The sequence below is a fragment of the Delphinus delphis genome, chromosome 15 (genome assembly GCF_949987515.2).
Source record: "Delphinus delphis chromosome 15, mDelDel1.2, whole genome shotgun sequence".
Taxonomy (NCBI): domain Eukaryota; kingdom Metazoa; phylum Chordata; class Mammalia; order Artiodactyla; family Delphinidae; genus Delphinus; species Delphinus delphis.
The window spans coordinates 43,501,165-43,645,045 of NC_082697.1; the positions used below are offsets into that span (position 1 = coordinate 43,501,165).

At 50.9% G+C, this 143,881-nt stretch overlaps 1 protein-coding gene across 5 annotated transcripts; it reads right to left on the bottom strand.

The window, feature by feature from the left end:
• Positions 1 to 3,074: 3,074 nt before the first annotated feature.
• SYNDIG1 (synapse differentiation inducing 1) lies at positions 3,075 to 120,434 on the bottom strand. Of its 5 annotated transcripts, XR_009522210.1 has the most exons (5): positions 120,011 to 120,432; positions 59,606 to 60,160; positions 36,939 to 37,076; positions 4,036 to 4,308; positions 3,075 to 3,947 (listed from the first exon to the last, which is right to left on the bottom strand). XR_009522210.1 is itself a non-coding variant. In XM_060032920.1 (4 exons), the coding sequence occupies exons 2-4, from the start codon at positions 60,080 to 60,082 to the stop codon at positions 4,150 to 4,152; spliced, it is 774 nt and encodes a 257-aa protein (XP_059888903.1). In that variant the 5' UTR covers positions 60,083 to 60,160; positions 120,011 to 120,432; the 3' UTR covers positions 3,075 to 4,149. The 5 variants fall into 5 exon arrangements, 4 of the variants coding, with proteins under 4 accessions (XP_059888903.1, XP_059888904.1, XP_059888905.1 ...); XM_060032920.1 differs by having other exon boundaries at positions 3,075 to 4,308; XM_060032921.1 differs by lacking the exon at positions 120,011 to 120,432 and adding an exon at positions 119,541 to 119,767 and having other exon boundaries at positions 3,075 to 4,308.
• Between the last annotated feature and the right edge of the window lie 23,447 nt (positions 120,435 to 143,881).

Consider the following 143,881-nt stretch of genomic DNA (forward strand, 5'->3'; position numbering starts at 1 on the left):
CGTGTGGGACAGCTGTACGTGCCCTTGTCATTGACCCTGGAGCCTGTTCCAAGGCTGCAGTGGGCCCCACCTGTCATTCCCGCAGCACCTTAAACGCCCTGTCCATCCTCACCCACGTGGAGCTCTGACCCCTTTCCGTGGGTCAGGGAGATGACAAATTCATGCTTGTCTGGCGGGGAGCCAGCCGTCCGCAGGCCCCGGCTGTCTGCGGGTTTGGCGTCCACCCTTGGTTTGCTACCAGGAACAGAATCTTCAGGTGAGATTCCAGCGGGTGAGGTCCCGCCCCCTGTCCCCCTCCGGGCAGCTCAGCTCATCCTGAAGACCAGCGAGGGGCTTTCAAGAGGTCAAGGGGGCGACATCACAGCCACAGCCTCACACTACTTCCGGCTCCACCCGACGCTCCCAAGGTCATTGACAGCAGAGCACAGACGTGAGCCTGGCCTCTAGCTGGTTAGAGACGGGACAGGTGTGTTTCCGAGAGGTCAGGTCAGCTCAGGATCTGAATCTACACTTAACTCTTTATCGGCAAATTGGGTCAACAGATGTCAACACCCGTGGCAACAAAGGCAGGTGGACTTTGAGGGGACGACACAAAATTGTCCTCAGGGCTGGAGCTGAAGCCAATCCACAGGGGCCCCTGGGAGGCCCTAAAAAGCCTCAGGGGCCCTGGAAAGGCAGCTCAGTGCCATGACCACTGGGCATTCGTGTCCGGAAGTGTTAGCAGCTGTTGGCCTACGGGAAGGCAGCTCATGGATGATTTTAAACCCGGATGCTGCCCTGAATGAGAGGTGGCCTCCAGCATCCGGAGAGGCACAGGGTGAGTGGCAGGGGTGAGGGACACCCTGCCCTGGCTTTTGGTGTCAGTGGGACCCCGTTCCCAGGCAGCTGTGCGGCCCCACTGTCTGTGGCATCTCTGGCAGCCGCTGATGGCACAGTGACCGAGGGATGTGGCCTCCCCGACAGGGTTCTCCTCGGGACCCGGGGTAGTTCCCTGGGGAGAGCTGGAATAGATGGGCAAGCGGGGACACCTGGTGGGGGGCGACACCCGGTGGAGCAGGATGCCCATGGAAGCAGGGGCAGAGAGGGCCCTCGGGGCGGCAGGAGCCCGGCAGCCTGTGGCGTCTGCAAGGATGTGGGCGGACCTCTGCTGTGCAGAGGAACCAGACACCCACCTTTGCCAAGATGACACTTCCATGGAGGTTGCCTCAGGCCCCCTCCCCACTCGCCCCACCACCCACTGGCAAAGACTGGCTGCGAACATAAACCAAAGTCCTCTCGGGTCCCTAAGAGTCCTGACCCACTAACGTCTGGGCGCAGATGTGATTCCTCACTGTTTTGGTAAACCACGGCTGAGGCCGCGTGCCGTAAGAGGGGGTGACGGGTTAGGGTCTGACCATCTGGGTGGCAGCTGACTTTGCTGTTTCCGGGGAGCGTGACTTTGGAGAAATTACAGGCACTGGGTCCCCGCTGTAGAAAGTGTTTTGACGAGAATGCAACGAGCTGGTGCGGAGCGGACACTGTGTCTGCGGTTCTGCCAGGCACCCTGTGGCCTGGGGGGTGGGTGCTGGGCGGGGCCTGTCATCACTCTCCAGACACTTAGTTGGTGCCGGGCGAGTTACCTGCTCTCACCCTCAGCTCTGACTCCCACCTGCCAGGGCTCTCGGGACTTTGTGGGGAAACTGGGCCCAGGGCCTGGGGCAGGGCCTGCCTAGGTGGTGCTTCGTCTGGGGCAGCTGCAGTGACAGTGGGACAACGTAGCCCTAGGGGGGCGCACGGTGGCCCCCAAACACTTCGAAGATGCCGTGTGGCCAGCGGCCGCCCACAGAGGCACCTCCCCGATGAGGCCGAGCTGGTGGCGGTGCTGGGCCGCGCTGTGTACACCTGTCAAGTGAGCTGCGGGGCCACACGCAGCCGGTCAGTTGTCCTCGGACAGGCTGGACCCCGCCCCCTGCACACTCATGGCCACAAGGCACCGTGTGTGGTTGTGGTGCGGGTCCTGGGGAGGCCTGGAGGAACCGAGAGGATATGGGGAGGGCTAAACATTTTAAACGGAGGCCAGGGGGAGACGGGAAGCGGGTCCAGGAGCCCAGAGGGGCTGGCGTAGAGCCCTTGATGGTGGCGGAGGAGATGGGGAGAGGACATAATCAAATTCAAAGATACGCAACTTTGGGCACCTCTTGAACTAAAAATGGACAATTTAGGACACATACAAAGACCATTTCACACAATGGCTCACGATGAATAAACCCAAGAGATTGGGCTGAATAGACAGGAGGGCACAAACCAGCCAGTGGACGTACCCTCAGGGCCTGAGTGACCGTGACCGCCCATCTCTGCATGCCCGCGGCCAGGCCTGGCCTCCCCCCCTTCCCCTACCGGCTGTCCAAGGAGGCGGCCTAACCATCACCCTCCCCTAGAGATGAGGTCCAGAGAAGTGCACCCACCTGCCCAGGATCAGACAGCTAAAAATCCCAGATTGGTTTGGTTCCAAATCAGCCCTCTATCACCAGGTTCCTCTGACTCATCCCGGGATGTCTGGGCATCTTCCCTGTGTCCTTAGAGCGTGTTTTTGGTGCATCCGTAGATGCAAGTGCCTGATGGACCTCGGATTTGACCCAGGAAAGCAGTGCTAATGATTTTCAGAATATTAAGTGTTTAAGGTCGAGGAGAAGAGAGGCAAGTGAGGGGATCAAACCTGAGTCCTTATTCCAGGACAGTGGTTCTTAATTTCTGCTGCACTTTGTAATCACCAGGCTGCACCTCTGCTCAACCACATAAGACTTCTGGGGCTGGGACCCAGGCAGCAGGGATGTTATAGGTGCTGTGGGTGGAACCACTGCCCTGGAGAGACGGCCTCTGTGTCCACTGAGGGTATCGGTATAATAATATTTACTAATGTGTTCGAGTGGGAACGTCAGCAGCTGGGAATGCTGTGATTCTCATCTCAGGACCCCCTGCCACTGCTCCAGCAGCTGAGCCCTGGCGGCTCTGCAGCTACTTCAACAACAAGGAAAAGGTATTAGTGAAACCCAAGGGTTGATATTAATCAGAAAGAAAAGCCTTAAGCAAAAAGGTAAAAGGTAACTTTTGTTCAACAATGAACACTCGTGAAACAGCAATGAAATGGTATTAAAATGTCTGTGATTACGTATTTCTCAGCATTCATCTGATAACTAAAGCAGCATGAAGCAATAGTTGCACTTAAAAAAAATGACAAGAAAATAGCTATTCATTTAGTTGACAGAGAAGGTTCGTGTCCTCTGTAAGATCACTAGTGTCACTGTCATCACCAAGGTGAATGTCAGCGCAGGCGGGTAGAAGCATCCCCCTGCGCTCGTCCTTACACTGAGGGGGCGTCTTGGCTCCTTGGCCTGGAGTTCCTGGAGAAAACCTGGGTCCTTCTGGGAGGAGTCTGGGGAGGGGCCGGCCTGCCCTGGGCCCCAGGTCAGCGAGGCCCCGGGATTGCATATTGCCGCGTGGTGGCTGCGGAGTATGGACACGTTCCAGAGGAGGCCTGACGTTCCTAGGCTGGGGACAGCGTGGAGGGAGTGACACTCTGGGCCTGGGAACGACTCTGGCTCTGCATTCTCAGGGCTGGACCCCTCTGGAGAGCCGTGACAGCTGGGGGTCCTGCCAGCAGCTGCTCTGTCTCTCTTGCCGCCCAGCCCGTGGCCTTCCTGCAGGGAAGGCACGTGGCCTGGGGGGCAGTGCCAGAGGAGTCAGGTGGGGCCACAGACAGAAGAGCACATGTCCCCTGCCCCCTGCCTGTTGCACCATATTCCATAAAAATAAACACGTGTTCCTGTTCGTCTATTGCTAATGTTATGGCATTCCAGGCACTGGCACCAGCGTTAATCCACCAGAATCCATCCAGAGGCAGCCGCGAGGATCGGGATCTATGGAGCTTCCATTTAGCAGTGCCCATCAGTCCCATGCTCTGCACAGTGCTGTGAAAACGATATGAAAGGGTGAAAACAAAAGGAATCCATGGGCAGAAGGTCCCAGGGCTTTATGGCGTCGTTGGCGATGACTTACACTGTACAGCATCACGCAGGTGTGTCTGCCTGTGTGTCCACCCTTGCCAGGCCCGCTCCTCTGCACCCGCACACAACTGGCCCAGGCTCTTCATGCGCATGCGCCCGGGGAGGCTCATAGGTGGTTGCTCTTGGAGAGGTAGGCGATGAGGGCCACGGCCACGCCCACGTAGATGCCGGTCCCGATGGTGATGGAGAGCACGGCCAGGAAGAGGGCCCGCCGGGAGCTGGTGCTGGCCTGGTGAAAGTCCCCCTTGGCCACGGCTTTGTTCGTCTGCAGCGGGAGGAGGGAGAGGAAAAAGGGGGCCAGGATGAGCAAGGGGAACCGAGAGGGGACTCACGGAGGGGGAGTTGTGCAGGGAAGGCGGGGGGCTGTCGCTCACCACTGCTCCCCCCTGCCCTGCAAGGCAGTCAAAGCTTAAGGGAAAGAAAGCGAAGCCCCGGGGATACCCAGGCCGGCAGTTGTCAGCCGAGCACCAGCCACGGGAGTCCCGGGTCTCAGGCACCAGGACGCGAGGGCGGGGACGTCACAGCTCAGCGGCCCCCTTCTGCCCGGTAAAGATACGTGAACAGTTTTCTAAAGTGTGTTCACACTTACCTCCTCTGGTCCTTACAGTGTACGGCGGTGTGGGGAAGGAAACGGTAGTGCTCGTTACCCGGAGAGGAGCCCGGGGCGTAAGAGCCTTCAGTGGACTGCGGGTACTGAGATTCCGCCCCTCAGCCGGTGGCGCGGGAATCTGCGTGCCCGATGCCCCCTCCCTGCCATGGCGGGGCCGGAAAATTCATCCACCAGTGAAATAACTCGAGGTGAGACCAGCGCCTCTATTTCTGGTCACCCGATTGCACAGTGAGGTGTTAGTTTAGTAAGATTCATGTTGCCTCGGGGTCATGAGGCAGCTGGGAACATGGAGGTTTCGGGTGTTGTGTCTGATATGGCGTGTTTTTTTTTTTTTTTTTTTTCAGTACTCGGGCCTCTCACTGCTGCGGCCTCTCCCATTGTGGAGCACAGGCTCCGGACACACAGGCCCAGCGGCCATGGCTCACGGGCTCAGCCGCTCCACGGCATGTGGGATCTTCCCGGACCGGGGCACGAACACGTGTCCCCTGCATCGGCAGGCGGGCTCTCAACCACTGCGCCACCAGGGAAGCCCTGATTTGGCGTCTTGTGCTGGACTCCACCTCCACCACTGCCAGCCCCCTCCTCCTTGTCCCCTCGACAAGGGAGGCCCCGGGCTGTGGGGACCATCATGTGATCCAGCTGTGACATCACGTCTGATGCCCCCTGAGTGATGGCAGATGAGGGTGGAGGCCAGCAGGGCAGGTGCCCCCGGAGCGTCATGGGGCGCTGAGGAGGGCTGACCCCCGGCAGGGCGGGGTCCTCCTCGTCAGGGCAAAGGCAGAGCCCACTCCCCGTGTGGGATGTCCTGACCCCCTCAGGACCCATCTCCAGAAACCGACTCTCACCGGATCCCATTTCCATGCGTGTTGAGTGTATTTCTACTTTTGCGGGCAGGATGGGAGATGGCATCCTGTTCACTCAGACACCGAGGTCCCAGACTCAGAGGTCACTAGGAGATGACTTTCCGTCCTCCGCAGCTCTGCCCCCGACCTGATGAGACGTCAGGTGGAGAAGGGCCTCCGGTCTGCTCGTGTCCTTTTATTTTTTCCTCTAACTTCTGTTTCTTCAGGGCCAGTTTTATGTCCTCGTCCCCAACTTTTGGGCTTGGAAGTGAGCCTGGGGGTTCCCTGTGGACGATCTTTGATGAAGCGGATTGAAGAGAACATGAGCACGAAGCTCCCAGGACAACAGTAACTACGTCTCAGCTGAGTTCACCCCAAACTCTCCAGGCCCCTCCCTGCTGGCCCCCGGCTTCTGTCAGGGTGGGCCCCCCAGCCCCAGCCCAGCCGGGGCTCTGCTGCAGGAGCCACAGACAGACAGACAGACACACCGGGAGGCCGGGCCGGGCATTCGCACCCCGCGGGGAGCTCCCAACTCCAAGGGCTGCCCGTCTCATCTGGGTCCATGCACGGCTGGAAGCCCCGGTGAGCTGCTTATAATGCCTGCATCGGCTGGGCTCCCCGAGGGCCGCCCTGGGACGGCCTGACCCGCGGGTGTGGGACCGAATCCGGGCGCTCCGTCCTCTCTCCTGACGGGTGGGCTCACTGTCCTCTGCTGACCTACATCATCCCCAGCCGGGCAGCTTAAATCAAGAACAAGCCTCTAACGTCTCCCAGGTTCCGGGGTTAGGGGTTTGGGAGCCCCTCGGTGGGTGACTCTGCCTGGGCCTGGAGGGGCCTGGGCTGCAGTCTCTTGACGTCCTGGCTGCGTTGTGGGCTGAGGCAGGAGCTCACAGCGTCCCCCTACTGGGACCCACCCGCTCCTTCCTTGCGGCCCCGCAGCCCTCGGGTCCACCTAGGGTGCCCTCCCAGACGGCGGCCTGGCCTCACGGTCTCTGGGGACCAGCTCCTGGGGCCCCTGCACAGAAGTGGGGCTGTGGCTGGGGCTTGGCTGACGTTTGCACAGCTGAAAGGAAACTCTTGTGAAGAAGGACGCACACACAGGCGACACAGTGGGTGGCCCCTCCTTCCAGGAAGAGCAGAATCCCAGGGGGTGCAGCCTCGGGGCAGTGACAGATGGGGGTCCCGCTGAAGCTCATCCTGAGGGAGTCCCCACGGGCAGCTTTCTGTCCGTGTGGCCTCTGTGACCCCAGAGGCCGACCCCAGGGCTGCCACATTGGGCAGAGGGAGGGGCACGGCGTGTGTCACCGGACAGCCCCTCGGGCCCTGTCTGCAAATGGCCGTCCCACTCCCCCCAGGCTGGGAACGTCCCTGCAGCTGGTTTTCCTTCCCTGCCCTTTTGGCCAGAGATCACCAAGTGAAGTTCATTCCTTTCTTTTCTGAGGTCTTTTGCTCAGAAAACAGAAAGTGCAGGTGACTGGCCTGGTTCTGAGCAGCATCTTCTGTGCGCCAGGGGCTCAGAGGGACCCAGAGAGTGTGCTGTCCACCCTCATGGACGCTGCTTGGAGTATACGTCACAGGCGAGGGAGAGAGTCTTAACTCAGGTCGAAGAGAGCTGGAGGTCAGAGTCAGGGAGTGCCTGGGCCCCCGAGACACCGCTCGCTGGGCACTGGGTGTAGCCACCGCCCTGACCTGGGGAAACGTCCCCCAACCTACCCAGGACGTGCTGAGCTCACGCATAGCCCACTGGGATATTCCACATTCAAACACGTACTCTGGTTCTTTAGGTGAATAACTACCCTCACTCACCTGGTTTTAAAACTATGTAGAAAACCCAACTTAAAATTCAAGAGCAGAAGTAGAATATCGGCGCTAAAACTCATGGAAACACTGACTCCCTCCCTTGCATGAAGTGTTATTTAAATGGAGGAAATAAAAATCATAGAAACAGAGAACGCACAGCTGGGACCAATGTGCTTAGGCCAGAATTGACCATCAGAGCCGTGATCCAGATACAGCGTGAGGTCCGTCCCAGGTGCTGCCCCCGTCAGCCTCTGAGGCTGGGACGGCTCTAGGTCAAGCACCCACGCGGAGGAACCGGCCATCAGAAGTCGGGAAGGTCCTCAGACACATTGCAAGCTCGTTTTGTGCAGGTTTCTAGGGTGAGAAATGACCCGTTTGCAGGGGAACGAAGTCAAATTCGCATCCTCGGCTGCCCTTATCCTCTGACACTTCCTCCCTCTGTGGTGATTGGGAGCGTTTAGGGGCTGGTTTCATAGCAGGCTCGTCTCCTGGTCTGACAGGTGCCAGGCCCCCTTTCTTCTGGTGCTTCTGGTGCGTCCAGTCTGGCCCCGACCTGCAGCCATCCTCACCCCCTTCCCAGTGCACGCCGCCTCCCTCCCACCTGAGGCCCGGCTCACCTGAGAGGTTTGTCTGGCCCTCGGCTCAGGGGGCCCAGGTCCTTACTCCTCCCTCAGCCCTTTCCTTCCTTCCTTCCTTTGCTCACTTGCAACAGCTAGAGGTTTGACATCGCGACAGGCAACGGCCCAGGATGGCGACGGGGCTGCACAGCCGCGTTTGCCAATTTCCAAAACGAGAACGGAACCGAAGTAGAGGTTCTGAAGCCCTCCATCCCCCCGCCCCCTGAGGGGACAAGGGGCCGGGTGTGTGGAGGCAGGGAGGGGATCTGAGGGACCAGAATGCGAGTCCGGGTTCTCTCCATGAGGGGCATAGGCGCCGCCTCCCCCTTCAGTCCCACTGAGAGCAGCTCCGATGGGACACTGGGCGTCTGTCTTGATGTGTGTCCCCTGCATGGAGGGCAGGAGACCCTTCCCGCCTGGACGACCCAGAAGGTAGGGGTGGGCTGGGCAGCAGCGTCGGGGGGGAGCCGGGGTCAGCGCTCTCTGGGGGGACGGGCCAGCTCTCCCGTCGGTCAGGGGAGGAGTGGGTACTTCCTGGGGCAGACGCAGGCTGCCCGGGCTATCTTAGACCGTGTCCGACAGAGCCCAATGGAGGGGCAAGCAGACCCCCGAGGAAAATTCCAAACTCTAGTCGAGGATGCAGAGTGTGCGAGTGTGTGTGTGGGGTCTGCAGAGAACCCGCCAAATGCCTGGATGGGGAAGAGAGCTGCACACCCTTTGCAGGTGTGAGGCCCCCATGATGATGTGAGTGGGTGAGACTTTTCTACCCCCATCTGTCTCCACTCGCCATGCCTCGCCCCAAAGTGGCAGACCCCATGGTGGCAGCCTGGGGGTGGGGAGAGACCACACCCCTCCTTCCCAGGAACGGCTCAGGCATACCCCACCCGGTACATTGTAAAAGAACAGTGCTATCTGCCACCCAAGAATGGCTCCAAGGGAAGAGAGACCCAGTGGAAATCCACACTCTCATCTGGTCCTGCTGAGAGTGTGAATTCCTGTCACTACTTGGGAAACGCAACACTGCTTACAGCTGGCCATATAGACACACACACGATACAAGTGTTCCACTCCCGGCAAATACTCAACAGAAACGATGCATTTGTGCGCCAAGGGCACCTCCAAGCATGTCCGTAGCCATACCGACCATCAGAGCCCCGGCCTGGAAGTCATCCCAACATCCAACCACAGTAAAAGGATAAGTGACAATGGTACCCAATATGGTAATGAAATAAATCTCAGGAACATGACGTTGAACAGAAGAAGGCAGACACAGGAGTCTATTGCGTAGAGTACAAAACAGGCCAAAGTCATCCACACTGTTGGCAAAGGAGCCAGATTGGTGGTGTCCTTGGGGAGGGTCAGTAACCGGAAGAAAACACAGTCAAAACAATTTACTTTTACACCCTGAGATGATTTTAGAAATGATTCTACCAAGAGTTAAATGAACAAATAGGAACCATCTATAAAGAATAGAGAAACCCATTTCGTGAAACTAGTAAAATCTTGATATCAGAACCAGAGAAGGAAAGTAAGAGAAAAGGAAAGGAAGATGCTGATTCCCTACAGACGGATGCAGGTGAGATTCAGTGAGCGAGAGCCGGCTTCCTCTCCACGCTGCTCTCTGCCTCTGCATTTGCTGGGCCTTTTATGACCGTCCTTCACACCATTTTCACCCCTACCTCATCTATTATATGTCCACGGGGCTGTCCCTGCCCCCTGAGGGAGGGGAGGCCCCCGGGACTCCCGAGTCTTCATCCCAGGCTCACCACGGAGCATTGCAACGGCAGGTTCGCGGGCTCCGCGCAGGACCACTCAGTGAACTGATGAGCCAGCGGCCTTTCCTTCCAGCTCTCGAGGGCGACATGCTTTGGTCAGAAACACCCCCACGTCCAGGAAGCCCTCGGCTGGTAATCGCGGGTCTTACGCAGAGTCTACGAGCTGATTAGGAGGAGACGCATCAGGCGTAGCCGAGAAGGAAGCGTTTACAACCACGGCTCCTTGCTGGGGTGGCTGTGCCAGGCACCCCCAAGGACCTGGAGGCCAGTTTGGGCAGCACGTGGTGCCTGCATGATGGAGGGGAGGGGTCCACAGTCCTCGGGGGTCCAGGAAGGAGGAGAGAGAGCAGCCAGGAGGGCGGCCGGGGGCTGCCGGGCAGGGGAGCGCTTCCACGATGGAGGCAGCTAATCTGTGCCGCCCCGCGTGGTGGCCACGAGCCGCCTATGGCTACTTAGCACTTGGGATGTGGTGAGTGTGACTGTGAGTTTTAATATCATTTAATTTTAATTAATATAAACATAAATAGCCAAATGTTGGGGGCCACCACGGTGGGCAGCACAGACCCACCGGGCAGAGAGTCCCACGGGGAGCGGTGTGGTGGGCGGGATGAACCCAAAGGAGGTGGAAACCCTGCAGGGCGGTTCAGGCATCAGTGCTGGGGGGCGGGGGTTTCCCCGCGCTCGGGAAACTGCTCCACACACGCCTGCCTCTGTGCCTTTAACTGTGAATGTATTTTGGTAGCTCAGTGTCAGGTGGAGATGAAGGAGGTTGGGGTGACCCTGTGAGAAGGCAATGCCCATGAAATCTGCAGAGGAAGGGGGGCCTTTGGACCCGGGGTGTGGAGTGGGCGTCCTGGTCTGGGGTCCACTGGCATCCCTCGCAGATGGAACCTATCAGGGGCTGATGCTGGGCCCCAGGCCTCCGTGACGTGTGGCAAGGTCCTGCGCTCCATCCCTGCTGGGGGACACCTCCCCCGAACCCCGGGAGACGATGCTCCCAGGGTCTGGTCCTGGACTGAGTTTACCACAAGCTTTTGTCAAAGTCCTCATTTCCTTTGGCTGTAAAATACACACTGTTGTTTGAGTTTCAGGAAAAACATGACTTTCTCTGCAATATATCTCTCCTTTGTTTTCCTTTTTTGTTTTTTTTAGCCGCATGGCTTGTAGGATCTTAACTCCCCGACTAGAAATCGAACCTGGGCCCTGGCAGCGAAAGCGCTGAATCCTAACTACTGGACGGCCACGGAATTCCCCTTGCTTTGTTTTCCTTACGGTCGCTTATTTTAGGGGCAGGAATCGCTAAGGTTGGAGGAGTCCACATCCACATCTTCCACAGACACGTGGTCCCACTCCGGTCGAGGAGCTGGGTCCCGGCACAGCCGGGATGGCCTCGGCGCCAGACCCCCGCCTCTGAGGCGTGTGACAGACACCCTCTCTCCCCCACAACCATCTCTCTGGAAATTTATAGCACTCTGGGTATTTTATGGCTCATTTTTCCTCCTGCACCAATATCTGTCGGGCTGGATTACATTTCTCTGCATCATTGCAAAGCTTATTTCCCTTATTTATGACTGTCTACCGCTTGCTGTGTGCTGGCGGGTACCCGGGGCTGCGCTGGAGGAGGGGGCCACGTGGCGGTTTAGCAGTTTCCATGGGGAGGAGGGAAAGCCTCTCAGGCCAGGGCTCACTCAGACCCACATGCACGCTGCTTTCCTTACGTGCTTTCGTTCCAGGAGCATTTTTATGACCTCCCCTCCCCCTTTTAAAGCAACCCTTCTATTTTAAGCCATGAAAAAAAAATAAATCTTGTGAGTTAGGTCTGAATGGCAGACAGATCAGTTATGAAACAAACGTACCCCCTGTGCTTGGGTAGAACCGGATGGGACCACAGGCTCCCCTGGGTGCTAGCACCAGGCCCCTTCACCTGGCCTTGGCCTGGGTCACTGCGGGGGCGGGGAGTTACCCATGATGGTGTCCGAGGGCCCCTGTCATCAAGGTCATTTTGTAGGAAACACAACAAAAAACATCAGTACGAGCAACGGCCCCTGTGCCGTCCTGTGCAGAAGCCTGAGTGACCTTGTTTCCATCCTCCAGCTGAGGTTAGAGGAGCCCCAGGACCCGCGGTTCCTGAGAGGCCCCGCCCAGTGCTTCACTTCCCACAGCTCAGGCCTCCCCCCTATGCTGGCCATGGGGCTCTGCTGGAGAGAAGCCTGCCTTGGTTTCCCCCTGTGACTAATCAGTATGAACTCATGTCTAGCTTCATACGGGCACAGATGGATAATACAAAAATAATTATACAGATGGAAATATTTCTCTCTATAAAGATGTAGACACATGTATTTCTACATATAGAACCAATAACATGCGAGTACACACATGTGTATTTCCTATTTCCTAGCTCTGTTACTGAGCAAACCCAGAATCAATGACACCCCAGTAGCAACAAGCACACCCAGTGCCCAGATAGTGGTTTCTAAAACCGCTTTCCAATAAAAGGGGTCAGAACTCCATGGGGAAGCGGCTGATTTTAGGACTCAGGCAGGTAATACACAAGATGAGCCCGGGACAGCATCTTATAGTACAAAAAAGGAAAAATACTCCAAGATCAAAAGGATGCGGGCACGTCAGGGGGACGCAGGAAATGCTCCCTATAGCCAAAGTGACAAAATAAATAATGTAGTATTGGATTATAAGCCAAAGTGTAAAATAAACATCCAAGGGTCCATACTGATATAAATAAATGATTGGCTGAATCAGTTCACCGGGGAGAATAGACAAATCTCCCATATAGACAAGTTTCAAATAATCTATGTAGGTCCTCCAGCCTCAGGGAAGTAAAGCACCCTTTGAGGGTGGGCTGCGCAGTGACTTCCTAGGACAGAGGACGGAATGGACGGCGGGAGGAAGAGTGACCTTGACGTGAAGAGACCCGACAGACACAACCACAGCCAGCATCCGCAGTGACAGGTTATGTTGATGGGACGCAGCACTGACCTTCACCTCCATGCTCCTCCTCCACAAACCCATAACCCCGGTCTAAGCAGGAGGAAAGCATCAGACAAGTCCCGATAGAGGGACATCCCACACCGTACCCCACCAGGTCTCCTCACAGATGTCAAAGTCATCAGAAACAGGGGACGCCTAAGACGTGTCACAGCCCAGAGGATCCCGAGGAGGCCTGACCGCCAGGTGCTGCGTGGATCCTGGCTGGGACCCAGGGGGGAGAAAGAGGGCATCAGACAACCGCTAAGGCGATCTGGACAGAGCACTTAGAGTACAATGGTGCAGCAACACTGGCCTTTACCTGGGGGACAGACGAGCCCCATGTGAGATGTTGATGGGGGTTTGTGGGTGACTGGGCTCAGGGAAGCCGCCAGCTCTGCACCCCTTTTCTCCATTTTCTGCAGAGCTAAATTGGTCTGAGATAAGCTGTTTATTTAAAAGGCAGGGTGTGGATGGGGCAGGTGAGAGGCCTGTCTGGTGCGGGGGCACGTTCCTGGGCTCCGTCCCTGAGAGCCGGGGTGGGGGGGGGGCGAGGCGGGGGGAGGGGCCGGCACACCTGCTCAAACCAGCACTGACAGGGAACTCGCTCAGCCCTTTTGCGGTACGTGGGCCTCTCACTGTTGTGGCCTCTCCCGTTGCGGAGCACAGGCTCGGGACGCGCAGGCTCAGCGACCATGGCTCACGGGCCCAGCCGCTCCGCGGCATGTGGGATCTTCCTGGACCAGGGCACGAACCCGTGTCTCCTGCATCGGCAGGCGGACTCTCAACCACTGCGCCACCAGGGAAGCCCTACTCGCTATTTCTGTGTCCGATTTTACTTTCCTCCCTAAAGCAGAGTTATAACACCTGTCTAGTGGGTGTTGTGACAATGTCAGCACAGGACACCCTGACCTACTGCTCCACGTCGAGCTCCATGCCAACAACTCACTTGCCTGGCCTTACTTCCTCCTTCCTGACACCACAGAGAATGACTGCTGTTAATACTGGTTTCCATAAACGTACCCTTAATATAACAATGTGTTAGGAAGATGTTCAAACACACAGAAAAGGTAAAAGAATCTGCAGTGAGCATATCAACCCCATCAGTTCACTATTAGCATTTTGTTTATGTTATTAGGTTCATCTATCCAGCTCTCTATCCATCCATCAACCCATCTTTTTTCTTTTGGATGCGTGTCAGGGTAAGTTGCAGACACTCCCTGCTAAGCACGTCTGCATATGACTCCATTGATGGAGAATGAGAGATGGGGAATTCAGGTTCGGTGTCAAGTGACAGAGCACCTGCCTCCTGGATCCTAACAGGTGCTCACGAACGGAAACTATTTCCATCATTTCATTCTTTACGCAAAAGTCCTGCTTCCTTTCTGGAAACAAATAAGGAGGAGATTAAAGATTTTAAAACCCAGGAGAGGAAAAATCAGACCTTTCTCTTTAAATACCCCTTGGGGACGAGAAAAATTTTTAGGAACAAAAATGAATGTTTGGGCCCTTGGGATCCAACAGTGGACGCAGGCTGGCCGATGTCTGCCCCATGTGTGTGGCCGCTTTCACCATGTGTTTGACACCTCCGGCACATGTGTGGTGGCTGTTCTGTGCCAGCGGAAACCTGTCAGGTGCTGGGTCGGTGCCTCTACGGAATCTGGGGGCCCCCCATGTTCCCTGCAGAAGAGCCCCCATGACTGGGCTTTGTCTTGTGCACAACAAGCTTCCTCAGATTGTTACATTACGGGTGACGTGATGGTCCTTTTATTTTCCTGCCAGTCCATGGCACAGAAAACCAATCACACAGCAAACAAAACACCCTTGTTTTAAAAAGTCTTCCCGTGACAGGGCCACTAGATAATCATGAATTATATTGCTCCAATGAAATTAAGAAAAGCTTGTTTCTTAAGAAGCAAAGACTAGCAAAGATTTAAATAAAAAATGAAAAAAATTCAGTGTTCCCTAGTAGACTGGAAATTTGGGAGAAAATCTGAATGCTTTAAAAGATGAATAATTAAATAACCATGTTATATCCCTATGGTGAGACATTAGGTCACCACAAACATCACTAATTACATGACAAGTACTCATGATATTGGTTACAAAAAGGCATGTTTTAAACCCTAATCTTGCCTATACAGGGAATAATGCACACAGAAAGGACTGGACGGAACAGACCAAAGTCTTAAACGTAAATGCTGAGTTTCCCCCTGTTGCTTCATAGTTTAATTCGCTGTCCAGAATTTCAGTGCCGGTAAACAGAAAAAAACCTGTTGATCCCACAGGTGTCATTTCCCATCGGGCTGATGCCTCGGTTTACCCTTCCCAGTGTGTGCAGCCTGTGGAGTCAGTGTTGGTCGTGGGGAGGAAGCCCCAGGGCAGTGACACCCAAGCTCCCCTCAGCACAGCAGGTGCTGGGACCCCCTGAGCCTGATGCCTGGGGCCTGGGTCTGGGGGGGGAATCTCTCTACCCCAGACTTGCTCTCAGGCCTGATCTGCAGCCCCTGATGGCTGATAAACCCACACGGTCGCTGAGCTTGGGGCTGGAGGCCACCGGCCGGGGCCTGGTCCGGGCTCCGTTGGAGATGAGGCTCTGGCTGGCTGCCTGCCAGCCCCTCCTAAACTTGTCCCGGCCTCGCGGCCATGGCGCCTGCACAGAGACGCCGTCTGTGCTGCTCCACGTTCAGACGTGGGTTGCTGTGCTGTCCTTCCCGCGTGGCCTGGGTCGGCCTGGCGTGGGGACCCCGCCTGCTCCACCTCTGCTTCTTGGGCCCTGGAGCCCCTGGAGGGAGCAGGCATAGAACCAGGGCAGGTGGCCCTCCGGCTGGGTTCAGAGCTTCTCAGTGCCAAGCTTGAGAATGCGGCCTTTGATCTTCAACATTTCTGGGCTGCCCTGAGCATCTCTCATAAAAAACCCAGTGTGTTCGCTCAGTGGACTTGGGAAAGGAAGGGTCGTACACCCCAGGGGAGCCTTTCACGTCAGACCGGTTCTGGCTTCACACTTAAGCCACCGTTTATCAGCTGCCCCCGTCCCACAGTTCCCTTGGTTAGTCTGTTGGTTGGTTTGTTCCGGCAGCAATCGCACCTGCAGATATTCATGCAGTGGAGAATTTAGAAAACATACACTTCTGTTTTTACCTTCCACCATATTGCTGCTCTTAACGTATTTGCACGTTTGTCAGTCATTGCGCTTCCTTTAAAAAATCCACTTTTGCACCTGCAGCAGCAGGTGAGGGCCACCGGCAGGCTCCCAAGGCCTTGAGGGCAGAGTCCTTGGCCGTGGGCGGCAGGGCAGTTCTGCAGCTCCGCCCTAATCTCTGATCTCTGTTCCCTTTTAGGGCCTGTCTTCCCAAGGCGGCTCAGGAGGGTGTGTCTCTCTCAAGCGCTTTGACAAACCTTGGCAATTGGCTCCCACCTCCCAGGCATGGGAGGGAAGCAAGGGCAGGTTCTGCCTCTGGCTGAGGTACTTAGGGTTGGGAACAAGGGGATGCCAGGGGTGGCGTCAGGAGCCAGGCAGGTGGCAGTGGCGTAGGGGCTGCCGGTCGGGCGGCAGAGCCCGGTGGGGGGCAACCACTGGTGGACCCACAGACGGTGAAGAGTCAAGATGCCTCGTTTGCACGTAGGGCTGTGACATCTGCCCAGACCTGAGAGGAAATGTATGCTGGGTCTGGAGGTGAACTCGACCAGGGGGAGACAGCTTCCAGGCCTGCCTATTCACCGAATTTTTATAATGGCAAGGAACTTGCTGCCGGCCACCAAGCACATCACGTTCACATTAACTGCGACCCATCCTTTGCTCCTGAGTTCCTGGAGGGGATGAGGACCAGAGCAGAACACGAAGAACCACCGGAAATGATGGGGAAGAGTATTCTGAGCTGCGGAAGGCGATGGCAACTTTATTGACCAAGAAGAAACTAAGAAACTTCACAGGAGCCACGGTGTATGTTCCAGGGCCTTCTAACATGCTATGGCTTCTGACACATTTATTCCAGAAGTGAGGAGACAGTTGTGAGGCCCCGTCTGCCAAAGCCCGGGCGTCTCTCCCACACCCTCATCCTCTTGGCTACAGGAGACCTGTTTCCTTGTGAAGGCACAGCTGTTTGCTGCCCTCCTTCCCCCAAACACTCACAAAATATTCAAAAGAAAGGGCAGCGTCCTGCTGCCCTTCCCAGCTCACCTCACCAGCGGCCGAACTACCCTCTTGTTGCCTGGACTCCTTACAAAGCACGAGAGACGGAACCCGAGTCCCCGGGACGGTTCTGATAAAATCTCACTGAGATGACGCTGCTAGTGGTCTGCACACTGTCACTGTGTGATAATGTCATTAAGTTAGGTGCTCCGTCCAGGCAGCAGGGGCTCCACTTGACTGGAAAGGTTTAAAACGAACTGATTTCCAGTGATCTCCTCACTGCCCACCCCTCCCCACCCAGGCTGGCAGCGCCACCCAGCACACATTTGGAAAATGAAGGGCTCTTCTGGTCTGGTCTGAGCGCACAGGATAAGACCACAGGGATGTGTTGGGTGGTCAGGGTCCTGGTTGGTGAAACTTCTAGAAATCTAAGCTCTTATCAGAACGTTGGGTCCTGGGTTTCAGAAACCGTCAACACCGCAAGCCGCCATCAAAGACAGGCGACGGTGGGGTACAGGTTAGTGTCATTACAACCCTTCCAAGTCCCTGAAAGCGACGCTGACCTCTCCGGACAGGGTTCTGCGTGCTGTCTACCGGGGGAGGCGCCGGAGACACCAGGAAGCACCAGGGCTTTTCATGCCATTTCGCAACTTGCTCCTTTGCAGGTGGGACCCCCAACGTCCAGATACCCCAGAAGACCTTACACCGTGAGTGGTGCTCTGAGGTCCGTCCAGCGTACTCCTAACCAACTCACCGTATTCCTCCTCGTCTGTGAGGCTAAAACATCTCCTTTCTTTGGAAATGACTGTTTTGGTAAATTCTTTCGAGACCAAGGAATGTTGCAGTCGAGGCTGATAGTCCTGGGGGCCGGTGAACGATGCTGCTGCTTTCTGGATGAGACCAGGAGGCCACGTCTGCAGGCGCGGGGACCCCCTGCTGGACCTCTGCCCTCACGGCCCGCACCCCCGGGGAGATTTCAGCTCCAGACCCGCCGCGGCTTAACTTCTCCACCTCACGGCTCAGCTGTGGGCCGATGCCAGGTCATGGTTTCAACCTGACCTGGGCCCACTGCCCAGAAATTCTGAGTCTGTTCTCCGATTTCCCCAAATGTCGATTTAAAGCCACCCCCCCATATCTTCCTGGGTTTCCAGCCTTCCTTGACTTCACAGACAGAGGCTCTCCAGGCTGGCCTTTAGGGGCATATTTAATTCCCAGCATCACCCTGTGGATGACACGGGGCACGGGTCCGTGACGTCCCCGGTAAACCTTTCTCCCTTCACATCGGCAGCCACGCTAGTTACTCTTCTACCTTAATCTACCGACGCTTCTTGCTGCCCTCTTATCTCTGTAGTTATTCTCTGTCGCTCTTTATGGCTTTTCCCTTGAATTCTGTTTGTCTGGTGTTAATATCACTGCAACTGGTTGCTTCAGAACCACTTACCCTTCTGGCCAGGAGATTCCACAACTCAGGGGTTCTAGAAGCAATGGGAGAGAGATGGCGCTCGCAGTGTGGGTGGCCCAAAGAGTATGAAGGGAACTGGTTCTGAAGGGTCAGCACAGGGGCTTCCAGGAACCGACATCTCAGGGGCATGGGCGCCGCTGCAGCTACAGAGTGGGTTCTGCCAACCTTGAAACCGAGGGGCTCAGGCTGCCCCAACCAAGCTGACCCGGCTGGTAAAGCAGCTTCCATCCACAGAAGCCCTGAGATCAACCCTGGCTGTTTCCGGCTTTCCTGGTTGTTCCATTTTGGGGCTGTGACCAAGGATGCTGCTGTGAACAACCTCTGTGGCCACGTGGGTGCATTTCTCTTGGGCAGATGTCTAGGTGCAAAATAGGGAGAAGGATGTTTACATTTATAAGAAAGTATCACAGCATTTTCCACTCCCAACGGTGGGGGAGGGTCCCAGCCCGTGGGCCCAGTGATTCCAACATGAACCGGGTGCTCTGTGTGCCAGTGATTTTCATCTGTGTTCCCCTGAAGATGAACGATCAGAAGCCCATCTCCTGGGCTCCCTGGTCCTTCGTGCACCTTCCTTTGTGCATGAACGACAAAGGTTTCTGTTTCATTATTGATTTGTTGTCATTCTTTATAGGGTCTCCATGTCACTGTTTTTATAGAGGGGTACCCACCAGCAGGTGAATAAAATGGGGGGTGGAGACGTGGGGCGTCCAGGCAGCTGTCCCTGGAGCACTGGGCTGGGGATCAGCTTCAGATGAGGGCCAGGGCCACACAGGGGTGCGTCAGGCAGAACAAGGGCGGGTGAGGGGCTGGGTGCCTCCCCGCGGGCACAGCAAGCTTGGCCACGGCTGGTCATCCCCTTTCTGACGGATTCTACTGGTCTCTCTGCACGCACACCATTGTCCTCCTTTGCTTGGAGGTAGAACACCTAAAACCTCTGAAACCCCAGGCTCTGGATGCCAGCGCCCAGAGGAAAGCATTGTGCAGTTACAAGGCACGGACACCCTACCAGGTCCATGCACTTCCATGTGCCCTTTGTGCACTGACTACGACCTTTACGTGGATGGCTTCTGTTCCCTCTGCTATAAATCGATGGGCCTTGAGGGGGTGACCCCCATTGATGGCCCCCCACCAACACACAGGCCAGGAGGAAGAGCCACACGGGGCTCCGAGTGGAAGATGCTCCACTCCACCCAGACTCCAGGTTCATGGCCCGTGTTCGCTTCAGAAGAGCCCTGGCTGCCCCGGAAAGCTTCCCACATGCCCTGGCAGCCGGGGCTAATTCCTCTCTTCCTTCCTTCCAAGGGATTTTTATGTAGGAAGGGGGCTGAGCAGCTAAGGACGGCCTGGGAGCTGGAACAGGCAAGCTGTACCCACGACTTGCCCGTTTCAGCTGTTCTTACTCGGTTCCCTGGTTCCCAGCGGGGACCACTCCCCTCTCACTCGCGGGTGTAAGTACAAACCAACAAAAATGGTTTCACGTCCACATTGTACACCCACAACATGAATAAAAGATCTAAAGATATGCCACAGCCTAGAGCACCATTCTTCCATTTTTTATCACTACCTCTGCTTTCAGGCCCCGAGGTTCTCTGTGCCCAGTGACGTGAAAACACTTTATCTTTTGTGAGCCTTTATACTGTCTACAGGGGGTTCCTGCTTCCGGGGTGGGGCTGGAGTCCTGAGGGGCCCCTTCCTTAGGATTCCTTCACCTCGGCCTCAAACACAGGCTCACAAAGGTCCCTTCCACTTTGAGAGCAAAGCATCTTGCTGTTGAGGATCTAAGGTTTTCCATTTCTAAGCCTGAAGATGAAAACCAGTGTCAGCTCCAGGCACTGGGACTGGGGAGATGTCATGCTTTTAGCTGTTGGAACATCCACCAAGAGAAAGGCTTCATAAGAGCAGGGAACACCATTTTGCTCAAAGGATGTCAGAAGGTGGAGACACCTGAGCGTCCTGGCCCCGCGCAGACCCTACCCCGATTACAGAAAGATGCTTACGAGGGGGTCCAGGCAACAAGAGCTGCTCAAGGTCTCCAGGTGATGCCAACATGCAGCCAAGGAGAGAACCGTCGATGGCACAGAGAGATGGCAATTCCGGGGGAGCCAATGCTCCTTGCTTTCAAGGAACTGGTCCATTTCATCTGGGTTATTGAGTTCACGGGCACAGAGCTCTTCACACTTGTTGAATTCTCTTATTCTTCTCTTAATATCCAGGGCATCAGTAGAGATGACCCTTTCTTTCCTGGTATAGGTAATCTCATTCTCTCTCTACTGGTTAGCCTGGCTAGAGGTTTATTAGTTTTATTGACTTTTCAAGTTTTGTTGGTTTTTCGTCTTTTCAAATCTTTTCAAATAGCTGGCTTTTGATTTTGTTGATTTTCTCTACTGTTTTCCTATTTTCAGCATCAGTTGATTTCTTCTCTAATTTTAACTATTCCCTTCATTCTTTTTGTTTTAATTTATTCTTGTTTCTCTAGTTTCTTAAGGTGGCTGGTTAGGTTCCATCAAATGCATGTATCTTTTTCTAACAGATTTATTTGATGCTACAATTTTCCCTCTAAGCACCACTTTAACTACATCCCACAAATTTTGATGTTTTATTTTCATGTTTAGTTCAGAATATTTTTAAATTTCCTGTGAGACATTTTTGACCCATGGGTTATTGAGAAGTACATTTTTAAAGTGCCCAAAATTTGGGAAATCCCCAGCTACGTTTCTGTTACTGACTTCTATTTTAATTCTTGTGTGGTCTAGAATGTACTTTGTATTTTTTCTTTAAAATTTTTAAGGATTGTTTTTTTGGCCCAGAATACAGCCTATCCTGGTGAACGCCCCCTGTGCTCTTCAGAAGAAATGTGTATTCTGCAGTGTTGGCTGATTAACAGTGTTGTTCAGGTCATCTATATCTTTACTGATTTTCTGTCTGCTTGATCTATCAAGTACTGACAGAGGTGGCTGAAGTCTCCAACTGTAACTGTTATCTATTTCTTCTCTTAATTCTGTAGTCTTGCCTCATATCTCGACTCTGGGGTTAGTGCATTCACTTTACGCTTACGATTGTTATTTGTTCTTGGAGAGTTAACCCCTTTATCATTATGCAACACACCTCTTTATCCCCGATAATATGCCTTGTTCTGAGGTCGGCTTTGCATGAAATTCACATAAGATACTCCAGTTTTATCTTGATTTGTGTTAGCATAGTATATCTTTTTTCATATCTTTACTTTTAATATTTACTTTCAATCTGTCTGGGCTTTATATACAGGTTTCTTTAAATGTAGACAGTATATAGTTTATAAGTAGACAACGTATAGTGGGGTCTCATTGTTTTAAAAATCAATCTGACAATCTCTGTTTTAGCTGGTGTGTTCAGACCACTGACATATAAATGATTATTAATATAATCAGATTAATATTTACCATCTTTGTATATTGTTGCATTTGTTTCTATTTTCTTTTCAGCCTTCTCTGTTTTTTTTCTTTTTAAAATGTGGACCATTTTTAGGGTCTTTATTGAATTTGTTACAATATTTCTTCTGTTTTATGTTTTGGTTTTTTGGCCGCGAGGCATGTGGGATCTTAGATCCCTGACCAGGGATGGAACCCACACCCCCTGAATTGGAAGGCAAAGTCTCAACCACTGGACCACCAGGGAAGTCCCCGTCTTCTCTGGTTTTAATCGAGCATTTTATGTGATTCCATTTTATCTCCTCTATTGCCTTATCATTTATACTTCTATTTAAAATATATATCTCAGTTGCTAAGCCTACTTTCAAATAGCACCATATTGTCTCAAGTGTAGTGCCGGTACTTTATGATGGAATATTCCCAAATCCTCCCTCTCATCTCTTCAACACTGTTGTCACTTTTCACTTTTACTTATTCCCTAATCGCCCAGTGCACTGTTACTATTCGTGCTTTAAACAGACAGCGATCTTTTAGAGAATAAGAAAAATAAAAGATTACATCTCATTTTTATTTATTCATTTTTTGCTGCTCTTCTTTTTTATCAATGTAGGTCCAGTTTTCTGACCCATATCGTTCTCCTGCTGCCTGAAGAACTTTAATATTTTTCTAGACCTCAGGGGTGCTGGCAGTGAATTCCCCCAGTTGTTCGTTTGAGATTGTTTTTATTTATCCTTGACTCTTTCAGGATATTGTCCCTGGATATACACACAGGTTGGCAGGTTTTTGTTTATTTGTTTTATTCTTTCAACACTTTCAAGATTGAATTGAACTGCATTCTTAGTTGTGTGGTTTCTGATGAGAAGTTGGCCACAGTTTTTATCCTTGTTTCTCTGTAGGTAAGGTGTTTTATTCTCCTTGGGGAATCTTCAAAAGTTTCTTTTTGTTTCCTACAGTTTAAGTATAATACATCTAGGGTCTTTTTGTTTTTGTTGAATTCTGCTTGATGGTCTCTCTGCTTCTTGGAACATGTGTAATACTCTGCAGTATTATTTCTTAAAATATTTCTTCTTCTTTTGGTATTCCAATTACACATGTTACACCATTTCCTATGGTCTTGCAGTCCACAGTTTTTGGATGTTGTGTTCTTTTTTTTTTTCTTCACTGTTTTCAATGTGTGTTTCAGTTTGGGTAATTTCTTTTGGGCCATCTTCAAGTTCACTGATGCTTTTCTCAGCTGTGTCAAGTCTACCAACAAAATAGTCTTCATTTCTGTTACTGTTTTTTACTTCTAGCATTTCTTTTACAGTTTTTATCTCTCTGCTGACATTACCCAGATGTTCATGCATGTGGTCTACCTTTTCCTTTAGAGCTTTTAACATATTGGACACGGTTGTTTTAAATCCTCTGTTTGATAATTCCAACATCTGAGTCATAATCAAGTTTGGTTCTAATGATTGCTTTGTCTCTTCAGACTTTTCTTGACTTCTAGCATGCCTTGCAATAAAGACATCTTTATAGAGCAGTAGATATTAAAGTAAATAGGCCTTTAGTGTGAGAATTTATGTTAAGCTGGCAAGAAGTGAAGCGTGTTTGATGTTTGTTGTAGCTTTAGGTACCTCTTCGAATGTCTTTATTTTTGTCTTTCCTCTTGGCTTTGGGGCTTTCCTGTGTACTGCCTCAAACAGAGTATACACCTCATGCCCCCCAGCTCACATCCATTGTTATCATACTGGAAGCTTATACTCACATGGTGGAAGGGTATGGGGGAGGGGAAGCTCTGTGACCCTCTAAGTCTTGTAACTGGAGTGCACAGTGGGCCAGGGGTGCACTCCACAAAGAGGGATGAACTCCACGGTCTTTCCATCTCTCCTCCAGAGTAGGGTTGCTCCCCACCCCCCACCCTGCCCCCATCAAAAGCCTGCCAGAGACCACCCTGCAGCACTTTGCTTTTAGGATAACAAACGAGATGCATGTTGGAGATTAACAAATGCTTTAAGGCGGGTCTCTTTTGTTGAGGTAGTTTCTGTTCCTCTCCTGTACACACACATACTGTAAGGCTGTAGATATTTGAAGAAATATGTTAACTTAGCTTATTTTAAAAATCACTTAGAATATTTAATGCTGTCACTTAGCCTTACCAGCACAATGCTGTTTGCTTTGCTAACGGAAGATTCACAAGACTCTCAGCCCTTCTGTCTTCACTAGGCAACATCTTCATCATCATTGTCATGTGTGCCAGTGTGCATTTGATAAGTATAATAGCTTTGGAGTAAAAATGCCCTTTGCTTTTTACTATAATCATGTCATGACCTCATAAACTATTAGAAGGCATTTTAGGTCTCAGAAATTTTGTTCATTTGATATTTTCTTTCTGAATATAGTATTTAGGAAAGAAAGTTGTTCTCTCATTATTCATTTTCTGATGGACCTAATAATATAAACATGTTATGTGTATACTTTTCTTTCATCCCTGTAAATGTAGCTGTGGCAGATTATATCTTCCCTGAAACGGCTGCTGCAGTGTTTTCCATCCCTCATATTCTTCTAGATCCTTGACCTCTATGTTCCTTCCCACGAGTCTGGGTAGAACTTTACCAAGGCCTCGGCCAACAGGGTCTGGTGGAGGTGATGCTGCATGGCTTCAGAGGTTGGGTCATAACAAGGTCTCATGATCTGCTCTGGTATTTTTGGGACACTTGCTTTGGGAGCCCAGCCACCATGCTGTGAGGAAGCGCAAATTAGCCCATGTGAAGGGACCACGTGGGAAGGCCAGGTACTGGGTGCCCCTGTGCTCACTCTGGGTAAAGTCCGAGCCAACACCCAGCATCAATTACCAGACATGGGTGTGAAGACGCTGCAGATGTTCCAGGCTCGAGTGACCCCAGACCTTGAGGAGCAGAGACAGGCCTTCCCCATGGCGCCTCCCGGATCCCAACCCAAGAAACCATGAGCACAATGAAAAGGTCATTTCATGCCACGAGGTTCAGGGCAGTTTTCTTTGCAGGAATAACTGGATCAGCACCCAAAATAAAACGCAGAGGTTTATCAGAAAGCCAGGAGCAGGTGTGGTGTGCAAAACACTCATTGCAGAAGCAGGAGGAAGTGCGGGGAGATTGTGAGAGTTTGCTCCCCAAGGCAGCAGGGTTCACCCCTTCCATGAAAGTCTGAGGGCATTTCTCTGGGGAGGCTGGGGTTTGTACCTCTTATTTCTTGGTATACTTTTAATGAGTCCACTTAGACACGGGGCCTGAGTTTCCTCATGTGCAGACCTTGACGGTGCTCCTTGGTCCCTGCAGGGTCTGAAGGCAGAAGGCTCGGGTTCACTCCTTCTCTACCTCAGTGTTGCTCAACTGGAAAATCTACCCTCTGTGAAGTTAGACAAGAAAGTGAGGCTGGGTCACATCGCGTGCAATTTGGGATAAGGTGTGTTCTAGTCACTGTCTAGGAGACAATCCTTCTATCCCTGGAGATTTGTAGTCTGATAAGCTAATGAAAGTATTGTAGTCAGTAAGGGCTATACTATTATACAGTGACACCACTATATCTATCTGACTTACAAACATTAAAAATAAGTACAAGGTATGGGTAAGGTCCTTAAATTGTGTGTGTGTGCACGCACATGCATGGCCCGTTTATGCCGCGTAAAGACCAGCTCCCATGAGATCGTCTGTGGATGGGAACACACGGAGGGTAGACAGAGAAGGGGAGGGGAGAGCTGTCTTGGGCCCACACACCTTCTCTCTGGTCTTCCTTTTGTGTGTGTCTGTCCCTTTGGAAGCCTCAATATTCTTGCCACCTTCTTCTCCATTGTAAGAAACAAGCAAAATCTCTAGGAGAAAAGTGCCTTTCTGGCCGGGCAGTTAGAAACAACAGACTCATCTGAACTTTGCTCTTCCGTATTTCCCACCCCTTCCAGACAATTCCTTTTGGTGGGTCCCACCTTCGGGTCAGGTACAAGCAGGCCAACCTCTGTCTTATTTCTCTCATCACCTCCTAGAAGTGTAATATGTAGTTTTATTTGCCGAGTATATCTCAATAAACCTGGAAAAAATGATAAACTCAAGACCACAGCCTCCCTCTAGACCCTCTGGCAGTTCTAAGTAACAGGGGGCTTCAGACAAGGGCCCTGGGCCGGGGTATGACCTGCACTCCCAGCTACATCCCAAGATCTCAGTCTCCTCCTCCAAGAATCTAGGACTTTGCAGAGGCCATAACTGGAGGAAAGAAGTGTGTCTGTTTCCTCCGTGTCCTCTGATAATTTTCTTTGCTGTTGTTTCTGGAAGATGGCCCAGTCACTTGGCTATAGGGGACTGAGAGCTGACATGCAAAGGGGGAAAAAAAGAGCGAAGGAGGAGGGGAAGGACCATGAGGGAAAGAAGAGACTCTTTCACGAAGAAGAAAGGTCACTGCAGCTACTTTCAGCGTGTAAAATATTCCCTTAGCTTTATTGTGTGGAGGACGTTAGCATATGCACAGCGGGAAGGAACATTTTAATACAGAGCATCTTTTTCCAGCTTCAAAGATGAGAGTAAAATATAAAGGTAATGAAACTGCTGTTGGGATGATGTCTTTTTCTCCTTGGGGCTTTGTGGGTTGGCAGAGAAACGGGCTAGTAGGAGCATAATTTGTGGGTCAGAAATGACCCCCGAAAGAGAAGGAGACAGGCTGAGCCCTTGGTGCGAGTGAGTCCAGCATTCTGACCTGCAGAGACACTGCAGGACCACCTTTCCATCCCCACTCCAGGACCACCCCTCTGGCTCCCCCAGGATCAGCCCTTTGGTTCCCCTGAGTTAAACAGTTTTCCCCTGGCGCTGGTGGCCACGCTCACAAACAGGAGAAATGCTGAATTTCAGTGAGAAGTTGGTGAAAATCATGATGAACCCGTTTCCCACCAAGCCCGTGGATGTCCCGGACGGCCTGCCTGCCCTCGTGGGGTCTAGGCAATCCCCCCAGAGGAGGGGGGCAGGGAGGGCAAGACAATCCAGGTGTCCGAGCTCCCTGGGCTGAAAGGACGTCCAGGACTCTGGGGACAGGAGGAGACGGGGGTGAAGGTGGGTGGAAGTGGGTGCCTATCTCAGGAACGGCATGTGGGGGTGACTGTGTCCTGTATCGCCGCCCAGCCGCCCAGGAGGGGAGACCCTGGAGGGGAGGAGTCAGCTCTGCGGGTCCACGAGCAGGACGTGCGGGCTCATTGGGGTTCCTGGTGCTCTGTCCTCACGGAGGTGTCCTCCCAGCTCTGTCCCTTGGAGTTAGGGGGTTGAGGTGTGGCCGATTGAACAGATGTTAAAACATCATCGAGGAAGTTGCCTCCCCTACTTAAGATACTAACGTCGTTCAGAATTTGATAACTGCGTACAGCTCATTGGCTGATTTCGACTATACGCTTTCGTTTATTAAAGGAGGCCACTGAAAGAACTCCTCTGAAAATAAACCACTAACTTCTAGGGGACAGAAGACCTTGGGAGCAATACTGCGGCAACATCTGAGGATCCGTGCTCTCAGGTATTGTTACCTTCTGTTCATTGCTTTCCCCGACATGCCCGTTGGGTTACATTAATCTCAGTGTAATAAAGAACTCTATTCTGAGCATTTAAATGGGTGAAGCAGGACTCCTCCTTGACAGCAGCTTGTCAGTTAGGACTTTAACCGTGGGTCTGTCTTATTTATTCCCTGACCACCTCCAAGAAGGACCGAGGAGGGCTGACTGTTTCCCGAAGGCCAGAAACCCTTCCTCGTCCCATTTCCTCGTTGCTTCCCGAGGTCTCAGTGGACTTGTTGCCCTGACCACCACAGAATCTCAGCCTAGGAACTTGGATGAGTCCCTCTCACAGTGCCTCTTTCCAGCCAAGAAGAGCGGGCGGTTTGGGGAAGAGCTGTCTTGGCCAGGCCTCTGGTTCCTGGACCTGCTCCCCCGTCTCTGTCTTTATGCCAACCAAGCAGACAGAGTGTGTTTACTAAACTCTTGTTCAGGCCACGCACCACGAACACCACATCCTGGAGATGCAGCCGGACTGCAGCGCCCCCGTGGCCAACGCGCTCCATCCACAGACCACCGTGAGCTGAAACCCTTCAGGCAAGCTTTCTGACCATGACAAACGATTATTATAATCCTCTGCTGGGAGCTGAGGGGGAAGAGCTCTGAGTTTAGATATATTTAGACATATAGCTCAAGCTGATTCTGCTTTAAGCCTGTCCCCTGGCTTTTGAATTCTGTTAAGTTACTGGGAAATAAAGTTAATCATCTTGCAGGTTAGTGCAGGCTGCGTCAAGGACACTTTTATGTCCTGCTGCCCAGGCCGTTCTTCGGTTTTACAGCTCGCCGGGAGCCTGCGTCGGGCCCGGGGCGTCCCATCTCCTCTCGCACCTGTGGGGAGACCAGGGCAGCAGGTGGGCCCCGGCAGGGAGTCACGATCTTCCCGATCGGATGGCGGGGTGTTTGGGGCCACATCTGATTCTGTCCTGGTGCCAAAGGGCAAAGTCCTCTCTCCTGAGTAAAGACAGCACACCCACATCCCCAAGCCCCTAGCTGGAGTCAGATGGCTTCTGTCTGCTGGGGAAGGGCCGCCCTCTGGGGAAATGAACTCAGTTACTCAGGGCCTCCCTGGTCACAGGTGGTGACAAGGAGTACCAAAGACTTTTCAGAAAGAATTGGCCTTTCTCAGGACAGGCTCTTAGGCCAAGAATGGAGGTGCCCAGAACACCCTGAGCATCTCCAGGTCCAGGCCCAGGAGCAGATTCCAGACACTCCTCCAGGAACCGTGCCTGAGAGCTGGCCCAGGACAGAAGCAGCCCTTTGACCACGGAGCTGAGCCGCCAGCTCCTGCTGCAGCTGCAGCCGCAGGACAGACACACTTCCGAGAGGCAAAGCTGCAGAGGGTGCTTCCCTGCACCCTGGGCTCCGGCCTCCAGGGATGCCACCGGACAGCTTCGGGAAGAGTGGCCCCATGTACTGAGGTGACCTGCAACCCTCGGGGCTCCGGCCTCCTTCAGACTCCAGAGAGTCAGCCGAACTCTGTGCCCCACCCCCCATCCAACATTCATGCATAATAAATCAAACCTCACTGTGATCAGTCCTTGCAAGACACCCCGCCAATTACCTGAAAATCAGCCTGAGAGCCAGCGCGATCAGCTGTACCCTCTGTGGGCAGAGCGTGACTCAGGATCCCAGGTCTGACCAGCACTTGCCCCCTGTGCGATGGGACAGGCACAAACGCACTCCCAGCGCCCCTGATGGGCAAGGCCCAGGGATCCTTACGTGGACACAGATGGCTCTGGATGAAGATTTGTTCACTTACAAGCTCCATTCTGGTTTTCAAACCCTGCATGTCATTTCCAGAGGAAAGCAAGGCACTTGTTACACCTCTGAGGGCCAGGCAAAATGATGCAAAATCATCTCAGGAATGCAGAGAATCATCTTAGAATTGAGCTCTAGGGGCAGGGTCTCAAGATGGACTTACCACATCTCCACTGTGTTTAGATTCCCGGGAGGACCACAAAGCACTGCCAGTCTGTTCTTGGTACTTTCTGGGCCTGTGAACCATCCTGGACACCTTGGAAGCTCTTGTGGCTCTCGACGACCAAGAAGGGACCCCCAGAGACCCAGTCTGGTGGTGGTGGGCAGTGTGGGCCTGGGATGGGGGCGGTGGTCTTGGAGGGAGGCAGGAGTGGCAGGAGGCTGGGGTGATGGCAGAATGGGGGTAATGGGGAAGCTCTGGGGTTCAGGCTGGCTTTGAAACCTCCACTCAGTTTGGATGAAGCAGGCAGTGCTGGGGCCTTGAGGGGTGATGCTGTCCACGTGGGACTGAGATGGGCCCAAGTGGACCCAAACTGTGGCACTTCCTGGAGAACCATGGATGGGCCGGGATGGGGGATGGGGGATGGGAAGGGTCCAGGGCCAAATTCACCACCTGCGTGTTGCTCTCTCCCGGCGCAGGGCCAGTTCTAAAGGATACTTTCCGCCTCCACGTCTTGCTGTTTCCTGCATCCCCTAAGCAATCTGCGTCGTGTCATCTAAGAACTCGCTGCTTCATCATTTATCTTTGAATTACTTTGGAGGCAGCCGGCTCCACAGCTCTCCCCAACCAGCTCACGCTGAGTACGTGGGGCTCCTTCGACCCTGCCCTCGTGTGTGTGTGAACATCACCGCAACGCAAAGCTCAGACCAAAGTAAACACGCGCTGCAGGTGTGTTTCAAGGACTCCTTCCTATTTATATGTACCAATCATTTAAATAAAACCGAAGGTTAGAAATGAAGAATGCCCCGTCTAAAAGGAGAGAAGGGAAATAAGAATGAGAAGCTTTACACACAGGTAAGAGACTGCAGGTCTCAGTACATGCTGTGCTCGAGGTAATTTTCCAGCTCTAAATTCAGTATCTTCTAGGCTCTATGTCTGGGATTCACGCAACCCTCAAGTGCCAGAAAATGCCGAAGCTCATCAAGGAAGCAAGAAAAGAGGGGCCCTCCTGAGAGCAGCCCACCCAGAGTCTTGAGCCAGGGTCCCGTCCTCTTGCTGCACCAGTTTTTACAGCCAAGGTGCAGGTGTAATGTCATCAGTACTTTTGACTCCCATGTACAGCTAGCTGGCCCCATGGTTGAGGTAGTCCAGTGAGGGGTCTCTCAGTGAGGAAGACTTAAATTTCATCATCGTCAACATCAAAACATCAGAGATGTACCCCAAATGACCCTCATTCCCACGAGAATCTATGATGTGCTCATCAACCAGTGACTCATCACAACTGTTCCCGAATTTCTATGTTCTGTTGGCATCACTATACTTGTGAGTCCAGACACAGGGGGTACTGTCCTGCCTGTGAGGTGAGGCTTCGTGCTGCAGAGAGTGAGATGGATCAGTGGCCTGGCCTTCCCCGTGGCCACATCCAGGGACGCCTGTGGTGAGACTGGCGTCTGTCATGGACCAGGGCATGTTCAGCTAAGTGTGTCTAGGCTCTGGGCAGGCTGGACTCAGCCTTCAGAGGCACAGCCACGGAAGCCACGGGCCACTGCACAGAAGCAGGAGCTCCTGGGACTGCACCTTTTGTTCGGTCCTCGGGATGTCATAGGACCTGTGCAGAGCCTCAATCTCAGAAGAGATGGGAAAGAAAAGACCAACCATGCTTTTAGGGGCTACGTCCTTACAGCTTTATATACATCATCTAAAAGCAAAAAGATCACGCATTTGCAAACGTAATTTGAGGTGAGCATGAGGCCAGAGGGAAGAATGTAACACACGCTGGGATTTTAACTCTGGACTCCCAGGCACTGTGTGGGCTCTGCCCTTGGACAATCAACGCACGGGTTTCTCTGCTCCAGACAAATAATCACAAAATCGAGATAGTAATTACTGAGACGATGCATAAACGATAACTGCAAAAAATCCATCTAATACGCTCCAGGGAACAGAACAGATATGATGCATTTGTTCATCTATCCACCAACACAAGCTGAGATCAGTGACTCAACTCCAGCATGCGTTCTGGAGGAAGAAAAATAGATCAGAAATCTGATTTGTCCTGGCTGCACCAGATCATTAATATTTATACAGAATTGTTTAGATCCAGAAGTTGCAAAACAGCTCTCAGAAGCTACAATCAGCATATCAAATACACATATGGAGAGGGAGATAGAGATGGGGCAGGAGAGATCCAGGGAGGAGGAAGGAGGGGAGGGAGGGAGAGAGAAGGGGGAGGGGAGGGGGAAAGTGATCACTCCAGACCATTAAGCTGTGTTGCATGTTTTCCTGATACAGGTTAAAATATATCCATCTGATATATCAGGCCATCCTTCTAGTCACGTTTATACTCCATTTCTGCAAAGTCAGTGCCATTCCCGCGCCTGGTGGGGCTCCTGCAGCCTAGCCGCTCCCTCACCATAACCCTGGGGGGAGAGGTGGGCCTGGTCCAAATCCTTCCCACCCCCTCGCCCCCTTGGTAGCATCTTTCTTCCCAGGTGGTCCCATCACTCCTGCTTCTCCACACCTCCTGGGGCTGGAACAGGCTTTGCCAGGTCCTCCTCTGTGACTCCAGCAGAGTTCATGGCTTTAGTACTTAGTTACCCTGCTAAACCAGATGATAACTCCACCTGTTAGAGGACCCGTGACTCTCACGTATGAAGTTGGGTCTTGTGCTAATTCTGAATCTGCTACCGCTTACAGACGCAGTCACCAGGCGGTACTCAACTTACTATAAATCAGGGGGCATCGGAGAATAATGAACTTGAGGATAAAAGAGGTGCGTGGTGACATATATAAAACATTTCCTCCAGACCTACGGATGATTATAAACCACACCACTGAGTGTGTGGAGGACACGGGGTCCAGTTTTATGTAATGCACCTGTCCTAAGCACACAACTTTGAAAAAAAAATGAGCATTTCCAAAACCTGTCTTTGTTTGTGACAAGGTTTAGCTAAGAGAACGTGGAAATGCCGGTCTCTCTGGTGAGATGAATGGTTAGAGATGGACAGGTGACAGCTCCTAAAAGCATCTGAGGCATCTGCCGCTCAAGGCTTTGTTGTAACTAAGCTCCTGGCGGATGGGAGGGTGGAGGGAGGTGAAGAGGCCCGTCTCGCTGCATCTGCCTCATGAGACCCCAAGGCTGCGCAGCAGAAATCCGCAGAGGCCCTGCAGTGCCTGGCACACGTGTCTGCTTGCTTTCTTGTGAAAGGATATTCTGCTCTGAGTTGACTCTATTCCAGAACGTGCTGCTTCCGTGCCGTGTCCTCTGACCACCCTTTATGCTGTTGTATTGCCCACCCTTATTCTCTGGCTTAAAACGCTCAGTTAATAGACAGACTCCAGTTTGCGTTCAAGACTCTCCAGCCCTGCCCTGTCTTCCCTGGCCCCCCAGGTCACCTCTGTCTCTGTTGCTTCCTCCTGGGGGGAGCCCTCAGCCTACGGCTGGTGGCAGCCCCTCCTTGGTGGGCAGCTCAGAGGAGGGAGCTCGGCACTGTCTCCAGGGCGCCCAGAGGAGGAGGGGTTCGTGCTGGCTGCTCACCGACCTGCGTGTGGCGCGTGCCCAGAGCATTTAGCAGCTTGACTCGATATTGAGCCGCGGTGACTCCTCCCAGCTGGGTCTGGACACCCTCAAGAGATGCCACGTTTATCAGCCACATGGTTCATCTTTACGAAATGACTGAACAGAACACGGGTGTGCAGGTCTCTGCATCAGACACACGTGTAGCCGGGATTCGGCAAGCCCCCCGGGGCTTTCCATCCTTGATTCACAAGGCGATGCCACTTCTGAGTCTGAATAAGGCTCCCACGGGCTTTGTTCTCTTCGTCCCATTGCACTAGGCCACTCATGCAAAGAGCCAGGGCGAGTTCCTGTCAGCGCTGGAAGGAACGGGAATTCAGGTGACAGAAAATCTAAGTTCCTCAACCCAGCCTTCAATTTTCTAATTAAGAAACATTCCTGTTGTAAGAGGAACACGGTCTCTGTAGAAGAACTATAGATTTCTGCTTCTAATGATAGCACTAGTGATCCTTCTGCAGAAGACAGCTAGAGATTCTTTAGGAAATATTAAAGAATACTTTGAAACTCTGGTGCTATTCATAAAATTCATAATCTGACGCTTAGTTCCCTTTTCTCATTTAATTATAGTTATAATAATGCAGTTAAGAAAGGAAAGAAACATTTTAGGAAGTGAAATCAAGACATAATAGATGCTCAAATGTAGAAGATGCCTGAGGCCGACGCAGTACACGGAGCGCTCAGGCCTCCTGCCAGCGGGAGCTCCGGACCCACGGCCTCGGGGCAGCGGAGGTGGGCTGGGGAGTCGGGGAGGGTCTTCCAGCTCCAGTCTCAAGCTCACACCTGCCCTGCTGGTGAAGGTGCCCAGGTAAGCGCCCAATCCCGCCTAGAAGGCTTCTCTTCCTCACTGTAACACGCTCCAAGCAGGTGGGGACAAGATTTAGAAGCGAGAGCTGTGCTTTTCTATTTTTGTTTGCAGATAAAAGTCAAAGTTATGTTGCAGGAAATTTGATTTTAAGTGTTAGAAGCATTGATATTTGCATCATGTATCCATACTTGCTACCTCTCTGATTTCTGTGTTATTTAATCCCTTGAAACTTCAGTCTTTTCATCCATAAAAATGGGGATAATAAATTCCCACCTTTCAGACTCATTGCCAAGATTAAATAAGATAAAGTGGGCACATCAACTAGCTCACAGCCATCGCGCAGCAAATTTGGGGTCCTTTCTGTCTTCCACATCATTCAGAGCATCATTTTCTGGGTGGACCCACCAAAACTACACACAACACCTTCCTCTGTAAAAAGTGTATAAAACTTGCCTGCACTGGGAGCTGGATCAAATGATTAGCACCGGAGTAAAGTGAAGCTGTGGACAAACGCTGCCCTCAGGCCTCCACACTAAGGCCGGGGGCGAGGCCCACCGCCAGCAGGTGGCCTTAGGACGCCATCGCCTTCACTGACCCCTGATCCCATGGCCACAAAGTGACGTGATGGCAGTGCCCTGTCACGGACTTCCCATGAGATCACGCGTGTGCAACTGCTCAGACTACGGCAGCATCAGGAGCGGGGGGAGGGCTTGTTCAAAAGCCGTTTCCACGCCCCCTCCCCCAGTGGCTCTGATGCAGCGGGTCGGTGGGCCAGACGACACGCCTTTCTAAGTGAGCTGGGGATGTCGACACTGCTGGCCAGGACCACCCAAGAAGGCAGGTGTGCGGTGTTCAACGCAGGCCGGGCCCAGAGGTGCAGGTGGTACCCACCTCCCTGACACTTTTACCACCACTGTTACTGCTACTTGAGGCCTTTTTCGAATCATAAAATCTGTTGGAGAAAAGATCCCACGTCTCCTTCCAGGTGTCCCTTGACCTGGGGACCCACGTGTGTGCCGATAATTCCGATTTCCTGCATCTACAGTCAGGCTGAAGAGGCACGAACAGAAGGCCCGGTGGGCTCAAGGCTGGGCTGAAGCACCATGTGCCAGGGGCTGCCAGCTCCTGGGCCTGCAGTGCAGTCCAGAGCCACGCTGACCCTGAAGGGACCCGCGCGCCAGGGTCTCAGCCGCGAGTTCCCGTGGAGATGTGTCCACCGAGGGGTCCACGCTCACAGCACAAAAAAAAGAGGGGCTGAGGGCCGGGGACCCCAGAGCCCCTTCTCTTATTCCAACAGCAAAGGCAACCCCGCAGGCCTCAAAATGCTGGCTCTTCACCCCTGAGAATGTGACCAGCGGCCTCCACGGAGACTGCTTCACTTGCCGTTAACGGATGATCAGAATCCTTTCCCATCAAAGGTATTAAACATCCTGACTCATCAGGCCCGAGTCTAGAAGGTTCTTAAGGTGTGAAGGGTAACGTTACTTTCTGAGAAGAAGGATCTCATGCCAGTCTCCTCTACTATGGCTGGAGTTTTATTATATTTACCATCTTTTAGACAAGGATGCTGTGCACGGCTTGCCCTGCCCCAGAGACAGGCCTCCCCCAGAGTACGTGGAGAAGCCAAGACCAGGGATGACTTCTGCATCCCGGCACGTAGACAACATTTCCTGGGCAGCCCCACCCCCAGCCCCCGCTTATCCAGGGCTCACCTGGCCTCTGCCGGCAGGTGACAAGTGACACCAATGTCCACTTGCATCTCTCTGAACAGGGAGCATCTGCCCTGTGGAACCCATGGTAAAAATATGAGTCCCGTTCTACAACTTGGCAATCAGAACACAGCTCTGGCTTGGAGGGCACGCCCTGGGGGTGATGGGGTTTGTCAGTAGGCCAGGCTGGGAGGCTGGGAGTGGGCCGCCCCCTTCACCCCTCCATGTGTCAAGACTGGGATGCAGGGGGTGGCTGACGTTACACTTGGGCCCTGGTTCTCTGGGCTCTGTCCTCCTGAGCTTCCTTCTCCTGGAGAAACCCTCTTGCCTGTTTGCAGCGCGTTAACCCAGGCTCAGGGCGCAGCTGACACGGGGCGCTGGGCTCTGGGCCTGGGGTCTTCTGGGGACACCATCTGCACATCGAGGGCATCTGCCCATGTGCTTTTGTCTGGGTCCCGCTGTGCGTCCCAATCCTTGGTGCACGCAGCGACCGCGGCCACTGCTTGCGTCTGGGAGATCCCGGCCTCGCTCCACCCACAGCTGCTCAGGCCCCTGACAGCCTGGAGTCTTGCCCTGCAGCCTCGGCTTGTGCCCCCAGAGCAGAGGCCTCTGGCATTTGTGGGACAAAGTCACAAAAGAGAAGCTCAGACACATCCTCCAGGTCAAAGCTGGACGTGAAACAGCCACCTGACCCAACCCCAGCGGTGCAGGACGGTCCCCATCACCCCTCCCCATACCCGTCCATCCTCCAGAGACAGGACCTCAAGCAGCGGCCCTGCCACGTCCCCCTGGAAGGGCCTCTGGGGCCTCTCAGTGTCCCTGTGAAAGGGTGCCTGCCCTCAGGGGGCCACCAGTGGGTCCTCTTCTCCCCCTGCTCCTCGTGGGGTCAGGAAAAGGGGGTCAGGGGACACGGGAACACACATAAAGGGACTCTCCACTCACCCAAAAAACCGAATCAGTACAGACAATGGCAAGAAGCAGTGAGAGGCCAGGGGTCTGTTCTCAAGCCCAGAGGAATCAGTGCTTCAAGCGTGAGACCTGGCCGGTAGGCCCGAGAGCCCTGGATGCTGGAGAGGGAGCCCGGTGCCCTGAGGACGCGGTGGGCTCCGGGGCCAGCGGAAGGGGCTGCCTTTATCTCCCGTCTGGTGGGGATGACAGGTGATGCTGAAACTCATGCTTTAATTGGCAAGTACACATCTTCCTTTGATTAATAAAAACGGGAATGTAGATCATTTCTGAATGAAGGCTCCCCATTTGCTAGAGGAAATCTTTCAAAACCTGGGCTCCGTGAAGGCACATGGAGGACGTTTGCCGTGAAAAAGGGCTGGGAATCGACGTCCTTAAAGCACGGAGGGCACGGTTACCCACCAGACAGGCCGTTTCCTCCAGAACCTTAGTTTGGGATAAGCACACAGGCGCCGCAAGACTGGACTCTATTTTACGTGTGAGCCTTTCACAAAGAAAACCAAACCCGCTTTGCCTCCATTCCCAGTGTGTACCAAGTCCGCGCCCAACATGGGGTCAGTCCCGCTGGCGTGGAGGCCGGGCTCCCAACCCGCTGCTTTCCCAGTGGCCACTGTCAGAGGATGTGTCCCGGGCCTGATGGGGTGAGGCTGGGCACCCCCTGCCCGGTCCCCCCAGATGGCTCTCCGCCCCCGAGCAGGCTCTCCTCGATGGCCTGGGTGCACCAGCCGTGTGCGCGTAACCCACGGGGAGGCCTTACCTCGTGGGACAGGTAGAAGGCGGCGATGCCCAGGGGCCAGAAGCAGCAGAGCATGGAGAAGACGCTAAGGCCCAGGTGGTCCCGCGGGGGCATCACGAGGAAGTTGTCCTCGCTCTCTGTGTCACTGGAGTAGTCGCTCTGCCGGGAGAGATGGGGATGGAGAGCGAGGTTACCAGGGGTCTCTCCATCATCCCCCGAAGCGGGGCTCAGGCCTGGCGAGCCCTCCTGGCAAGTGTGTGTCCCCCACAGGAAGAGAAAAACCCCAAGGATGGGCTCTGGGTTGCTCCATGGGAGATTAAACCTCACAGGCCTGCGGATCTCTGGGATGGGGTGCGGACAGCTGGGTGAAGGTTTGACCATCGGAGGACGGGGCTGGGTGGGAAGCGCACAGGCAGAGTTGGAGTCCACTCTTTGTTCCAAGACTTCAAGCTGGTTTTAGGGTGAGGCAGGGCAGGTGTCGGGGCCAGGACCTGCCCTGAACCCCCTTCTTGCCTTAGACTCTGATCTGAGTAAGGACGTCACTGGGCCTGGTCTCAAGCCCGGGTGTCCCTCCTGTTTTGGTTAATCAAACACGTGTAAAACTGCCAATCAGAGCCTCTACTCAGCCTGTGCTAGAAGCTTCCTGCTGGACTGTTTGTGTCTCATCTGAGAGAAAACTGGTGAATTTGGAGGGGCTCACCCCAATCTCAAACAGGGACTTTCTCTAGGGGCCCAGGATGGAAGTGGGTGATGCACTGTCCACACGGTACCCACCTGCCCCCCGCATGTGCGCGCACACACACACACACACACACACACACACACACACACACAGAGACACACACACGGACACAGAGACACACACACAGACACACACACAGATACACACACATGGACAGACACACACAGATACACACACAGACACACGTGCACACACAGATACGCAAACACACACAGACACACACACACACGGATACACACACAGATACACACATGGACACAAACACACAGAGACACAAAGATACACAGACGCACACACATGGACACACAAACACACACAGACACACCCACAGACACCCACAGACACACAGACACACACACAGATACACACGCATGGACACACACACGCACACACAAATACACACACAGACTCACATACATACACACACAAACACACACAGACACAAACAGACACACACACACACACAGACACACAAACACACACAGATACACACACACACAGACACACACATGCATGCACCCCATGGGTCCCAATCCCAGGCATCCCTTCCCAGTGAGGACCAGCTCCTTCCTGCAGGGCAGGCTCTTGCCCTGGTTGGTCACCGTCCCTGGGGTCATCTTTCCAGGACCCTGCAGCCTCCCCTCCGCTGGGCCAGGTCTGCGGAATCCCTGTCTTTCCTCTGCAGCATCACCTCTCAAACAATAAAGGGAAAGGGAAAGGCCCATCCTCACTGCTGCAGAGAGGGCACGAGCAGCCTTCAGGGAGGCATCTCGCTCGGTGGGGTCTGGGGACTGAGGGCTGAGGGGCAGACGCACATCTGCCGGCCCGCAGGGAGGCCAGAACCTTCCATCCAGGTGAAGGACGCCAGGCAGGGTCCCCAGGACGAGCTGCCCAGGAGGCCCATGGTGTCCACTCTGGGAGCACAGCACTCGGAGCCTCAGGCTGGGCTGCAACAGCCGACCTGCCCTGATGGCCCTCTGCACGGGGCCTGGGGAGGGACCCTGAAGCGACACTTGCAGGGCGGGATCCGAGGCCGCCGAGAGACACGGAGGACGGGGCTGAAGGACAGACGCCCCGGCGGATGCGCGTCTTTCGACGGGTCTGGATGCACCCAAGCCACAGCTCTGTCTGTGGGCACCTGTTCAGGCTTTTGGCTGCGGTGGAGTTTTTCGGTTTTGTTTTCGTTAACTGAGGGTTTAAATACCTGGGCTGGCTGGAATCTTACTCCAAATCTGGAAATAGCTGCTGTGGCTATTTCTCTTGTCATTTCTACTTTACAAAGGACACTGCTGGGATCTGGGCGGTTACAGTGTCCCCAAACTACAGAACCGTCTGGCCAGTGGCCGCTTACTGCAGACTTCTGTGCTGTCAGCTGTCTGGACACCAGCGTCTGGCCACCAATCAACCCCACTGCCCTTAGTTGCTTCTTGCCTAAAGCTGGGGTGTCCTCTCTGTACCCCTTGGCCCTGGGATTTTGATAACCACTTCTCGACTGGTCTGTTGGTGGCCAGTGGCCAGGGTGGTCAGTGGAAAGTTCCGCAATCAGTGAGCAGTGTGGTGTCAGCTGAGGCCGCAAACCACACAGGGCTGCCTGGGCGTCGACCCCTATCTTTGGAAACAACTTCAAATGACACCACCATGCCTGTGAAGCAAAGGTTCCCCCCACAAAGTCTTCACAGACTTTTCCTTAGAGCATAAGGGAAGCACACCTGTAAACTACAAAGTTGTGGCTACACGGCACCAAAATAACTAGTCAATTTTCATTCAAATAGGTTTTTAAAAATTCAGACAAATGACAGGGCAGACAGAAACAGCCCAGCCCTCTGTACCATCTCCCTCCCATCCACGGCAGTGCTGTGGGTACAAGTGGCCATGGGCATCGCACCAACAGATAGAGGAGAGGAGAGGAGGACCCTGGGGGCGGGTGGCGACAGAGACACCATCAAACCAAGTAGAGAAAACACACCACGCACAGCAGCTGTTTCTGAAAATCCTCTTCACGGGGCATTAGCTTAGAATATCTGCAAGGCAGGGTGGACGCTTCCAGAGACGTTCACAGCTCACGTGGTTGAAGGAAGAGATACTATGAGGGGGCAGAGCAGTACAGGGGCTGCTGTCCTCCTCCCCCAGCCCACCACTGCCCACACAGTCCGCCCTCGTCCATGACCTCCACGCAGGGAGCTGGCTCTCTGTCCCCTGGGGTTTCTTCCTCGGGAAGATTGACTAGGATAATCATAGCACCAGGCGGGACGCACATCGGCCCTGTGAGCACAGCCCCGAGGGTGAAGGGGTGCAGGGGCTCGGCCTCGGCCCTCGTCTCTCTCAAGGTCTCACTGTCCCCTCACCACTGCCCGGCTCCCTGGAGCCCCACTCGCTCCTCAGCCCCTGGCCTTCTCTGCTGCCTAATTCTGGGGAGCGTCTCTGCGTGGCCTGGGCGGGGGCGGCGGGAGGAGACCAGGATGGACTCGGGATCGGGATGCCCTGTGGAGCCTGCACGGTGTGTCCCCGACAACACCACTTCAAAACTGCGAAATCACAGAGGACTCTACGTGGTCATGGAAAATGAGGATGTAGATGTTTATTCATTGCCCTGGAAAGGTGCTTGTAATAACCGAGGGAAAAACCAGGGTAGAAAGTGGAAGAAGTCATATGTCCTCCAGAAAGTCAGAAATTCAGATGCGTCTGGATGGCGGGCATATCAGTGCTTTTTGTTTTTTTTTCTTTTTGCGTTTCTGGGGTATAGTTTTTCTACAATAAGCAAGGTTATTGGGCAATGAAACTCACCAAGACACAGACGTGCTGACAGGTGGGGGGTCCCCCCACCCTCCGTCCTCCTGTGGAGTGGGATCCCTCAGGACTTCCCTGAGGCCCTGCTTGGAGACATTGTGTCGGGGGCCCAAGGAGCAGCTGGCAGAGCAGGATGGGAACTCAGCACAGCACCCAGGCTCCCTGAGATGCAGGTCAGACCCACCAGGTCACTGAGGGTGAAGATCAGAGCCTCAGCCCGCGGAGCCCAAGTCTGTGTTGACCAGCAAGGCACCACCGCCCCACGGAGCTGCTTAAATTACCCAAATCAAAGATGCCCGACGTAGTTCCTCAGCCACCCTACCACCTGCCAGGGCCTCAGGTGGCACAGGTGGCCAGCGTCCATCACACGGGACAGCACACAGACTGCACATAGCAGGTACCAACAGCACACGTGTTGAATGCATGAAGAATTCCCAAATGCCCTTAGCCGACATGGACAGCATCTGAGAAGCAGCCAGGCTCCAGGGTTTGCCCAGAGTGCGTGGGAGGAACCGGGCCCTCATTCCACGTGGGCAGTCAGCCCCGCTGCCCCAGGCTCCTCTCCTTCCTGTGAGCCCTAGGGTCCTAACCGTCCACTCAGGTGGGACCACAGTGGGAGGACGGTGACTCGGTCAGGTTCAAGGCTGTCTCACCCAGGGGAGCTGATGGACAGAACCGAGGACAAAAGCAGGTGGACACAGCCCCCCATCCTCCTCGTGTCGGTCACAGACCCTCCAGATGTTCTGGGGCTGCAACATCCCGTCCACGTCGGAGGAGCGAGGAGTGTGGGTGAGCGCCGCTGACACCTGGAGCTTCCACAGCCACGGACGGAAATGCCTCTCCTGACCACTGCCTGGGTTGGGAGCCCTGAAGTCCTTGCAGGGAGGGCGCTGGGCCACACTCCCTCACCTGCACTGTCGGGGTAGCCCCACTGGTCCACTTGTGTCCACCTGGGGGTCTTCCATGGGCAGGTGAGCTATGGAAGACCAGATCCCTCAGCGCTCGGCAGAATCCTCTGGCCCAGGCTCCCCTGGCACCTCAGGCCCACTGGCCTCTCCTTTACCCGGAATCAGATGAATCAAAACCAGACTCTGCTGGGGACCCACTCCGTGTATTTCACACGGGGTCATAGATGCAAAGAAGTGCAGGGTCTGGGGGCTCAACGGCATGGAACCTGGGGGACATATTTTAGTATCTAAACACGCTGTGCCCTAAATGCTACCGGGGGGCTGTTACTCAACTTTCCTGAATCAATTTAAACACCGTTTTCTCACCAGCTATGGTCTTCAATCCGATGGTTGGGGTACGATGACAGGCTCCCTCTAAGACTTGCCCTTCTTCTGATCTGGAAGTGCTCAGGGGTCCTGAGGACAGTCCTACAAAACGTTCTCAGGACCCGTCTTAGTTTAGTTCCCCCAGAAGCAGATCTTGAGTCAAGGACTGGGTGCACTTGTTTTCTTGGTAGAGGACCATGGGAAATGCTGGCAGGGAAGAGGGGAGGTGGGACGTGGCCAGACCAGAGCCTATAAAGGGCGTTTTACCAAGGCAGGTCCTCTGTGGGTGCCTGGAGCCTGGTCCCTCTGGGACCTCGGGGGCCATGTGGTAGAGGGAACCCCCGGGGAACCGCCTCCTGGCAGTTTTGGCGAGTGCCTGGGGGCAGAGGTTCTCCCACATTGCGGGGAAGCCTTCAGGGCCCAAAGAAGGTCCTCAGGTAGGCAAAGGCCAGGCCAGGGGGCTTCTCCTGCAGGGGTGATACTCGGGGGTGGGCTGAGAGCATCTGCTGCAGAGGCTGTGGAAGAACTGGGGGGTTAAGACACCCTAAAACTTCAACCAGGGCAAGACCACCACACTCAGCGAACGTCTGGGAGGGTGAGAAGATGGGGACACAGAGGAACGTGGACATCCAGGATGATGAATCCCATCTACCTCCAAATAAACAGGCACAAAGAACAAATACACATCGTGTGTTTTCAAAGACAGAAGACCTGGTTTAAAATAACACTACAGGCATCAGGTAAAACCAACCTGCATGTAGCAAGCAGTCAATCTATGTTGGAAATTATATTATTTTTCCACTGTCGTGTTTTTGTTTTCACAGTGTGGATATAATCAGGTTGTTCACTGGACTTCAGATTTTGTCCAAGAAATTGTGATGCCCCTCTGAAGGCCCCTTGCTCAGTAAGGAGGTGGGACTAGCGTGTGCAAAGGCCCTGGGCCTGGAATGAGCACTGTACACACGCAGAGCTATAGGGAGTGAGGGGACTTGGTGGGGGAGAGGGGCCCCCAGCAGACCGTGTGGAGTGCGGGCCGCTTTCCACTGCTGCGACCAGGGCTTATCCCACATCAGACAAGAAACCAGGAAATACACACAGACACAGCCCTCCAGGACCAGCCACAGGTGTGGGTGTCACAACCGAGCCCAGCCCTGGCATGTCGATTTATCACCTGCGGATGCAGTTTCTAAATGTGAATCCCTGCTTCAAACCTGCATTATTTCCACGTGTGATATTCTGCACCTAAGAGCTACATGGACAACTGCATGAGGTGATGGTCGCTGCTTTAGATCTTGCTTCCCCTTTACGTTACGGTTGCCAGAGGGTAACCTACGGTTTGCAGATGGAAAGTCCAAGTTATTGATAGTTTTGGCACCGTGGGTTTGGATTGGTTTGAACTAGGACTTGACTCACGTGAGTGCAGGGTCAGCATCTGAACTTTCGCGGCCTGGGTGCTCTGCTGGCCTCACCTGGTCCAGGTGGAAGGATGTGCATCCTCACTTAGAGAAAGGAGAATGAAAACCACACTGAGATATTATGTTTCACCTATCGAGTTGTCAACGATGAAAAAGCACCACCAGCCATCCTGTCAGTCAGGCTGTGGGCACACAGCCTGGCTGGATGCAAACTGTGACACCTTAGGAAGCAGATCTGTCGACATGCAACACAATTAAATACGTGCTGAGTTTTTGGTTCAGTAATCTCAGTTCTAGGTGTTATTCTGAAGATTCACCTCCAATCATAGAAAAATACAGACGCTCAAGGTTATTCATGGCAACGTAGTATGTAACTGCAAGATATTGGAAACGACCTAAATGCCCATCAAACGAGAGTGGTTACATAAGCTATGAGGCATCCAGTGGTTACATAAACTAGGAGGCATCCACCGCATGGGATAAAGCGCAGGTGAAAAAAGAGTGTGTGGTAGTGGTGTGAGCTGCTTGGATGGGATTGAGGATGTTAGTTTCTATCTATAAGTAGATAAAAAATAAGTATGTCTGTGTACACACACATGGTTACACAGGTGTGTTTATGTACCTATGTGCTACATGTTTCTCTTGGCTCAGTCTGCCGGAGGGCCTGGGAACAACGCGCCCACCCCCCAGGTGCTGAGAAGACCCAGTGCCCGGACGTTGGTTTCTAGACACGGCTCTCCAACACAAGGAGCCAGGGTGCTTTGGAGAAACGGCTGATTTCAGGGTCAGGGCCGTCAACATCCAAGACAGACCTGGGACAGCTCTCTGCGCAGGAAATAATGGTAAACTGGCTAATGGATGACAAGCTGTGTCAAAAGGACACAGAGCCAACCAGAAGGGGCGCCTGCTGTCAAATCTGTAACAAAGTGAGAATAAACACACAGTAAATACCGTAACGGATGGACAGGGACCCATAAAGTAAGAATCAATGGTCCAGCCTGAAATGAAGTAATAAATGCCTACAAATAAATACGGGGGAAGGGAAAACTCTTCCCCACAGCTGAATGCCAGCTAATAAATACAGAAGGAACAGTGGGGTTAGGAGCTTGTGAAGGACGTTAAGACCAGTAGGGGAACAACCAGAGACAAGCAGGATGCCCCATCCTCACACAGCACCTCCTACAAGACACTTATCAATTCCAGAGAAACGTGGCTCAACCAGGAGACACTTGGCAGGCACCGCCTGCAACACGGGATGGAGTCACCGCTGGTCACGGGCACGTGCACCAGGGACGCGCCAGCGACACGATACGGGGAGGCAAGCATGTCCTCCGCGGCGGTCCTGCCCAGAGCGCCGTCACCTGAATCCAAGCAGCAGGATCCCCAGACGACCCAGAGGGAGGGCTCCCCGTGAAATAACCGACCTGTACTCTCCAAGCATGTCAAGGGAGTGAGGGTGGTGACAGAGAAGGTTCCAGATTACAGAGGACTAAAGAGGCACAGCAAGAAGATGCAAGATGGGCTCCTGAGCTGGATTCTGGGCCTGACTCTTGCTTTTTGCTATAAAGGACAATGTTGAAAGAACTGGGAAAATGTACATAAGGTCTATAGACGAGATGACAGTATTGTACCGATTTCAATTTCCCGACTTTTATAATTGAACTTGTTTTTAGAAAATACAACTGGCTCATTTAGGGGTAAAAGGACATCTTGTCTGACACTTTCTTGCGAAGAGCTCAGGAAAACATATGTACATTGAGAGAATGGGAACGCACCCACGGTAAACCGTTAAGACTGAAGGAAACCGGGTGACAACCATATATAGGGGTTGTCTGTACCGTTCTTGCAATTCTTCTGTCCGAAATTATTTCGAAAATAAAAAGTCAAAAAACCCCTCACACGTGTGCCATTTTAGGAGGAAAACAATTATACTTTAAATTGAATTTCTTTCTTTTGGGGATTAAAAATTGCATACACTTTCCCCTCTTTTTTCATTATGCTTTAATGGAAACGCTGTGAGCATTGCAGGGAAAAATGAAAAAAATATCAAATTCACTCTTTTCATGACACGTGAATAATTCGTTTTACGCTGGTATTTCATCAAGTTCGTCCTCTTTATGTTTCCACAGAGAAGCTGCTTAGTAGTGTTGGATGTCACACACTTGCCCTCGGGAGCTCAGAGGCCCACGGAGCCCAGGGCGACTTCTGGAACAAAGCTGCGGCATTGAGCAGTCAGGAGGCTGCGCATGCCCACCACTGGGGCCCGGGTCGCAAAGGTCTCCCGGGCGAATCTGGCAGCGGGTGGCTCACTAGGGCCCACAGGGATGCTGCCCTTGGCTGACAGGCGAGGAGGGTGGAGGGCCCAGCGGAGCATGCACCTCCCGGGAACAAGCTATGGGGATACAACGTCCATCCACCTGTCCTCACCCTTCTGTCCACCCACCAGAAAGGCCCTGACTCCCGAGGAAGTGCAAGAGCTACTTGGTGCCACGGGAGGGGCAGGTGGGAACCACGTGCCTTCCTCTGAGAGGCTGGCGGCCACCTCCCTCCACGGACCCTTGCATGCCCTCCACCCTAGGCTCCAGAAACCTCTCTGGCTTGAGTGGGAGTCACGCCTGTGCTGCTCCGGTGAGGGCAGACTGTGGATCCCCCGCCTGGCTTGTTTGAGTTCTCCTTCATCTTCTCATAGCATCAGGTACTGGCCCAAGGCACCAGCCCCTGTACAGTGTGAGGCCCCTGGAGCTACGTCTCCCATCTCTGCAGCAAGGAGAAAGCCGTCTGCCCGAAACTTGGGAGCGGGGACCCCAGAGCCCCTCACCCTTCAGCCCCTCGCCACTGACCTGCACATTTGCATGTGCCCATGGCCCAGGTGGGCTCCCTAGTTTGTAAGAATGAGAATATCTTCTAAACCAAGGGCTGCCTCTGTGCAAGATCGCATTACAGAAAACCTCTGGTTGTATGTCAAGGTACTGGCTGGGGCTGTTCTAGGTCATCAGATACCAGCCGTTTTTTAAAAATCACTAATTTCCCAATTTACTGTTCTGAAATATTCTGCTTTATTGAAAGGAAAGCAGATATTTAAATGATATATTAGTTAGTTTGAAGCTTATAGAGTATTAAAATTCATTAAAGATGGCCTTATACAATATGTGTCTGTATGTATACAGATAGATTATTTCACTCTGTGTGTGTGTGTGAGATGTGATGTCACATCTAAAAACTCTTCAACTAAGTCTTTGTCACAGAGATGTATATGTGTACACACACACACACACACACACACACACACACACACACATACCCTTTGAAACAATTTTAGACTCACATAAAAGTTTCAAAAATAGAACAGAGTTCCTGTAGGGACTGCAAAGATAGAACAGAGTCCCACATCCTTGACCGCCACCTCTTACATAAGCACAACCCAGCACCTAAATCAGGACACCGACCCTGTCCAATGCAAGACCCCCGACCAGCCCCCCCAGCATGAGGCCCCGAGGGTCACCCAGCCTGCTGGGGCTGTCAGCAGTTCACTCTGTTTTGTTCCTGCATGATTTTCCACGATAGGGAGGTGCCGTTGTGTGTTCCTCCGTTCGTCCACCGAAGGGCGTTTAATTCCAGTTTTTGATTCTTACTAATAAAGGCTGTGATGCATTCGTGCAGGTTTCTGTGTGAACATAGGTTTTCGTTTCTTTAGAGTAAATACCCGGGAATGGGGTTGCTGGGTTGTTCGGTGTTGGTGTTTTTACAGGAAAATGACCAATTGTCTTCCAGAGAGGCCTTCCCGCTTCTGCGTCCTCACCAGCATTTGGTGGTGTCAGTTCTTGGCATTCCGCCATCCTAAGGGCCGTGCAGTGCTCTTTCGTCTTGGCTTTAGTCTGCATTTCTCGGAAGGTAGTGATGTTGAACATCTCCGTGTGCTTATTTGCCATTCGTATCTCCTGCTTGGGGAAGTGCCCGTTCTCTCCGTTACGTGGCAGCTGTGCTCCATCCAAACTCTCCTGCAAATCCCTGTCACCCCTACCTTAGCTTCCGCCTCCCAAATGTAGACGCTCTGCCCGCCAGGTGGACTCCAGGTGTTATGCGAAGGGACTCAAAGCTGGCAGATCAGTGGTTGGCCTCCTGTGGGCACCCAGCCCATGCTAAGGACAGCAGATGGGGCTGTCATGGGGGGACAGTTCCAGCTGGAACAAAGGACAGAGCTGTGAGCCCGTAGGAGCACACTGACCTCCTGTGCACACGGCCCGAAGCCAGGACATAGCCCAAGCCTCCAGCAGCTACCCAGCCAGGAGCTCACCTGCCTCCTCTGTGAAGCTGCAGCAGTTGCTGCATTTCTAGAAGACAGGTGCAGAGGATCTCAAGCCATTCTCACCTTCCCCCTGCCACCCTGAGGCTAAGCGTGAGGCAGTGAGGACTCATGGAAAGAGACTGGCCGGGGGTGGGGACCGGAGAGAGGCAGCCAGTGGTGCAGGTGCTGCCCGGTAGCGCTGGCCGGCCTCGGGGAGGGAGGGTCCAGAAAGGGGGTCAGGGACCTCCAGTCTGCTTCACAGGGGGCAGATCACCTCCGGATTATCCATTTCTCGACTCATTTCAAGAGGGATTCAGAGCGACCAGGGTGGTGAGGGGAGTAAAGTGATGCCCTGCTGGGAAGAGGGGGACCCCGGGGAGGGCAGGGTTGGGGGTGAGCATTGTCTCCATGTGTTAAGGGCCATCCTTAGAAGAAGGAGAGATGGGTCCTCAGGCATCCAAAGGGGTACCAGAGGCGGCCCCTCTCTAGAGAGGGAAACGTTTCCAGAAAGGGTGAGCCTTGTACCTTCTCTGTCTGTGAGGTGGGTTAGAAGCCGCCTGGACCACTGGTCAGCGGAGCTCTCTGTGCTCACTGCTCACACAGTGTGGTCCAGGGGCTGCAGTGTCGGCCTTGCTGGGAGCCGTCAGGAATGCAGACGCCCAGGCCCCACCCCAGCCAGCCGGGACCTGCCCACATGGAGGCTGCCAGGCTCAGGAGAGGTGTTTGGATGGGGAGTCACGGGGGATGCTCCATCGCTGGTGGGGGGTGGGGTGTCTCTCCACCGTTGTGTGCCAGGAACGTCCCCGGTTATCTGCCCTGCTACCTACCTCTGGACGAACATCCGCTTCAGCAGGTAAACAACAACGGTGACAAACTGTCAGTCCTTCTGTTCTCTGTCCTTGTGCATAAGAAGCACCTCTGACTACGTCCCTGTGACATGATGCTGGTCCTCCCCAGAGGAGTGGCATGGCTGTCACTGGGCGCTTTGCTCCCGCTCAACCCCATGGACACACCGAGGACTGGCCAGGGGCTGAGCAGGGCTGTCAGGGCACCGGCTCCTCTCCTCCCTTCCCCCTGCAGTTATGGGGCAGTTCTGTCTGGCTAGAATGACCTCACGATTTCTCTCTTTTCTAATGAAATGCCGATGGCACTGTGTTCATAACAGTCTTCACGTCGTGCTTTCTCCTTAGTCCTTACTTGGAGCCTGTCTTCGTTTTTGTGGTTTGTGGGAAACATGGTCTGCTCTTGTGTTTCAGCACAGAGTCAGCTGCTGCAGGATGTCCCACGCGGAGGCCCCGGGGCTGCCGCAGGGCCTACGGGGCGCTAAGTACCAGAGGCCCGGGTCCCGTGTCTGCTCCGTGCACTTGATGTGGGACACTTTTTAAAGCACCTCATTAAACAAAGTCGAGGTCACATAAATGCTCACCAGGAAGACCTCAAGGAGCCTGGGTGCTCACACAGGTAGCGTCTGGCTTCATTTCTATTGAAAAAAGCATGACACTGACCAGGAGGGCTCCTCTGACAGTCATTCATTTACTAAGAAACCAATCGGCACAAAGGATCATTAGGTGCCCACTCGGTGCTGAGCTTCGGGGTGTATCCAGGAGCTCCTGTCTCTGCTCCTTTCCCAGGAGGCTAAAATCCACTCGCCCAGAGCCCCCAGGGCCATGGGGGCACTGCCCATCCTTCAGGTCCCGAGGTCAGGCTGGGCCCCTCTGTGCTTTGTCTGAAACCCCCTCCTTTCTTGACACGCTGCCCCTTGCTCCCCCGCTGACCGGCTGGTCTCCCAGGGGACGTTTCCTAGTAAATCACGTGCTCATGAATCCTTGCATTGCGTCTGCTTCTGGGAAACTCAGCCTAAGGTGGCTCGGCCGTGTCCGACAGGACAGAAAGTCATCAAGTAAACACACACACACATAAACAACGGCATATCAGCACTGCGACCTGGATGCTGGCGAGAAGGCAGCCAAGTGAAGGGGAGGAGAGAACACTCTGGGTCCAAGCCGCCTGGGGGCTGGGAAACGGAGGGGACCAGGAGGCTGGAGGTGGTGGGGACAGAGTGAGAGGCGAGGCGACGGGGGTGGGCGACTGCTCACGGGGCCCCTGCGTGTCTGCATTTTATTTAACTCAGTTTGGGTGATCTGCTACCTAACGATGTATCAAAGGGATCAAAGCAAAAGTACTAGAAGAGGAGACACAGTAATTGACTAGCTTACCAAAGGCTTGAAAATCTATCTATTGTCTAGAAGAAACACGAGAGGAAAATCCCGTACAATCTACCATATTGAACCATGTCCAGATTTCACCCAGCCTGGGCCAGCAGAGCACGGGATGGTTTGCTGGAGAGACAGGTATCCTCTGGGATCTGACCTCAGGTTACAGCTGTCCCTCCACTGCATCCCTGACCCTCCACCACCAAGCCTCCCTGAAACACCACTGCTTTCTCTGCTAAATCCTTCCTGAATCTGCATTTTACAGTGTAGACCTCTCTGGGTAAGGTCTTGTGTAAGGTTATGACTCCAAGCAACGTGTTCTGTTTCTCAATATACTCCTTTCCACTCTGAGGAATGTTCCTTGACTTCTCAAGTTTTACCTGTTTGATGATTACACAGACGCCCCCCAGACCCCCTGGTGGTTCTCACCTTTCCAGACTTGTCCACACGGCACTACCGCAGGCTGGTGTACGTTTTGCTTCATACGACATGAAGACTTACAGGTGCCTCAGATGAACCATGCAAAGGGAACATTTTCCCACTAACACTGCTCTCAACCGTGCAAAGGGAACATTTTCCCACTAACACTGCTCTCAACAGCACACACATCCTGCTGCGTGGATTTGTTCTTTAACTGGACAAAGGCTGTTTTCCTAACTTGGCCTCGTGTTTCTCCGGTGACGGGGCTGTGGTGCGCAGCGTGGTTTTCATTATCCAGGAGGAAACAGCCTTCCTTCTGGGACCCTTGCCGACACCCAGGCCAGGCCAGGTGGGGCCATCCCGCTTCCTCCCACCTGTGAAGACGGGCAGCACCCTCCCTGGAGACAAGCCCGACGGGAATCCTCAGCACTTTGCACAGCGAGACCTCTTTCTTGCCTCCTCCGTGTCTGTTTCCTCCAGGTGAATATCAGCACCGAGCACCCGCTGCCCGGGGCCGCGAGGAGGGCGTGCAGGCTCTGCATCCGGAACGATGGAGTCTCCCTCACCTGCTAACGGTCTGAACGATCTGATGATTCTCGCACCAGCCAAATGCCTCTTGTTATCAAAAACCTAGCTTAACCTCAGCCCACGAGTGCCGGCCACCTGCACCGCCTCCCCCGTGTTAGTTTCTTTTTGCATCTCAGAATTCACAAGGCACCCAAACTACCTGTGTGTCAGTCCTGCGAGCTTTTCCTTCTGTTTTTAGGAAACGCCGTGAAATGGTTTGTTAGGGAACAAATGGAAAATATTGGCAGTCATAAAGTTGGGCTCATCCTGGATTTCTGTGGTTATGCTGCCATTGTTTCCCCAGCAGCGGGACGGACAGAAAGCTGAACAGACCATAATATGGGGGTGACACTTCCCACGATTCCCTTAAAAAGGACGTGGTCATCACCAATACTTTGAATTCAAAGGATGTGCTTCTTCTAACAAACTTGAAACTTTCTTATGACATAATGTCATTATGACATTATGATGTGGCAGGTGGGAGCTGAGGTTTTGGTTACCATGGGCCAAGGTTAAATGGCATTCCCTGGGCTCCAGGCCATGAAGAGCGTTTTCTGCACACCTGGAGGTCGCTGAACGCAGGAGTTAGCGGCAGGCCCGTGAGGAGACACGTTTCATGCACCGTTGAGCAAATTTGCCCCTCGGGGACTCCAAAGGATCCTCTTGGTACCGAGTTTTGTTCACATGAGTATTGCTTGAAATAGGTGGACCTTTGGCTAAGCTTGGGGAAACTTTATTAAACCCCAATTTGGTTTAGAACAAAATTTTACTGGTATTTGTTCAAAACTGCGTATGGAAGAGATTCACCAAAATCACGGGCCCGCCTTTCACTGTTATTCAAACCACATTTACCGTGTTAGCACGTTCAGCTCACAGCTACCCATAAATACGTAAAAGCTGATTTCATTACAGTAACTGTAGTCTTACAACGATGAAAGATTCCAGTTCCAGGTGGCCACAGCTACACGGATGGCTCTCTCCCACTTGCAATTCTGAGCAGGGGCTCAGAAGCCACAGCTGAGAGATCAGTGTGAGCTTGAATGAGTAAAAAGACTTTTATTTCCTTGGCATACAAATTTGGTTTGATGTCCCAACCCTTCTGCTTATCGGAAAGTGTTTCAGGGAAACGTGACGAACGATCCCCTTGTGTTCTTATGACAGATGGGTTTATTACCTCAGAGGTGCTCTCCTCATCAAACGGCTCTAATTACAGGCTCCAGTGCCTTTTCCTGGCACGTGTGAGATGAGAGTATAACGATATTGATTTTTATTGTGTAAGAAACATGCCGCAAGTCCCACATTTATATGAGAGTTTTCCTTGACATAGAAAATTAAACCGGTAAATAGCGCACCGCTGTTCCAATCATGCTTGTATTTCACGCAATAGTTTTGAATTTGTCTTTGGAAATCGTAAGTATGTAGGATGCCCTCAAAACATTTACTTCGTAAAGGTAAATTTAATTTCCAGGTGAGAAGTTATTCCCACAGGCCTCTTTACAGAATGAGGTGCTTGAGGAGTGCTAGGTAAGACGTGACTATAGGAAATAAAACAGATTTCCTGTGCGAATGGTCCACGCATAGATCCAAAGAAACTGGAATATCTAAATACATTTCTTTATTTACAGACTGTCTCAAGGGAGGAAAATGAGTAATTTAATTTCCTAATGCTGTAAGTGGATATATGTCCTATTATTTAAAGATAATTAATTCGATTAAAATTCTTAACCTAACCACCAGCCATCTGTGGGCATTTGAACATATTCTTGTCCATGTCTAGTGCCTGTTGGGAAATGCATCTAGTACTTCAAATAATATCCTGCAAAACTTCTGGTATAACAGAGCCAGGAGGCAGGCCTGTCCCTGAGAAATGACTGAACAGTATTGTCCAAACAGCCTTGTCAGGGCACTCTGCACTGACCCAGGGCCAACGATAAACTGAGGGGCGTGTGCTTACGAACCACTGCTAAATTCTGAGTCAGAATAGTGTGAGTCTGGGGTGTTCCTGCTCTGGGCTGATCTAAATCCACCACCAGCTTGGCCATGTGTATTTCTGCTAGGGTGGAGCTACCCTTGGAGACCAGAAGCTTCACTGCTAGAAGGAGCTGAATTGACTGGGGAGCACAGGGTGGAAACTCCGGTCCCAGATACAAATTGGAAATCTTGCAGCTCTCCCAAACTATGGCTCTAGTCCTGGTTGGGCCAAGTGGCAGACAGCAGGATAACTCAAGAATTTAACAAGGAGCTCCTGGAAAGGAGAGGACCACAGCGGCCTGGGGATCTCTCCTCACATCCCAGGCTGATGTGAGGCTGTGCAAATGCATATTTGCCACCAAAAGGCAGTGAGAAGCAAAAGAGGAACAACAATAACAAAACCAAGAAACATGTAGAAAACAAAAATCAAAATGGCAGACATAAATCCAACCATTTACAAAATTACAGTTAATGCAAATAGATTAAATACTCCAATCAAAAGACAGAGATTGTAAGACAATTAAAAAAACAAGACCCACCTATGTGTTTTCTATAGAGACACACTATAAATTCTGAGACAAAAATAAACTCAAAGCAAAATGATGGAAAAAGATACCTCGTGCAAACTGTAATAATAAGGAAGCTGTGGCAGCTGTACTGATGCCACACACAATAGACCTGAAGACAACAAATGTTATTAGACACAGAGACTGGCGTTTTATAATGATAAAATGGTCAATATTCCAGCAACATATAACAATTATAAATGTACATGCACCAACCAATAGAGCCCAAAATACATGAGGCAAAAGCTGACAAAACTGATGAAACGACCAGGAAGATAAGCAACAAAGACAGGAAACGTGAACAGCATGGCCAACTCAACTCAGCAAACATTCATGGGTTCTTCACACAACGACAAATACAAGTTCCTTCACAAATGCACAAGGCACGTTTCCCAGAACACACTGTACGTTAGGCCACACGTCACATCTCAATAAACTTGAAGAGAAATTATACAAACTATGTTATTCAACCATATGAAATTAAGTTAGGAATAAATGATAGGAAAAGTGTGGGAAATCCCTGAAATTTGGGAATTAAACAACACTTTTATAAATAACCCATTAAGAAAATAAATAAATCACAAAAACACTTTTATAAATAACTCATTAAGAAAATAAATAAATAAATAAACCCATTAAGAAAATAAATAAATAAAAACCCATTAAGAAAATAAATGATCACATATTAGATGATATTTTGAACTAAATCGAAAATGAAAAAACATATCAAAATTTATAGCAGGCAGTTAAAAGTGTTCGAAAGTTACAGCTTTAAATACATATATTATGAAGGAAGAAAAATCTCAAATCAATAACTTAGAAACTAGGTAAAGAAGAGCAAATTTAGCCCATAGGAAACGAGAGGAAAATATCATAAACATCTGAGTGAAAATCATTGAAATGGAAAACCGAGAAGCAAGGACAAACCAATGGAAACAGATGACAGATATTTGAAAAGATCAAGGAAATGTATAAACCTTTGGCTAGGCTGAGACTGAGCAAGCAAGAAATGGAAACTCACCAAAATTAGGCAGGAAAAGAGGAGACACTGCCAACTGTATAGAAAGTGAGAAGATTTAAATGGAATATTATGGACAATGTTATGCTGACAAATTAGGTAACTTGGATAAAATGGGCAAATCCCTAGAATGACACAAATTACTAAAGCTGAGTCAAGAAGAAAGGAAAACCTAAAGATTTGCTCTAAAATCATAGAGAAATCAGGGCTGATCAGTAATCAAAAATCTTCCCACAGAGAAGAGCCCAGGCCCAGATGGCTTCACTGTGAATCTGAATGAATACCTGAGAAGAAACAGTACCAATGCTGGGCAGAGTCCTTCAGAGAGAAGAGGAGGAAACACTTCCCAACTCATCCTATGAGGCCAGGGTCACCCTGACACCAAAGTCAGAAAAAGACAAGAAGAGAAAGCTGTAGTTGTCAAGGACCAAGACCCCTCACGGGCACAGAAATAAACATCCTTACCGAGTTGTTAGCACATTAAATCCAGCAATATTTAAAGAGGAGCAAACACCATGGCCATGGGGGATTTATCCCCAAATGTAAGGATAGTTTAATATATGAAAATCAGTTAATATAATAGGTCACATAAATACAATAAAGGACAAAAATTCCCAGCATTTGCCATTTTTTATATTAAAAAAACTCCTGTTTAACCAAGTCTTGACAAAGGCTGCTCCCTGCACCTGATTAAGAGCCTCAAGGACTTGGTCCTTAATCTGAGTCTGAGCACTGACCCCGAACCAGGAGCGAGGCGAGGACCCCCAGTCAACACCTCTGTCACCAGCGCACGTGAGGGTCCAGCCCAGGTACAAGGCAAACAGACCAAACGAAACCCGGCCTCCCCGCCCCACCCCGGAGCAGCCTCTCACATCCTCATAGGATGCTAAGATCGTGGTTAAAACACTGCCTATTATTGTCTGAGTGATTTCAGTTTCCTCTGGGTGCACTCGTCTATTTTTGTTCTTCTGTTCTTTGTTCTTCACGGTTTGGGGTTTCGTCAAATGTTTGCGAGTCCTCCCTGCTTCATTCCTGTGTGTGAAAGAGGCCTCTGCCAGGTGCTACCCTGAGTGTGAAACCCTGTCTCTCCCAATAGGTTTCCGGTTTTTCACGGGAGGGCAGACTCAGGGCTTGGACAGCCCAGGTGAGGGCTCAGACATGAGGAGGTAGCTGTGTCTGAAACAGCCGTTCAGGGACCACAGAGTATCGCCATCAGAACACAAGAGTCTGACACCAGGAGAGCCACCTGGGACCCCTCCAAGCTTCCACCTCTCATGTGCAGCGTTAGGGACAGAGCCTGTCGCCCAGTGTGGCTGCCGGGATCAGACGGCAGGGTGAGCAGAGGGGCTGTCACAGGAAGATGCTCCACAAACACGCGTCGCCTTCTGCTTTCTTCCCGTGTCACTATTTCCCAGTGACGACATCCCATGTGCTTTCCAATGGATGCTGGAGGCTTGGCTTTGTCACAAAAGGGCGACGATCAGCCTTTCAACATGCAATGAGGCCCCTCCAGCCCTGACCCGCACCCACTTCATTTCATAACTTTAAGCTCAAATTTTATATTTTGCAGAACTGCTTTATTACTTGTGCCTGAAATCTCTCTGCTTGAGTTTGTTTGTGTGAAAAGGAGACGTGATTTCCTGCGGTTGGGGCCCCGTGAGCTGTGGTTTTAGCTGCGGTCGGGTACCAGGAAGAGGCCCTGGATCGTGCACCCAGAGCGTCCCGAGGGCCCCCGAGGCGCCTGCCCGGTCACTCTCCATCCCCTCGCACCCCTGCAACTCCCCAGGCTGACTCTCCGCTGTGACGGGCTCCTACTCTCCTGGCAGCGCACGGCAAATGCCGTGGCCGAGGCCTCCGCACAAGATGCTTTCAATCAGCTGCAGATCCGCTCACGCCAGCACCACCGCTCCAGAGGCAAATGAAGCTGCAGGAGCTCCTACAGATGTGCGCCCAGTGAGCGGACCCGTCTGGACCAGGCCACCTCCACTCCAAGTGCTGGGCAAGTCCAGGCAGAGATGGGGGCAGAGGAAAGGCTCCGGTGACAAGGCCCTGCTCCTACCAGGGCAAAGCTCTCTGAAAACTGTGATTTCCAGGAAACAGAATCGATCTGCTGTAGACTGAGTGAAGCCATGGAACTCCCCAAGGAGTCAAAACCACATTTTCCCTTTTATCGGAAGTAGAGCTGCCTTCTGGGAAGAGCCCCACATCAATAAGGACCATGTTTTTTTTATTTGAGTAACAATACGACCAGGACTGTTCTCATTCTGTTCAGTTCGATGATCTTAAAAAGTGACGCTTGCTCTGTGGGAGCTGCTGCAGTCCTGGCCCTGTGGTTGGCATGTTCCTATCCTGTCACCCTGAGCAGCCCCTCCCACACCGACTTTTGTCTTGGCCACGTGACTTGCTTTGGAAGATAAGATGTATAACGTGTGCTCCACGGCAGAGACTTGAAAAGCCCTGGCTCCCTGCTCACCCTGCTCTCTGCTCCCGGAATCCCCACCACGGCCGCCACATGATGAGAGGCATGTGGTCCTGTCACCTCTGTCACCCGGGCCAATAGCCCAGCCCACATTCTCAGGCTCAGGCCAGTGGGGGAACCCGGCAAGCCCAGCAGAGCAGCCTCCATCCAGCTGAGACCCCTGCAGAATGCTGACCCCGAGAATCACGAGCTCACAGGGCTGTTAGAAGCTACCGATTTGGGGGATATTGTTACACAGCAAATGCTGATGCGTACATGCCCATTATTTTTCGTGGAATGGGAAAACAGAACACTTCCTGCCTGTAGGATGTGACCAGAGAGAGGGGAGACCTGAAGCCCACATGAGTGATGAAGAAACAGCGTAGGCAGGGCTACCTCTACATGTTCAGTCTACTAAGTGTCCCCCACTTTTCACTGCTGGGGATGTTATGTGTTGGAGCTGATTTCTAAGAACTTGTGACAAAGCTGAAAATCCTGTGCCAGCCAGCCTGGCCAATGGGGGGCTTGGGACCCTCTGTGCACAGAGAGGCCCCGACCCTTCCTTCCTATCTCCTCCAGACAATGGCAGGTACCACTTCCTGAGCACCTGTTCACTTGTAATGCTGCCCTGATTCTCTCATTCTCTTCTATGACAGGCCCCTCGTCCTGCTCTGCAGCCAGAGCAGCTCTGACGATGCACCCCTACCTGAAACACCCCCATCCCCCCGGGATCCCCTACACACGAGCCTGCACGGCGGCACCCCTGGAGTTGCAGACAGGCTGCGCTCCCAGTCTCGGCCCCGCCCCTCCGTGGGGCTCCTCTTGACCCTATTACTGTCCCTCCTGTCTCCAAGCCTCTGGGTTTGTGTCCCCACCTAAAATCCAGTCTCCCCGAGACGGCAGTGAGGTCCTCAGGGACAGGACCCCGCGTCCCCTTGGTCCTGCCTTCCCGGCCCCACCAGGTCTAACCCCTCGCTGTCCCCGCAGATCTAGGTTGGACACCTCTGTGTGTCATCTGCTCACGACGTCCCTTTGAATCTCACCCCCTACCCCGATGAACCTTCTTGCCGGAGGGTCTCTCTCTCCCTGGCCAGGTACAACCGGGCGCCTCCTCTGCAGCCACAACTGAGCCCCACGCTGAGCTCGGGGGTCAGCCTCTCCTTCGGAGGCTCTCGGAGCGGCAGGTTTCCATCACCATAACTCCCGCGTTTCGCTGAAATTGCATCTTTGTATGTCTGCTTCCTAAACTCCACGCAGCACTTACACTTTGGCTTTAGGCAAAACCCCAGACCTTGGTAAAGGTGGACGCTGAACAGAGGCTCCTGAATGGCAGCTAAAGCACTCGCCCAACTTTCTCAAATTTCAGCACGGCCCAAGCTCACCCCCGCTCTGCCCCTTGACGGGGTCCCCGGGGTGTGCTGGTCTTCCCGACGGCCTCTGACAGCTGCCCTCCACTCCACTCCCCGTCAGCTGGGTTCGGGGCTGTGTTCACAGGGTTTGCTACAAAAGCACATTTTGTTTTCCGTTTCTGAATATCTGTTTGGACTAAAACCACCTCTTCAGCTGCTTCTCGTTCTCGTTTTACCTCCGGTCCTGACGCCCCTGGTCTCCTGGGTCCATCAGTTCCCTGTGACCTCACTGACCTTCTCCCCAGTCTGGGCCCCCGCGGTGGGGCTGTCTACTCGACACCCTCCCTTGCTCTCTCCTGCCTCTCCCAGCTTGCAGGCAGGAAGCAACGAGCTTGCTCTGCCCTGAGCCTCCCCTGCTGAAGGGCGGCCAGCCGTCACGGGGAAGGTCACAGCGCTCAGGCCTGACCACACCTGCACACAGACCCCTACCCCCACCCCCAACGCTGGCTGTCTCTTCTAGGATGGTCACTTCCCTGAGTCACCGCCCTGAGGGTCTTTACCCTCCCCCAGCTCCATGACCCTCCCCCACGTGGGCCCTCATCCCATCCTCTTCCACCTAGAGCACTTGGACTTGGTAACCTTCTCAGACAAGCCTTGTGTGGACTGCTTGAGAAAGATCAGACTTCTGCCTGGACGCCAACTCCTGCCTCCCCAGCCCCCCGGTATCCTCTGCCCTGGACGTGTCCCTCCACCCACAAAAAGTTCTCACCTATCAAAGTAGGAAACCAACTTCCTTTCCCTCTGACCACACGCTTCCTCCTAAAGGTCTCTCCCTCCCAACTGACAGAAACCGGCCCTTCTCTCCCTGCCATGCATGTCCTGGAGGAACCCCCTCTAGCCTCACAGCAGCAAAATGACTGCCCCCTGGCTTGGGCGCTGGCCTCCTGGGCTCAGACCGCTGCAGCCTCACCCTTGCCCTCCACGGGGGCGGCCGTGCATCACACCCCAGCCAACACGCACATTTCTGGGCGTGTGATCTGACGCCTGTGCCTGCCCTACGGGAGACAGGACCCTGCAATAATTCAGCTCGTCTGCCCCTCATGCTATCAACTTCAACTGTTTCTTCCAGCAGGTTTCAGCTATTCCAATGATCCTTAGTAGACGCTCTGGAATGTCAAATTAAGGAAACCACACGTAGCAGCAAAAATATCCCAAATTGTCCCCACACGTGTACTTCCAGCCTTGTGTGGCCCTAGGACCATGAGCCCCCCTCCCCTGCTCGCTTTTGCCAGTGACCGGTCTCCCCTGTGGGTGGGGTGTCAGCAGAGCCCCACCCCCTGCCAGCAGTGTCAACCGTTAAATCCATCTTAGCCCTGTCCGACGGCTGTGACCTTGTGCCCTCTCTGACCAGAATCTCTGCTGAAGCCCCCCAGGTCCTGGTCCTCAGCTCTTTCTCTGTCCCCGCATCTTCCACAAATGTTCTGAGTGAAGGGCACCCAGAAGACTTCGGTTTCCCTGCACTTGCGCACACTGGCTTCACGCCCCGACTTCTGCCTGGCACTTGTATCCCGCTGGAGCCCCACACCCTGCTCCCGAAGGCCCATGACAGACACGCGCTCTGACCTCCAGCTCCTGGAACCCCTCTTCCTCCACGTCGTAGGAGAGCGTGTGGATCTTGATGTCTTCGGGCGAGAGGTCGAGGAACTTGCCGTCGGGGTACTCCAGGCTCTCCTTGGTGGGCGACCGGTCCTCGATGAAGGTGGTCTCACAGCAGTCGGCCGCCACGCTGTCCCCCCAGGGGTGCAGCATGCCCTCTGAGTAGAGGATGATGTTGGGCCGGTAGAGGGACTCCACCGACTGCTGGAGGGTGTTGGGGTCCAGCAGCTGCTGGACCGGCTTGTTCCTGCTGCCGTCCGGGGCGGCCGGCGCTGCGTTGCCCACCATCCGGCAGCTCTGGTACTGGGGCGCCGGGTACACGGACACCAGGCCATCCCTGCTCTCAGACACGAGGCTTCTGGTGTTGATCAGGCCATTCCTCTTGCCGGCCTCGCCGAGCTTGCCGCGCACCAGCCCACTCTTCTGCTCCACGACTCCAGCCATGGCGCTGTCCTCCCGGCCGGGCGTCGGGCTGGCGGGCTGGACTTGAGGGTCACGCTTGCCTCACGGGGCCCATTTCTCCTGGAGGAGGAAGAAACGGAGATGAGACAAGAAAATCACGCCTGCAGAGCTGCTCATCAGCCAGACCCTGGCTGTCTCAGGGTTTCCCGGTCACCGGGGTGCACAGCCGCTGGTCCGAGCCCACCTGCTCTGCCGAGTTAGACAGGCTCCATGGGGGCAGCGGCCAGAGGGAGCCAGAGGTGGACTCCTTGCATCTATACTCTAGTCTCTGCTCCAAATGAAGGCGACTCTGCAGGAATTGGAACCACTGCCGCTCTAGAGAAACTCATGATTTCAACCGACCTGCTGAAACCCACAGGCAAGCCTACCCTCACCAGCCTCGACCACAGGGGACGTGGGGCAGTTCGTCCAACCCTCCCAGGCCCGCGGCTCCTCGTCCCAGCAGAAAACTCACACCAAGGAAGAGAGGGTTGACTTACAAAGATCTTGTGACTTAGTACTAATGGAACAAAGAAATAAAGCAACTATTTTAGTTTTTGAACTTTTCTAACAAACAACCAACCTACGACCTCTTGTGAATAAAATTTTGACTAGAGGGACATTAAAGTTTTATATTCTAATAAATTCAAGGATTTTTTTTGCAGTACGCGGGCCTCTCACTTTTGTGGCCTCTCCCGTTGCGGAGCACAGGCTCCGGACGCGCGGGCTCAGCGGCCATGGCTCACGGGCCCAGCTGCCCCGCGGCATGTGGGATCTTCCCGGACCGGGGCACGAACCCGCGTCCCCTGCATCGGCAGGCGGACTCTCAACCACTGCGCCACCAGGGAAGCCCTCAAGGATTTTTTTGAGTAATATATTTTTATCTTTATCATCTTTATTCAGGGTTTTTTTTGGTCTAGTATATCTTAAATATTGATCTATTTTATTTAAAAATTTTTTTCTGAAGAACTAAGTTGCTTTCACATATAACTTACAATAAAATACCTCTGTGTGATAAAAACAAAAAACAAAAAAAAATGCCCCACACAGATTTAGAAGTGATAGGAAGACCTACATGTTAGTGCTGTACAGGGACTAAGTTCCCCGGCTGAGGAAATCTCACACACACATTCTCGTATGTTCTTTCCTTGTGTTAGAATTATCTCAACGCTCACACTTGCCACTGGCCTTCAGCAGGGTCCCAGGAAGCAGACTGGAAATTTCCTTGCCTCAGTGGTGCTCGGCTTAGAGAAACAACTGGGATACAATTAAGAAGTCTTCTAAACTGTTTCTCCCTAGATCATGCTCCTTTCTAGGGTTTCAAATGTTAAAAAAGAAAAGAAGATACCCAAGCCTAAGATTTTGGGAGACAGCTTTTCCTCTTTGCAAATTAATAACTGTTATGTAGGAAAACGTTCCCTCTTGGGGCTTTCAGGTGCTCCGGCTTTCTATGAGATTTAAGAATTTTCTTACATCATAACCGCTGGGTTTGGTGGTAGCTACAGGTATCCAAATTTTCAGACTGAGCAGAGGAGGAGAGAGCGAAGACACCCTTGCGACTAACTGGAAAAGAGCAGTTTAACTGAGTCGACAGATGACCAGTCGAGGGCAGTATATGCACTGGGAGGTGTGGGTGTCACCATTGTGACACTGTGTCACATGTCCTAGAGCAGGACACAGTATGGGCTCTGCTGCTGTGGCTCTCAGAAGTCCTCGGGCCTGGGGCCCAGTCACAATCCGAGAGCTAAAACCACCGCTTCTGAGCCCCTGCGAAGCATGTCCTGTGTGTGCGCATCACCTCCGCACCCAGTCACCTTCCAAGCTCATCCAGGCGTTTCTGGTGCAAACATCCAGCTTCTCTGATCTTCATCCTTCCACAGCGAAGCTGCTGGGCCCCTCATGCAGGGCTGGATGTACCAACAAGACCAGAATAACCTTCTTGAGACTCAGTTAGGCTTCTCAGACTCAGCTCCTGCCTGGATCCGAAGTGAGTATCTCACAAAAGACATTTGGTTACATTTATTCAAATTCCTCCTCCTGGACGGAGTCTCCTGTTGCAGTTCAGCCAGAGTGACCTTCCCTTTTCTGGTGTGTTCCCGGCAGCCGGGCTCCGGTTTCTCCTCTACCTCCTTGTGCGTCCTTCTCTGCCAGCGTGACAGCTACTCACGTCACCTCCTCCTCAGCCCCTGCCCTGCCCAGAGCCTGAGACCAAAGAACCACGGCTCCTTCACCCCTCTGGTCCTGGTATGCAGCAGGTGCCCAGTGGACAGTCTCAAGGGTTATGGGATTGGGATAACGCTACGTGGGCATCTCCTTGAGCTGCACCAGCCTCAAAGTGGGTCGAAATCATGGCGCTTTGAGGCAGGCGCAGCTTACGTCTCCACCTAGAGGCGGCTGGGAACTTGCACCATTAGCACCACCTGGGATTCTGTCGGGGAGGCACGGTCTCGACCACCTGGAGCTACCGAGTCAGAATCCGCATTAACACGACCACAAGGGTTATTTTGCACCTTGAAGGGAGGGGCCCTGCTCTGTAGTGCATAGTGTGGGTTCTGGCTGTTGGCTCCTTATTACAGCTATTTCCTATCCTTCTTTTTAGTATTTAAACAAACACATCCAACAGTTTACATTCTTCATCTTTTGGTTGTTTTTGGCCGCGCTGCATAGCTTGTGGGATCTTAATCCCCACCAGGGATTGGACTTGTGCCCTCGGCAATGAAAGCGGAGTCCTAACCACTCGACCGCCAGGGAATTCCCCAACAACTTACATTCTTAAAGACCTTTTTTTTCTTCTTGGAGTGAATTTTTCCAACGTTGAGTATGATAAATTATGATTACATCTGAGGTAAAGGGGCTGGAATGAGTGGAATTTTATTTCTGTCACTTCAGCCTCCTTCAATACTATTTCTTCTAACACAGACTGGCTTGTCATTGTCTCTAACCCCTAATTCCTATTCGCTCATTTCCTCTGTGTTTACTTCCATGCACTCCTCCCCCACTATAGCCGTTCCCGAACCCGAGTTTAGCGGCTCTGAGATAAAACGTCCCGTGCCAGAGCCTGGGGTCTCCTCCAGCATCCTCACGACGCTTACTGGGGTCTTACCCGTGATGGTGCCATTCCTCCAAGGCTCTTTGTAACAGACGTAAAATTATGTAATATAATCGGTTATATTATATAACAAACGATACTTCATTTTTTTCTCAGTCCATGATATTCAGAACCAGCAGCTGCAAAGGGGAAACCCTTTGACTGGATCCTTTATTTCTGCTTGAACAGCCTCCGCTCTGTCGAGGATGCTGCCTGCCTTCTGTGAACAGAGATCTTCCTGGGCTGCATCAAGCGCTCCCAATTTTGTCCTCCGGGTGAGGCCCTGCAGTCTGCTTTGACGAGTCTAGCAGAGGAAGCTGGTCATTCGCGCTACAGCTGCTGCATTACTGATGCTGGTGGTCGGGGGAGGGGAGAGGATGAACAGGGGTCTCCTGGTGCCTAAGGTTCATCCCCTTTCTCCTCTTTCCCTCGTTCTCTCTCTCAGAACCACAGCTCAGAGAGCCCTCCCACCCACGGGTTTGGGTGAACACCAGGCAGGTAAGGAAACTGAGGGGGGTTGTGAAAGAAAACAGACAGAAAGCAGACAGGCAACAGCTGTACAAATTCTGCGTTGTACAGAAACACACTTTTCTTTACTTTGAGGCTGTCAGGATATAAGAGGACGAAACTAAGAGTCAGGAAACCAGGGATTTACCCTCAGGTTTGCTACTTCCTATGATCTTTAGCAAGTTGCTTGTGGAAGAGGAATTACTGATAACGCAGTTGAGCGAGAAAAGCTTTAAGGTCCCTTCGGCTCTATGATTTGTACCTCATGGCCCATGAGCCTTGGGGTTTTATGGGGTCAGATGGAGCTTTTCCACAAGGTGGTGAAAAACCTCACACTGACCACAACAGGCTAGGCTTCGGTTCAATAAGATGTGTATTTGTCAACTGCTTACTGTTGCGAGGCACTGTGTTAGGTGATCGCTGAAGACAGAAAGATGACTTCCCGATATTAAAAGCCGAATCAGCGAACAACAATTACATAAACCAGTGTAACAGTAGTTACACAACCAACCTGTCGGAAAGTCACATCAACGTGAAACTGAAATCTAATGTTTCAGAATGAGCTACAAGGAATGGAGAGAATGGTAGACATCGTGAAGAGCAACATAAATCAGGATTGGGAAAATAATCAGAAGCAACAGAATTTGAGACTAGAAAGAGACGTGAAAAGAACCCAGGAAAGAATTAGAAATAAAAGAGAAAGTAATTTCAGAAATCAAGGCTAAGCCAGAAGGGACACAGGAGCGAATAAACACAGTGGATCGTCCCTTAAAAGAAACAGAACATGGAAAACAGAAAAATGTTTTAAATTAAAAAAACATGAATACTTCAATTTATATGAAATTCTAGCGGAGTGTTTGTTGTGGAAGCAATCAAAACATTGTTTGGATCAGGGTTGGAAGGACGATTTCGTGCAAAGGGCACAGGGCAGTATCTCAGTCGATGCAATGACTCAGTATCCTGGTAGGGCAGGGGTTATGGTGGACGTTTGCATTTGCCAGAGCTAATCAAACTGTAACACCGAAGACGTGCATTTCACTGTGTGCATTTAAAGTGCTGAAACTATTGTGAAACAAAGCAATAAATGCAGAATAAAGGCAAAGAAAGTACAATATGCATATACAAGGAAACCTCGGAGAAGAAAATAAACAATGGAAAACAGCAAACACTAAAACTATGATTTAAGAAAATGTTCCCGAAGTGAATGTTGAACGGGTTCAGTCAGCGCCCAGAGAAACAGACCAAGAATGACTAATCCCAACGTAAGTTACAGGCAATCTACTAAATGTTAAAGAAAAACAAACAAACATAACACCTTTGGTTATCCAGGAAAAAAGAAAAACCTGGGTCACTCAAAAGGATAAGAAAATCAGATTGTCATCAGGCTGGCCCACAAAATGCTTTAGAACAGAAGCCAATGGAGTAACACACTGAAGATGCAGCGGCAGGGAGACTTGAGTCAAAGGTTTTACATTGACTCAAACTGACCCCGGGCTTAAAGCCTGTGGGTGAGCGGACGGGAGGAGTGTGGGTCCCACGAGGCCTTCCTGTGGAATCCAGATGCTACGAGCTACGATGAACGACCAGAGGGGTGGGCGTGAGGGCTGGCAGGGGTCAGGGGCTACAAGCAGGACAAAGACAAAGACGACGGGCTTTACACACCTCTCGTGGGAACATGTGCCGTCACCCATGAAGCCTTCTTGCCAAACAAACACAGCACAACACAACACAGCAAAACACAACACAACCTTATTTTCATCAAATCTCTACGTCTAACCACCAATTAGGAAATTCAGACAACAGAGGGACAGGTCAAATGACATCATGGGTGTATGAAACCAGCAAAATGCGGAATGTGGACAACTCTACAGGAAAAATAACCCAGGAATTGTAAGGATTATCAAACAGAGAGAGAGAGAGAGAGTCTGTGGATTAAAGAGACTTAGAAGACATAGCACCTAATTGCATGTATTAATTTAATTTGGATCTGATTCAATTTTTTGTATATATATATATATACGTACCTGTGTATATACACTCGTGCCCATGTATGTACACACAAACACATGCATATACTTACACATACATATTCATATTAAATGACTCTCTACATCTATACACACATTTATATATGTTTATGTATTGAGACATTGGAGAAATGAGTACACTGGCTGGAGCTTTGTAATTTTTTTAGGTATTGTTAATTTTTGGAAGGTGTATGATGAAGATTAAAAAAGAGCTACCTACTTTTAGAGATCCATACTAAAGTATTCACAGATGAAATAAATGATTCAATGTCTGGGATCTGTTTAAACATCATCTGGGAAGGGAAGAGCTGGGTAGGGTACAGAGAACACAAGGTCGGCTCTGGGTTGATAATCAGTGAAGCTGGATGATGGGTACATGGGGTCCATTATCCAATTCTCTCTACTTTCATGTACGTTTGAAATTTTCTATAACAAAGAGTTAAAAAAAATCAACAGATGAAGATGTGTAAGAAAGATGTTCCAGGTAGAGGAAACAGCATGAAACAAAAGCCAAGAGGCAGGGACGCCTAGCAGAGGGGCCAGGGGTCAAGTGGGAGGAGGGCAGGCGCCTCGACTGGAGGGTCTTGAATGTCATCTGCACATAAAACATTTACTGTGATAAACTCTGGGCGTCGTTGAAGATCAGCTCCTGAGTGGATGTGGTATCACGGAGGCTGCTCGGGCAGCGGGGTCTGTGGGCAGCACGGGGAGTGGGCGCAGGGGACAATGGGGGCGTGGCTGTGATGCCGAGGGCACCCCTCTCAGCTCAGCTGCTCTAGGGCAGCCAGAGGCCAATGACTGCAGGGACCTCAGGGTGGCACGATCCAGGAGAGCGTGGTTGCGATTTTGTCTCTGACAAATGGGTTGTAAAGAGGCTATTTGAGTAGCCTGGGCAGTGGCCAGGGGATTCCACAGCCGGCAGCCCCTGTGCTGCTGCCACCGGACAAGAGGGCTTCCTGGGGGACACAGGCGCCTGGAGAGCCTGCGGGGACGCCCGGGAGACACACGGTCCTTCCCGGGTAACTGGCGCGTCCGTCCCCTCACTCACTCACCCTTCCAGGCTGTGGGTGGTACCCAGTGTCCGCAAGGCTGTACTTCAAGAGGGTCACCTACTGAGGATCTCTGTGTGTTTCTAGAGCTGAGTGGCCGTGTGGCCCGAAGCTGTGGACACAGGCTGGGGAGGGTCCTGGGCGGGTGTACGTGCCCCCGCACAGTCCTGACCTGGATGCGGGGGCCACGTCCCCCCGCAGGGAGGGGCGGCCAAGCCTGGGCCTCCGAGCACCGCATTGCGCTGCCTGCTCAGTGCAGCATCTTCCTGGGAGCCCAGGGTCCCTGGCGGGGTGAGTGGGGCTCATGCGGGAGGAGGTAAAGGCGACAGAGTGGCCGGACTCCTACGGCTGCTCAGGCCAGACAGGACGACCCACCCGAGAGCATTTGTGAACAATTCACAGAAAATAGTTGTGAGCAGCCTGCAAGGCTGAGGAGCCGCCCAGGAAGAGGAATCAGTCGAACAGGAAGGAGAAGGATGGGGTGGGGGTCTGGGAGGAGCTGAGCGTGGAGCACAGGCTCCGGACGCGCAGGCCCAGCGGCCATGGCTCACGGGCCCAGCCGCTCCGCGGCATGTGGGATCTTCCCGGACCGGGGCACGAACCCGCGTCCCCTGCATCGGCAGGCGGACTCTCAACCACTGCGCCACCAGGGAAGCCCCCCGCCCGCCATCCATTTTTGATTGGTTTTTTGCTTTGTTCCGCATTTGACTCTTGGTGCTTCTGTCGTGTTAAGCTTGGTTTCAAAATCGCTCTCCACACAGCTCATCCCTTTGGTCCCCCAAGTTCAAAAGCCCTTTGTTCCTCCCCCTCTGTTCCGTCCAGTCACCGATTCTGTTGATTTTCCTCAGAGATGCCCCTTGGATCCTGTGACCAGAAAGCCCCCTCGGCGGCGGTCGGGCAGTGGGTCTCAAGGGCAGGCCTGGGCCCCGCGTAGTGACTGGGTACACGGCTGCTACCTACCCCTGCTTTGCCTGTGCCTCACCCAGTTTCCATGTTGCCATGTCTAATTTTTTAAAAGATGCTGAAAATGGAGATTTTATGAAAAATCTCCCAAATTTACTCCTGTTCGCTCATTTTTGTACAAAAATTATGAGTCCATGAGATTTGCTCGGCAAATCCCTCCCCAGGGCTGCTGGGAGGAGGGTCCGGATTATGCTGGGGTTTCTGAGCCCGTCCCCCCGTGAGAGGCTCTCCTGTGCCCACTCCCACATTCTAGGCCTTGGGTTGGGCCCCCAGCTGTGACCGCCCCGTCCAAGCTCACCTTCCACCCCCTAACCCCATACACCGAGACTCAAGACACCCAGCTGTCCGCTCTGAACTGGCCTCTGCGGATGCTGGGCCCACCTCTCCCACCACCGCCACCCCTCCCCATCCCCCAAAGCTGCCCTGACTCCACAACCGGCCTTGGCTTGGACGTCACTTCCCCTGTGGAGCAGAGTCTGGCCAGGCCTCTGACACCACCAGCCACGCTGCCCTGAGATGCACTTCGGACAGGACCCTGCCTCCAAGGCCTGGAGCTCCTCTGCGTTAGAGACCCACTCCACCCATCTGCGATTCTGATGGCGAAGCCTGGGTCACTCATGGTCCCCACAAACGCTTGATGAGTAACCAAGGCTGTTTGCCAACATAGGCCACAACCGGACGCTCAAATACGGTGACAAGAACCTCACTGATGAAGACAAAAATCATCCTTCTTCCTCAATCAGGAGAAATTATTTGCTTGGTCAGTAACATGGAAAGACAGGTAACATAAAGCTCTCCGACCTTAGACCCAGTTACTGAATGCTAGTGGCTTGTCTTGATTTATAAGTAACTTTTCAGTTAGGAAGAAGCCATTCCAGCTGGAAATTCTGTGTCATAAGGGGAAAGCATATTACTATACTTTTGGTGTGAGAGTTGGACGTTCGTCAAGCAACTTCCTGGAACTTCCTTTGGCATAAAGACCTGCCATTCTGTTCCCACCCAGATGTCTTCACAGACGCCAGTGGGAAAGAGCCGCAAATGCCTATGATCCAGCTTAATCCAGGCAATGACTCCCACCTCATTCCTATTTCAATTAAAGATAATGATGCCTAAAGATAATAGAAGCACTGTTTTCCTATGACTGCCCGTCGAAGGCTTTCTAAACCTGGACCAGCAAACGCCCCCCAACCCCAGTGACGATCCCCTCTCCGTACAAGTGGAAACTACCCCGGGGGTGGGGAGTCAGGCTCCCAGGGGACAAAAGCCAGGGTCCAGAGTGGACGGCGGCCTGAGCAGAGGTGGCCTTAATCCCCAGTGCAACGTCACCTATAAAAGTTTCAAAATAGGGAATTTGAACTCCTGCCCCCCAAACCAGGGGAAGAAGCAAGTTGGCAGGAATCTAGCACCTAGTACCTGGCGAGGCGAGCACGCAGGGGCACTTCCGTGCATCCGCCGAGAGGCTCTTGGTGGGCACCGATGGTGAGTGGGCAGTGTGCTGGGCGGGGGGGCCGGAAGGCCATCTGGTCTGGGCGCTGCACACAGCACACGGGAAGATGGTCTTTGAACAAGCATGGAAGTAAGCCTGGGGCTCCAGACCAGGCGAAGCTGGCCTGGAGGGAATGAACACAGCACCTGGGGTCTGGGGGTTCAGAAAGTGCCTCCTGTGCAGATGTCACTTAGGGGAGACGTGAAGCTGGGGCCGGGGTTGGGGACCAAGGCCGAGGGGACGTGTTCCAGGCTGAGGGGACAGGCTGGGAGAACAAGGAGGCAGGGAACAAGCTGCTGGATGGAGAGAGGGCTGGGGAGACGGGCGTGTGGGAAGTGCGTCCTGACAGCCCTGGGGTGCAGCGAGGGGCGGGCTGGAGAGGAGGGGCCTGGGTGGGCATCTGAGAAGCTGGAGGCAGGGATCCCGGCCGCAGCCCAGGCAGCTGGACCTCAGGACAGGGTGCAGATGAACAAAGTGCACCCCAGGAGGTGTCGGGGGCAGGGTCGGCAGGCCCGGGTCTCCTTGGATATGCATAAAGGGGGGCATGGAGAACGTAAGGGTGAAGCACCCCCCACTCCCCGCTCCTGCCCCAAGCCCTGGTGGACAGAGGTGCTATTTGCCAAGGTGGGAAACGGTGGGGGATGGATCTGGGAAAGTTGGGGTTGGTGATGAACTCTCATTTCCCGGGTGGGCTGACTGACAGGTACCCCACCCCAGGCCCTGGCTGCCACCATCCAATGGCGCTGTCTTGGCTCACACAGGCCAGGTCAGAGGGGTTAAGGCCCTGGTGTTGCTCCAGCCAATGACAGATGGACAAATGCCCAGCATCTCTGCCCCTGGGTGGGAGGGTCCTGCACACCATCCCACAGGCCGGCACCCTGGTGCCCAGAGCCTGCTTTGCTGCCGGTCGCGCCCCGTCTCACTTCCCTATTCCGCTACTGCTGTTTCCCCTGAATCCCTGTCCTGGGCCTGCTTCTTGGGGAAGGAACCCAATGCACCAGACTCTTGTCCTCCAGGCCCGTGAGGTACCTCCCCTGCTATTGCACAGACAAGAAACCAAGCGAGATACCTCGTGTGTCCCCAGACCTCATCTCCGTGTCACCTAATGACCTCAGCTCGCTCCCCTTGTCAGGACCTGGAGAAGAGGGGACATGTTTCCCTCCCGTCCCAAACAGAGGCCGCCCCAAAGAGCCAGCAAGGTTGAAGGGTAACACGTTGGCTCGGATGAGCACATTTTAAAGCGAAAAGCAAAAGCAGCCTGGGAGTCAGTTAATTCTCTCTGTGAATGCATAAGCTGCCGGGGCCTGTGGGGAGGAGGCGTGCTCACTGCCAACTGATAAACTGGTGGTTGGTTCTGTAGGGCAGTCTCAGAAGGCGCGATCATTTAAGCTGACCCTAAAAGATTCTCTCACAATGAGCTGGGAAACGACTAGGCTTCCTGACCTCTGAGGCCCAGAGTGAGACCCCGACTCACCGACTCTTCACCAAGAAAATGAATGCCCCCAGCGGCCTCAAAGATTCAGCCTGGGGCCATGTCTCAGGTGGTGGCTTTCAAATTCTACACGGTCCAAAGTCATCACAGCTGCTGATCTAAATACAAACGGAAAAGATGCTCCAGCCAGGAAGAGGAACAGGTGAGATTTGAACCAGGTATGTCTGACTCCAAGGTGTACTGTCTCCTTGCTCAGCTGGAGCAACACCCTCGTGTCACCCAGAAAGTTGGGGAAGCTCGTGAGACTGTGGGCTCCATAGTCAGCCCTCTCATCTGAGGGGCGTGTAGTGTTTGAAGATCCCAGTTTTGTTGCTCTCTCTTGTTTTAATTAGTAATTTCGTTCATTAAAAAAAAATAACAGCATTATTGAGATATAATTCACACACCAAAAAATTCACCTGACTTTTAAAGTGTACAATTCCAAGGGCTGCAGCATACCCACAGAGTTGTGCAACCTTCACGCCTATCTAATTCCAGAATATTTTCATCACTTCCTACACAGCAAGCAGTCACTACCCCCTTTCCCAGCCCCTGGCAACCACCAGTCTGCCTGCTGTGTCTACGGATTTCTTTTTCTTTTTAATTTACTTTTGGCTGTGTTGGGTCTTCGTTGCTGCGCACGGGCTTTCTCCAGTTGCGGCGAGCAGGGGCTATTCTTCGTTGTGGTGCTCGAGCTTCTCATTGCGGTGGCTTCTTTTGTTGCAGAGCACGGGCTCTAGGTGCACGGGCTTCAGTAGCTGTAGCACATGGGCTCAGTAGTTGTGGCTCGAGGGCTTTAGAGCGCAGGCTCAGTAGTTGTGGTGCATGGGCTTAGTTGCTCCACGGTATGTGGGATCTTCCCAGACCAGGGCTTGAACCCGTGTCCCCTGCATTGACAGGTGGATTCTTAACCACTGTGCCACCAGGGAAGTCCTGTGTCTACAATTTGATGACTGTGGACGTTTCACATAAAAAGAATCACACACGTGGTCTCCTTGACAGGCTTCTCTCACTGAGTGTCATGTGTTCAAGGTGTATCATGTGTGTACGTGTCAGTGCTTCCTTCCTTCCACGGCCGAGTGGTCATCTGTTGTGTGGCTGCATGGCATTTTGTTCGGGGGTTGGGGGGGGTTCTCACTGAGATACTATGTAATACTGGATTAATTATGACTGCATCTCTCTTGTTGAGCGGTTGATAAAATTGAGCTTTCTTTTTCTGGCAAATGCATAGAATAAAACTGTCTTCAAAACAGAACAAAGCAAAACAAACCCTCAGCCTGTGCCTCTGGAGTATGGGAAAGGCATTTCACATACAGCCCAGAACACAGAGTGACAGATGCCACAGGTGTGGAGTGAGCAGAGGTGGGATCTCCCCTGCATCAGCTGGACCAGAGAAAGCCCACAGGCAGGCAGGCCACGCAACTTGCTGATGGAGGGAACACCATGGGCTGGGCCTGTCTCCTCACTGGACAGAAAGCTCCGACTTTCTGTCGGAGATGCAGAAATGCAGCAGGCGCTTCAGAACAGAACATGCTTCAGATGCAGAAATGCAGCAGGTGCTTCAGAACAAGGCAGCCCAGCCTGCAGCCTCAGCCCCGTCTCCCTCACCAGAAACAGGGTCTGAGCGATACTGAGCTCCGTCTGCATCTCGCTCTGCTACACACATGCTCCACCACCATCCTGTATTATGAACACGGCAGAATTATACATGGACCTCTCTGTGTAGAAACTGGGATTATACATTCCAGGTTGTGTTTTTCTCAACCTTGTTTCTAATGTTTCATAGATGCTCTGCTCTGAGGAAATAACTAGGAAATAATCAAAAGAAAGTTTTGGGAAGCAGCGTTGTAAGTGTAATAATTTCCAAACACAGGTATGAGCGATGAAGTAAAGACAAATGAAGAAGTAAGCCTTCTTTCTATGAGTTGTCCTTTTCTCTGAGCCTGTGGACAATTCTAGATTTTGAAAAAAATCTGTCTCCTGCCCCACCCCCTCACTCATCCCACCCCCACCTCCACAGGAAGACATGAGGATCTGCACTGCTGGGCTTGTTTATGTGTGTGTGTGTTGAGCGGGAGGAATTTCACAAAGTAGTACCTGATGTCCATGCTTCTGTGGCTAAGTAAGACCCTTATGTGCCAAAGATCTTGTGCAGCAACAGTCCCATTTAACACATAAAACCACCTTTAGAGCAGCATCTCTGAGTCAAAAGAGAATATGGAGCAAAGTAGCTAGGCAGCTGGCGGGGAGAATGAAACTAATTCACAGATTGGTTTAGCGTGACATTTGGGACAGGTGACAGGCCTGGGTTGTTCCTCACACAATCTGCCCTCATGCAGCTCAATCAGGAAACGTCAGGAGGGCACCAGGTGCGGGGTCTTCCCTAAACCCCAACACTGTCAGACAACTTTTGTGTCAACAGCAATACTTCCCTCCTGCTAAGCAAATAATAGATGTGTTCCCACCAGTGCCCAAGTGTCGAGAGAAGAGATCTGCTTGCAAATCCTTATTAAAACAATTAAAATTTGCCTTTAACACAAACACACAGAGAAGCCTGTGATTTGGCACTGGAGATGGTTAATGAAGCATTCAGAACCAGATGAGTTATTGTCATTTAACGTTTAAATGGCATGTAACAATTGCAAAATGCTGTATCGCCCCAACTCATCACTTCTGGTGGCCTGAGACTTCCTGCTCACACAGCCGATCCAGACTCCTGCCAGGAGCCAGTCTCTGTCACAGCACCTCTGGGAGGAACGCAGGGATCTGAGTCTGATTCATGAATGTGGAGAGGAAACACTGTGATATCGGATGTGAGAAAAGCTGCGTATCAGGGCCTCTGCTGCCTGTGAAAGTTGTGTCAACTTCCTTTAGCTTTGTGGGTCTCCATCTCAGTCTTAAAGATGTCCTGAGAAGAGCCTTCCACTCCAATAGCACCTCCATGTCCACCTTCACAACCTCCAGGTTTTCATCACCACCACCATCACCATCACCACCATCTCCACCATCACCACCATCACCATCACCACCATCTCCACCATCACCACCATCACCACCATCTCCACCATCACCACCATCTCCACCATCTCCACCATCACCACCATCTCCACCATCTCCACCATCACCACCAGCACCTTCATCACCAACATTCCTATTATCACCATCTCTACCCTCATCATCACATTCCTCATCATCACATCACTACCACCACTACCACCACCAGGAAATGGCAAACTATAGCCCACAGGACAAATCCAGCCCACAAGCTAAGAAAGATTTTTACATTTTTAAATGATTGAAGATAAGAATTATATTCCATGATACATGAAAACTAAGAAATTCAAAAGTCAGTGTCTATAAATACAGTTTTATTGAACCCCATCCACATCCATTCATTCACATATGCCTCTGACTGTTCTGCACTAAAAGAAAAGAGTTGAGCACATTTAATAAGAGGCCATATGGTCTGCAAAGCCTAAAGTATTTGCTATCTGGCTCTTCACAGGGAAAGCTGAGTGATTCCTGACCATAACCCCTCCCATGCCACCACCACCACTGCTAACACCACTACCACCAGCACAAGTGATGTTGCCACTACCATCACCATCAACAGCAACGACACCCCACCCCCACCGCCCATACCACTCTATGGTTTGGAGGTGTGGAGACCACCCACGTGGTCAAAGAATCCCATGAAAAAGCTGTGAATGAGGACACAGAATCAAGCAAGAATATTCTTCCCCACCAGTGAGTGAGAGAGAGGGAAGCCTTGTAAGGAAGTATTCTTGTCCCTGAGACCCTGTGAGTGAACCTGCAGCCACAAGCCTGCACTCGCACCTGAGTCCTCACACCCTGAGTCCTCACCCTCCGTGTGCCTTGAACACTCAGCTTGGAGTGTCTCGGGCTGGGAACTTCCCCCCCAGCCTTCCCCGATTCTTGGCAGAAGCAAATGAAAATCCCTTCTGGAAGAATGTGCTAAAGACGGGTCTCAGAACATGTTCACAGATCATGCTCTGGAACCTGAGTCTGGGATGAAGCGCTTGAGGAAATAAGCCCCAGTCAGCAGGGGCAGAGCAAACGCTGCACGACCAGGATCACACTGGCTGCAGGTATTGACATCAGGTACAAGGTGTAGAATAAACACGCTTACTGTGTTTGAAAATGCAGGACTTAGAACTTTAAAATTAAAAAAAATTACATTTTTTGAAATTAAAACCTCAATGGACAGACTGTCCGTTCTGGCATTAAAGTTGACGAGCGGCTCCAAGGGATTCTCTTACTACAAAACAAAACCCAGGATTAGAACACATTTGGAGACGTGCTGGTTGTGAAGCAAAATCACCAAAATCACTGCCATTCCTTAAATAACTACTGGGATGGGCAGAGCTGCACTGATTTAGGATGACAAATGCAACAATGACAGTGAGTTATGCAGCCTTGGTAGAGAAACAAGATGATGAAGTTGATCCAAGCATAGACTCCCAGGCCCCCAGCAGAGTTTCTTATTCAGTGGGATGGGGATGCAGAGCCACGGACCACACTTTGAGACCCACTGTTCTGTAGATTATGACAGAGCATCAAGTAAGTGATGACCCCTGGCCACAGGCAGAAATAGAATCAAAACTCTAGGGTGGAAAGCCCCCCAGATGTAAGCACATAATAAGATCAAGCAATGACCTGACAATTAAAGTTCCCCATACACAAAGACTGTATGTCCCTGTGAGTGAGAATCAATAGAAAAAAAAAAAAAGCACTTTGGACAATCAAGGACTTCAGATATTGGAATAGTAGGAAGACAGAACAATGGTTTATAAAATATTTACAGAAATATTTGTAGAAATGTAGAGTTATAAAATTTATGAAATATTTATGAAAGAAATAGAAATATTTAAAGATGAACAAGTCACAAGAGACTGTCAGAAATAAACAGAAAAAATAAAAATAGCTTGAATTTTAAAAAGTGAAAATATTTAATGTGTTAGAAAAACACAACAGAAGAATTAAAATAGCAAAATAGATGCAGCTGAAAAAAAAAAACAACAAACAACTAGAAGATGAATCTGAGAAAATACCCAGAATACATCATTAAAAGAAAAGAGAGAAAACAGAAAATGATGGTTAAGAGTGTGGAGTGCAGAATAAGAAGGTTCAACCACTTCTAGTAGGAGTTCCAGAAAGAGAGAAGAAAGGGCAGATAAACACAGAAAATGCCACACGGACATGCTGTAGTCAAACTGATAAATGTGAACTTCAAGGAGACCTTAAAAGCAGTTGCAGGAAAAGGGCAGATAATTTACTCAGCAACAAACATCAGAATGACAACCGACATCAGGTAACAGAGATGGGCTGAGAGCTTCAGTGTATCAGAAGTAGCTGCCAACTTTAACTGTATGCAGTAAAATCGTCTTTCAAGAACAACGTGAGATAAGATAGATCGAGAAATGAAGAGACTTAAGGCAAAAAGAATTCTATATGATGCACTTCAGGAGGAAGAGAAATGATGCTGGCAGGTAGCTTGGGAGGCAAGGACTGGTGAACAGAGAAACCAACATCACATTCGTGAATCCAAACAAATAATGAGGATATACGACCCCCGCCCCTGAACTGTGAGGTTCATCTAAAAAATTTAAACACTGGAAAACAATAGTATGTAAATCAGGAAGTGGGTGATACTAAGAACCTTTCAATGTTGCACAAATGTCTTAAATTATTCAGTTTTAGACTTAGGTTAAATACGCCTGGGTAAATTTCAAGGATAACTACCAAATGAATAAAAATAGTATACACATTTCAAATCAGGAGAGAGAAAAAGTGAATAAGACTGAAAAAAAAAAGCAGTACAAAAATAAAAATAAAAAATTGAGGTAACTAGTGAAAATATGTCAGCATTCACAATAGGCATTAATTAGTTGAAAATGCCAATTAAAATGGATTTTTACTCAGGGTTTAAAACAGTATCCAGGGCTTCCCTGGTGGCACAGTGGTTAGCAGTCCGCCTCCCAATACAGGGGACATGGGTTTGAGCCCTGGTCTGGGAAGATCCCATATGCCATGGAGCAACTAAGTCTGTGTGCCACAACTACGGAACCTGCGTGCCACAACTACTGAAGCCCACGTGCCTAGAGCCCATGCTCCACAGCAAGAGGAGCCACTGCAATGAGAAGCCCACACACTGCAACCAAGAGTAGCCCCTGCTCACCACTGCTAGAAAAAGCCTGTGCGCAGCAATGAAGACCCAATGCAACCAAAAAAAAGAAAAAGAAAAAAGAATGGAAAGAAAGAAGTAAAATTGTCTCTTTAAAAATAAATAAATAAACAAAACAGTATCCAGACATATGTTATTTATAAGAGACACACCTAAAGCATAAGGACGTGGAAGTACTGAAAGCAAAAGGATGAAAAACATGTATACAAGAAAAATCCTAAGCAGAAAATAAACCTGGCACAGTTTAGTGAATCAGAAACAAAGTAGACACCAAGGAGTAGGAAATGCCACTACATAGCAACATAGATAATACATAGTAAGAGGTTCAACTCACCAGGCTCAATGATCAACTTCTGTGCACACAATCAATTCATATCATAATCTACAAAGCGAAATTGGTGGAATTACAGGGATAATGGGATATCTTCACCAGCAGAACAAGAGACTTCAAAACACTCTCTATATTATGTTAAGAAATAGACCCAAAATAAGAAAGACATGGAATATTCAAAAAGCAACGGTAGCAATTTTAAGCAATGAGCATATATAAAACTCTGCATCCAGAAATTAAAGAATAGATTCTTCTAGGCACATGTATTTTTTTTCTGTTTCTCCTTAGTTTTCCTTCCTTCCCTCCCTCCGTCCATTCCTCCCTCCCTTTCAAAAGTAGATCAAGTACTAAGCCATGAAGTACCAACACATTTCACATAATCAGTATCTTATAGACCATGTTCTCTAACCACAACACCGTTGATATAGCAGTCAATACATTTAGTAAAAACCACTCTCATTTGGCAGTGAAGAAAAAAGAAATACATTCTTAAGAAACATTGGACCAAACAAGAATCATAACAAAATATAAATTTATTTAGAACTGAATCACAGTGAAAAAACTACATATTAAAACAAACTACATGGGGGCTTCCCTGGTGGCGCAGTGGTTAAGAATCTGCCTGCCAATGCAGGGGACACGGGTTCGATCCCTAGCCTGGGAAGTGGGATATTCCACATGCCATGGAGCAACTAAGCCCGTGTGCCACAACTAATGAGCCTGTGCTCTAGAGCCTGCGTGCCATAACTACTGAGCCCGCGTGCCACAACCACTGAAGCCCACGTGGCCTAGAGCCTGTGCTCTGCAACAAGAGAAGCCACGACAGTGAGAAGCCTGTGCACCTCAATGAAGAGTAGCCCCTGCTCACTGCAACTAGAGAAAGCCCATGCGCAGCAACAAAGACCCAACACGGCCCCCCCGCCAAAAAAATAATAAATAAATTAAAGAAAAATAAAACAAACTACATATCAAAACCTAGGGATGCAGATGAAGAGATACTTAGAGGAAAAGGGATAGCCTTAAATGCATATATTAGGAAAATAAAGGCTGAAACATAATGAGTCAACATCCAAATAATAAATTAGCCAAAATAATAACAAAGGGAATGAATACATGTGACAGGTAGTAATAAAGATAAGAGCAGAAATAGTGAAATAGAAAGCAGAGGCACAACACAGGGAACCAGCAAAGACAAAGTCTGTTCTTTGGAAAAGCCTCTGGTGGCCCTGATGAGAGGCTGGGTGCCCATGACCAAGCTGGGCTTCTGACCGTGGATGGAGATCTCATTAAAATACTACTGAAAGAATAAGAGAGGCAGAGTCAAGATGGCGGTGTGGGAAGACGTGGAGTTAGCCTCTTCCCACAACTATGGTGCCTACTGGCCACTGGTGGGGGACTCTGACGCCCAAGGAGACAGGAGGAACCCCAAAGTGAACTGGTAGGACATAGTGGGACTGAGTGGGGAGGAGAAGTGGAGGCCAGACAGGATCAGGAGAGGCAGGCAGGAGGGACTCTCTGGGAAAAGCTGGAGAGGAGCAGAGGGCGATCACCTGGCCCACTGGGGTCGGAGCCTGCTGAGCTCCCAAGCTGGTACCCCACCTCCAAAGCCCCATCCAGGCCGTGTAGGTCCTGGGAGCATAGGAGAGAGACTGGGGAGATCAGGAGAGGCAGGTGGGAGGGGCCCTCTGGGAGGAGTGGGAGAGGAGTGGAGGGTGATTGCCCCACCCACTCAAGCCCAGGAAGCCTGCTGGGCTCCCAGGTGAGGTCCCCTGCCCTCTGAGACCGGGGTGGGGGGCATGCCTGGGCCCCTTCTGTTCCGTGAGCCCAAGCCCAACCCCCTACAGCCCCCAGGGGCTTTTCCAGTGCTATGGGTCCTGAGCATTGGCCCTGCCCACTGTGCAAATCTTGCCCTTGCTTAGGCCCTGCCATCCACAGTCAAGGCCTTCCCCCTCCTTTTTTTCTTCTTTTCCTTCCTCCTCTTTTTTACTATTGTGGTACTGATGTACCTTCCAGTTTACTCATCTATATTTTTATTTTTACATTCTTTCTAACATATCTTATAGTCTCCTAGTCTAATCTTATTTTTTACTTTTTTATTGTTCTTTTTTTTTTTTTTTTGCTGCCCCACACAGCTTGTGGTATCTTGGTTCTTGAGCCTGGGGTTGGGCCAAAGCTCCTGCAGTGGGAGCTCCGAGTCGGAACCACTGGACTAACAGAGAACTTCAGACCCAAAGAAATATCCATTGGAGTGAGGCCTCACGGAGTTCCTCATCTCAGCACCAAGACACAGTTCTACACAATAGCCTACAAACTCCAATGTTGGAAGCCTCAGACCAAACAACCAGTAAGACAGAAACACAATCCGACCAATAAAAAAAAAAAAAAAAAAAAGAGACGGCAAAAAAATATGTCACAGATGAAGGAGCAAGGCAAAAACGTACAAGACTAAATAAATGAAGAGGAAATAGGCAATCTACCTGAAAAAGAATTCAGAGTAATGATAGTAAAGATGATCCAGAATCTCGGAAATAGAATGGAGGCATGGATTGAGAAAATACAAGAAATGTTTAACAAAGATCTAGAAGAACTAAAGAACAAACAAACAGAGATGAACAACACAATAACTGAAATGAAAAATACATTAGAAGGAATCAATAACAGAACAACTGAGGCAGAAGATTGAATAAGTGAGCTGGAAGACAAAATGGTGGAAATAACTGCCGAGGAGCAGAATAAAGAAAAAAGAATGAAAAGAATTGAAGACAATCTCAGAGACCTCTGGGACAACACTAAACGCACCAACATTCGAATTATACGGGTGCCAGAAGAAGAGAAAAAGAAAGGGTCTAAGAAAATATTTGAAGAGGTTATAGTTGAAAACTTCCCTAACATGGGAAAGGAAATAGTCATTCAAGTCCAGGAAGCACAGAGAGCCCCATACAGGATAAACCCTAGGAAAAACACACCAAGACACATATTAATCAAACTAACAAAAATTAAATTCAAAGAAAAAAATATTAAAAGCAGCAAGGGAAAAACAAAAAATAACATACAAAGGGATCCCCATAAGCTTATCAGCTGATTTTTCAGTGGAAACTCTGAAGGCCAGAGGTTTCCAGAAGTATCCAGAGTGGCAGGATATACTTAAAGTGATGAAAGAGAAAAACCTACAACCAAGATTACTCTACCCAGCAAGGATCTCATTCAGATTCGATGGAGAAGTCAACAGCTTTTCAGACAAGCAAAAGCTAAGAGAATTCGGCACCACCAAACCAGCTTTATAACAAATGCTAAAGGAACCTCTCTAAGCGGGAAACACAGGAGAAGAAAAGGACCCACAAAAACAAACACAAAACAGTTGAGAAAATGGTAATAGGACCATACATATTGATAATAACCTTGAATGTAAATGGATTAAATGCTCCAACCAAGACACAGACTGGCTGAATGGATACAAAAACAAGATCCATATATATTCTGTCTGCAAGAGACCCACTTCAGACCTAGGGACACATACAGACTGAAAGTGAAGAGATGGAAAAAGATATTCCATGCAAATGGAAATCAAAAGAAATCTGGAGTAGCAATACTCGTATCAGATAAAATAGACTTTAAAATAAAGACTGTTACAAGAGATAATGAGGGACACTACATAATGATCAAAGGGTCAATCCAAGAAGAAGATATAACAATTATAAATGTTTATGCACCCAAAAAAGGAGCACCACCATACATAAGGCAAATGCTAACAACCATGAAAGGAGAAACTGACAGTAACACAATAATAGTGGGGGACTTTAACATCCCACTTACACCAATGGACAGATTATCCAAACAGAAAGTAAATAAGGAAACATAAGCTTTAAACGACACAACGGACCAGATAGATCTAATTGATATTTATAGAACATTCTACCCAAAAGTGGCAGAATACACATTCTTCTCAAGTGCATACGGAACATTCTCCAGGATAGATCGCATCTTGGGTTACAAATCAAGCCTCGGAAAGTTTAAGAAAATTGAAATCGTATCAAGCATCTTTTCTGACCACAATGTTATGAGATTGGAAATCAATTACAGGAAAAAAAACCTGTAAAAAGCACAAATACATGGAGGCTAAAGAGTGTGATATTAAATAACCAAGAGATCACTGAAGAAATCAAAGAAGAAATAAAAGAACACATAGAAACAAATGACAACGAAAACACAATGACGCAAAACCTATAGGATGCAGCAAAAGCAGTTCTAAGAGGGACGTTTATAGCAATTCAATCTCACCTCAAGAAACAAGAAAAATCTCAAACAATCTAACCCTACACTTAAAGCAACTAGAGAAAGAAGAACAAAGAAAACCCAAAGTCAGCAGAAGCAAAGAAATCATAAAGATCAGAGCAGAAATAAATGAAATAGAAATGAAGAAAACAATAGCAAAGATCAATAAAACTAAAAGTTGGTTCTTTGAGAAGATAAACAAAATTGATAAACTCTTAGCCAGACTCATCAAGTAGAAAAGGGAGAAAATGCAAATCAATATAATTAGAAATGAAAAAGGAGAAATCACAACTGACACTGCAGAAATACAAACGATTATAAGAGACTACTACAAACAACTATATGCCAATAAAATGGACAACCACAAAGAAATGGACAAATTCTTGGAAAGGTACAATTTTCCAAGACTGAACCAGGAAAAATTAGAAACTATAAACAGACCTATCACAAGTAATGAAATTGAAAGTGTAATTAAAAATCTTCCAACAAACAAAAGTTCAGGACCAGATGGCTTCACAGGTGAATTCTATCAAACATTTAAAGAAGAGCTACCACTGATCCTTCTCAAACTCTTCCAAAAAGTTGCAGAGAGAGAAACACTCCCAAATTCATTCTATGAAGCCACCATCACCCTGATACCAAAACCAGAAAAAGATATCAAAAAAAGAAAATTATAGACCAATATCACTGATGAACATAGATGCAAAAATCCTGAACAAAATACTAGCAAACAGAATCCAATGGCACATTAAAAGGATCATACACCATGATCAAGTGGGATTTATTCCAGGTATGCAAGAATTCTTCAATATATGCAAGTCAATCAATGTGATATACCACATTAACATATTAAGGAATAAAAACCATAAGATCATCTCAATAGATGCAGAAAAAGCTTTTGACAAAATTCAACACCGATTTATGATAAAAACTCTGCAGAAAATGGGCATAGAGGGAACCTACCTGAACATAATAAAGGTCATATATGACAAACCCACAGCAAGCATTGTACTCAATGGTGAAAAACTGACAGCATTTCCACTAAGATCAGGAACAAGACAAGGATGTCTACTCTTGCCACTCTTATTCAACACAATTTTGGAAGTCCTAGCCACAGCAATCAGAGAAGAAAAAGAAATAAAATGAATACAAACTGGAAAAGAAGAAGTAAAACTGTCACTGTTTGCCAATGACATGATACTATACATAGAAAATCCTAAAGATGCCACCAGAAACTACTAGAACTAATCAATGAATTTGGTAAGTTTTCAGGATACAAAATTAATGCACAGAAATCTCTGGCATTCCTATACACTAACAATGAAAAATCAGAAAGAGAAATTAAGGAAACACTCCCATTTACCATTGCAACAAAAAGAATAAAATACCTAGGGATAAAGCTGACTAAGGAGGTGAAAGAGTTGTACTCAGAAAACTGTAAAACACTGATGAAAGAAATCAAAGATGACATAAACAGATGGAGAGATATACCATGTTCTTGGATTGGAAGAATCAATATTGTGAAAATGACTATACTACCCAAAGCAATCTACAGATTCAATGCAATCCCTATCAAACTACCAATGGCATTCTTCACAGAATTAGGACAAAAAATCTTACAATTTGATGGAAACACAAAAGACCCCAATAGCCAAAGCATATCTTGAGAAAGAAAAACGGAGTTGGAGGAATCAGGCTCCCCGACTTCACAGTATACCACAAAGCTACAGTAATTAATACAGTATTACTGGTGCAAAAACAGAAATATAGATCAATGGTACAGGATAGAATGCCCAGAGATAAACCCATGCACATATGGGCACCTAATTTATGACAAAGGAGGTGAGGATATACAATGGAGAAAAGACAACCTCTTCAATAAGTGGTGCTGGGAAAACTGGACAGCTACATGTAAAAGAATGAAATTAGAACACTCCCTAACACCATACACAAAAATAAACTCTAAATGGGTTAAAGACTTAAATGTAAGACCAGACACTATAAAACTATTAGAGGAAAACATAGGAAAAACACTCTTTGACATAAACCACAACAACATCTTTTTTGACCCACTTCCTAGAATAACAGAAATGAAACCAAAAATTTAAAAATGGGACTTAATTAAACTTAAACGCTTTTGCACAGCAAAGGAAACCATAAACAAGATGAAAAGACAACCCTCAGGATGGGAGAAAATATTTGCAAATGAAACAACAGACAAAGGGTTAATCTCCAAAGTATACAAACAGCTCGTGGAGCTCAATATCAAAAAAACAAACAATCCAGTGAAAAAATGGGCAGAAGACCTAAATAGACATTTCACGAAGGAAGACATACAGATGGCCAAGAGGCACATGAAAAGATGCTCAACATCACTAATTATTAGAGAAATGCAATCAAAACTACAATGAGGTGTCACCTTACACCAGTCAGAATGGCCATTATCAAAAAATCTAGAAACAATAAATGCTGGGAAAGGGTGTAGTGAAAAGGGAACCCTCCTGCACTGTTGGTGGGAAGGTAAATGGATACAACCATTACGGAAAACAGTATGGAGGTTCCTTAAAATACTAAAAATAGAACTACCATATGACTTAGCAATCCCACTACTGGGCATATACCCTGAGAAAACCATAATTCAAAAAGAGTCATGTACCACAATGTTCACTGCAGCTCTATTTGCAATAGCCAGGACATGGAAGCAACCTAAATGTCCATCAACAGATGAATGGATAAAGAAGATCTGGCACATATATACAATGGAATATTACTCAGCCATAAAAAGAAACGAAATTGAGTTATTTGTAGTGAGGTGGATGGACCTAGAGTCTGTCACACAGAGTGAAGTAAGTCAGAAGGAGAAAAACAAATACCACAAATATATGCTAATGCATGTAAATGGAATCTAAAAAAAAATGGTACTGATGAACCTAGTTGTAGGGCAGGAATAAAGAGGTAGACATACAGAATGGACTTGAGGACATGGAGTGGGAAGGCGAAGCTGGGGCTAAGTGAGAGTAGCATCGATATATATACACTATCGAATGTAAAACAGTTGGCTGGTGGGAAGCAGCAGCATAGCACAGGGAGATTGGCTCAGTGCTTTGCAATGACCTAGAGGGGTGGGATAGGGAGTGTGGGAGGGAGGCTCAAGAGGGAGGGGATATGGGGACATGTGTATACATATCGCTGATTTGCTTTGTTGTGCAACAGAAACTAACACAGTATTGTGAAGCAGTTCTACTCCAATAAAGGTCTATTAAAGAAAAAAGAATAAGAAAGGTCTTACTAGAAAAGAAAGTAGTAACAAATACTTAAAGAATTTTGAAAAGCCACAGTAGAGCTGAAAGAAGGAAGGGACGAGGTGGCCGAAGCTTGGAATCCGAGGGGACACGGGTGGTGGCTGAGGGGACGGGCACACAGGCTGACACCTGACTTTCCATTAGAACAACACAGGCTGGAATGACAGTGGGGTCGTGCCCTCAAAGTCGGGAGAAAAACTTTAAGTTATGCACCCCAGCAAGCAATCATTCGAGTGTGAGCAAAAACAAAAAGGAAACCGAACAACAATGGTAAATATTTTCAGCACTCAGAATATTTACCTCGCACACGCCCTCTCTAAATAAGTTGCTCACACATTTACTCCAGAAAAAAAAGTGACTGTGAAAACCAAAGAAGTGGGTAATCAGGGATAAAAGAAACAGTGAATATCCAGAAATGAATAAAAAGAAATCCCTGTATAGCAGCTTTCTTGCAGCAATCTGTTTAATTTATAACAAACATCTGTGGGCTTCACAAAGGCAAATTATGTTTGTTGTGTTGTTTCCTCAACAACAGGAAAGACAGAAAAAACACGGTGCTAGAAGACACCAGTGATGCTGGATGAAGGGACAGGGTTCTTCCCTCAATGTTAAAAGAAGGTTATTTAGAAACTGCAGGAGAAACACACAACCAGAAAAACTGTACAAGAGTTCCATGTGTCTAAATACAAAGAAAACAAAATTTCTCACTATTTTGGGCAGCTTTGGAACATAAAAGGGCAGAACCCGTTTGACCTGGACACTAAGACTATTTCTTCTTCTGGTACAGGAGGTCTGCTACTGGCAACTAGTACAGAGGAAATAGTATTTTATCACTACAGCTTGAGTTTACAGTCAGTAATATTTATCGAATCATGATGATAACTTTAATAATTTAACATTTGGAATCTACATAATTAAAAAACAGATTTTAAAGGTTACCAGTCCTGACCAAGTTGTCATCATCATCATTTTGGCCAAGAAGTGCTGGGCATTTCCTAAATGCCAGGCACTGTGCTAAAACCTTTATAAGGATTATCCTGTTTACTTTTCAAAATAACCCCTTGAGGTAGGTATTACCGTTATCCTCATTCCATCAATGGGGAAACTAAGGACCAAGAGGCTGAGTACCCTGCCCTCACCTGCAAGCAGAGCCAGAGTCACAGCCAGGAAGCCTGATTTCAGGATCTGACTCACAGCCACTAAGCGAGACACACTCACCCCAGAGTTAATTCAGGAAACAGCCGAGCTCACAGGAAGGCACATGGTATGAGGGAAGAAGAGTGGGCAAGCGTGCCGCCCACGGCCTCCTCCTGCCTGGTAGGAAGATGGGAGATGGGGGTTTAATCACGTCCATTTACAGATACAATAGTAACAGACAGAAGAATTCAAAATTACACACCAGAAAGGTTGGGGGAGGTGGAAGGAGATGGGCAGCAATATTAGTGATCTTCATTCTAGCCTTCAGTAAGCGAAATTCTCCCCTGTCGAAGCAGGGAGTCCACTGGACAGAATCTAAAGCCAACAGATCAAGAAAAAACCAGATGCACCCAGCAGTACAGGTGTCGTGATGGCTATCGAGAGGGACAAGTGGCCTCTGGGGAGCAAGATGGGGGTATGACTGATGTGTTAGGACTCAAGGTGAGAGGTCTGGAATTTTCACTGCTAATTTTGTCTACTACTTATTATTTTACTGTGCCTTTGTTATCCTTGCTCAAATAACCACCAAAATATTTTTTAAGTCACTTATTGTGGAGAAATTGGAACCCTTGTGCATTGCTGGTAGGAGTGTAAAATGGTACAGCCACCGTGCAAAACAGTTTGGTGGTTCCTCAAAAATTAAACAGAGAACTAGCATATGATCCAGCAATTCCATCTGTGGGTATTTACCCAAAAGAACCGAGAGCAGGGTCTCCAGGAGATATTTGTACACTGTGTTCGTAAGCGCATTAATCACGACAGGCACAAGGTGGAAGCAACCCACGTGCCCATCAACAGATGAAGGATAAGCAAAATGTGATACATCTATACAATGGAATATTATTCAGCCTTAAAAAGGAAGGAAATTCTGACATGTGCTACAACACGGAGGAAACTTGACGCTAAGTGAAATAAGCCAGATACAAAAGGACAAATATTGTATGATTCCACTTTTAGGAGGTACCTCCTCGTCAAATTCATAGAGATAGAAAGCAGGGTGGTGGTTACCAGGGACTGGGGGATGGGGAAGGGGAATTATTATTTAATGGGTATAAGGTTCAATTCGGGATGACGAAAAAGTTCTGGAGATGGGTGGGGGTGATGGTTGCACAACAATGTGAATATACTTAATATTACTGAACCGCATATCTAAAAATGGTCAAAATGGTAAAGCTTATGTAATGTGCATTTAACCACATTAAAAAAAATGACTTCCTTCAAAAAAGGAAGCAACGACTTTGGCGTCCAAGCCAATAAGGTACAGTAAATTTGAAGTTATTTGAGTTTAATATAAATTAGTTCTTTTACCACTTTCTGGAAAATACAAGAACCTTAGAACATGTTAATTCAGGTTACAGTCCCCCAATTCAGTACTATTATTGCCCTTATTTAAAATCATATATATATAATATATACAAAATATTATTTTAAAAATATAAAATTATATTAAGTATATATATTTAAACGCTATAATACTTTGTTATTGTTTTGTGCAGTCAATATTCACTTAAATTTGCTCACATACATAAAGATACACTCAGGGAAAACCCTTGTCATATTTCAACAAGTCTCAGTAGCCATTGATAGTAAGATGCGTCCCTATTTCAAAATTTCAGAAACGTTGAAGTGTGAAGACAGTGCATATTAGAACTGGAGAAATACAATATTAAAGAGAACCTCAGACTGCAATGTCTACTCAGAAAATCCTTTCGGGTGGGCTGCTTACTGAATAGGCTTAACCTGCAGTAGTTACATCCTGTGCTTTGCGGGGTGGTAGGGATGTGTGTGCGTGTGTGTGCGTGCACACACACACGTGACTGCGCAGGGGAGAGACAGAGGGAGAGAGAACTTGACGGTGCACCCAGCAGACCAGAGTTTCATGAGGAATAAAATTACCAAAGGATCAAAGGAGCCACACAGCAGCCCCTCTATATCCACAGAGGCGACACAAACAGAAGCGGCCTGTGGATTGGCTGTTGCTAGGATCCATTTCATGGAAAAGAGTAAAAAGAAAGCTGTAAGAATGACACGCTTCTTACCATCCCAAATTCACAGAAATGAATCCAGAAGGAGAACACGGCCAGGTCCTCATTCACATCATAAACCGTCTACAGAAAGACGCTTAGGGGGCAGCGTGAGATCTCAGGGACCCACAAGAACAGACTGCGAGAGGGGTTTGCTCTTTCCCATGCAATGGGATATTACTAACCCTCAGATTTGCTAAAATACACTAAAAGCATAAAAACGAAAAATGACATTCCCTCACATTTTCCCCATAACGAAGGGCTTCTTTAACCCAGAAACACACTTTCTTTATTACAAGGATTCAGAAATGGAAGCACAATCTCACACTGGGTCCACGGCCCACCTTCTAATTAACTAACACAATAAACGCTCAGGCTGCTTTCAGGACCTTCGTGTGAGAAGCCCAGGGCCAGCTTGGCCTGAGAAACGTGCGACATCAGTAGCCGAAATGCATGCACCAGAGTCTGCCTTAGACAGAGCAAGTCACCTTTCACCCAGGCGTGGGCGACATCTCAGACTTATTCCCCGCTGCGTATTTTCAGTCCCTCTGCCAGTCTGGCGGCTTCCACACACCTAGCAAACACAACTGGAGTAAGGGAGCCTGCTGGGCCTGCCTGGACCAACGACAGAGGGCAAAGGCCTTAGGGGGCCGGGGTGGGGACCTCATCGCAGGTCACCGGCTGCTTCATCAATTTTGTTACCTTGCAGCAGATGGGAACCGGCTACTTCTCAGGTGAATTCCTCAACATGCAGTGGACGGGGCTTTATGAGTGAAGACGCAGAGTTCGGGGATGCTCAGGCCGTCACACACAGGACGCGGCAGGAACCAGAGGCTGGGACGCAGGCAGGGCCAGGGGGCAGCTGCTCCTCCTACAGGAGCTTCAGAAGAGCCGAGCTTTCCTCCAGAACAAGGGGTTTCTCTTTGACGAAAACATTTCCCTGAAAGGTTAGTTAAGTCCCAAGACGTGAGGTAAGGGAAAAATCAGCCTTGCTGGTGATACAGTGTTTCCACCAGGACACAGAGAATTCCTATTAAAAATTCTTGTTTCTGCACAAAAAACCCACTGCAGCCACAAACCTGCCTCAGCCTTTGCTTCTGAGTGATGCCCTCTCTCACCAACGGCCGTCCCAGCCCCGCTGCTTGGATACAGGTTACTGTCTAGGCTTCTCCGCAGTGTTGCCCCCATCACTGCCCCCTCCCCAATTGTTCCTGAGAATCACTGAGCACCAGCCCCAATCCTCAGGACCCTCCTCCTCTGAGGATGCTCTCGAGAGTCTACGCAGCCCCCCTTGACTTGTGGCAGCGGCTGAATACGGCCAATTTCATTTGATTCCAGGCTGTGCTCCTGCTGGTCTTAGCTGGCGGGCTTCGACACAGTGAGCCTTAAAGTTAGAAAATATAGGCACCGAATGAGGCTGGATCACAAACACCAGCACAGGGACCAGGATAATATTCCAAGTGACAGATTAGAGGCTGACCGCAGAGCACTTGCCCCACCCATGTTTCTAGCCTATTTCAGTCCTGGTGTCACCAGATCATCTCATTTCTCGGGAGAAATCTGCTTTCTCCATTGAGGCAGACTGTGCACACGATGTGTAACCTCCTGCAACAAAGCATCTGACCACGTTGCATAGCAGCAGATGCTTCAAAAGGCAGAGCTGAGCGCACGAGAGAGCAAGGGAAATATTCAGGGGCAGAAATGTTAAAGACAGATGTGAAATACAGAGTCTGCTGCTGCTGCCTCTCTCGGGAGAGGCCAGTCTCTCTGGGCTTGGGTTGTAGTGGTCCCTCCGGGAGGAGTAGGGACTGAGGCCCCACATAAAGAGGGGATCCTCGAAGGATGACACGTGCAGTGAAAGCACTGCCTAGAATCACTGCCCATCAGCACAGTGTGGGCCTGAGACTGTGGCACGTTCTCTGCTGGAAACTGCACATCATGCAGAACTGAGGTCTGAAACGTTATTATGCACGTGGTCAGGAAACCCCTCAAGCTGAGAAACTCACATTAAAAAATGGTCTCAAGTCAGGGACCCCCTGGGCACCTGCCAGACGCACCTTTCCCTCAGTAAATCCTCAGCCAGAATTTTCAGAGTTCCAGTGAGATGGATCACAGTATAAACATTTAAAATTTACCAAGAAACAACCCACCATGTGCCTGTGTCAGCGGATGGAGCTGCCTCCCAAGAACTCTGGATAAAGGACAGTAAGAAAGAGGTGATACGGTAAGTCGCTTTACGATGTTCAAGGCATGCAAGGAGGCACTAAACCACATAGAGAAAAGCACGCTATCAAAAGAGTCTAGGCGAATTAGAATTTCCTAAAGTAAAAATATGTATTGAATTTAAAACACGACGGAGGGGTTACTGAGCACACTGGACGTATCTGATGAGGGAATTAAGGAACAGTAATACGGCAGTGCTGTTACTGCCTGTAGTCAGCATACAGTGAGAAACATGAGACACAGATGAGAAGGCAGGAAGGTAAAATGAGAAGGTCCCTTAATCAACTGATAGAAATACTACAGGAAGAGACTGGGATTCCAGAGAACATTGAGAAGGAAAGAAGCAACGTTTAAAGAGATTTGAGATTTTATCAGAACTAGTGAAAGATGTAAATTTGCAGATTCAGAAGCACATAATGCAGGTAATTCCACACCTATACATCTTAGAGTAAAACTACAAAAAATAGGATCCTGACAAGAGGAAAATATATAGATTGTCTCTAGGAAAAAGGCAAACCAAGAGTAGATTTCTCAACAACAGCTACAGAAACCGTAAAAAAATCAAAAAGACCTCAGAGAAAGTGCGAAAACACTCTGGACCTAGGATTCAGTAACTAAACTATTCTTCACAAACGAGAACAAAATGCATTTGGCCAAAGACAGAATAAACCAGCAACAGACCTTCACTGAAAAGGCTACTGAAGCATGTTCTCCAGACCAAAGGAAATTGACTGCAGAATGCAGAAATGAGGTGAAGACGTAAGGAAGGGAGAAATGTGATCAATCATTAATAAGCATTGGCTACAGCAGATGACAGCAGCCATGCAGCAATAATGATGAATTCTGGTGTCACAAAGTGAGAGGGAACAGAAATCCTGAACAATCATGCAAGGCATGAGGAGGATTCTAAGATCTTTATATCACTGAGGAGAAGGACGATGACAGCACTAACTCTAGTTTGTACATTAAGGAATGCACATTAAAATTTTAAGAGTCATACCTAGCAATATGAATAAAAAGTATACCTTTAAATAAGTTGAGGGAGAAAAAAAGAATAAACAGTTCACAAGAAACCAGAGACCCAGATTTATTTTAAAATGACAACTAATTGAAGTTGTGTGTGTGTGTGTGTGTGTGTGTGTGTGTGTGTGTATGCACGTGGGCACTGAATCGCTGAACCCCTCTGGGGCTGAATAAAACATGTCTGCCGCCCAGCTGGTCATAAATTCTGAGCAACTGGCATCTGTGCCAGGGGTTTCTGCAAAAATTACAGGGACCCAGGGACATCATACAGTAAAGTGATACTCCGGAGAGAGATTTACACCGCAAGCCTTTGGAATCCTTCATACATTTTATTTATGGTCTTTTTACGCCGTGTTACTTTCTTAAGTCACAATGAATGCATTCTGTTGTGGGACTTGGCATCCCTGCAATTGTGTTTTTATTTCTTATTGGCCTGGTGGCAATATCTTTAAGTTAATCTTTAGGCTCCTTACTTCTACCTCTATTTATTTCCTTTTCCCTTCAATTCTCACAAGTATGCCAGAGCGTGCCTGTGGGTAGGTGGGGCTGGGAGCTGGAACAATCATGTCTTTTGTTTTTTTTAATCATTTTGAAGAACTGTATCTATTTAGCTTCCAATTCCTAGTCTTGTTTTAACATTTGTGTGCTCATTTGGTTTTTGTTTTTATTTTAAATTTCAATCTTTAACTTCTAGGCTTTCCTCTTAATTTTGTTGCCTCTGTGGTTTTTGTTTGTTTTAACATTTATCTTCAATCTTTTTCATCTCGTTGACTTTTTTCTTCCTTGGAGAGTTAAATTATCTGACAGTTAAATATCATTCCTAATTCTAACTTTCCACTTCCCCACTGTTAACCACTGGGTCACCTCTTAACCTCCTTCTCACCTCCCTAGTCTGTTTTATCCCCTCCTCTTCTCAGGCAGGTTTCTTTACTTCTTTACTGGCCTTTGCTTTTAGGCCCACACGTGCCTCAGGGAGACCCAGACCCTTCTCTCTAGTTATGCCTGAGCGGCCCCTTTGGGCCGCGGCTCTTACGAGGGATCACGGCTGGCTGACCTTCCTGATTAGGGCTTCCCGGATTTGCGGGAACATAGCACCTCCTGCCTAAGCCCCGCCCTTCTTGGCGCTGAGCTCCTTGCTTGGGATCCACGAGTTCTGGGCAAACCATCCACAGTGCGTCCTAGACCGGGAGGAGACAGACGGCCTGCAGGAGGCCAGCGCAGGCTGCTTCCCTCCTGGTGGAGAAGGCTGGCCTTGCTGTGGGTGCCCTGCTCACATCCGCCGGGGGCTCACTTTCTTTTCTCCGGCAGAGGGGTCCCCAGAAGTCAGAGGAGGGACCTGCCACCTCGCTGACACCTGTCCTGTGTGCTGAGCAGGTGCAGCGAGGGGCTTCCTCTGGGCTCCGTGGCCCCCTCCCCTGGGGCTCCCATGCTCACAGCCCTCCGACCGTGGCGAATTTGGGTTCCTGTTGGTGCAGAGGGCCAGGCTAGGAGCAGGCTTCATACAAAGGGGGCCCTAAGGCCTGAGCTCTGAACAGCATCTTTCAGAAAAGCCCAGGCTCTCAGCAGCCCGGGATAAACTGACCCTGCCTCTATTTGCTTCTCCCTCAGGAGCCACCGGAAAATAAGGATGAAGAATCAGGAAAAGTTCTTGCGTTCCTGGATTTGCAGATGCCGACGGCCCCTGTCCGTATGCCTGCGGCGCTCATCACGGCAAGCAGCAGAAGGTACCCTCTGGTCCAGGTGTCTGGTGGGCTGCGGAAGGAGTCAGTGGCCCGGGAGTGGCCTCAGCTCCATGGACCAGGTGCTATGACCTCCCCACACACTGGACCTGGTTGCCAGTGGGCTGACTCTTGACAATGAGCCGGGCGGGTCCGGGGAGAGCCGCTCCCTGGAAGTGAGGTCACCAGGCACCTTTGCTGCAGGCGGGGCCACGCCTGGAATGCTTTCTTCTCCAGCTATGACCTGTTGGGGCTTCTGTATCAGGACGTTTCCTGCCAGCCCTTAATGTTACACGATTTCAAGAAACTTGAATTCTGGGAAGTTTTAAGTTTGAGAATTTATTTCTTCAGCTTTCAGGGGAAAAAGTGATGTTACACCAGGACGTTGGCCCCCTTAACCCTGGTGGCATTAGGGACAGCTGCTGTCACGCTCTCATGTCTCCGGGGACGTTGTTTCTCCTAAACCTGGCTCGGTTTCTGGACAACTTGACTTGTGACCCTGCATGTGTTTTTCTTTCCTGCGCCTTGGAAGCGCTGCTCCTCGGACACTGGGCATATTTGGGATAAAGGTGTAACTTTACCTCATCCCACGTGCCCTTGGTCTTACAAGTTGCCTGGATTAACAGACCCCACCCCGTGCCCCCAGCACGGCTGCATCACCTCGAAAGATTCCCCCCGCCGGAGGTGATCCATCAGTGGAGCCTGGTGTGTCATGCTGAACAATGCGGGTAGATTGGGGCCAGGGCTGGACAGGTGGGACTAATCACACCCCCTCAGAGTCAGCATTGAGACTATGTCACAGCCCCTCTTTTATATCTGTCATCCTGGGACACATATTCTGGACCGATAGAAGAAGCCACCTCCTTTAGCCATGTTGTTTTAGACCCAGCCTCTGGTTCCCCCTGTGCCACAGCATTTAGCAGGAGGGAAACTTCGAATGACACGTCACCATCCACAGACGCCTAAAACCTGGCCTCAGGTGCTGTGGGTAAGGCCTGCCCTTACCTCCCATGTTGGGCCTTCGGATCTCCTGAGAAGCCCCAGCCCACTTTGCTCTCATGTCCAGACCTGCTCCCCTTAGGAGAACGCAGAGCCCTGCAAGTCGGCACATCGCCCCAGCCAGCTCAGGGAGGCGAAGGGCGACAGAACAGAATGGGTGGGGGCCGCCTGGGATCCCGCTGAACTCAACTTTTGTTAATGATGCTGCAGCACCGCCAAAAAACAACCCCCAGGGTGTGACATCCGGTCGCCTGCACTCCACCCGAATCCAGCTGGGAAGCTGAGTGAGGGGGCGGATCTGGGGCATGGCTGTGCAGGGACCAAGCTGGTCCTGCCCCCACCCCCCACCGTGGACCAGGAAGAGGCTTTCATGCCTCATCACCTCCACCTCCAGAAACAGCCCCCGACAGCCTCTTCTCCTCCAGGCCATCTCCTCGAGGCATCCCTGATGGCCCCCTCTCCTGCTCTGCCCCCACCCCAGGTCTCCCCACCCCCATTGCCAGGCCAACCTCCTCCGTCCAGCCCTTAAATGCTGGGTTTAAGTCTTTCCTCCCTGGTAATCTCCCTGTCGCCCCTGGTGCCAACTTCACCCACGTGCCACTGCCCACCAGACCCCCCAGAATCCCCACCAGGACCTCTCAAGAGCATCAGACTCAATGCACCCCAAGCCCTCTGCTGGCTCTCGTCCCACGTGTGTCCGTGGACAGCCACCACCTGTCCACCTGTACGAGCCCCAAACCTGGGAGCCTATTTTACCACCATCTGCTCCTCACTGAGTCAAAATCAAGTCACTGAGCCGTCCTGCGATTACGTCTCTGACCCAGGCCAGCCCCGCCACCTTCCAGCTCCTCCCATACCCATTCCTGGCCAGGGCAGCTGCTGGTGACACCCTGTGTAAGTCCCGCCAGTGACACCACTCCCGGATGCAGACCAAGGCCTGAGAGGCCCAGCACATGCCAACCCCTGTCTAATTCTCCACCTCAACTCCGACCACCCCCAGCTTTCCGTGCTCCAGCCCTACCGGCCGTTTTTCACTTCCTTGGAGTAAAAGTTACTCTTCACGAACTACAGATTTCAAGTTTGGGTCTTGATCCACTCTGAAGAAAACTGCAAACTTAAGAATTTCCATGCTTCACAGTGGGAAAAATAAACCCCCAAGGACCAGCCCCCTAATAGCCTCACAGCCATAGGTGGGGACTGAGGGGCCAGGTGGAGACTGGTCAGCCCACAGGCGGTCTGCGTGGGTTTCCTCAGTTTGTCTCAGTTCCCTCTATTCTCTAGCTTCCTTCCATGGGCTTCCTTGAACATTTTTTTTTTGTTTATGTGGTCCCTTTATACATGGCATCTTTATCTGACCCTTGGACTAGAAATGCCACAGCCTGTATTGCACTAAACAGGCCACCAGAGACCCACAGGCCAAGCATGTCTGCAGCAGGAGCTGCTTGGGCTGGAGGCCGGTCTCTTCTTTGCAAGGATCAGACCTGCTGAAAGGAAAAGTTCTTCAATCCTCTCAGCCAGGAACACAGGCGGCTGGACGCTGTCCTTGGTGCTGGACGCACGTCGCGGCCACGCAAGGAAGCCACATCCTCGTGAAGCCCACGCTCTACCTGAGGGTGGGAGGCAGACGTGAGTGACATGGGTGGGAGCCGTGGACAGGCTGGAGCAGGGCAGAGGGCCTGGGAGTGGGGTGGGGAGGCACCCAGGGGTGTGTGGGGGACACTGTGTGTTGCAGTGCATTGTTGCTTCCAGGAGGACTTTGCATCTCATCTCAGGAGCAGAAATAGACAAGCTGCGCATGAGCCTGGGCTATTTTTACCGCTTGGACACCATGAGTCATGCTGCTCAGAGTGTCTCCCTCTTTGCACTGTTGCTGTGAGCTCTCAGCCAGCTCTGGACACCATGATAGGATTTGGGGCACTGACCTCTCTCCTGGTCCTGTCTCATTTTTTCCCTAATCTTTTTCTCTTCACCTCATTAGTATCACCTATGGATGGGCCGGAGAGTTGGTAAATCAGCCTTGTTAACTGCCACGCATCCTTGTCACGCCCTGGGTGATCGATGCTCCGCATCAATTGTAGATTCCCAGCCATCAGTAGCCCTTCTTCCTTCAGGGAAGCCAGCCCTGCTCCACGGCCCGCGGGAAGGAGCAGCTCAGAGGAGGGGACAGTGTGGTTTGCTCACCAGCTTTGCTTCAAGGCCACAGAGTTTCTGAGACCCTGACCACGAATCTGGGGCAAAGGATGGTTCACGCATCTGGTATAAAGGGTCCTTGAAACTTGGAGCACAAGTGTGACATGCTTAATGCCCTGACGTCTGAATAAGCATGGAACAAGCTTTGTCAGAGTTAATTTAATAAACAGAGAAGACCTCACTAGTCAGAGTTTAAAGCAGAATAAATATAAGTACCGATAAAACTCTTGGAGGTGCTTTCCAGACACCCCAGAAGCATGTTTCTTTGTAATACGGTTGCTGGCACGCTCTTCTTACTTCTGTGACCTTTGATTTTTGTCACCTTTAATGGCCAAGGACAGCCCGGCAGGCCTTCACGCCTTCCTGACCAAATGGTGCTATACGTGGGGATGTACGTTTGATCTGGAAATGCAAGTTACATGTTCTTAAGAGATTCTGGATGGGATGTCCATGGATTGACGCTTTCTCTTAAAAGTCACTAAAATACCTGCCGAGGCCAGTGAACATTTGTTTCAAAGTCACATTCTTTCCCAGCTGGCTCTGCGGGAGAAGATTCCTTTGTGAGCATCCGGAGAGGTTCTGTCTCGTCCAGATTCACTGCCGTCTGTGCCTGGGAGATGATTCTTCCTGAGAGGCTGTGATGCTCTGTACATCGGCAGCGACATTATGCACAAGCAAGGCCGCTTCCCAAGGGGACACTGCCTCCCAGTGACACCCCAGCCCCTGCCCTCGCCGGCCTGGGAAAGAGCTCATCTCGTGAGCAGGAGACAAGCACATCCTCCCAGGAGTGCCACCATCTCAGTGGGGCTGCGACTCCACATCTATGGCGATGCCCGAGGCTGCCGGGCAGGCTGGAAACAAGGACTGGAGTGTAAGCAGTTTATTTGGGAGGTGGTTCCAGAAACGCCGGGCAGGTAGTGGGGAGTAAGGCAGGGGGCAGAGAGGAGCCAGGAAGGTGTGTGCTATTAAGCCGCTTCTGCTGCTGGCAGCTGGGCCCCATCCTGCCGGGGAGCCCAGGGACCATGCGGAACCCGCAGGCAGAGTTATCCCACCCGAGGGGCCTCTGCACACCAACCCCCATCCACCGCTTCCGGCCCTCGCTCCCCGGCCCTGGTGCAGGCTGAGGGGGCTTCCACTGCTGGACAGGAGCGGCGGGTAGAAAGTGGCAGGTGTTTTTTTGCTATAAGGAACTTGGGCTCCTAGAGGTGAGGGTGCAGAGGCATCTGCACACGAGACTCCTGGACGAGACCGCGAGGCCGTCTTGTTTACCTCCATGGGTACACTCGAAGCGTGATGGGTGATAACAGGGGGGCAAGGTGGGCCAGCCCCTCACAGTTGGTCTGTCCCCACCATCCTGTAAAGTGGGCACTGTTATTGCCACCACCCGCTTCAGAAGAGGGAACTGAGGGGCACAGGCAGAAAGTCTGAGGGTCAGACAGCTGGTAAGTGCGAAGTGGACTTTGAACCCCGCCCATCTGGCCTCAGAGCCCCGTCTCCAACCTCTGCTCTGTGCAGCTCCCTGTTAGGAAGGCAGCTGGGCACAGAAACGGACACGGCTGGGCGGTTTACAGCCGCCTCAGGGCCTGGAACACACTTGAAGGCTGGACTCTGCATCACACAGACGACATCTTAGCTGTCACCCAGGGCCGGTGCCGAGGATGATGCAAAGTCAGCTAAGCTGCCATCAAAGTACCACAGACAGGGCGGCTTAAACAACAGACATTTATCCTCTCGCTGTTCTGGAGGCTGGAATCTGAGACCAAGGGGCCAGTATTTCCGGCAAGGCTCTCCGCCTAGTCTGCAACGGCCTCTTTCTCCCCGTGTCCTCCTCACACGGCCTTGCCTGGGTACCTGCACTGCAGAAGGGAGACCTCTCTCCTCCTCTTTTAAGGCTACTAATATTCCATCATGAGGGTTCATCTCACCCTAATCACCTCCCAAAGGCCTCACCTCCAAATACCATCACAGTCGAGGTTGGGATTTCGACCTATGAATTTTGGGGGACACAAACACTCAGCCCATAACACGATTAAATAATAATTTTGAGGCCTTTTAGTATATTATCTATAAAAGCATATTCAAAGCAAAGCGTAGATAGTACTACATAAAGTATAAAATAGAATGTGTAATATACTTAAGTATATGAAATCTGCAAATATACTATGTACCTAGATCAGTAGATATATATACTTCTCTTCCTAAAAGCTCCAAATCATTCCAGATGTTTGCTAGCTTGAGGAAATCTCATTCTTTTTCAGTTTTTTACTGGTTGTGTGGTAGAGTTGGTAAGCCACCTGTTTCTGCTTTCCGTTTTCTTCACTGATTAGAAAATGCTCCTGTGGGTCCCACCCGGGGTCCTGAGCACATGTCCCGACTGGCAGCGGCAGATCACTGGTGTAATTTGTTCCGCTTTGTGGGAAATGCATCACCCCCAGCAGTGGCTTCTAAGTAGAAATCCCACGTCCTCTGTCCTGTGCTCCTCCTGGGGCAGCATTGATGTTCAGAGAGACACACTGATAAGAGTCAGCATCTTTAAAGCTGTGCTTATCCAAGCATCTCACGGAGCCAGACGGTGAAGCCGTGTGTGAAGTATGACGCCCCACAGGGCCTGGACACGGATGCCGCCTTGGATCTTAATGTCCTATAAAAATTCCATGTTTCTAAGAAAATATGAGCCAGCAATGAGATAGTAAATGATGAAAGTTGTATTAGTGCTACTTGGAAGAGAGAAAATTCTTTAGTAAGCCCATAAAAGCTGGATCTAGGGCAAAAACAAACAAACAAACTCAAAGGGATTTTTCGGGGGTAGGGGATAAGGAGAAATTGAAAATTAGAAATAGATAAAAATTATATCACTCAAAAGAAAAAAAGAGTGAGGGCTTCCCTGGTGGCGCAGTGGTTAAGAATCCTCCTGCCAATGCAGGGGACATGGGTTCGAGCCCTGGTCCGGAAAGATCCCACATGCCGGGGAGCAACTAAGCCCGTGCGCCACAACTACTGGGCCTGTGCTCTAGAGCCCGCAAGCCACAACTACTGAGACCGTGTGCCACCACTACCGAAGCCTGCGTGCCTAGACCCTGTGCTCCGCAACAAGAGAAGCCACAGCAACGAGAATCCCACGCACCGCAACAAAGACCCAACACAGCCAAAAAAAAAAAAAAAGAAAAATTAAAAATATGTAAACCACCTCATTAATAATTTTAATTAAAAAAAGAGTATTTTAAAAAAATATTTTAAAATATCTTAAGTACAAAAGCAGACAGATCTTTTTTTCCTCGACTCTGTTGGGGGTATTTTAACTTAGTGTATGGGGACAAGATGTCATAGGTGGAAAAAAATCATCATTTTCACTGCAGATGCGGTAAAGGAAGGAGTAAAACTAGTATTTACTTGCACTGTGCTGAGTTCTCTCACGTTCGTTAACCGGGTGATCACCTCGCCGACCCCAGCATGGGACATGATGCCCACTTATGAGGGAGGAAGCAGATGGCCAGAGAAGCTGGTTACACACCTGGTCAGGAACAGAGGCAGAGTTTACATCCAGGTCTGTTGGAAGCCCACCCTCATTCCATCACATGAAATACCACACTTTTAGAATCAAGAAGAATAAAATGCATTTAACAGAAGAAGCTGAAATGTGTACACCAAAAACGATCAGACTCCATTAAAGAAATTACAGAACGAAGTAAAGGCAGAGGCATTTCATGTTCACAGACTGGAAACAGCGCTGCCGCGATGGCCACACTCCTCAGGTCAGCCTGCAGATTCCATGCAACCCCATCAACACAAAGCTGGGTTTTTGGCAGCAAGTGACAAGCTTACCCTAAAATGCACCCAGAAATGCAAGAGACAGGGTTCCTCTCCTGCTGCTTCTGCAGCATAGGTCAACCTAAAGGTTACTGAATATAAAATAGTAACAATCCCATTTATCGGGCAGTTACTGTTAGCCTAGGGGTTCATATACCTCACCAAGGTGATCTTGATCAATCCCCCCAAAAGTTTAGGATTACACAGAACTGCTCCTATTTCACGCCTGAAGAAAGCAAGGGCCAGGTTTTAGGATTTGGCCCTAGTTCTGCCTGAGTAAATCCCCACTGGATTGTCAGAAAGGAAGGTTCTCTACCGTGTTTCTTCCAACCTGATCGACACAGTCTGAGGCTGGGATTGTCAATGGGGTGAGTCTCACCCAAGCTGCCTCCTGGTCCCACCCCAGGTGACACCCAGGCTTGCTGCCCTCAGGGAACCAGTTAGCCGTGGGGAATGGAAAGATGTGGGCTCAGATTATAAACTGGGTTATGCCCAGGACATAAATGGAGGTGGGGGAAACAAAGGATGAGTGCTTTGTATCTCCCCAAAAGGAGGTGATGGGGAGGGGACCCCAAAACGCGGTCAAGTAGCTGAGCTCCAGCAAGTTGGGCAGCAGGCGGGGGGTCTGAAGGACGTTTCCTGCTCACAGAGGCAGGCCTGTCATCTGAAGCATCTCAGAGGGACCCCCCTCCCTCTCCACAGGTCAAAGAGTTGAGTTGGCAAATCCCATCCTAGCAGGGGAGCTGCTAGGACCCAGATACACGGGTCCTTTGCCAGGTCAAATCCTTGTCTTAGTTTAAATTTATCCAGTGTAAGTGTAGTCAGTACGATGTCAATGACCACAGTCATAGTAGGTGCATGAGTGACTGTTCCAATAAATAGAAACTCTTTCTAACCGATAGGTGTTAGGTAGCAAATGAGAACTGGCATTTCTGGGACCTTGATCTGAGCAGTGTACACCATTCCTAACAGGGGCACCTACACAGACACAGAAACTTAGCATGCTGGGAGGGACCTCACACCTGCCCGTGGGATAAAGGGCATCTGTGGGTCCAGCTCGGAGGGGGAGGAGGGCTGCCATGTGCCCCCAGCCAGGGGCGTCAAGAAAGCCAGAACCACGTGGTACCATGCTGGGGTCCCCTCCCCAGCACGCGGGGGCTCCCCTGCACAGCCACTCTGGCCTTCTGTACAGCAGAGGGGCCAGCAACCAGAATGGGGCCCCTGGTCCTCCCCGTGGCCAGTCCTGGTAGCCCCTACCCTGCCCACTCCCTCCTGCCACCTGCAGGAACCACTCACAAATGGGCGATGTTACACCTGCCACTGTCTCTCCACTGGTCACCTCTTATGTCACTGTTCTGTGGTTTCAGGGTCCACCCAGCTCCCCGGCTTCTCAAGCGCTTCCCTCCCTCCTCAGCATCCTCTCTCTGATACCTCCACTCACCTGCCGGAGCATCAGGCCTCCACCATTGCCCCCAGCACTGAGCTCCAACCCACGGACCTTGACATCTCTCACTGTCTGATCACCTCACACCCCAATCCCACAGTGTGATCTCTGATCCATCGTTACAATCCCACACTCACACACACAATTCCCTTGACTGTGTGCTTTCTTGGCGAAGCCCCTGCCCCCCTCCAGCCTCCCTGACCCCACACCTGGTAAGTGAAGAGGGTGGTTGAGACCCTCCAGCCTTGGCCTCCATGGCCCGAGATCTCACAGAGCCGAGCCCACGGTGTCTGTTGCCCCTTATTCCCCTTAGCTGGGCTGATCCTAAGTCTCCTTTCCAGACTCCACAAGCCAGGAGGACGCCTGGTCCTTTCTTCATCTTTCCTTTCTTGCCTCTCCCCTGGGTGGGCTCAGCCCGTCCTCAGGCTCAGTACCCGCCACATGCTGGTGGTGTCCACACTGGCACCCACCAGGCCCCCTCTGAGCGGGCGGCCGGCCCGGCACTCCCAGGGGGCCAAGCCCCCCAGTCCCGGAGCCTCGAGGCAGAGCCCGCCCTCCCTCCACCCCTGACCCAGCTCTACACAGCTCGGAGTGCCCGCTGGGATTCAGGTCACTTCTGGGCCCTGGACACCAAGCAGTGAGCGAATAGGAGCCCTGCCTCGTGGGCATCCAAGCCCCTCAGCCACGTGGTCCTAGACCTGAGCCATCCTCCATTCGCCTCTTCCTGTCGTGACCCCGGCAGTCCAGTCCCTCCCAGGAGTCCCTGGCCATGGCCTGCCCGCCTGCTTCCCCTTCACGGACACAGCAGAGTCGGACCCCTCAGGAACCAGAGCCTCTCGCTACTGCTCCAACCACTTGCGAGGGTCCCGATGGACTCAGAACACAGCCTGGCCCTGGCCCCTCCGCCTGGAGAGGCCCTGCGGCCCCGCCTTTCCCTCAGCATGGCCGGCTCTCTGCGTAGGTCCATCGGGACTCGGCTGCCGGGCCCACACCATCTGAGCACGTCTTGTCTCAGCTGGATCCTTCCTGTCCTTAGGATCTCAGCCCTGAAGTCGTTCTCTTACAGACGCCAACCATGTCCACCACATAGATCGTTCCAATGGCCCGTCTGCCTGTCACGTGAGCCTGCTTCCTCCACAGTCTAGACTGCCTGCCTGTCCCCACACCACCCAGGGATGCACGTCCTGACAGCTGAGGCCACCTGAGGTCACTTACATCAGAGCCTGGCTCATAAAAACTCTCAGCTCTTGGCAGGATGAAAAACCAGTCTTTCTGGAAGGTTCCAGCCCACACCGTCCCAGGTGACTGATTCACATCCACGATCACGTCACACCTGAGCGTTTGCCTGAATCTGCTTGTTCGTGATTCACCACCAGACCAGCCACTGCTGGGCCCGAAAGGAGGCACTGGCTCTGCTCCGACCTGGACTCGCTGTGAGTGGGCATCGTGTCTCTGCTACGGGGCCCTGGCTTCACCCTGTCCGTGACCCCGGACTCAGAGGGGACCAGGACAGAGTGTCAGCTCAGCAGAAGTGACCAAGGAGGTCAGACCAACCGCAGCCCTGCATGGAGACTCTAGGGAAAGGCCGTCTGAAAACCTCCAGAGCTTATTTTAATATAAGAGATTACTGTTTCCAAAGGATATTTGATTTGGGGGAAAATCCAGTTAAAATAAATCCACTTAAACCGGGAACCAACCTTCACAGCAGTGTGTGCACACGTGGGTTTCATGCCCCAAAGGGAACTCGTTGTAGGAAGTGAGTTCATTTAACCTTTAACAAGGTTTACAGATAATTATGAATGTGCGAATTCTCAGAGCAGGGATGATCGCGTGGTCAGGTTTGCTGGTGTAATTAATTCTTCCAACAAAACTGATTTCACAGCAACTGGAAAGAGGATGATTTTTGCAAAATAGTCAGGGTTTCCCTAACTTTTGTGAGGACACCTCTGTGCTTCCATAGCCTTGTGTTACAAAGGGCTCCACCTGCCCTCTCCTGGCACCTGTCCTCGACGGCCACCCTCGTCTGCATGGCAGTCAGGCCCCGAGGAAGTCCAGGACCGCCTGCACTGGGCCCCCTCTGCTGGGCCAGGGAGGCGGTCCGGGATCCCCTGGGATTTCTCTGCTCCCTAGCTCTGCCCCACAGAGGGTCCAAGTTTACAGAGTGTCCGGTGGGGCTGCTGACTTGGCATCTGCCTCCCCCTCCTCTGTGCCCACCGGGACCCCGGCTGCCCAGCTTCCCAGCATCACCTGGCCGCCCCGTGCATAGCCCACTCTCGGTTAAGGCCCCATATGAGGCAGCGCCAGCCCCTGGGAGCTGGCCCGACTTCAGCTAACACTGCTGAGCGCTGCCCCCTCTCAGCTCAGGTAATCGTCAAGACAACACTGGGGGCAACTGGTGCTTCCTCTTCATTCATAGGGAGAACGAGGCACAGAGAGGTTGAATAACTTTGCCAAGAGCCAGGTGTAGGCCAGGGCTCAGACCCGGGCAGGCGGACCACGGAGTCCCCAGCACAGCCCCTTTGCACCACCACCTCCCTGCCACCGTCCCTCCGGCCCAGCCTCTCTCCATTTCCCAAAGGCCACAAGCAAACCCCATCCTGAGGGCTCATAGGCAAAGCATAACTGTTATTTTAGGTAAAATAACTCTATAAATAAAAATCAAGAAGCTGCAAAGACAAGCCTTATATAAACTCCTCCAGGAACGGTTCTCTTCCCCCCGTGTGGAAACAGACCAACCCACAGAAGGACCGAACACGGCAGAAGAAACCCCATTGCTTCCGCCTGCCACTGGACATCGCGGGAGCAGAACGGAAAGAATCCGCTTACCTAAAAGCCTGGGCCCCAGATTTGCCCACGTCCTCGCCCGACATGTGCTCTCAGGCTCCTGGCTGCCCACCTCCCACCCTGCTGCCCCTCTGCTGTTATCTGTGGGCACAGGGGCAGCGGACCCACCCCTGGGGACCACATTCAGATCTGCCAGCTGGACGAATCCGGGGCTCCGGGGCACTAGAGGGAGGGCCACCTAGCGAAGAAGAAAGCATTCCACGAGGTGTCTTCACACAGTCCAGGCACGTGGCTGTCTGTGTCCCCAGAAATGTCCTCTGGCTTGCTGTCCCCCCAGGTGCCCCCAGGAGCAGCTCCTTCCAGAAGTGACGTTCATGGCGGCAGAGTCTACTGTTCAGGGTGTGAGTGTGTGTGTTCCTGTAAGTGGATATACCCATGTGTGTGTTGGTATGTATGTGAGTGTTGTCTCTGTGAATACGTCTGCGTGTGCGTGCGTGTGTGTGAAGGAATGGGGAGGGAACGTGACATTTGTCTACCTACGATATTGTCTTCTAAGAGGAGCTGGATCTCCAGCTCTAGGTCAGGGCACCTGCAGGAGTCTCAGCCTCCACAGGCAGCTCCGACTTGCCAAAACCATGAACAGGGCTGAGTCACTGCAGGAGAAACGATGACTAACGTGCAAAGGCTTTTTACATGTAACCCGGGGATCAAACGCTGGCCCTTTCGTCCCAGAGCCGGCAGCGCCCTGGCGAGTCCCTGGCCAACGCAGGAGCCGTGCTTCTAGCTGAGAATCCTGGTGGAGAGCCTTCCTCCATATTTAACTCCTGTTCTGCAAACCCTCATATCTGGTCCCCTCAGCTGGTCGATAAGGCACCTGGGCCCAGAATACAGAGCCCTCAGCGACGGCCGACTCAGCGGGGATCCATCTCTCTAAGCAGAGTCAGTGTGTGCACGGGGTGGGCTCTCTGCACCCACGTCCACAGGTTGCAGCACAGAGGCCGCCGGGCCCCCCTCAGCTGGTCCCAGAGCCCGCGGGACGGTCTGGAGCCTGGATGATTATTGCCACCTTGCTCTGGTGCTCATCCATCTGGTCTACCTGTTCTCAACCCGCTCCAGGCAGTGGAGCCACAATTAGGTCACCAAGGGACACGGAGAGCGGATGACGGGGAGGTCGCTTGGCAAGGCACTGTTTTGAGCACTTTGTGTGAGTGAAGAAGGAGCGATGTCTGCCCGGCTGCCAGGTCTGGTGCCGAGAAGGCAGCAGCTCACGTGGGGCAGCGTCCCCCGCAGGGGCCCAGGGCTTCCGGCTGAGTCACTTCGCACCTTTCCTCTCTGCAGGGGAGCGATGGCCTGCTGAACTCCCATCTGACGTTTGCTCAAGGGCTGCAGTGTTGAATTCAGTACAAACATATATTTTTATGTGGAGGTATTTTCAGCCCGCTTTTCTAGCCACACGTGTCAGTTATTACTTGCTATGTAACAAACACCCCCAAAGTTAGCAGGTTACAATGGCAGCTGTTTTATTTGCTCACAATCCGCTGGGTCAGCAGGTGGGCGGAGCTCGGCTACTTGGCTCTTGGCTGGTCTGTCCTGGGGGTTACTCATGAGGCTACAGTCACTGGGGCTCCACTGGGGCTGGGGAGCCCAGGACAGCCTCACCGGCATGGCTGGTGGCTCCTGGTAGCTGTTGGCTGGACCATGTGCTGACCTGGGCTCCTTCACAAGCCTGGCAAGGTCCAGAAGAACGAGTCCAGAAGAAGCCTGGGCTTCTCAGAACCAGCACATCACTCTCCCACTTCACTGTGTTGGTCAAAGTCAGGCAGGTGGCCAGGCCACATCTAAGGGTGGAGAAATAGACTCCCCCTCCTGATGGGAGGGTGGGGTGTCACTGTACAAATGGGGGGGTGTGGGGAGATGAGAGGAACCTTGTCGCCCATGTTTGCAAACAAGCTACTGTACCTCCCACCGGGCAAGATATTATGGAAGGAAGGAGACAGGCATGATTCCTGCGTGTGCACACATGCATACATGGATACATGCACACTCTGTGTGTCTATACATGTGGACATGTATTCATGTGTTTATTATGCCCGCTGCCTGCCGAGAGGTGCGCTGGACCCTTTGTGAGACATTCTATCACTTTCTTTGAGAAAACAGCACTGGTCCGAATTTGGAAGTGGAGAGAGCAGAGCACAAATGTAAGAGATGGTAGGATGGCCTGGACGGCCCCTCTGAGCCTGGGTCACAGCTACGACCCCTGCCACACTCACCCCAGGAAACCCAGAGGCACAGCAGTCGCCAGCTCTAGCATTTGTTTCCTGCCTCTAAGTGTGTAAAGTAAAGGGACCCTAAGAACTTGGTTTTTAACAAATATTACATAAGACAAACTTTAAGCACGTTCTATTCCTTGACCCCAAATGCAGGCTCTGCAAGTTTACGTAAGGTGCGTAAGCTGACAGGTAATTGTCGGCAGGCTGGCATCTCCCACTAAGCAGCCGGGACCCTCCCTCGGCTCAGACCAGGGACAAGGGGTACCGTCCTCCTCTTCCACGCGCCCCCCTCTCCCACCACCTCAGCCCTTCATTACTTGCCCGCCCAAAGTGCGACCTGGGACCAGCGGCATCCTCATCACTGCACACTTGTTAGAAATGCAGAGCTCAGGCTCCGACCCAGACCTGCTGAGCCCGGGTCCGAACGTCTGCAAATCCCCGGGTGTTTTGCGTGCATTAGAGTTTGGCAAGCATGGCTTTAACAGGTGTTTCAGTAAGAAAAGCCAACTCGCTGCTCCTTTAACATTATTAAACTCAATTTGTATTCTTTACGTTATTTGTGTATAAACCAATGTTCAACGTCCCCTGGTGAACCTACTGTGCAGCCAACTTTGAGGAGCACCTGGACTTGGGCCGCTCAAAGTGAGGCAACATCAACATCTTGGTGCCTGGCGGGGACGCAGGGTCTCCTGCCCTGATCTGCTGTCCCAGAACCTGCATTTCCCAGCCCCCAGGAGATGCGTGTGGTCACTCAAGCTGAGCGGCTCTGCCTGGCCTCAGTCCTGGCTGCTTGGCTCAAGTCCAAGGTTTGCCACCTCCCTTGTACCCACCTGCCTGCCATCCATCCCACACACACTACACACAACTTATCACCAGCAAACCACCGTGTTCTCTTGTGTTCACAAGTACACATGATCTGGTCTTCCTATCCCATCCCTATCCCTGTCAACTCCTCTCATTGACAGGGGGGCAACAGTCACTGGCTGAGTGGAGAACCCACCACAGGATATCATCTTTGCCCATCTTCACCTGGAGGCTGGAAAAGTTAAATCCTCCTCCTTACACCAGGCTTTCTTGTAACCAAGAGTGGTCACACACACAGCTCTGGCCAAAGACTGCTGTGGGCAAATGTCTTCTGAGGGGCTCTGTCCACCTCTCCCACCTTTTGTCTTGATCTCAGATGTGATGTCCAGGGCTGCAGCAGCCTTCTGGGAACCAGGAGGTGGTAGAGATGCAGCCCTGACTCCACTGAGGTGCCGACTCAGCGCCTCCCACCTCCAGGCTCGTATCATGTCAGAAAAATAACCCCCATAGTTCAGCTCCTGTGCCCCTGGTTTTCTGTCATTGTTGCTGTTTCAGTTCTAGGTTCATAGGTTAGAACCTGTGTTCTAACCTAGACTTAAACAGGCCTTTTTATTTTGCACATAAATAAGGAAAAGAAGAAAATAAGAAGTGAAAAAGCAAAAAAGTTAGATCCAAATCAGCTTTGCCACTGATTTCTATGTAAATCTGGAGAAGTTAATAGACCTGCGAGGACATGAAACTTCTCCCTTTTTTTCCTCACCTGTCCCTTTTATCTCTTCAGTGAAAACACTGGAGAATGATGGAATTGAACAAAATTCCCAAGACCTAGAATTCACTCACGTAATAACTAATGTACACACGTGTTGTGCAAAACTGGTGCTATTAACCTATGCCCCAGTTTCTGACTATGAGCCTAAGATAGCATCACATTCTAGAATATACTTTTGAGAAACAATGTGACTTGTGACTCACACAGAGTTGATGGGATGTGGCAGGAGTTACTTCTGAGGCTACACCAGAAGAGTCCACGTCAACTATTTGCTAGTAATTAGAACCTTAGTGCTCCAAATAATATAGGTTTATTTTTTATTGTGGTAAAAATACACAACATAAAATTTACCACATGGACTATTTTCAAGTGTACGGTTCAGTATTGTTAAGTGGATTCACATTGTTGTGAAACAGATCTCCAGAACTTCTTTTTTTTTTTAGGACTGAACCTCCCCACTTCCCCTACCTAAGTTCTCTCTCTACTTCATCCTTCATTTGCATTTTCATAGTAATTCCAAGAAAGAGGTGGGTAGGCATCTTCTCCATTTTACAGATGGGAAAGCACCGGAGTCGGGTGGCCTCACCTGCATCCCCTGGGCTCTTGAATGGCAGGCTTCTGGGTCGTCTGGTACCCAACCCACAGCTCGTGCCCAGAGATGGGGTTCTCCTGAGCACCAGAAGCGGCCAAGCAATCCTTTCCACAGTTGTGTTTTTGTTTTATTGAGGTATAATTGACATATAACATTATGTTACTTTCAGGTGAGCAACAGATGATTCGTTATTTGTATATATTGTGAAATGATCACGATAGGTCTAACTAACATCTATCACGAGGCACAGTTACAACTTTTTTCCTGTGACGAGAACTTTTAAGATCTAGGCTCTTTCAAATATACAATACAGTATTGTTAACTTTAGTCACTATGCTGTACATTAAAACCCATGACACTCATTTTGTAACTGGAATTTGTACCTCTTGACCCCCTTCACTCATTTTCCCCACCCCAGCCCTACCTGTCTGTGGCAACCACCAATCTCTTCTCTGTATCTATGAGTTCAGAGTTTGTGTTTTTTTCAGATTCCACATACAAGTGGGATCCTATGGTATTTATCTTTCTGTCTTATTTCACTTACCATAATGTCCTCAAGTTCCAGCCATGTTGTTGCAAATGGCAGGATTTCCTTCTTTTTTATGGCTGAATAGTATTCCATTGTGTATATATGTGTCTATTTCTATAGCTATATATATCACATCTTCTTTGTCCATTTATCAGTGCTACCATATCTTGGCTATTGTAAATAATGCTGCAGTGAATACGGGGTACATATATCTTTTTGAGTTAATGTTTTCATTTTCTTTGGATAAACCCAAAAGTGAAATTGCTGGATCGTATGGTAGTTCTATTTTTTATGTTTTTAGGAATCTCCATACTGTTTTCCATAGCGACTGCACCAATTTACATTCCCACCAACAGTGCACGAGAGTTCCCTTTTCTCCACATCTTCAACAGCACCTGATTTATTGTCTTTTTGATAATAGCCATTATGACAGGTGTGAGGTGATATCTCATTGTGGTTTTGATTTGCATTTCCCTGATGATTTGTGAGTTGAGAACTTTTTCAGGTACTTGCTGGCCATCTGTATGTCTTCTTTGGAAAAATCTTTATTCAGACCCTCTGCTCATTTTTTAGAAAAACTTATTTATTTATTTATTTTTGGCTGCGTTGGGTCTTTGTTGCTGTGTGCGGGCTTTTTCTAGTTGCAGTGAGCAGGGGCTACTCTTCGTCATGGTCCGCGGGCTTCTCATTGCAGTGGCTTCTCTTGTTGTGGAGTGTGGGCCCTAGAGTGAGCAGGCTTCAGTAATTGTGGCACGTGGGCTCAGTAGTTGTGGCTTGCAGGCTCTAGAGCGCAGGCTCAGTAGTTGTGGCATATGGGACTAGTTGCTCCATGGCATGTGGGATCTTCCCGGACCAGGGCTTGAACCCATGTCCCCTGCATTGGCAGGTGGATTCTTAACCACTGCACCACCAGGGAAGCCCCTGAGATCTTCTGCCCATTTTTAATAGGATTTTTTTTTGTTATTGAGTTGTATGAGTTATTTATATATTTTGGGGTATTAACCCCTTATCAGATATATAATTTGCAAATATTTTTTCCCAGTGAGTAGGTTGGTTGCCTTTCATTTTGTTAATGGTTTGCTTTGCTGTGCAGAAGGTTTTTAGTTTGATGGAGTCTCACTTGTTTATTTTTGTTTTCGTTGCCTTTGCTTTTGGTGTCAAATCCAAAAAATCATTGCCAAGGCCAATGTCATGGAGTTTACCACCTATGTTTTCTTCCAGGAGTTTTGTGGTTTTGGGTCTTACATTCAAATCTTTGATTCATTTTGAGTTAAGTTTTGTGTGTGGTGTAATATAGTGGTCCAGTTTCATTCTTTTGTGTGTGACCATTTAGCTTTCCCAACACCACTGATTGAAAAGACTGTCCTTTTCCCCTTGCATTTTCTTGACTACTTTGTCATATGTTGATTGACCATATATGTATGGGTTTATTTCTGGACTTTTTATTCTGTCTCATCGATCTATGTGTCTGTTTTTATGCCGGTATCATACTGTTTTGATTACTATAGCTTTGTAATATAGTTTGAAGTCAAGAAACGTGATGCTTCCAGGACAGTTCAGCTGGTCAGAGTATGAGGAGGGTGAAAACTGTGGGCTCCTGCCAGGCTCACACATCCTGGCCAAGAGGGTGGGGAATACAAGGAGGTCAGGGTGGGGAAGAAGGATTCAGAGGAGAGAGAGGTGCAGGTCAGGACTGTACTCCCAAGATGTTTTCTAGGGCTGAGCTGAACTCCAGTGGAGACGGGGTACCTCTGATTTGTGCCCCCAAGAAACAACTTGAGTTCACCTGGACTTTACTCTCCAAGAAAGGCACCAGTTTAGTCTTAAGGAGAAAGGGAAGCAATGGGCAGAGTCTAACTCACTGAAATATGTTTTTGAAATATCTGAAGCTCTGAATACAAATTTCAGGAAGACCAGCATTTCTGGGCAGCATCTAAGGACATTTCTATCTTCTGGGGAAAGCCTTGTGCCCAGAGCGGGAAGGAGGTCTCACTGGGCAGCCTGCCATCCTGTTTAATATACCTGGATATTCTCTGTGCCATCCGGGGCCTGTGGCATTAGAGGAAACAGTTTCCCCTCTGACCGTGGTGTGTCGTGCAGGAGATTTCTATTCTCCTGGACAGCTGCAGGCACACATCCTCCCAGCTGGGCCACAGCTGGGCTTTCTGCTCACCCTGGGTCACTGTTTGGTGACCTGCATGGGCACTCTCCTCCCAGGAAACCACCACAAAGTACAGAAGGACAGATGACCCAGCTATGTTTGTCCCACTTCGCCTCCATCGTAGAATGGAACATCTGCATCTGTGTGTCTGCCCAGTGATGACACCGGACGGGCAGCTGTCCTGAGCTTCACACCAAGCGCAGTGCCAGGTTGGGGGTGGGCAAACGTGACCTTGAAACAAACACTAAACGAACAGATCCCTGAAGGGTCCACACACAGGGCCCTTCCTCTGGCAACATGAGGCTGCAGATCGGGCTGGGAACCCCTGAGTTTCACCCCATCAAGTTTGATCGGGACTCCAATCAAACGGGATGCTATACACATTTCCCACCATTATCCTCCCTTCCTGCCTGAGAGGGAGATGCAGTATGGGGCAAACAGGAGAAGCTCCTGTGGGTTTCCTGGAATAAGCACCGGAGAAGCTGCAGATGAGCTGTGAAAGCTTCAGTCCAGCCCTTCAGACTCAACTCCTCCAAGTTCATGAATTCGCCTCGTTTCACCTGGAAACTGGACAGTGGGGTCCCCTTGGTGCAGCCAGGCCAGTCCTGGGGTGAGGCACCAGCTCAGATGGGCACAGCAGCTCCACCTGAGAGAGGATGGAGAACTGGGCCACTGCCCAGGGAGGGGAAGCTGAGGACCGCGTCCCTGCAGGTGGGTCCAGACCCCAGGGTCCTGGAGCCCCTGCTACCCGCGGTGCAGGAGGGGCCCCTCTTGCCAGCTCTCAGCCTCCCTGGGCCCGGCCTCACTCATCTCTGATCCCACAGCCCCCGTTTCCATTGAAGAGCGGCCAGCTCCCCCGGCACCCAGGACCTACTGCGGCCATGAGGGCAGGAGCCCAAGGGACTCACCATCCCTGCCCTCCTGGCTGGTCAGGGCTCTGCCGTTGCCATGTCCATGGTCCAGAATCTCCCGGTCACCCCAAGAGCCCCTCTCCTCTTGTGCTCACCCACTCCTGAAGCAGGCCCACGTCACCCCCATGCTGCCCCCAGCCTCTGGCACGCACACATCCACATGCCCACGGGCCCTCGCCCCAAGGATGGAGAGATGCCCACAGGTCTGGGGACACGTTTCCGAGAGGTCATACGCTCTCTCCCGGACGCTGAGCAGATAAGCCAGGAGCACGGATCCTGAGGTCAGGGTGGCTGCAGGAGCAGAGGCCGCACTCCCATTCTGCAGACGGAGCGGGGACACTCAAGGCTGGTGGGGAGATCTGGGCTGGAGGCGGGAGCGGTGCCCTGGGAAGGTCCTGGGGAAGGATCTGCTGGTGCCTCTCTGACAGCAGAGAGGGGAACAACCAAAGCTCCAATGAGGAAAAGCTGTTGGCCCCTTTCCTCCTCCTCCCCCACCCCATGTCCCAGTGCCCGAGCAGAACAGAAGAGCTGATGACAGATAGACCAGGGTCCCTCCCACCAGGCAGCGTTTCTCCAGCCCATAGTGGGACGTGGCTGCACTTCTACATTGGACGAGGTAATGGACTATCTGAAGGCGACCAGACACCTGTGTGGGAGCCCAGGGCCCTAGAACAGCTGGAACACAAGACGTGGGTGGCTCTATATGGGCCGCAGCTCGGGAGCCCAACCTCATCAAGGTCACCGGGAAGCCCTTTTGCTCGCACGTCTGGGAGCCTGGCTGCCGCAGTCCTGGGTACACAGAGCAGCCGGAGAAGGCAGAGCGGCTCCGAGTGGGGATGAGCTCAGAGCCAGCGGGATGCAGCCTGCGCCCACCGAGGAGCTTCTGAGTCCGGGGGCAAAGAGGTGAACAAGAAGCGGGGGCGGAGGTCCCTCCAAAGCGGCCACTTTCCTGATGGAGCGCGGGTGCTGGGTACGGGAGCACGTGAAAACCTCCCTGCGCGGGACCACGATCAAACACCTGTGGGCAGAGGGCACAGCCACGCGTTCACAGCTGCACTGCGGCCACTCGCCCAGCGGGCGGGTCTGTCCTGCACACACACAGAGACGACTAGAATCTGGGAAGAAACTCATGTCTGTGACCCAAGAGCCTGAAGTATGTGTTCTTCCTGGAAAGGGACTTGGCAAATCACTGCTCAAGTCCAGCAACAGGGAAGGAAAGGGCATTATTCTGCACAGTTTGAGTCCACAATACATTTTCCTCTATGGTTTTAGAACCATTTGGGGACTGTGATGTCCCCAAATACACCCAAATGTCCCTATTGACAGGTAATGCACCTGTACCCCGAACATTCAGATTGGCAATCCTGCCAAGAATATTGTGCAGAGGACTCGACAAGTGGGGTTCAAGGGGACGACAGAAGGTCTGGGATGCGGTCACATCAGGGGCCCTCCTGTTCTGGGTCGCTCAGGAGGTACGTGCTGAGTCCAAAGGCTGTTAGGAGAGATACCGGCAAGAGTCTTGAGATCTCATTCTGAGCAAAGGGAACAAGGAAGTGGGCGCCCATGTGTCAGGTGGCACATTCCATCCACAGCTTTGAAAATAATAAGAGTGAAAGGCAGAGAATGAACTTAGAACTAACAGAAGGGATGACTTCCCTTTACTTAAAATTGGCTTTTAACAGAAATCCATCTTGGTGATGGAGTGGGGCTACGGCCCTGCATGGAGAACTGAGCCGGGTGTTCTGTGTCTCTGGGTTTAGTGTAGAAAAGCAAAGCCGTGAGGCAGTGAGCATGCTAGTTCATCCGCTCAGAGCCTGTGTTTTGAAGCTGCTTGTACGGAGGACACGAGGGGAGAGGAAGAGAGTAGGAGAGAGAAATGGGGATGGGGTCGTCTGCAGGCGAGAGGCCCTGGAAGGCGTTTCGGGGCTGGGCTGGGAAGGGTGGGCTTGCCCAGCACGGGGGCCTCTCCACCGTCTGCATGCACACAGGGCACAGTCTGGAGCAGACGCCTGGCTCTTAAAACACATCTACCAATGCCTGAGCCACAGGCACGGGCCAGACCCTGTGTTCAGACGGTGTCTCAGACCCAGAGCACACGGCTGACCTGCCTCATTTCACCTTTCCTGCTGCCCCACAGGACACAGCACCCTTACCCCAACTGGAACGGATATGTTCCCTCTAAGGGAAACACTTGGGAAAGGGCCGAGGCGGAAATTTCAGATACTAAGGTTGGCTGCAGAAATGCACATACTTTATTTAAAGGCAATCTGAGACACTGCAGAAACAGAAGTATTGGTAGCAATCTTTGGTGGCATGACCTGGGCAGCCGTGGAGTCCCTCTGATGCTAAACAGAGCCTAAGCCCAGCCCTCAGGGCTGTATTTCCCAGCCCTGACCTAGGACTTAATCGCGTTGTAATCCTCAAAAGCAAACCCTCTTATTTCAGACACTGCACAGCTGACAGCCCGTGGCACCAAGGTGGGAGGGCCAGGATCAGGAGAATCGGTTAAAAACTGCATCTTGTACCTGAGGCAGAACGGTAAGTTTACGTCACATGCTCGTTTTTCTGCTTCCCTGAGCAGGGGTGAAGCCTCAACATATTTGAGGTAAGACTAATTTGTCTCCTTCAGAAGTATCTTTGGTTTAAAGTTGAGGCAATGGAATAAAACTTCTGTGTTTCTAATTGTCTGAAACGTTTGTTTGCTTTTTGGTTTTGTTTTGGACACTGACACTTCCCAACAGAAAAGATTAAGAAAGGAACAGATGGGAGGCACTTTTGAAAAGTGGTTACTCAATGAGGTCAAATGTTTGAGAAGTAATACGTTTTAAAAATATGAATTTAGGGCTTCCCTGGTGGCGCAGTGGTTGAGAGTCCGCCTGCCGATGTAGAGGACGCGGGTTCGTGCCCCGGTCCGGGAAGATCCCACATGCCGCGGAGCGGCTGGGCCCGTGAGCCATGACCGCTGAGCCTGCGCGTCCGGAGCCTGTGCTCCGCAACGGGAGAGGCCACAACAGTGAGAGGCCCACGTACCGCAAAAAAAAAAAAAAAGAATTTAAACTAAGCAGGCCCTTCATGAAAGACTCAACCTGCAATCAATAAACACTCATGTTCTCTCCTTCAGAGTCACAGCCCCTAAATGTCACTATAGCATTATCAGGAACTATGTTTAAAAATGACTGTGATTAACATAAGATCCAACTGGGAACTAAAAACTCAAAATGTTTTACACTGAATATTGATTTGAACCGCAAGAGCAAAACCTCCACCTCTCTGGAATAATGTTAATAGAACTCCTTGGTAAATTCTTTTATGCAAGCCAATATGCAGAGTTGTCCCCTGGGTTGATCTTTAAGAAGCAACTTTTATTTTTATTATTTTCTACACATGTATATTGTTTCCTGGTTGTGTTATTCTTAGTTCTAACAGTGCTCTGATTTGTTTTTGTTTTCCTTAAGTATTTTATTTCATTTTGTGCAATTTAATAGGTTATTTATCATAACACGGTTTAAGAGGACTCAGAATTTTGATCGAAACAACGTTTGTAACTTAAAACATCATGCATTATAAGTGGTACTTTGTGGTTTGTTGAGAACCTGCTTTAAAACGTTTTATCCTAAAGAACACGCGTCATGTAACTTTTATAATGTGATGTGAGTCTAAATGAAGTTGTGCTAGAGATATCTTTCATAAACCTTTCCCACACTCGCCCTCTGAACCCACCCAAGGGGAATGTTGACACCACTCAGTCGGCTCCTACGTGAGGACACACCCACATGGACAGGTGCCCCTGACGTTACCCCGACGCTTGCCAACAAGAAGTTGGGGGATGCAGGGGCAAGGATGGGCCGGGGCCCACACTGTGTCCTGAGAACCATGGGGACACAAACTTCACCCAGGGAGACATCCAAAGACTCTGACTAAAGTGCTCCTAAACCAGAGTCAGCCCTATTTTAAAAACTGGGGCAACCATAAACATTTTGTTCTCAAAATCCTGGAAGGAACATGGATGGAAGGAAAGAGAATCTCAGAAAAGTTAAGTGATCTCAGATCATCCAACAGGCAAGCAGCAGAGCCTGGAGATGGAGGCCTGTCTTGGCACGGGAATGCCAGAGGATGTCCTGGGGCGGGGCAGCCACCTGTGTCTCCAGACTCCTCCCCTCCCTCCTCCTCCCTCCTCTCTCCCCCCTGCCCCCTCCCTCCCCCCTCCCAGCCTTAGTCCTCAGGCTGCCTGATCTAAACTAAGCCATGTTGAGGGCACTGAATTGTAGCCCAGTGCCTGAAAGAGTTACAGCTGTTCCTGTTTCAAACATGGGTATAAGCTCTCAGGAAAAATTTGAAATTGCACAGAGAACATAGAAGAATCACATTTGTTTAAACTACCGACTACTACCTACGTTACTCCAATTCTGCGGGCATGGGCAGGATCCGGGTCAGCCTACGGTCAATGTTCAGAATATTTAATATTTGAACACCTTTCACGTTTTGTTTGCCGACATGTTGGCACAATGCCTCCAGGGCAGGGATGCTGGGCCAAAGCTGTGGTCCCAGGGTCGCTCCCTATCAGTCCCTTTCCCCCCAGACAGCCTCATGTGACCTCCCACCGAAGGACCAGGCCTTTCTGCTTCTCAGTAGCCCCAGGCTGTGCTGATGCCCACACCCCAACACCCTGGGCCTCGATCTTTGCACCTTTGCCCCCTCAGTCCGAGGGTTTGCTGATGACGTGAGTCTGTTCAGACTACAGGTCGCAGCACTGCGATCGGCCCGTTTGGCCGTGAGGATCCCCAACGTGCACGGGCCCCACAAAGGCCAGAAGGAGGAGCTAGGGGTCATGCTGGTTTTATCTGGGGGAAGGAGGACATAAAGGTGCTGGCCTACAGGATGGTTATTCATATCACAAGAGGCTGGCCGAGGATGCCATTAAAGAGTGCACCGTATCCAGGTATTCAAAAGTTTGCCAACTCCTCCAAGCATGTCGTTGACAATTTTTAGGAAAAGCTTTTCTGTAAAAGAATGTGCGGAGGTGTGCAGAGTTGGGGGGGGGGCACGTAGGTATGGGGGTCCCCTCCCACGGCCTCTGGAGGCTGGTCCCAGGCTACCTTCTCCAGCCAACAGACTCCACACTCGGAACCCATCTGAGGGAGCAGAGTCTCCAGATGTGACCAGGTGACGAGCAAACGTTCTCTAATTGAGAGATGAAATGTCAGCACTCTCACGAGCCTCAGAATAGCACCAACTAGTGTCTCCCAGAGAAAACTTACATAAGAAAATATCTTTTTATTCTCTTATAACAGTAATAACTCCCGAGAAAATATGCGTTAGAGCTAATGAGAGAGGGAGGCAAGTCAGTGCAGCACTTTAAATTTCTGCCAATGCTAAATGTGGAAGAAATGAACTGCTTATAACTTATGAATTGAGTTTTAAAGTTTTTTTTTTTTTTTTTTTACCAAAAAAGTAATGTTCTTTTGCTTGTATCGGTTCAGCTGGAATCTGTTTCTTCCCCGCACGTCCGCTGGCAGGAGTCAAATGTAATTGTTTCAGATGTCTCTTTTCTCAGGGTCTGAATTTCCCTCTCCTCCTTCAACGCCCCCTCTTTGTGCCTCCAGGAATGTTAGCAGGTTTCTTTTCTACCCCCAGATGGACAGGGGGGCACCTTCATTTCTATTTAACATCATCTATTTCTAATGGAATCATTCAAAGAAGTTGTTTCTGCTGATGGTTATGTGAAAACGAAATGAAACGTCATCAGCTGGACATTCATGGGCCGCATTTAGCAGTGAAGTGAGCTGGGAATAAGTTTCCAAATCCTTCCTCAGACACGGGCCTCCCAAACTCGCAGGAGGGTGGTAAACAGGAGGGAAAGGCAGTAGGGTGGATGAGGGGCACGCTGCAGGGTCAGTGCGCTGTTCTTCCCACCTCTGCGAACCACTGACATTTTCCACTGTAAAAAACTTTAGACATAGATTTCCCCAGTTTTTCCTTTATTGAACAAGGCCCTCTTGATTATGACGATTCCATTTTCATGCAGTAGGTGGGGGCAGGGTGGGGGAGGGCACCAGATCAGTGACAAACTAACGTTTGCTCTAGGCAAAGGGACCCTGGGGTGTTGGAGAGAGGGTGGGAGGGAGGTGGAAGGCTCACCCTCAAACGTCTCACAGGCTCACACCTGTGGTCTGATCTCCAGAAAGACATTCCACACAACCACCAGGCACACAGCAGGCAATAATTCACCCCCAAATCTGCTCCAGCCACTTCCTGTCTTAGCCAGAACGGACATCAGCCCCAGCGCCGGGCTGGCTCTCCACTCTGGCTGCTGTGAGCCTTTAGGGAGCCAGACCCCCTCAGGAGACCACATCCCAGACACCAGCGCTGACTGCCCAGCAATCTCTCCTCAGCATAAAAAGTTGGCTGGCTCTGGGGTTTGTTACAGGCCGCTCGCCCCACAGGCTGCAGTTCTGCTCAGGGCAGAAGCCGCTCCCTTTGGGCTCTGACCAAACACGCCGGCCAGCAGGAGGGGGACCCACAGATACACTGACCCAGGTGCTCGCCCCACTGCCTAAGCCTGATTCTAACTGCAGATCGGAGCCACCTACCCCCAGCCCCCAAATCTGCCAAGCCCTCAGCCAGTGTCCGCTGCACCAAACCCGAACCCGGGAGGTGGCCCGGGAAGGCGCAGACGGGAGTCTGGCCAGGAGCCTGGCGGCGCCAGCGCATCTGACGCCGCAGAAGGGCTGCACGCACCTGAAGTCTGGGTGATAGGCGCCCACGCCCCTGCGTGCAAGGGGCACCCAAGGAGACGAAGGCGACGAGAAGACCCCTTTCTCTAGTCCTTCAGGAAAGCCAAGCGACCCCACCGGCAGCCTCCCCAAAGCAGGACTGTAAGCGCCCACTCCACTGGAGTCTCGCAGAAAACGCATCGCGATCAAAGCCCCTTCCTCCGGAAAAATGCCCCATTCTGCCTGTAATCCAATTCCCTCTCCCCGCACCTGGAGAGCGCGCACGAAGAGGCAGAAATCATACCCAGGGAAATTGTGACCAGAACTTGAACCCCAAACGCATCCACTCATTCCCCGCTCCGCGCTGTGGCTGGCGGCTCCCAGGGCTCCGGGCTGTTGCGGCTGCCAGGGATCAGACAGCGCGCGGAACCGAGGGGCTCCCAGAGTCCCGGTCTCCGTCCCGGTCGTCGGTCAGGAGTCACCATCCCCAGCGCGCTCGCACCCTCGCCTTCCTTTTTCCCTCCGCTCGGCAAATCGAAGCCCGCTTCCCTTGCCTGTCCCAGATGGACCTCGGACCCCAGCTCCGCGGCGGCCCCGCTCACCAGCCCCAGTCGGTCTCCTTTGGGTCGCTGGAGGGGGTCTCCCGGACCCTCAGAGCCAATGCCCGCCGCGCGCCTCCACCGCCCCGGGCAGCCCCGCTCCGCCGCGCTCCCGGGTTTTGGTCTCAGCAGCTCCCTCCGACTTTGCACAGCGGCGCCTCCGCGCCGCCGGGGCTCCTGGGGTGGCGAGGCGCCAAGCTGCAGCCCGGGCTGCCGGCGCCCGGCCCCTTCCTCCACATTTTCCTCGTCCGCTCCGCTCTCCCTGGCGCCTGGCGACCCCGCGCCTCCCCGGCCCCGCCGCCCCGACCACCCGAACTCACCCCGGAGCCGCGACGCCGCAGGTCTGCGCGCTCCGAGGCGGAGCCAGGACGCCCTCCCGCGCGGGGGCAGCCTCTCTGCCGCCTGCCCGCGGCCCCCGCCCCGCTCCCGCCGGCCCCTCTGCTGCCCGCTCTGCCGTGGCGGTCGGTACTCACCTCCCGGACAAGGTGACCCGCTAGTGCGCCCGGTGGCGGCCCGCGCGTCTCCGGAGGCAGCAAGCGCGCGGGGCGCGGGGCGCGGGGCGCGGGGTTTGCGGCGCCCGCCTCTGCTCCCGCCTCTCTCCCACGCCGCCCGGCTTTTTCCCTTCCGTCCACTCCCTGCCGCTCGGCCCTGCGCTCGCCGCCCGCGCCCCCGGCTGCCCCGCGCGTACTGGAGCGCCGGGCGCGGGGCAGCGGCGGCGGCCCGGGCTGCTGGAGCGAGCTAGCGGCAGCGGCGGGGCGGAGCCCGGCCCTCCGGCCACCGGGAGAGGAGGGTGAGAGGAGACTCCCGCGGCGCGCACCCGGCCGGCGGGTGGGCGAGGGGCGCCCGGGGCGCGCCGCTCGGCTCGGCTCCCGAGCCTGGAGACACGCGTGCCGGAGGCGGCGGCCACGGGCTCTAGGGATGGCAGGAAGGAGGAGGAGTAGGGAACGGCTCCGCGCGAAGGCGCCGCCAACTTTGCCCCAGGCCGCCGGGCCCCGCGGGGGATCGCGTCTGGCAGGTGGCCCGGGCCCGGTGTCTGGGAATGTGGGTGACAGAGGCTGGGGGAAGGGGGCATCCACTGGGGACTAGGAGGGCGGATTTGTCGCCTGGTTCGGAGAAGAGATGGCTCCCCTCGGTCCTAAAGGCCTCTCCAGGCTCTGGTTCGTTCTTTCTGAGATTCCTAAGGACCCACTTTATAGGCCTGAATCTCCTCGGGTCCTGACCAGCCAATCAACCCCGTGAAACCAGGCGCGGGGCCCAGACTCCAGGACCTCGACCCAGGGTCAAACCGGTCTGATGTGCGTGCAGGGCTGGCCCCGGGCAGTGGGAATTGAGAGGAAAACTAGGTTGTCGGGAGAAGGGGGCTGGGCATAAGCCTGGTGAGGAGAGTGGGCAGTGGGGAGGGAGCGAGGGAGGGCACCTCCCAAGATAGTCTGCATTTCCAGCGTTGAGGGAGGCGGGGGAAGTGGTGTTTGCAGTTGGGATTTCAGAGAGAAAGAAGTGAGGAGGAAAGACGTGCCAGAAGGGAGTCAAAAGTGATTTAGGAAAAGAATCTGTGAGCCCACTTGTGTCACAGGCACAGAAGCGCCCGGTGCCCCAGCCCGGCTGGCACTGGCTGCACCCTGGTGTTCCTTGTCTGTTATGCCCCAGGAAACCCTCCTTGGTGCAGAGACCTCTCCCTGCCTGGTCACCGACCCCTTGGCCCTGAGAAGGCACCTCTTCCTCTGCCAGGGCTCCTGGGGTGGAGTTTCCAAAGGGCTGGGGTCGGAGGTGGGACCAGAACACCAGGTCCCTCCCCGTGTTCCCTTTGTGGGACTGGCCTCCTGTGGGTCCTCAGCAGCCCAGAGAGAAAACTCAAGTCCCAGTGCACCTGTAAGGGGGCAGGTGGGTGGAGGTGCAGGTCAGTGGAACCGGCACCATCTGTGCTCTGTCTTTATCCACCTGAATGCCATCCCCCCTCCATCTCTGTAGCGTGGCAAAGCACAGCCAGGCTTCTGGCTCCAGATGCCAGAGCTCCAAGGCTGTGGTCTGGAACGCTCAGAAAAGGCCACGGTCCACTCCTCCCGGCTTGAAGAACTTCTCAGATGGGAGGAAGATGCCATCTTATCCTAGTAAACTTGCCACTGTCCCTGGATCCTTTCCGGATCAGAACATCACATTCTCTCATCTGAACCACTGAGCTGAGCAGATGTCATTGGACTCATTTGAGGTGGAGAATCCTTACTCCTGTTTATCAGATGAAGAAGCTGATGCTGTTTGAAAAATATCATCTGGGGTTTTCGCAGCCACCAGAGCTCGGGGGCGGCCTGACCTGGGTTCTCACCTCTCAGAGCACTTGTGTATCTAGACTTTGGGTTCGCTTCGGGGCCAGTTTTGTTTTCTTGGTGAGAGAACACCAGCCTGGGGCGCAGCTGGCCCTGCCTGTGCCTCCAGGGCATGGTTTGCAGTTTCACTTGGACTTTTCATGAAATACCAGGTGGGCCCTCATGAGAGCAGCGTAACACGTGACCCCTGACTGTCACTGGCTACCCGTGCACTGCTCCCTCCAAAAGTGAGGGTTGCAGAGTGAAAGGAAGGGGATGCCTTCACCGTGGCCTCCCGTGTGGAGTTCTGTGGGCTGCCTCTCTGTCGTGTCCTTGGTACTTTGAAACGTTCCAGGCTGCTGCTTTGGAACTTAGTACCCCGGCTCTTCCAGGTGAAGTGTGGAGCGTGGGTACATATGGGGGGGTGGGGGAGGGTACATTTCCTGACATTTTCTAAGGCTTTGTTTTCATAACACACCTCGCTCAATCTAGCATTTAAACATTCCCATGGCCTTCTATTGTGGAATGAATATGGTGGGCCCCTTAAGTCACTGTGTTTTATTCTCATACAGCTCTTGGGCACATCCCAGGTACTGAACAAATAGTGATTGACTGCATTAGATGGGGGGAAGGGGTACAATTAAATGTCTTTGAGGAAAGAGGGTAGTTTGGAGGAAAAGGGAAAAGTTCATGATGTGGAAGGTCGTTTAATATTATTATTATTAATTTCTCCCATGCCACTCGCATAGCTTCAAGGTCTCCAGAAGTATGTTATCTTTTCTAGACCCTGACCCTGAACGTGCACACACAACTTTTAGTGTTTCCGCAATCCCAGTGGGTGTTACCGATCGTTGCGTAAGAAACTCTCCAGGGCCAGGAATCTCAGATGAAGAGAGGGGCGTCCCCTGCTCCTGGCAGATGTGGCAGTTCAGGGAAGGCACCCACGGCTCCTGGTGGGCACCTGGCTGGTCTGGGATGGTAGGTAGCTGCACGTATAGGGTGGTTTCTCTTGAGTCTGGATCCCCGGTTGTTGCTTGGAAGGTTATCATCAGTGTCGTGCTGTGATGCCACACTGAAATAGGAAAGCAAACAAGGGGCGGTCGCGTACTGAGCAGAGGGAGACAGCGGAAGTCGCCGAATCTCCTGGGTATTGGGTAACCTTCTCGACAAGGCTTATCTCTTAGGAGAGATTACAGAGGAGCTAAGAGAGGTCTCTGGGGCCAATTCCTGCGCTGTGAACTGTCGCTCAGTCACCAGCCAGCCGTCAGGCTTCTGGACAGCTTTCGGGAGAAGCTGTTAGTTCCCAGAGGCAGGTGCCCAGATGAGAGGAAGCGCGGACTGGAGGTCTTCAGGCAGGAGGCGTTCCTCAACACGTTGTGAACTGAAAGGTTCCAGACACCAGGCAGAGCTTATGAAGTACCTTGCCGTGCCCTGCGTGGTGCCGGCAGCTCAGTAAGGCTCCTTCTAAACCAGCTTTAGGTCAAACGTGTGAAATGCTCAGCCTCGTTACGCGTTGATTGTAATACTAACAGTGGAGAGGGTGTCCCCAATTTTAAGGCAATGTCATTCATCCAGTTTTTTCTTGTCTCCTCCCCAGATCTGTTATTAAATCGTCTTGATTGATGACATCCAGGAATTGAAAAGCTGCAATGTCTTATCACAGGAGAATCCTGTGGACTTAGAAGGACAGAAAGATGACCAGATGTTCAGTGTAGACATGATAGGTGAGGCTCTAAGAAAACTGTGAATTGGTATCAGAAATAAAAGGAGAGAGATTCAAAACCTACACAAAATTTTGAGGCAATGTTGAAGTGAGAGTTTAGAACAGGAAAAGATACACCAGCACACCAGAACGTCAGAGCTGGAAGAGTTCTCGGTGCTCTCCTGACGGCCCTCTGATTCTCAGGTGGCTTGAGTGGGGAGTGAAGCCCAGGTCTGGGCTACAGACTGCAGTCTGGCTCTGCGTTTGTCACACCACTTTGGAATGAATCAAGGAGAGCAGTAAGTTAACAAATTGTAAGCCACCCCTGTGGTGCCGTGGGTCAGTTACCCACCGCTGCAGACAAGCCAGCCCGAACGTTGCGGCTGAAAACGGCAGCCCTCTATTGGCTCACGGCCCTGAGGGTGGCGATGAGGGCTGAGCCGCTGGGTGGTGTCACCTGTGCTCCCTTGGGCATCCGTGGTCAGCTGCCCACCAAAGCCCGCCTCATGTGTCTGGGGCGGTTGGCTGCGGACTGGGGGGGGATGGGCCGCTGCTCCCCCAGGGCTGGCCCGGGGCTCCTCACAGAGCTGGTGGTGCCCAGCGCTGTGGGCCCAGTGCACACGGTTTTCCAAGCCCACGTCACATGGCTGAGGTCTCCTTTACCAAAGCTGTCGCATGGCCCAAGTTCAGGAGGTGGGAGACAGCCTCCGGCTTTTGATGGGTGGGGCCGTGAGGTCCCGGCTTTTGATGGGTGGGGCCATGAGGTCCCGGCTTTTGATGGGTGGGGCCATGAGGTCCCGCTGGAGACGGGATGCTTGGGGGTGCGAGGCGTTTGGAGCTGTTTTTGCAATCAGCTGCTGCTCAGAGTAAGATTTGTTCTCAATGCACATGACTTCCCTGAATCTGGACCTGAGCTCAGTGGGGAGGCAGGAGTGACCCCAGGAGATGAAGAGGTTGAGTGTTCGGCCCGGTGGTCTCGCAGCCAGTGAGCGAGGAAGGGGCTCAGATCTGGCTTGTCTTCAGCTCGGCGAGCAGCCATCCTTCACGGAGGGTGTGCGTCAGGGGCGAGCTGAAGGCTTACCACGGTGAGGGGCTCAGCGAGCCTGGGAGTAGGTGTCTGCCACTCCCGTGGCCCGTCCTCACACAGGGAGCCTGGTTTCCTCCTGTCTAATGAGCATGGTTATAGTATCTGCTGCCTGGCCGTGTACAGATAAAGACGTGCTCCACGCGCACAGCGTGTTTCCTGAGCAGGGATGGCGGGTTATTGTTTTAAAGACAGTTGGCAAGACTGAGGGGCTGCTGGGGACTTTTTGCAGGGGAGTTGAGGGGCATGGCACAAAGCATGCTGGTGCTACAAGGCCTTCAGATGCCACACGAGAGGGGAGATTGATGTTACCCTTCATCCAAGTGCTTCTTGTTTCAAGGGGGCCGAGGCTGAGTGAGGCCAAGTCTGTTGTCAGATCCTCCAGGTCCTTCTGTCTGGTTCCCTCTGCCCCAGCTCCCATGGGCCTTGCTGCTTAGGACCCACCCCTGCCTATTTCTTGGCTTCTCATCCTGGAACAGCCTTCATCTCTCTCATCAGAGCGTGAACACGTGGGCTCGTGCTCCACCCTGCCCCAGACTTTAAAGTCAGAGTCCGGAGAGACAGCTCAGCGAGTGTAGGACCACGGGACACACGTGGGACACATACAGGACACACGGGACTCACTTGCGACAGTGAAGCGGGCAGGTGTGGTGATGCTGTCCCGCTGGGATCGATCCTACACCTTTCCCAAGAAACAGCCCCCACACACCAGGAAGTCAGGGACCAACCAGGAAAGAGATCAAGTGCAAGGGGCCCCCTGTTCTCCATGCTATCGTGAACCCTTTCCGCTGGGGGTCTCCCACCCTCACCCATTCCCTCTCCTGATTTTGACAATTTATTTCTTCTTCCCGGACCTGAACACAGATTTGGCCTCACGTTCTCCTGGATACGTGATGTCAGGTGACCACACAGACTGTCACACCAGAGCCTCCAGCACCAGCCCCTCTGTTGCCAGCAGGGCTGGTCCTCTGTTCTCCCCCTGACCTGCCTCGGCAGGTGACTAATTTCCATGACCCATATCTATTATCATGACAGAGGACAGTGTCAGAATAATCAGTGTCTTTAAGAAATTGTATTTTAGCTGGAAGCAGGAAAATACGTTTATTTCCAGGACTGTTGGAGAGAAAAATAATTAGGAAAAGCTTAGCTTTACAAAACCTTGCTTTCAGGATGGACTGTGAAGCCAGAATGTGCACCATGTGTTCAGAAACACTAGCCTCAAAAAATGGATTCATAAATCCACTTTGATCCATGCACCAAAGTGGACAGTGCACCTCCTTCGCTCAAACGAAAGAAGACCGTGTTTTTCTTGCTGAACAAAAGAACTGTGTGTACCGGTGTGGCTCTAACATAATGAGAAACTGAGAGGTTGGGGGTCCATGAAAACATTGCTGGTGCAACACTAAGCGTTCAAACACCACCATTAACTATTAGCATCATTTCTGGCATTTCCCCAAAAGCCTACAAACTCATTTTTGGCTCAAGAAAATATACTTTTTGCGGCATGCACTTTTTTTCTGCAAAAAAAGAGAGAATTCTATGGCAAAAATAACCACTTCTGTAATTTTGCAGGATGTGGAACTGGAGGGAAAACCCCACGAAATTAAGCAACTTCATCTTTATGATTCCCAGTTTATCACTCACATTTCAAGAAAAGGATGCCTTTGAATAAAGGAATTCCCTCGGGCAAGTGCCGGAACCTGCCCTCTGTGCCCGGCTGTGCTCCCTGGGCGACCGTCATGCACATCAGCGGCTGGTCCTGCCCGGGGTGCCTTAGGTATGGTTTGCTGGATGTCAGGACACCAGGGGACAGGATGATCTCCTCCTACAGCAGGCGCCAAGTGTGGCCACAGCGATAACCCACCTTGGGGCTGACAGCACAAGGAGAGAGTCCTCTCTGGACCAGGTGCCATGACCCACTGGTTCAGGGCAGCATCTCAAGTTCCCGTGGCTTTTCCTGTGCTCTGGATCAGGCGTGCATCTCCACCTGCCCCTGGCCCGGCCCACGCAGGCTGCACTGCGTCTGCCCACAGGCAGGCCCGTCTCCAACATCCCCACTCCCGGGACAGCACCTTGGGGGCCCATCCTCCCTTCAGCCTGGTGGTGGGAGCGGTGCCGGCCGGTCTACAGCTCCTTCTCTCGCCTCCCCGGGCTCTGCATTGTTGTGGGGCGCAGGTGAACCTCAGCACGGGGCACATGCAGGAGCGGGTCTACTGTCCACGGCGGGAGAAGGCGCTGGGCTGCACTGGGTACTGGGCAGGTCTCTGGACTCCAGGGCTGCGCACTCAGACCGGCTCCTTCACAGGCATCACAACCCGCGTGCAGAGACGCGGTTCCTGGGCTGTCGTGTGTGAGGGAAGATGAGGGGGCCTGGCTCTGAACCACACCCCCAGGCCCGGTTTTGCCCCTATTCATTTGGCTTTTCACCCTCCTGGCAACTCATCCACTACTTACCTCCCTTTGCCTTGGTCTTTGGCCTTGAGCCATGTTCCGGTTTCAGACCTCAGCCTTTCCCACCTGCAGGTCTGGGGCCAGACCCCGACCGGCCTGCCCGCAAAGCCCTCTCAGCTGGGAGCATGGCCTTATTCCTAGAAGTGGGGATGGGCAGCCCTTGGAGCTCCCCATGGCCTTGAGGATCCCAAGGTCACATTTGCCAAGTGGCAGAACGGATGCTTGCATCCGGGTCTCCCGAGTCTGGGTTTTCTCCAGACCACGGCCTGTACCTGGGCTCGCTGACCTTGGAGGACTCCGTCTGAGGGGAAAAGATTGGAGCAGGGAGAGGAATGAAGGGCCTTGAAGGCTTTGCTCATAGAGCAGAAATGTGAGATGGGAGGCGAGGGCAGGCACAAAACCTGCTCGTGCTCCAGATTCAGGAAGCAGTGACTCTGTCTTCTCTCGGTTTTTGTGTCTGTAAAATGGGGCTGCTTGTCCCCAGGTTGTGTCTCATGCCCCGGGGCATTGGAAGACGGATGGGCCCGAGTCCCACACAGCCCTGATGTGATGCAAGGTGCCGCGTGAATGACTGGAAGAAATAGAAACAGTGGAGCTGATACCCGGGAGGCTTCAGGTGTCCCCTAATGCCACTGTGTTGACTCAACATGAATTCTGCTCAAGCGAACGAGTGTTGAAATTCCTCTGAGCAGGAGCGAGTGCCACCTTCCCTGGGCACAGGTCTGTGCTTCTCATTTATTTATTTATTTTTTACTTTTCGGTACTCGGGCCTCTCACTGTTGTGGCCTCTCCCGTTGCAGAGCACAGGCTCCGGACGCGCAGGCTCAGTGGCCATGGCTCACGGGCCCAGCCGCTCTGCGGCATGTGGGATCTTCCTGGACCAGGGCACGAACCCGCGTCCCCTGCATCGGCAGGCGGACTCTCAACCACTGCGCCACCAGGGAAGCCCTGTGCTTCTCATTTAAAGTCATCCTGGTGGATCCTCCATTGCTTGCTCTTGGCTCTGACAGTGTCTGTGCTGCTGACCGCACACGGCAGGGCCTGGCGCCACTGCCACTGTTCCCACGGAGGGGAGGGGGGCTAAGTGATGCGCTGAGGGCCCTCCACTGAGACAGCTGTGACAAGTTTCCAAAGCCAGCAACTGTACTTTCTTCAGCGGACTCAGGCCACAGGGGCTGCTTGCCCTGCAAACTCAGAGAGCTGGACGTGCCTGAGGGTGGTGTCCTGCCTGGAGGCCGGTGAGGACAGAACAAGGCCTGAAAGTCCAGCTCCTCTGCTTCCATGCCAGACAAAGTCAGAGGTGTCGCCCGCCCTCCAGAGCCTTGGGGGTCCGGCTGAGGCTCCCCTCTGTGGGACCCCCTGAGATCCTGCCTCCCTTCCCGTCCCTTGTCCGGCTTCCTTCCTGACCCCCAACTAGGACTTGTTCTGTAATCAGCCACTTGCCTGTGGGTCCCCATCTCGGGGCCGATTCAGGGAGACCCTGCCCGAGACGCTGGGTTTCAGGATTTGCTCATGTTCCCGATAGTTTCTCTGGCAAACCTTCCCTGAGTGACCTCCAGTGCGCTGTCCCCCAGCTCCTGGGCTTGATTTCTCCCTTGAACTAGAGTTTCTACCAGTTTTAACTTTCCGAGACTCTGCAACCAAGATCATGAAAGGAGGCTGCTGTGAGGAGTGTGTGTGCACGTGCCTGTGTGTGCCTGTGTGTGCGTGTGTGTGTGTGTGTGTGCCTGTGTGTGTGTCTGCATGTCTGTGTGCACACGTGTGTCTGTAAAAGAGGAAGAAAGACAAACCCTGGGCAAGCACTTAATCTCTCCAGGCCTCAGGTCTAATCTGTAAAATGGGGTTGGTGACAGGGTCTCTTCACTGTGTTGGGAGGATTAAATGCCATATCATGTAACGTGTTTGGCATGGGACCTCCCAGTGGCATCCAACACACTTTAACCCTCTGTCCTTCATACCTGTCCTGCCTAGGTCATAGCCCTGAGGGTACCCGTGACTGGGAGGAGCGCCCTCCAGCTGCCTGGGGCTAGGAGCAGGTGGAGAGACCCACCCATCAGGGGACACCGTCTGACGTTTTGCAAAGGGTCACCGGGAGCGGGAGATGCAGGGCCCCTTCCAGGCCCCCAACTCAGGGGCTGTGGGCTGAGCGCAGGCACCAGGCACTGGCCTGCGAAGGGTGGGGGAGGGAGGACTCTGCTCTGCACGAATGAGAAGACTGTCATTCCCGGAGTCGGGGAGGGAATGTCAGAAACTTATGACCAGTGCCTGCTCCCTGGGTGCCTGAATATGAGAGAGAAAAGGACAAGACACTTAGGGAAATTAGAAGCCATTTAGAAAATGAATCCCCAGGGGATCTGTTGAATTTCAATTGGCCGGACAACTGCTCTTTTCTACTACATTTTCCTGTCTCTTTCTTCATCCCCCGCCAGGCCATCCTCCTGAAGGGCTAGCTGAGTCCTCAGCCTTGACCAGCAGGAGCTCCTGAGCGGCCACGGAACCGTGACTGGAGGAGGTGGGTCTGAATCCACAGAACTGTCCCTCCTCCAGGTCAACGGGCAGAGGGTGGACGCGGTTCCCTCACGCACACAGTGGTTCAGGGCGTCTCCTTAGATGCCGCACAGGATACAGAGATGGTTCCAACACAGCCTTTGCCTGGCGAGGGCTCATAATCTAGGAGGCTGGGGGCGGGGAGACAGAGCCAAGAATGTGCAAAGCAAAGAAAGGCGAGCTGTGAAGGACCAGCCAAGCAAGAGCACTGGGGGCCGAGACAGGGATGCTGTCTGATGCTCCTCCCACCGGTGGGGTGGCCCCAGGCCCAGCCAGCGCTTTCAGACCCCTGCGGCCAGACGATGGTCTCCCCACAAGAGTTATTTTATTAAACGTTTGGTCCAAAATAATTGAAAACCAAGCCTGCAGACATTATGTTTTAGTTTATTCCCAGGTAGCTTTGTGATCAATGTCAATATTTTCATGATATAAAAGTTTTTCCCAGAAAGAAGATTCTATTTTATTACATCACAAATATGCAGAGTAAGGGACTGAATCAAGACTTGACTTGGGGCCCAGACTCAGTGAGAAGGTTAGTTAGCTGTCGTTGTGGCTGCATTTGGAGAAAGCATTTACTAAAAATCTTGCCAGTCAGCCTCGGCGCTGTGGCATCACAGCTGAGCTTTCTGGTGGCAGCACAGGCGATGCCCACAGGTGATGCCCACAGGCGATGCCCACAGGTGATGCCCACCACCGCCTCAGGTTCACCTCTGCTTCTTCTGCTCCCTTGGCGAAGCACTATTCTAAACAGTCAGTGTGGATTCTCCTAGCCCACCACCTTCTGCATATTTAACAAAATCAACATACTTTTATGATTGTCTCTAATCAGTTTCCTGATTTTAATTTCTAATTAGATGCACCACCAACATGTTGCATTATTTAGAACAAGTCATTTGATTCACCAATACATTCATATTCTTTTTTTTTCTTTTTTGCGGTACACGGGCCTCTCACTGGTGCGGCCTCTACCGTTGCGGAGCACAGGCTCCGGACGTGCAGGCTCAGCGGCCATGGCTCACGGGCCCAGCCGCTCCGCGGCATGTGGGATCCTCCCAGACCGGGGCACGAACCCGCGTCCCCTGCATCGGCAGGCGGACTCTCAACCACTGCGCCACCAGGGAAGCCCCATATTCTTAATATGTCTCACTTGTTGCAAAAATATCTGATTAATTCATTAAACTGTGCTTAATAGATTGAGTTATATTATAAATCATGCAATGGTTTAACATTAAAATAAAAATTAGTAGCTAACCCGGAGGGGCAAGGATGCTGCTTCTGCCTGATCCCTTCTTTCATCGTGAGCATACGGATTGTCATCGACCCCTTCCTAAGCAGACACACTTCCTTTTGCATGGATTCAAGCTTGCCTTCCTTCTGATGAATACTGAGCACTGAAACCAACAGGATTTCCTGTGCCCGTGTTACATGGTGCTGGGACCAAGTACACAAACCAGCAGACAAAACGAGAGCCAGGTTGCCTGCTTCTGGGGCCCTGGTCCTGGAAGATGAGCTGCAGCAGAGACTCTGCTTTTGGAACTCCTTCGAGACCCTCCCTTTGCTGCACCCACCAATGCAAGGCTGCTTCATCATACACTCTGCCCAATTCCAACAATTCTTCACTTTTCAGGACTTGCCAAGAATCTCTGCACTCAGGCCCCATCACCAATGAGCACTGTCTGCTGACTTTGCTCTCTGATGCCAGCCAGGTAGGTGCCCCTTCCCGCAGCGGGTCTCTGTCTACGTTCTTAACTGTGGGTTCCGGGTGGGGGTGGGGCAGGGAGTGAACCGAGCACGGGCTCTATGGAAACCAGGGCATCTCCTGAGAGCCGCTGGGGCTCGCCCTATATAACAGCAATTATTCCCTCCTAGACCTGCCCTTGGAAAGTGGGTTACGTGTTGGACATTTTTCAAGATAAATCTGAGTGGGGCTGGCAGAGGATCTGGAACGGCAGGCAGAGCAGAGGTGGCCGAGAGGGTTGAGGAGCAGGGGCGTCGAGGAGGGGCAGTGGGTGGGGGGACGGCGCCGCGAGTGGTGTGGATATGGGTGAGTGTGAGCGCGAGTGTGCAAGCAGCAGGGGGGACGGCCGGGGGGGCGGGAGGGTCTTAGTCCTTGTGCCGCAGGTTCGTTCCTCACTCTGCTGAGTCCACTGTCTCCACTGACACCTGGCCCGACGCAAATGTATACTTAGACACAAACACACATTCTGGGTGTGGAAGGACAGAAATGCACGGCTGATTTTCTGTACAAACTTTCAGGATTCAAAATGGCCTTGAAAAGCCAGAAGTTGACCCCAAATTGAGAAGAATACATTTAGCAGGATGGCCCTGGCTGCCACAGTTTGAAAGGGACACTGAGAAGTGAGACCAGACAGGTGAGGGTTGTCAAGACAGGCAGGATGTGTACGTGTGCGCTCTGGGGAAGGGGTGTGACTGGGTCGGCGAGGGTTGTCAAGACGGGCAGGGTGTGTACGTGTGCGCTCTGGGGAAGGGGTGTGACTGGGTCGGCGAGGGTTGTCAAGACGGGCAGGATGTGTACGTGTGCGCTCTGGGGAAGGGGTGTTCAGCCCAAGTAGGAGCTGACAGAGAGCAGGACAGCGGGTCCACACGACACGTCTGCGTGTCTCCAGCAAGGTCAGAAGTGCCCCGAGTGAGGGGAGAACTGCTCCTGAGGGAGGGGCTGCCCCAGCACCTCTGGTCTGGAAGTGCCCTGGGCAAGGCAGAGAGAGGGCCCTGTCTGCTGCTTCCCTTCCAGGCAGAGGATTTACTTCACCCGGACACAGGGAGAAAGCCAGAATTCTGGAAAGGGAACCTGTGAAAGCACCCTCAGCCACAGGCAGTAGGGGACTTTGGTTCAAATCCAAGCTGTGTGACTCCGGACAAGTCGCTTAACCTCTCTGTGCCTCCATTTCTTCATCCTAGGATGTGGCTATGATTTCCAGTACTTTTACCGGGGAAGATCGGCCAGTCAGCGGACACAGTTGGTGACTGAGAGAAGGAAAACCTCGGTGACAGCAAGCCTGTGAAGAGTCCAGATGGGGTCTCTGCTCCCCGCCTGGCACAATAGTAAACAAGCGAAGGGGGTAGTCAGACTTTCTCCTCTCCGCAGGTAAGGCTTCCTTGCTGGGCTTGCAGCCTGTCCGACGACCCTGATTCACACTGCTGGTTGGAAGACCCAGTCTTCTGATTTCTGGACCATTTTGACAAATACCCTCAAAGGGCAGGTGGATAGCATCTCAGTGTTTTGTGGGTCAAAGCTGACCCAGAGAACGTGGCTGAGTTGAGGACTCATATTTTTGCCCAGTGAAGGGAACTGATCTGGCCAGTTAGAGAGAGCTGGTAGTAGCCCTGGTCCTCAGCTCCCTTTTAGGAGAAATAACTAACCCCCCTCTTCCCTTCCAAAATGAAGCTTATAGATGGTATAACTCACATGCATACATTGTTTCAATAATTCAAATTTCAAATCAATTTAATGCCCTAATCATAGTATGAAGGAGAGGTAACAGGTGTTAAATTATGATGATCACATGCATATTTCAATACGTAAATTCTTGGGCCTGAACACACTGTAGGGAAATAAAGACCCGAGAGGTGATAGGCTCCGGAATGAAAACCAGCCTCTGAGAAAAGTAATGAGGCCAGAATGGTTTGCATTTCCTGGGAGGATAAGGGACTCACCTTCCCTGAGGTGAGGACCACAAGCTGGGAGGACACAGGCGTCCAGCACGGAGGAAGTGAGGCTATGTGGCCCCGTGGACGTGCTGGTCTGTGCACACGTGCAGGGTCAGTGGAAGCCCCCTCGTCATGGTTGTTGAGACCCAGGATGGGCGGGAGAGTGACATGGGCCAAGGGCATGGATTTCTCATCTGAAAACCCCACATGTCTGGACATTTATTCAGCCTCCAGTAGTTAAAGGGAACTTGGATGCCATATCCTTTGACAGGTGATGAAAAAGAAAATGTAGGTAACCTTTCTGGTAGACCCCGAGGAAATAACTGGCCCCCAAAGAAAGAAATATATTTAGTATCTTATTCTCACAACCTAGATTTTCTTGCTGTGGTTGAGTGCATGTGTACACACACACACACACACACACACACACACACACACATCTTATGGCAATTATATAAAATGTTTTTTAAAACTACTCCTTGGTGAAATCAGGTGAGATCCCTGCATTTCCTGTGTCTCTGCCAACGTGGCAGCACCTGCTTCTAGGGCTGCTAAAGGGTCCTCCGTCTCCTCCTTACAGGGTGGCTGCCAAGGTCAGGAGGTTCTATGCAGAGTCATAGCCTGCAGAGGAGGGGGAGGGGGAGGGGAGGGGGAGGGGGAGGGGGAGGAGGAAGGGAGGAGCGGCTGTGTTCTTATAACAAACATTTTCTATTTCTAATGTAAAAACTGTGCCTATCCATTCAAAATTTCTCTAGAAACATGGAAAATTATAAGAAAATAAAATTCACTTCAAATTCCAATACAGTTAAGTCCCCTACATATGAACGAGTTCCATTCTGAGATCGCATTCATAAGTCCAATTTGTTCGTAAGTCCAACAAAGTTAGCCTAGGTACCCAACTAACACAACTGGCTGTATAGTACTGTACTGTAATAGGTTTATAATACTTTTCACACAAAAAATACATAAAAACAAACAAGAAATAAAGAAAACATTTTAAATCTTACAGTACAGTACCTTGAAAAGTACAGTAGTACAGTATAACAGCTGGCATACAGGGGCTGGCATCGAGTGAACAGGCAAGAAGAGTTACTGCCTGGAGGAGGGAGAGGAGGTGGGAGATGGTAGAGCTGAAGGATCGTCAGCAACAGGAGATGAGGGCAAGCTGCAATTTCACCCACGCCTGACGTTAATGGCACAGGTTCTGCTTCCTTGCCGGATTCAATTCTACCTACCGTCTTGAAAAAAAGATCCAGTGATGTCTGGGTAGTAGCTCTTTTTACCTCATCATAGATGACATGGTAGCACTGGATTGAATTCTGAATGGCTGTTGAAACTTCATGTACCATTCTATGTTTGGGTCCTGTGCCTCAAAAACTAACAGTGCCTCCTCAGATAAAGAAAATCCCATTGCCATTTCCTGCGTCGTGAATCTCTTTGGTTCTTCAGTTACTTCTTCCTCTTGTCTCTCTTTGTCCTTTCTCTGGGCCTCCAATTCCATCAGGTCTTCATTAGTAAGCTCGTCATGTTGCATAGCAAGGAGTTCAATGAAGTCGTCCTCTTGCAGATCTAGCTCCAGCTTCTCGCTGAGGGTCACTACGTCGCTGAAGACCTCTTTGGACTCCTCATCCACATTCTCAAATTCATGAAAATCATGAACAAACTGCGGGCAAAGTTTCTTCCAAACCCCATTCATGGTGACGGCCATACCCTCACACCAAGCAAAGTCAATGTTTTTATGGCCTTGTAGATGTTATAGTCCTTCCAAAATTGTCTCGTTGTTCCTGATTCGTTACTCACCTTTACTGCCTGGCAAAAAGTGTGATGTAAATAATATTTCTTGAAAATCGCTGTAACTCCCTGGTCCATTGGTTGGATGAGCGATGTAATATTCAGTGGCAGATGCACTACTTTGACGTTGGGATGAAAGTTGTCCATGAATGGGAGGTGGCCTGGATCATTGTTGAGCAGCAAAAGAATGTTGAATGGGGTGTCCTTCTCCAAGAAATATTTCTCTCTCTCTGGAATAAAGTGGTGGAAAAACCAGTCCTGGAAAATGGCCCGTGTAACTCAGGCTTTGGGGTTACTCTTCCACACAACAGGAAGAGAGCCCTTGGCTATGTTTTTAAGGGCTCTTGGGTTCTCCGAGTGATAAACTAAGACAGCCTTCAGCTTCCTATCACCAGAAGCATTGTCACCAAACAACAGAGTTAGCCTATCCTTTGCTGCTTTATATCCTGGCATCAGCTTTTCCTCCTTACTGATGTAACTTCGGTCTGGCATCCTCTTCCAGTACAGTCCTGTCTCATCCACGTTAAAAACCTGCTCGGGTAAATACATGCCTTCATCAATAATTTCTCGAAACATTTCAGGAAATTCCCAGGCAGCTACTGGTCTGCACTCGCTACCTCGCCACTTGCTTTTAGGTTGTGAAGGTTGGCTCTAGCCTTGAACCAATGAAACCAGCCATGGCTGGCATTAAAAGACGTGCCCTCTGATTCTTCACCATGTTTCTCCTTCAGGTCGTCTTAAGGGCTTTTAGCTTTCTCTTGAATCACCACTAAGCTGAGCGGGACTCGACACTGATGCTGATCCTGCATCCGCACACTGAGGAGTGTCTCCATCTCCTCCGTCACTTTTCCACGCTTCTTCAATATCATTGCCTACATCATCCGCACAGCAGACATCACATGTTCCATGATCTTGTCCTTGTTCTTTAGAATTGTAACGATGGTTGAACAAGTCATGTTACAAGATCGAGCGACGTCTACCATGGAGCCTCCAGATGCCAAAACTGCCGTTATTAAATGTTGATCCATTCCACTCTTGTACCTCCTTGCCGAGTGTTTTCTAAGGGCATTGTGTGCATCTGTATTTTATCCCACCACTTTTTTTTTTTTTTTTGCGGTACGCGGGCCTCTCACTGTTGTGGCCCCTCCCGTTGCGGAGCACAGGCTCCAGACGCACAGGCTCAGTGGCCATGGCTCACGGGCCCAGCCGCTCCGCAGCATGTGGGGTCTTCCCGGACTGGGGCACGAACCCGTGTCCCCTGCATCGGCAGGTGGACTCTCAACCACTGCGCTACCAGGGAAGCCCCCCACTACTTTTTTATTCAACATTTGAACCAAAGCATTTTTTCATGATGTATAGTAAGAATAATAATTCTTATTATTAAAGAATAATTTGCCTGAAATTACTACAGAGTTTGTTTGGTTTCGCACACCATGAGGTGCTGATTCCAAATCTCTTCTCTTTGGAGTTGAGGCCACTGATTTGGAACAAGCTTAAGGGGAGGCTTAGACCTTCCAGGTGGATGCACAGCTCCCCTGTTTTGTCAGTCAAGGCTTCCAGTCTTCTGAGATGGGACGTAAAGCCACACCTTGAAAAATCACTGTCCTAGATTATTCAATTAGCCATTTTTCTGTTTATTTTTGATCTTCAAAACTCTCCTTTATTTTGAATAATCAGTATTTAATGATTTGTTGGTGAAGTGATACCAGCAGAATACAGTAACACAGATGCTCTTTAGCCATCCCAGTTTGGACAGGAAGCAGGCAGGACAGAACTTATCAGGAAGTGTTGCCCACGTACAGGAAGAAACACTGTTTGGGAAGCCCATTCCTGGAGAAAAAAATTCTGAGCCTGACCACATTTGGAATGAAATTAAGGTAAAAACTAGAGTCTTGCTGTATTCCATGATCCAAAAGAAACTACATCTGCCTGAGAGCAGAAGCCTCTGCTTTTCCAGGGGCAACTGTATCACAAGAGCTGCAGAAGCAAAACTCCATCTTGCACATGTCAGGCAGGTGAGCGTGATATGAGGAACTGCATGCTGAGGGGAAGTGGGGCCCCGGACCTCAAGGTTTCCTTTCATGAGCCGATGTCACCTCTGCAATACAGGACTTCCTGGCTCTGAAATTTGCTCCAGCTCTGAAGAGTGCACAAGCCTGTTGCTACTTGAGAAATCTTGCAGCAGGACTTTGGCCAAAAGTAATAAAGCCTCACTTACAGAAGAGACCAATGCTCAGAGGGAAGGGGAAACATCTGTCCACTGCAATTACGAGGAGATGCTGGGCTTGGTGAGGAGGGGACAGAGCACTGTGGCTTCCATCTGAGGCCCCATCGTTGGGAGAGGAGTCCCATCATCCCAGGGGACAGAGAGGAAAAGCCAGAGCTGGGGCACAAAGCACAACCAGGAGCTCCCATCCCTGAGCACCCGGACGGACCATCATGGTTGGAAAACCACCATTGAATGTGCTCCTTGCCAATAATTGCACGTGGATGACACAGGGGAGTGGAGGGCAAGGACCCACCCAGAGGAGGGTTAGCGAGCTCGTAGCCCAGGATGTGTGTCTACCTGCACAGCGATGTCAAGTCACAGGCCAGCCTCCCAGCAGACATGGACCAACCTCTTCTCATTCGCTCAGAGGGGCATCTGTACCTCCCTAAACCCAGATGGTCATCCAAATTCAAATACCTCTCTAAATAGGTAAATCCTTGTCTAAATAGACAAGTACCTGTCTCAACCCTGACACCCATTTCCAGCATCCTTGACAGCCAGGAGGGATCAGGTGACCTGGTTCTGACCAATGAGAGGTAAGGTGAAGGGCTGCTGCAGAATTTCTGGGGAAGGAGACTTCTTGCTAACACTTCCCTCATCCCACCCCAGCCCTATTTCCTGCTTTGGATGTGGGTGTCCAGAGCTGACCGTGAGGCACAAAGGTATTTGGGTGACAATCCAAAGGCCCGAGGATGGCAGAGCAGAAGGATGAAAAGAACTGGGACCACTGATGATGAAACTGAGCAAAACCCTGGGGCCCTCCCAGGCCCCAAAGGCCCTCCAGGTCCCCAGTTTCTTGTTTGCAAGAGAAAGGTTTCAGCCTCCTTGACCTTTCCTGAGTTCCAAAGGGCAGATTCAAACAGTGACTAGTTAAGGGAGTGAGAGAATACAGAAAGAAAGAGTAGTGCAGTATGGGGCCTGGTCCTGTTTCCTCCTCCAGGTACATACATAACAGTTTGATACATCTCTCTGAGTTCATCTACAGGAGCCAATCAGAGGATGGTCACACACCCTGCAGCCCTCCCACCAAATTTTGCCTAGAAAAACTTTTGCCCCAGAACCATCAGGGAGTTTGTACTTTTTGAGCACGAGCTGCCCGTTCTCCTTGTATGGCCCTACAATAACCCTTTCTCTGCTCCAGACTCTGACATTTTGGTTTGTTTGGCCTCACTGTGTGTCAGGCTCATGAACTTGGGTTTGATAACAGTGAGACCACAGAACCCCTGGACACGCGGACAGCCCTGACCCCTGGGCGTCCTAGGTTGTGAGGTGAATCAGCTCCATATCCTTAAATCACTTTGAGTTCTGTGCTCTGTTCCTTGCAGCCAAGCATATGCTACTTGACAAGATGTGCTTTAACTAGAGCTGCCTTTTTGAGACTATATTGAAAGAGTTTACAGTCTTCTTTCAATAAAGGATGCAGGAAATTTAACACATAAGGAAATTCAGCTCGTTATTGTATAGACAAGCTCTAAGAAAATGACTTAGACAAAGTGAAAAGTATAATTACCAATAAAATTATGAAGAAAGCCCTTATTCATAAGGCGACACTTCTCATTAGTAACAATATTTTCATACACATGCCATCATTTTGTGATACTCATGTTAAGAAAGACAGGGAGATGGCAAAAACATCTGATAGTCCAGGGACTTTTGCTTAGAGCCAGAAGTGCATATTTTTGGCTTGTGTTTGTGGGCCAAACATTTTTTTGAAACTTTAAATTTATTTTCTTTTATGAGTAGGTAATATATGACTCACAATCAAAACATGCAAAGGGATATTCAGGTAAAAATCTCTCCATGTTCCCCAACCAGCCAATTCTCCTCCCTGGAAGCAAACAGCATCACTAATTTCTCTTAGATCTTTCCAGACACAGGGACAGATTTTAAGAAGTGGTGGGCCAGCCCATCAATGGAAGAATGGATAAAGAAGATGTGATATATATATATATATATATATATATATATATATATATATATACACAATGGAATATTACTCAGCCATAAAAAAGAATGAAATAATGCCATTTGCAGTGACATGGATGGACCTGGATATTGTCATATTGAGTGAAGTAAGTCAGACAGAGAAAGACAAATATCATATGATATCGTTTATATGCGGAGTCTAAAAATATGGTACAAATGAGCCTATTTACACTACAGAAATGGAGTCACAGATGTAGAAAACAAACTTATGGTTACCAAGGGGGAAAGGTGGGGATAAACTGGGAGATTGGGATTGACATATACACACCACTATGTATAAAACAGATAATAGGAACCTACTGTATAGCACAGGGAACTCTACTCAATACTCTGTAATGACATATATGGGAATAGAATCTAAAAAAGAGTGGATGTATGTATATGTGTAACTGAGTCACTTTGCTGTACTGCAGAAACTAGCACAGCATTGCAAATCAACTCTACTCCAATAAAAATTAATTAAAAAAAGAAGTGGTGGGCCAGACGTTCTCTGATGTGAGCTCTCATCTCTGCCTTTGTAGTTCAAAAATAGCCACAGACAACACCTAACAAGGGGATCTGCTGTGTTCCGATGAAATATCTACAGAAACAGGTGGCAGGTGGGGTTTGGCCCCTGGCTGACTCCGGAGATAGACTCCAGGATAGAAAAGGCAAGAGCCCTTTGTCTAGTATTCTGCACCATCGATTTTTCACATATATTTACCTACTTTAGTCCTCACAGCACTTCTGTAAAATAGACAGCCAGTTAAGAATAAAATACATCGTCCAGTGCTGCCCGCTTAGCGAAAGACAGAGCCACGGTTCAAACCCAAAGCTTGAAGCTTCACACCATGTTTATACTCATTTCGGAGAATTCCTGTTCCCCACCCTTGGAAGTGACAGAATGCTGCAGACACCTTCATGATTTATTGTAAGAGGGACTCTGCTGTCTGCCCTTCCCACACACCTGCTGACACATTGCTTTGCCTGAGGAGGAAGGAGAACCTGCAGGCAGGTGAGGGATCCCTAGGCTGGCACCTGCCAAAGCACCTGCCATCTGCCCTGAGTGTGTTTAAAGGCTGTGGTGGAGGCCGCCTCCCTCAGTCCCCACACAGCGGACCGACGGCCCATGGAAGGAGGCCGAGGTGCACGCGCACAACATAGTATCTAACGGTGAAGCATCATTTATTCAGCCATAACGGCATCCGTGAATGTCTGCCTTATTCCCAATTCCCTCCTCCTTAGTATAAGCCAAGCTGCAGTGACAGCTTTCTTCTCCTTCAGGAGCAGCTAGGGCCCCGTCACTCTCCCAAATGCCGCACCAAATACACACTGCCAACAGGAGTCCGATTTCTCCCTCTTTTGGGTGTGGGGAGGGTAGAGCCCGGGCTCTCATGTTCTACTTTGAGTCCTTTTATTAGACTCAGACACGGTGCCCTGGGCAGAGAATCTCACAAGAAATGTCTCTAATTAATAAACTTCAAGTTGTATTTTCTCCCACCTATGAAGTCCCTTCAAAGCTCCCTCAAGAAAGGAAAAGGGAAAAAGCAAAATGTTACCACCAGCGGCTGGGAGAACCCACCAGCCACAAGGCAAGGGCAGGAGGGGCAGCAAGAATCAAAGCAGGTCTCCCCTCTGATGTGGTCCGGGGTCTGTCCAGGGGGTGGTTTACACAGCTTTACAGAAATGGCAGAATTAAGCCACCGGCATCTGACTACTTATCACCTCTGGGATTTTAGCTCTTTCAGACTCGGCTCAGTTGCCCTGACCCTTGTGTGTGTGCCTGTGCATGTGTGCCAGTGCATGTGTGTGTGTGCGTGTGTGTGTGCATGGACATGCATGTGTGTGCACACGTGTGTTTGGGTTGACTCAACCATAGCGTAAGCTGGATACAAAAATGTTTTACTTTATTTTATTTCATTTTCATATATTTCAAATATTTACACACCATGATAGAAAAAAGAAAAATCTTTACATAATGTTCAATCAATAACTGCTATCAATATTTGAAAGTTTTGTCAATCTGATAGATTATCATCATTAGTTTCATTACGATTTCCTCCTTTTCTATACATTGACTAGCCATATGAATTGCTTATTCTGGGAATTACCTAGTCTCATATTATATACTTATTTCCCCATCCAGTTACTATTATTTTTCTTGAATATTGTAGTGTCTTTCTTTTCTACAATAAAGAAGCTATCCCTTTGCCAATTACATGTGCTAGAAATCACTTTGCCAACTATATACGCCAGGCTGCTTTTGTTAATTGTGTTTTATTTTGTCCATGAGCACATTTTAATGTTTTTGAAGTCAAATTTATCCATCTTTGCTTTTTCTTGCTTCTGGACTTTCTGTGTCGCTAAGAGGGTTTTCCTGCACCTCAAGGGTATACACACATTCTACTGAAGCTGCTTCCATTCTCTCCTGGCCCCGCCCACACACATCTCACTGACCTGTGTGTTTGTAACTCTCAAACCAGACGTTTTGTTGTATTTGGCTCATTAATCAATCCAAAATTTATTTTTATATGTAGAATGGTAGAAGTCTTACTTTTTCAAAGTTGTATTAGTTTACTGTTGCTGCTGTGATAAGTTACCAAAGACTTTGTGGCTTACATCACCAGAGTTACTGTGTTCCAACTCTGTAGACCAGAAGTCCAATGAGGCTCATGGACAAAGACCAGGATGTGGGTGGGCCCTTTCCCTCCTGGAGGCTTGGGGAGGATAGGCTCTCACATTTTCAGTCCCTGGAGGTGCCCATGTTCCTCCATCTCAGGACCTTTCCTCCGTCTTCAAAGCAGCACTGCCTCATCCTCGACCCTCGACACCAGCCGGGACAGCTCAGCTTTCGAAGGCTCTCGGGATTGGTTTGGGCCCCCCAGGTGGTCCGGGGTCAGCTCCCCATTTCAAGGTCTATGAACTTAAGTCTGTGAAGTTTCTTCTGCCACGGTAAGTCTAGGGGGTAGGTTGGGGGCTTTGGGGGTTATTATTCTGTTTACCACAAAATGGAGTGGATTTGCCAAAATTCAACGTGTTGAAGGATCCATCTTTTCCCCACTGTTGCACATCCTGTGTGTATCACATACGGATCTCTTCCTGGATTATCTGTTCTCTCCGGCTCATCTGTTTGCTTAGCCCTGTGTCAACACCACACAGATTTCACTACTCTGACTGCCTAGGCTGCTTTCATATCTGGTAGGGCAAGTATCTCATTAATACTGATACTTTAAAAAATTCTTACTATTCTTTTATATTCTCTTTTCCATATGAATTTTATAGACACCTTGCCCAGGTTCATTAAAAATTACCACAGGATTTTGATAGCGAGTTTTACGTTTACTGATAGATTTAAGCGTACTTCCATTTTTGCGGCACAGGGCATATCGGCATCTCTTTCTCATTTTCACATCCTCCCGTAAACGTAGACCAAGTCATGTGGGTATGGATATTTTTAACCTGCTGTGTATGCATTTCTTAATTGGCTTATTCCTGGGCATTTCATTATGTTTTCACTCTTTTGAATGCCATCTCTTCTTCTCCCGGTCGTTGCCGGTGAGCAGCTCGGCTGGCTTTTCTACAGAGTTGTTACCAAGTCACCTTCGGTACCCTTACTGGTTCCACTACTCGGTCGGTTGATTCTATCGGAGTTCTTAAGTAGACAAATATTTGGAGTTAGAATTTCAGAAACACAAATTAAGGTTGTTAATCATTTCCTTTTCATTGTTTTGCCCTAAGGCTTTTCCACAGTCAAGAAAAAAGGCAGAGTTAAATAATTTCTTTAAGAGGATGTGCATTCACCTCACTCTCAATTTATTCAGGAGAAAAACAGAATGAAAGCCAGGAGGGGAGGGAGTGTTTTGGCTGGAAGGCCGGGGCCTCCCAGTGGGGAGGTGAGTTTGGTGAGTGAGCACAGAGGGGAGTGGACGGAAGGGACACTCCTCTCTCTGTTCAGGGATCCCAGCCCCCTTTGCCACTCCACTATCCCGCTGCCTCCTAATACATCTTTTTCCTCTGGATACTTTTAAGATGTACCTCAGGTCTGATGGTTTTCCTTGTATTCATTCTGATTGGGATTTGCCAAGATTCATTCATCTGTAAATTGAGGTTTTTCTCCATTTGGGGGGAAACTTTTGGTCATTATTTTTTCAAATATTTTTCTACCTCATGCTCATTATTCTCTCCTTCTGGAATTCCAATGACCCAAATGATATTATGGCAAAGATCATAATATATTTTTTCAAACTTTTTTTTCTCTCTATTCTTCAGACTGCACAATTTCTATTGATCTGTGCTTGAGGTCAGCGACCCCTTTCTTTTGCAATCTATAATCTGCTTCTATAACCCATGGGAATTTATAATTTATATGTTGTAATGATCAGTTCTAGAATTTCCATTTGGTTCTTTTTTTACCATTTCTATTTCTACTGAGATTCTCTGTTCAATCACTACCATTCAACTTTTCCTTTAAATCTTTCGACACATTTATAAGCATTGCTTCAATGCTTTTATTGCTAATTTTTACATCTGTGTTAGCTTTAGGTGTGTTTCTACTGACTGCTTTTT

Coding starts and splice junctions, on each gene's coding strand:
- SYNDIG1 (XM_060032920.1), bottom strand. CDS start 60,082: ATGGCTGGAGTCGTGGAGCAGAAGAGTGGGCTGGTGCGCGGCAAGCTC. Junction 37,077..59,605: donor AGGGGTTCCAGGAGCTGGAG/GTCAGAGCGCGT, acceptor CTCTCCCGGCAG/AGCGACTACTCCAGTGACAC. Junction 4,309..36,938: donor CCTTCTACCTGTCCCACGAG/GTAAGGCCTCCC, acceptor CTCCCGCTGCAG/ACGAACAAAGCCGTGGCCAA.